This window comes from Nicotiana tomentosiformis, chromosome 4, assembly GCF_000390325.3.
Source record: "Nicotiana tomentosiformis chromosome 4, ASM39032v3, whole genome shotgun sequence".
Taxonomy (NCBI): Eukaryota; Viridiplantae; Streptophyta; class Magnoliopsida; order Solanales; family Solanaceae; genus Nicotiana; species Nicotiana tomentosiformis.
In genome coordinates, this window is record NC_090815.1 from 65,576,506 (window position 1) to 65,720,684 (window position 144,179).

The window sequence follows — 144,179 nt, forward strand, 5'->3', positions numbered from 1 at the left end:
ATCAAGTTTCATACTCCTGAACTGGTATAAGTGGCATGCTATGATGTATGCTTGTGCGAGTGTACTATCACGGTCCAAGTCAACAAGTAATATCAAAGACATCGAGTAGCTCATTGAAAGAAACACAACAAGTCATGTAAGGTGCATGACATATACAAGGAAAATCATACCATCACACGAATATCATCAACATAATGCCCCAGGCCATCACATATCATCCCTGACATAGCCACCCTTATCTCTCCATATTGATAACATAGTAATAGCCACACTTATCACTCTGCCCAGACATTTAACATAATAGCCACTTGTATCACTCCGCCCCGACAGTAATACAATAGCCACCCGTATCCCTCCGCAAAATCATCAACAATGAGATGACACCCTTATGCTCCGCATAACCACAATCAGTCCACACAACAAATTCACATATGCTAACATCACAACAACACGACATGTCAACTCGTACCACAAGTGCTCATAGGCCACAACCTCTTAACAAAAATAACAATACCAATACCACCATATCACATAGCCCACGACTCAAACACGATGTGTATAAAATCATTATAACAACAAAATGAACAAGGAAAGTAACTCAACAATGAACAACACCCCATTAAACAACAGCTTCAACTAAAACAGATAAATGACTATCAATAACTTCAACTTCAATTAATTTCTTAAGGATAAACTCGATAATGAAAGTATTTCCCTGAAATGGCAAACTTTGAATCCTAGTGTGTGAAATAAGCTAACAATAACGGAAATGGTATGAACTAGAAACTACGTCTAAATGCATGAGAATAACCCGACAACAAAAGGATATCATGTAACAACAATTTCAATTAAGAATAACTCAATAATAAAGGGGGTCACATTACAATAAAAAAGGTAGAAACTTAAAATAAAGCATATAAGGGTAAACTTGACAAGTAAAGGATATGACATTTGCTAACAACTTCAAATAAAGCATGTGAGAGTAAACATGACAAATAAAAGATATAACATGTGCCAACAATTTCAAATAAATACATGAAAGAAGCCTAAGAGTCTAAGCCGGTCAAACATCGCGAACGTGTTATCTCCCTCGTGAACACGGAGAGCAAACCCCGGATGACCCCTTCCAGCTTTCCTTATACGCGATAGCGTATCCCAGAATGCGAACGCAAAGACAAAAGTCCTCAAAGCTTCGCGAACGCGGTGGACTCTTCGCGACCGCGAAGAACAAAATGTCGGCCTCTAGAGAAATCTCTATGCGAACACGATTGATTCATCGTGACCGCGATGAAGGGCATCAAATAACAGGTGACAGCAAATTCAAAACAAGGATAAATGGCATGTAACCCATCCGAAACATACCCTAAGTCCCCGGAACCCTGTCCAAACACACTAACTGTCATGCCCCAACCTCGAGAAGCGCTACTGGTGCTCAACTAAGTAAACCCATCGAGCAAGCATGTTAGATACTTTCTACCCAACTCACCCAAGATCAAGAGAAGACATGATTTCATTAATTAGATAGTAGGAGGTTCATATATACAATACTAAATCGTCTCATTGGTTACATCATTTTAAAGTCTCAAAATACACACATTCTTATGATTCGAGTGGAACAAGAGATCAAAACACAACATAAACTGTTTGACTTTTCTAGCACCCATGTACAACCCACATAGTGCCTACGGAGCCTCTAAAAGATACAAAATAGTGTTATGATAGTGCCGACAACAAGGCCCCGACTATACCTCGAGACGTGATAATAATATGAACAAAAGATACAATACGTGACCCCGGGATGAAGTGTGGCTCACCAAGTCTGCTGGAAAGAGGATGTACCACTATCGCTGATCAACACTGCCTGCTATAGAACCACCTGCATCCATTTAAAGATGTAGCGGAACGTTAGTACTGTCGAATAGTACTGGTATGTAAAACTAAACACCATCTCAATAGAATGAATAATAATACAAGGGGGAACAGTCGAGAATTCAATAAGAGCTTCAAATAATACTAAAACATCAAGTTAAGGATCACATAAGTTTTCAAGTCAATTTCCATATTATTAGGTTGAGTGATTTTTAGTGCTGATATACCATAATTCACAATACCACCGTATTCTTACACGGAGTCTGATCACAACCCGATCGGCTAGGTCATCTCATTTGAGACATAAACCATAACCACAATTTCAATGAACATTTCCAGCACAATCACCACCAATGTGCGACATGGCGTCCGATCACGGCCCAATCGGCTAGGCCATCCCACCCGAGACATTACCTTTTCAATCAATCATCTCACTTCATACTTTTATCACATCTTTTCAATTCATTAGCACGAGTGGCCTCAATTAGAAAGTCATTCTTGGTACTTGGCCGTATTCCATAATTCCAGTTTCCCTTTCCCACATTCAAACATCATTATCATTATCAACAACAATGAGGCTTTCCATTCAAGACATTAAATTCGCATACACGCAATTTGGGAATCTTAGGCACATAGAGGTTGGCATAACAACCTTTATTTCGATTTTGACTTGAAGTTTTAACATTCCTAACACATATTCTACATTTTGAACACGTCCTCAAATGACAAGATGACATGATAAAGCATTTAGAGTAAATATTGAACATACATCCTTCAACACAAATACATTAGAAATAGCAAATTCTATAAAGATCAATTTGAGACTTACACCAATTACATGAATGACGTGGGATTCGATTCTAAGAAGAAGGGGGTTTAGCCAACATACCTTAATTGATCTTCCTTTAAACTCTAAAACGTTCCGGAATTCTTAGCAACTTCGATCTATTTTAGAAATATAACAACTTAGACCTGATGTTTGGCATATTTCGATATGTGTTGATGTTACTTTACCCATGTTTTAACCACTTCTTGATGTTATTTAATCTTTAAAACGCCCAACATGGTGTAATTATTGGTTTGATGACTAATTAAGTTATGTGTGACGATTTAAGGTGTTCGGAGTGCAAAATATGAAGAAAAGGTGGTTTAGCCAGAGGAAGAAGGGTTGGATGCGTCGCATCCAACCTAGGAAAATATCATCCTGCGTGCAACCTTAGCAGTGAAGTTGGGCCATAGCGTTCGCCATCGCGTGCGAAACTGGGAAGTAGAAAAGAAGGCTGGATGCGTCGCATCCACCTTCGCAGGCAAAAATTGAAATGGAGGACAAGGTGGATGCGTCGCATCCACCTTAGCATCAATCCCTGAAGCCGAATTGGACTAGGAATAGGAGAGCTTTGGCCCACGACTTTTGTACGCAATATATAAGCTAAAAACGCCTCTTTTAGGTTATCGAACATATTGGGAAGAGGGAAAAAGCCACGACAAAGCTGTGGAGGCCGGAATTCATCAAGTTTCATCTTTCTCCTACCAAACTTAGTAATTTTTATGTTTCTTTATATGATTTGTTGTTTGGCTACCATGTCTATGTGGAGCTAAACTTCACGTTCTAGGGTTGTGGTTCTTTCATGACTATTGTTATTCGGATATTGATTTTGACTTCTTGATTTATCATATTAGTTTATTTATTCAATCTTGCACTTAATTATTTAATTGCTTGATCACCAATTGAATATTATCTACGAATCTAGAATTGAACTCGAAAGTGGGAATTCTATATTGCATATAGGATTGAGTAGGGCAAGTTCTTGAACTCGGGCATCGGGGAACGGATTCGTGGTTAGGATAGACATATACCTAATTGCCTTGCTTGGTTGATTTACAGGAATTATAAATGCGTTCTTGTTGATTCTAACTCCATAGACATATAGGCGTTAGGTTAGCTTGAATAGGCGAGTAAGAACTCGACAGATTCTTATGAGCATTAACCCTGTCAACCAATAAGCTAGATAAATTAGTCGGTCAATTCAATTGAAGAATACAATAGGATTGTTAGATAGCCCATAACCCTAGATCGTTTTCATTACATTGATATCATTAAAATCTGCTCTTTCTCTGTTCAAAGTTTATTATTTATATTTTTCTTATTTAATTAGTTTAGAATAAAATATTTTTAGATTTAATTCTTGTTTAGATAATTGGGATAGTCTAATTTAGTTAATAGTTAATCATAAGTCCTCGTGGGTTCGACATCCGACTTTTAGTCACTTTATTACTTGACGACCGCGTATACTTGCGTGAGTGTGTTTGGTCGCAACAAGTTTTTGGCGCCGTTGCCGGGGACTTAGAAATTTGCTATTTTTCTAGATTAGACATTTTTTTTATCTATTCATGTTTTTTTTATTTTATTTTAGTTAGTATTTTTTATTTATTTTAGCATGGCATCTTGGAATAAAAATTGTTCGAATGATGGTTATTCTTATTTTGATGATCCTTGTCCATATTGTGGAGGACCCCACTGGTGGAAAAATTGTCAGAATGTTCCCAGGAGCGAGTTGTGCGCACAATCTCAATCCTTTGAGTGGAATATTTGTAATATGTGTGGTGGTCAAGATGGCCATTGGGATGGTTGTCCTAATTTTGTTCATCCTTCTCTGAGCCCTTATTATGATCTTTCTAATGATATTTCTGAGTTTGATAGGGGCAATGAAGTGCAGGATATGGAGCCTGATGCATATATTAGGGATATTCTGAGGCAAGTAGCAGAGCAACAGGATGAACTCAAAAAAGATATGAAAAGAATGAGGGCAGCAATCACAAGAATGAAGGCCAATATGGAAGAATTGAATGAAGAGAGCGAGTACCAGCAAGAGAAAATTTTTGAAAAAGAGGAGATTTTGAGCCAAACTTGGCTGGCAGAACAGGCTGAAAAGTTAGAAATATATGAAGCTCAACATGAGGAACTTACTGATGGGATGAGACACTTTATAGAGGGAAGATCTAAACTGGGACAAGGGATCTATAAATTTGTCACTACTATTCACGACTTGCAAGATAAATTAAATGCAAAGGTTGTTGCGTCTATCGCCCAACAAAATAGTAATGAGTTGTCAGAAGCTGAAAAGGAGCTTATACGCCAAATTGAGGAGCTAAAAGTGGAGAGCCAATCATTCGAGCATATTTCTGTTGATGATGCCCATGTTGAGAAAAGTACACTAGAGCCATGCGAGGTAGCAGATAATGTTATATTTGAAGACTCTAATGTGTGCACATATGAGGATATAAATAGTAATACAATTCTAAAGTTGGGGCATGTTGGTCCTCATTCTAAACATTTTTCGACATTGTATTTGGATGATGACATGGAAATCGAGTCATCTAAGCCTTTGGAGGAGTCAATGGAAGAGGAACATGATGCCTATATTTTTGAATTTGTCATGCCAAAAAGCAAAAAATACATTCCTCATCTAAAGGCCGAGAAGTGTAGAGTGAAAAATTTATTACTTGGCCTGGTTATCTTTGTAGCCCCACCACTGGAGCATAGCCGCAAACTGGATGCCATGTTAGGGGCTCAATTCATAAGTTCGAGGTGGAGGCAAAAAGTGGTTCACGTCGTGCCGCTACGTTAAATCAGGCGCTTGTTGGGAGGCAACCCAGCGTTATTGCTTTCTTTTATTTTTGTTTACTTTTTATTTTATTTTATTTTTATTATTTTTGTAGTATTTATTTTTGTTTTGTAGGATTATGAGCATAGGAAGCAAAGCCATTAGAAGAGTGCAAAAGCGAGCTAGATGGTGAGGACTAAGTGTGGGGTGCCCACACAAAGGACGATGCCTGGGGGAAGTCTGAGTACCTCGTGAGCCGCTATTGCTTCGGCCTTTGGCCTACCAGGGAGTCTCGTTTACCCTCTTATTATTTATAATGTGCATTGAGGACATTGCAAAATTTTAAGTGTGGGGTGAGGAGATCGTTTGGATAAGTTTCTGTGCTATTTTAGCTTAGATGAAAAATTAGAAAAATTGGACTTTTCCCGACGATTGATCTCCTAGACAGTTTTCTTGAGGGATTAAAGTCTAAACAAAAATCCAAAATATATCTTTTAGCTTTCTTTAGGTAGTAATAATCCCCTGTGATTTTTCTTTGTGCCTCGGTTCTTTTCCATGGGATGTAGTTTGAACCGGGTAGTTTTTTTCTTTCCGAGTAGATTAGGAATTTAGGGAATAAAAGGAGCAAGAATGATGAACCTAGGCGCCCTTGACTTGTTTGATAGTAACATATTTATACTTTCGCATGTGTAGTATCTTCTGTATGATTTGAAATTATTGATGATGCCTTGTTAAAATGGATAGCATGTTTTGTGGCGCCTATTTCTCATTTTCTTGACTTGTGTTCACTTTGCGCTTAATGCTTAATATCTCGTTGCTCTGTGAATACTTGCATTGTTTGAGAGTCGGAATGTAACCGTCCTTAATGAGTCATGTGCCATGTGTGGTAAGGTTTTTGTATTGTCCATGTATTGTACTTGTGTCTAGAACTTGCCCGGTATGTGAGTTGAAGCGAAATTTTAGGTGATGCTCGGTTTGAAAAATGATTTTAGGCTTTCTTTGATCTTTTTGAGCTTATTGCTTATCACAAATAGAATCTATCCCTAGTTAACCCTTTTGAGCCTGTAGACCTTTTATTTGGTACCCACATTACAAGCCTATACCCTTTTTATTCTTAATTGACATTGTTTTGATCCTTTTACCTCTTAAAGCACTTTAATTGTTAGATGAGCGCTAAAAGAAGTAAGAAGGGACTAAGTGTGGGGTGACTTTTGAGTGGAACCAATGAAAGAAAGAAGGGTGCACTTATTTTGTAAAATAATACGCCACTAGCGAAAAAAAAAAAGAAAAAAAAAAGAAAGAAAAATATAGAGGAATAAATTATTGTCTTATTCTTGCTAGTGGGTATGAATTAAAGTAGTGCTTAAAGAAAGAGGAAATATTGTTGGGGTGATATTATTTGTGAAATTGAAGTGGTGTTGAAGAATTTGCGCTTAAGTTATTTGATGATGTGTTAAAGTGCTTAGGAGGTTGAGTCACTATTCCTAAAATATATCCTACCCGTCCCTTAGCCCACATTACAACCATGAAAAAGTCCTAATTGATTTTAGATCGAGCGAGCTTACATTAGTAGAGATTTACATTAAGGGCATGCCTATGGTACCAAGTACATGCATGTGACTTCTTTTGTGAGAGTGAGCGATTTTCTTTGTGAGCATGAGATTCGAATGTGTGGATTTATTTTACTCTCTCTGCTTTTGTTGTGAGGGCACATGGTTTCACGAGGGATAGGTAACGTTATTAGACTTCTCTATGATGTTGGTTGTTCAAGCCATGAGTGCATTGTGACATTGAGTCGGTTTTTGAGGTTAGGATTGTTGTGAGCATGTTGTCTTTGTTCGAATATGTTTAAAGAATGGCATAAGTAAAGGGAAGGGTATGTGATGTATAGCCTAGAGCCTAATTGTTGCAAATAACCACGGTCATAGGTGCAGTGTGCTTTGAATGATAAGAGCTTAATTTTGTTTCGTCTACTATAGGATGGTTTGTTCGAGGACGAACAAAGGTTTAAGTGTGGGGTAGTGATGTTTGGCATATTTCGATATGTGTTGATGTTACTTTACCCATGTTTTAACCACTTCTTGATGTTATTTAATCTTTAAAACGCCCAACATGGTGTAATTATTGGTTTGATGACTAATTAAGTTATGTGTGACGATTTAAGGTGTTCGGAGTGCAAAATATGAAGAAAAGGTGGTTTAGCCAGAGGAAGAAGGGTTGGATGCATCGCATCCAACCTAGGAAAACATCATCCTGCATGCAACCTTAGCAGTGAAGTTGGGCCATAGCGTTCGCCATCGCGTGCGAAACTGGGAAGTAGAAAAGAAGGCTGGATGCGTCGCATCCACCTTCGCAGGCAAAAATTGAAATGGAGGACAAGGTGGATGCGTCGCATCCACCTTAGCATCAATCCCTGAAGCCGAATTGGACTAGGAATAGGAGAGCTTTGGCCCACGACTTTTGTACGCAATATATAAGCTAAAAACGCCTCTTTTAGGTTATCGAACATATTGGGAAGAGGGAAAAAGCCACGACAAAGCTGTGGAGGCCGGAATTCATCAAGTTTCATCTTTCTCCTACCAAACTTAGTAATTTTTATGTTTCTTTATATGATTTGTTGTTTGGCTACCATGTCTATGTGGAGCTAAACTTCACGTTCTAGGGTTGTGGTTCTTTCATGACTATTGTTATTCGGATATTGATTTTGACTTCTTGATTTATCATATTAGTTTATTTATTCAATCTTGCACTTAATTATTTAATTGTTTGATCACCAATTGAATATTATCTACGAATCTAGAATTGAACTCGAAAGTGGGAATTCTATATTGCATATAGGATTGAGTAGGGCAAGTTCTTGAACTCGGGCATCGGGGAACGGATTCGTGGTTAGGATAGACATATACCTAATTGCCTTGCTTGGTTGATTTACAGGAATTATAAATGCGTTCTTGTTGATTCTAACTCCATAGACATATAGGCGTTAGGTTAGCTTGAATAGGCGAGTAAGAACTCGACAGATTCTTATGAGCATTAACCCTGTCAACCAATAAGCTAGATAAATTAGTCGGTCAATTCAATTGAAGAATACAATAGGATTGTTAGATAGCCCATAACCCTAGATCGTTTTCATTACATTGATATCATAAAAATTTGCTCTTTCTCTGTTCAAAGTTTATTATTTATATTTTTCTTATTTAATTAGTTGGAATAAAATATTTTTAGATTTAATTCTTGTTTAGATAATAAGGATAGTCTAATTTAGTTAATAGTTAATCATAAGTCCTCGTGGGTTCGACATCCGACTTTTAGTCACTTTATTACTTGACGACCGCGTATACTTGCGTGAGTGTGTTTGGTCGCAACAAGACCAAAATTAGGAAGATGGTCATGATTCTAGCTCATTTGAGCACATTATCAAATACTAGGTGTGCCTTGATGTTTTTAAGGCCCTTTTGTGAAAGATTTCATCATTCCTCAACCCATTCTCTACCATTTTTATCTCACAACCTTTCCACATTCTTTGATAACACATTCATGCAAGACAACAACTCTCATACCCAATAATTGTCTTGCTAATTACCCATTCTTAGATAAATTTCGAAATTAAGGGCTAGGGTGTAGAATCTTACTTCTAGGATAAAAACCTAGTGAGTTTTCCTTGTTAATCTTCAAAGATTCGAGCAAGAATTGAAGTACAAATTGTTCAAGATGACTCTCCCACTCTAGGGCACACCCTCACCCTCAAAATATCAGATTTTAGCTCAAAAGTGGTACAAATCGTCTATTTAACGAAGTAGGGTCGGGTTATAAAAACCCAAAAATGAAGCTCCGGAACAGGATATGCGGTCGCATATGCAACCGCATAGTGCTTATGCGGTCCGCAGAATAGGCCGCATAATTTCCCTCCAGAACTGGGCAAATCTGACTCGGTTTGTGGTCATTATGTGGCCCACAGACCTATTCTGTGGTCGCATAATGCGCCGCAGAACCTCCCTCCAAAAAATTTTCAAAGCTAGATATGCGATCAGAGTGCGGCCCGTGAAATGGTTTTGTGGTCGCATAATGGGCCGCGAAAATGACATAAAAAATGGCCCAAAAGACTGTCTCACTCTACGACCATTATGCGGTCCGCAGAGTGATTATGCGGCCGCATAGTGGGATGCAGAAGTGCATTTCTTATGCCCAATTTTGTTTTCCTTTAGTTTCCAGTGCATTGTTCAACCCAAAAAGTCCGAGCCACGTATGCCCAGTTCGGCACCACGAAACATTATTTTTCCTTTGCAAAATTTTACGGGGCCTTACATTCTCCCCCACTTAGGATCATTCATCCTCGATTGAGGGTCAAAATCTGTTATTAGCATCAAATGTGGCCCAACTGTTAATTCACACTCACTAGTAGTTTCAAAGTTTGGCTAACTCCCTAAATTTCCAAAACTTTTGCCAGAGTCTCCCTTGTAACTGGGCTTATCCACCTGCCAGAGAACCCCCGAAATATATCCTAACAACATATACATAATCCAACGACGTAACATAACACAAACCAAATGTGGCCTCACAAGCAATTAATTACCAGAAAGGAACACCTTAACGTCAACTTGTACAAATGATACATAATTCATAGAAGGTAACCCTTAGAATTTTCATAGATCACAACTTTATAAATATATGGATATTCAAACAAATAAGGATAACTTTTTCTTCATTTCCTCCTCGGCCTCCCAAGTAGTCTCTTAAACTTGTTGGTTTCGCCATAACACTTTCACGGAGGCAATTTCTTTATTTCTCAACTATCAGACTTACCGATCAATAATAGAAACTGGAATCTCTTCATACGTCAATTCCTCATTAACCACAATAGTCTCAACCGGAACAATGAGTGTCGGATCTCCAACTACTTTTTTCAACATAGACACATGAAACACCAGGTGCACTAATGACATCTCAGGTGGTAGCTCGGGCTCGTACACCACCTCACCGATCCTCTGAATGATTCTGTACGGTCTGACATACCTCGGACTCAATTTCCCTTTCTTACCAAATCGCATTACACCCTTCATGGGAGAAATTTTTAAGAATACCCAATCATCTTATTTGAACTCCAAATCCCTACGACGAACATCCGAATATGACTTCTGATGACTCTAAGTAGTCTTCATCCGCTCCTTAATGATCTTAACTTTTTCCATAGCCCGATCCACGAGGTCTGGCCCTATCAACTCTACTTCCCCAATCTTGAACCGCCCAATGGGAGATCTATATATCCTTCCATATAAAGCCTCGAACGGTGCCATCTTAATGTTAGCATGATAGTTGTTATTGTAAGCAAATTCTATGAGTGGAAGATGATTGTCCCAGCTACCCTTGAAGTCAAAAACACAAGCATGCAACATATCCTCGAGTGTCTGAATAGTCCGCTCTGCCTGCCCGTCAATCTGTAGGTGAAAGGTTATACTAAGATTCACCCGAGTACCCAAACCTTGCTGAAATTTCTTCCAAAAAATAGCAGTGAATTGTGCTCCCCGATCAGATATGATGGAAACTGGAGTGCCGTGCAACCTGACTATTTCTTTGATATACAACTGATCATATTGTTCCGCTGTGTCGGTAGATTTAACTGGTAAGAAGTGTGCTGATTTTGTGAGTTGATCCACAATCACCCAAATTGAGTCAAACTTGCGCGGAGTGCATGGTAATCCTACCAAAAAATCCATATTAATCATTTTGACACTTCCACATTGGAATTTTTATGTTTTGTGCCAACCCACCAGGCCTTTGGTGTTCGGCCTTCACTTGCTGACAGACATTTGGCCACAAAACCCGCTGCATTCCTCTTTATACCATTCCACCAGTAGACTTCTTTAAGATCATAATACATCTTTGTAGAACCTAGGTGCATGGAATACTTGGAACGATGAGCATCGGTCGTGATTCTTTCCCGAAGACTATCTACGTCTGGAACACATAATCTCCCTTGGTACCTTAGTGTACCATCATCCACGCCAAAAGAAAAAGTCATGGTCTTATGTTTACGAATCCCTTCTTTCTACTGTTCCAACAATGGTCGTAGTGTTACTTCTCCTTTATTTCCACAACAAGCGATGATTCAGCCCTATTTTGTACAATTACCCCACCTTCACTTGAGTCCACAAGATGAACTTCTAAACTTAGCCAACCGATGAACCTCCTTGGCCAACAACCTTTGATATGACTCCAAGTGGGCCAAACTACCCATAGATATTTGGCTAAGAGCATCTGCCACAACATTTGCCTTCCCCGGATGATATAGATTATTGATATCGTAATCCTTATGTAGCTCAAGCCATCTTGTCTACCTTAGATTCAACTTCTTCTATTTGCAAATATATTGAAGGATCTTTTGGTCCGTGAATATGTCCACCTGGACCCCATACAAATAATGACGCCAAATCTTTAATGCAAAAATCACAGCCGCAAGTTCTAAGTCATGTGTTGGATTGTTCATTTTAATGATTATTGGGTTTCCTAGAGGTATAAATGGTCATCTTGCCACATTTCATCATTAGTAGAACATCTATATCACATTTCTCTTTCATATGACCTCCTAGGAATTGAGTTCTACAAAAATTTCCTTGATACAGTTACAATCTTATTAGTACTTGCAACTTGTTTTTTTCTAAATTTCTCAACAAAAGACATTACTAGGTCAGTTTTCTTATAGGACCATCTATTTCAAATGAATAACATCTACTAGCTTGCGCGCACACCCTAATAACATCAACCTGCATGGCATTGCCTCAAATGTGAAGTAACATCGTGCTCAGACCTTTCTTAGCCACTCTATTTCCTCCTTATAAGTCTTATAGGATTTTAAGAAACCACTCTACTTCCCTTGTGAACATTCTCACGATCCCTCTTTACTGCTAAACACTTCGCAAAACACATATCAACATCTTTCATATTTATTCAATTCAACAAAAGTCATTGGCTCGAACAGGGCCTTTTCCAAAACTTGAGATCCTCCTAAATTCTTCAACGACGACTTCTTGTTTTCCTTATAAGTGTAGGACTTAGTCCACCTAATTCCATCCCCGATGAGTAACTCACCTTATTCCCAGTATTGTAGTCACCAATAGTGTTTCCTGGTATTGCAGCCTAAGAGCTATCATGTTAAACATGTTTGGTTTGTAACAAGTGTTCATCCTCTCTCAATCTATGTTGAACATTTCCTTTTTTTTTCTTTAGTTAGATTGTGTTGTTTTTTCCCTCTTTGATCGCCCTTTGGTCTAGACAATATGCTGGTACTATATTTCCTTTGTGACTGGAGCATTCATTCCCATCCTATTTTGCCCTTAATTCATAGTTGACAGCCTTATTGTGCCAGACACTTGTCTACCTCCCATGAACTCGTAATATCATTGTGCATGGTTTGTTAAGTTTATCACACCACCACTTCATCACCAGTAGTCTCACTTCCCAATGTAATATGTAGACATGAACTCCCTCTAAATCTTTTAGTTGATATTTAGTGTCACTCAAGTCGGTTGCATTACAGTTGATCCTTTATATCTTCTATTAACACTTGTGCTCTAGGCGAGTCCACCATTCTGATACGAACTATTTTGTGATAACCGTGACCATCTCAATTTATAGATTTTCTTCCAATTCTTCTCACCTCATTCTTCCTAGTTAGTGAATAGCTATGCGCTCTTCCATACGTTACGTGGTCTTTTCCCTTACTTGGGAATTCATCCTGCTCGCCTCTCGACACTTGTTGGGATATACGTGGAAAAGTGTGTTCATCCGTGCATCACTTAACATTTCCTTCCTTGTAAGATTATAAAGAGACTCTCCATCAAGTCCATATGCACTCTTGGGTTATTATAACATCATATTTATCTCTTCCACTCGTTTTGTCTTTCTTAAAGCCGTGTAACTTTAGCTAAATCGTAAATCCGTGATTAACTCATTTTAAGAACTCTCAAGCCTTTCACATTTGATCTGTAGTACTTCCTTGGGTTCCATTGTCCCTGAATCTCTAACAAGTATAAACCCCTTTTTCAAACCTTACTCTTTGTTTCTAGTATTGTTGACCCTGTCATGTATATTGTCACATACGAAGAATTTACATTTCTTAACCTTCCACATTCTTTTTGTACTAATGGTTTATCATTTTCATATCCTTTCAGAGAATCACGTTATCCCTTACCATTTTTCTAGACTACATATGTCTTCAACAAAATATCCAAACATCATAGCTACATGGCCCTACTCTCCTTTTATTGTACTTAAGTAGCCTCACTATGGCCCTTCCCTCCCCACTTGGGGTGAATGTTTCACATTTTGACACAAGTCTTGAATTTAATAATTTGAGGGACACATGTTTCACATCTCTAGTCCTTTTGTATATGATTGACTATTAGTGAGATTTAAGTCCCCATGGTATTAACCTCATAAGTTCTCTGCTCTTATTCAGCCACACAGGCTTGGGATCCAAATCCCTCGTGTCAATATCCTTTTTGGAGTGTAACACACCTTCGCACATTCCTGGGATTTTTATAGCATTCATAGTGCTAGGGTCTTCTCATTGTGGGTTCAATTGACCCTCATTTCATAACTTCTTGTCTCCCGTGAGAGACCTATAGATTTATCATTACTCTCCAGGCCATGCCTTTCATATATCACGTGCCTATGTAACAAATTACATCTTAGAATCATATACATGGTTCCCACACTATCCACTTGTACTAGTTAAGCTTAGGTCTCATTTATCACGTCAATGCCTCTTTGGAGGTGGGTAATCACTTCTAGAACTCTTCTCATATAAAGTATGCTCATGGTACTATATACTTATCTTATATGGCCATACCATTCATTCAATATGATACATGTTCCATCTATTTTATATTCAGGCCTTTACTCATTTGGCATGTCATATGACAACATTACTTGGACTAAACAAAAGGGCGTTTAAACTTACCTTGAACCTCAACGCACGAGTTAGTAGACAATCTCATAGTCAAGCCTTATGGCACGATCTAGTGTGTTGAAGAAGGGTAACATTCCTAAAATATCCATGTAGCCTACAACTTATAGATGTGGTCGACAACACACCGATAAGAAGGACTCTACTAGACACAGCTCCGAGAAATCCTAGGATACTTTAAAACCTTAGGCTTTGATACCAAGTTTGTCATGCCCCAATCTCGGGAAGCGCAACTGGCATCCAATAGAGCGAACCCGGTCGAGCAAGCTTGTTAGATACTTTCTACCCAACTCACCCATGATCAAGAGAAGACATGATTTCATTAATTAGATGGTAGGAAGTTCATATATACAATACTAAATCATCTCATTGGTTACACAATTTTATAGCCTCAAAATATACACATTCTTATGATTCGAGTGGAATAAGAGATCAAAACACAACATAATTTGTTTGACTTTTCTAGTACCCAAGTACAACCCACATAGTGTCTACGGAGTCTCTAAAAGATACAAAAGAGTGTTATGATAGTGCCAGCAATAAGGCCCCTGCTATACCTCAAGACGTGATAATAATATGAACAAAAGATACAATACGTGACCCCGGGATGAAGTGGGGCTCACCAAGTCTGCTGGGAAGAGGATGTACCACTATCATTGATCAACACTGCCTGCTATGGAACCACCTGCATCCATTTAAAGATGTAGTGCCCCCCGCAAAAGTGACGTTAGTACTGTCGAATAGTACTAGTATGTAAAACTAAACACCATCTCAATAGAATGAATAATAATACAAGGGGGAACAATCAAGAATTCAATAAGAGCTTCAAATAATACTAAAACATCAAGTTAAGGATCACATAAGTTTTCAAGTCAATTTCCATGTTATTAGGTTGGGTGATCTTTAGTGCCGATATACCATAATTCACAATACCACCATATACTTACACGGAGTCCGATCACGACCCGATCGGCTAGGTCGTCTCATTTGAGACATCAACCATAACCACAATTTCAATTATCATTTCCAGCACAGTCACCACCATCTGTGCGGCATGGCATCCAATCACGGCCAAATCGGGTAGGCCGTCCCAACCGAGACATTACATTTTCAATCAATCATCCCACTTCATACTTCTATCACATCTTTTCAATTCATTGGCATGAGTGGCCTCAATTAGAAAGTCATTCTTGGCACTTGGCCGTATTTCATTATTCCAGTTTTCCTTTTCTACATTCAAACATCATTATCATTATCAACAATAATGAGGCTTTCCATTAAAGACATTAAATTCACATACGAGCAACTTGGGAACCTTAGGCACATAGAGGCTTTTCATACAAGTTGGAATAACAACCTTTATTTCGATTTTGACTTGAAGTCTTAATATTCCTAAAACATATTCCACATTTTGAACACATCCTCAAATGGAAAGATGACATGATGAAGCATTTAGAATTAATATTGAACATACATCCTTCAACACAAACACATTAGGAATAGCCAATTCTATAATGATCAATTTGGGACTTACACCAATTACATGAATGTCGTGGGATTCTATTCTAAGAAGAAGGAGGTTTAGCCAACATACCTCAATTGAGCTTCCTTTAAACTCTAAAACATTCTGGAATTCTTAGCAACTTCGATCTATTTTATAAATATAACAAGTTGGACCAAAATTAGGAAGATGGTCATGGTTCTAGCTCATTTGAGCACATTATCAAACACTAGGTTTGCATTGATGTTTTTAAGGCCCTTTTATGAAAGCTTCCATCATTCTCCAACCTATTCTCTACCATTATTAGCTCACAACCTTCCCACATTCTTTGATAACACATGCATGCAAGATAACAACTCTTATACCCAAAAATTGTCTTTTTAATTATCCATTCTTAGATAAATTTCGAAATTAAGGGCTAGGGTGTAGAATCTTACCACTAGGATGAAGACCTAGTGAGTTTTCCTTGTTAATCTTTAAAGATTCGAGCAAGAATTGAAGAACAAATTGTTGAAGATCACTCTCCCACTCTAGGGCACTCCCTCACCCTCAAAATATCAGATTTTAGCTCAAAAGTGGTACAAATCGTCTATTTAACGAAGTAGGGTCAGGTTATAAAAACCCAAAAATGAAGCTCCGGAATAGGGTATACGGTCACATATGCGACCGCATAATGCTTATGCGGTCCGCAGAATAGGCCGCATAATTGCCCTCCAGAACTGGGTAAATCTGACTTGGTTTGCACTCATTATGCGGCCCACAGACCTGTTCTGTGGTCGCATAATGCGCCGCAGAACCTCCTTTCAAAAAATCTCAAAGATGGATATGCGATCAGAGTGCGGCCCGCAAAATGGTTTTGTGGTCGCATAATGGGCCGCAAAAATGACATCAAAAATGGCCCATAAGACTGTCTCACTCCGCGACCATTATGCGGTCCGCAGAGTGATTCTGCGACCGCATAGTGGGCCGCAGAAATGCATTTCTTTTGCCCAAATGTCTTTTTCTTTACTTTCCAGTGCATTGTTTAACCCAAAATGTCCGAGCCACATAAGCCCAGTTCAGCACCACGAAACATTATTTTTCCTTTGCGAAATTTTACGGGGCCTTACAGTAACCAATCCCAAAACACAATACGAACTCGCTCGAAGCCTCAAATCACATCAAACAGCATCATAACTACGAATCGCACTTCAATTAAAGCCTAATAAAGTAATGAACTTTCAACTTCTACAACTCCCGCCAAATCATACCAAATCAACCCGGAATGACCTCAAATATTGCTTCAAGTCCCAAATGACACAACAGAGCTATACCAACTCTCGGAATCACAATCCGAGCTTGATATTAACAAAGTCAACTCTCGGTCAAACCTCTCAACCTTCCGAACCTTCAATTTTCGTACTTTCGCCAAAATGCATCAAATCAACCTACGAACCTTCAAATCCAAATCCGGACATACGCCTAAGTCCAAAATAACCATATGAAGCTATTGGATTCATCAAAATACCATTCTGGAGTCGTCTACACAAAAGTCATACTCCGGTCAACTCTTACCAATTAAGTTTCTAAAACAAGAATCATTCTTCCAAATCAATCCCGAATCATCCGAAATCCGAATCCGACCATGCATGCAAGTCATAATACACAATAAGAAGCTACACGAGACCCTAAGCCTCAGAACGGAACGCTAATTCTCAAAACGACCGATCAGGTCGTTACACTTCCAAACCTTCAACTTTACAACTTTCGACAATTAGAGCCAAAACACCCTAGGAACCTCTAAATCCAAATCCCGACATAGGCATAAGTACAAAATCACCATACGAACCTATTGGAATCATCAAATCACCAATCTAAGATCACCGACTCGAAAGTCAAATATTGATCAACTCTTACCACTAAGGCTTCCAACAATGGAACTATGTATTCCAATTCACTCCAAAACCTTCCCGAAACCGAACCAACAAACCCAGAAAGTCACAGAACAATACACAAACATATGGGAAGCATCAAATAGAGAACATGTCTCAAATACACAAAATGATAAGTCGGGTTGTTTTTTCTCCCCCTCTTAAAGTTCGTCCTCGAAGAGGTCTAGAATCATACTCGAAATAGCGAAAAGGTGAGGATTTATGCATCGCATATCATGCTCGTTCTCCCAAGTCGCCTCCTCAAGTGTTGACCTCTTCATTGGACCTTCACTGATGCAACATCTTAAGTCCTCAGCCTCGAAACTTGCGTATCTAAAATGGCCACTTTCTCGTATTCATAAGTCAGATTCTTGTCCAACTGCATTGACTGAAACCCAACACATGTAATTGTTCCTCATAATACTTCCGAAGCATGGAAACACGAAACACCGGATGAACCCCCCGACAAGCTGGGTGGCAAGGAAAGTCTGTTGGCCACCTCACCCACTCTCTCTAACACATCAAAAGGACCAATATACAGAGGGATCAACTTGCCCTTCTTCCCAATTCTCATCACGCCCTTCATAGGCGAAACTTGAAAAAGAACCTTCTCACCCTCCATGAACGCCACATCACTAACCTTCCTGTAGAATAACTCTTCTACCTGGACTAGGTTGTGCAAAGCCTCTCCTGAATCAACTTCACCTTTTGCTAAGTATCACGAACCAAGTCTATGCCCACTAACCTATCCTTTCCACGCTCGAACCAACCAACCAGAGAACAAAATTTCCTCGCATATAATGCCTCATACGGATCCATATAAATGATTGACTGATAGCTATTATTTTATGCAAACTGCACTAATGGAAGAAACTGATCCCACCGGCCTCCAAAATCTATGACACAAGTCCTCAACATATCCTCCAAAATCAAAATGGCCCGCTCGGACTGCCCATCTATCTAAGGGTGAAATGCAATACTCAACTCAACCTGCATCCCCAACTCATACTGAACTGCTCACCAAAAATGCAAAGTAAACTAAGTGTCGCTGTCCAAGATGATAGAAACAGGCATAACATGCAAGAGGAAAATTTCCCTGATGTATATCTTAGCCAATTGCTCTGAAGTGTAGGAAGTCATGGCTAGGATGAAATGTGCAGACTTGGTTAGTCTATCCATAATGACCCAACAACGTCAAATATCATCAATGTCCATGGCAACCCTACCACAAAGTCCATGGTGATGCGCTCCCACTACCACTTTAGTATCTTAATCTTCTGAAGCAAACCACATCGTCTCTGATACTCATAATTAACCTAATGGGAATTCAAACATCATGCAACATATCCAACAATGTCCTTCTTCATCCTCCTTCACCAATAACTGCTTTAAGTCACGATATATTTCGTAGCACCTCGATGAATAGAATACCGCAAACTATAAGCCTCCTCAAGAATCAACTCCCATAAACCATCCATATTAGGAACACAAATCCGGCCCTAAATCCTGAATACACCATCATCACAAATAGTCACCTCCTTAGTACCACCTCGCGACACCGTGTCCTTAAGGACAAGAAAATTGGGTCATTATACTAGTGAGGGTTCGATGGTTTGAGTCTGGTTGTAACGACCCGATAGATCATTTTGAGATCTAGCACATCGTTCAGTGGCTTGAGGCCTTGCGTAGCTTCACTTCATGTTTTATGACTTGTATGCATAGTCAGAATTGAATTTCAAGAAGTTAGGAGTTGATTCGGATGGAAAATTCTCTATTCGGAAGCTTTAAGTTAGAAGAGTTGACTAAGGTTTGACGTTCGAGTAAACAACCTCGGAATCAGGATTTTAAGGTTCTAATAGGTTTGTATGATAATTTCAGGCTTGGGCATATGTTTAGGTTGAGTATCGGGTGGTCTGGGAGCATTTCGGCCCTTATTGTGGAAAGTTGGCATTTTGAAGGTTTTATAATTCCTAAGTTTGATTTGAAGTGGGATTTGATGTTATTGTTGTCCGCTTGGGATTTCGAGCCTTGGAATAGGTTTTTATCATGATTTGTGACTTGTACGTGAAGTTTTGCATTATTCCGAAATGTTTAGATATGATTCGGACGCGTTCATCGAAGTTTAAATGTAAAGAAGTTAAAAGAGGGATCTTGATCGTCCATTCATAGTTTGGATGTTGTTTGGGATGATTTGAGGCCTCGAGCAGGTTCGTGTCATGTTTTGGGATTACTTGGTGTGGTTGGAAGGGGTCCTGGGGGCCTCGGGTGTAATTCGAGGCAGTTTCAGACCAAGTTAGGGTGATTTGCTGGTTCTAGTGCTAGTGCTGGTGTCTGGTTTTGTTCTTTGCGAGCGCGAAGGGATGCATGCTCTTGTGAAGAAGTATTTGTGATTACAGCGAATTTGTTCAGTGAACATGACACTGAGGTCGCGAACGCGGAGAATAAGTTGAGGTTCCCTTCCCGAATGCGACATTAAGTCGCGAACACGTAGAAGGATGGTGATCTGGGGGGCCTGGAGGTGTTAAGCCTTCAGGAATGCAGAGCAGTGACCGCGAACGCGGAGCAATGACCGCGAACGTTAAGCATCAGGACCTGGAGGCATCACGAACGTGACATGGTGGACGCGAACGCGATGTGGTGGACGCGAACATGAGATGGTGGACGCGAACGTGAAGGAGGATTTTTAGACAATGGATTTTTTTTTCCTTCGCGATCGCAAGGGTTTTTCCGTGATCGTGAAGAAGGACCTGGGAAAACTTGTTTATAAGCCGGGACTTAGCTCTCATTTCTCTCATTTTGCCGAATTTGGGAAGCTATTTTGAAGAGATTTTTATCAAGCAACCCAAAGTAGGTGATTTGCACTTGTTGTAAGTTAAATATATGGATTATGTTTGGATTTAAACATGGGATTTTGAAGAAATTGTGAAATCTTGAAGAAAAACCTAGAATTTGATGTTTTTGGATTTAAACCACAAAATTGGACATGGAATTAGGGATAAATTATATATTTGAGTTTGTGGTGTGATGGGTAATGTTAATCTTCAAGAGGTTTTGGAATCCGGGCACGTGGGCTCGAGGGTTGACTTTGTTGACTTTTTGAGCGGAGTTGGGAATTGTTATAAATTATTAAATTATAAGCACTTGTAGTATATTTTGATTAATTTGCACGTTGATTGACTAGTTTCGGGTCGACGGGCATTGGTTCGAGGTATTGGAGGATCGTTGGAGCCGGTTATGGAACTTCGGAGCGAGGTAAGACTCCTGTTTAACTTTGTGAGGGGGAAACTACCACCTAGGTGATGTACTTGTTATGTGCTACTTGTTGTGGGGACTACGTACGCACTAGGTGACAAGAGTCTATACGTAGCTAGATTCATCTTTATGTCCGGGTAGACCTAGGACTTTACCATGCAATAAATTGTATTACTTGAATTTGATTGTTAGCTTAATTATATGAAGACTATAAGTAAAATATGATAAAGATCATGTTAGATCGAATTACCTTTCCCTGAGCTATTTAAAAGGATAATCGATTGATGGTAAATATCATGTTTATGTTATGTCTCTGACCCTATATAGTAAATATGAGATTCGTAAGTCGATAAGTTTCTTCTCTTCCTAGGGATCAGGCCGAACGCCTCGGCAGTTTATGTATATATGAGATGCATCCATGGATCGGGCTGTACGAACTCGACAGTGTATGTATACGACTAAATGGATCGGGTCAAACGACCTCGGCATAATTCGTGCGTAAAATCGCTAGGAGTCCGAATACCCACGGGATTACCCTCTTAATTTATCTTGAAAATTACGTAATATTCTATTTATGATCTGAGATCGGATATCTAATTGATGATTCCTATTTGTTGAATTAGCATGTGGAACTTGGGGATATTTAAAATGATAATATTTGTTAACGGATTTCATTATCTATTGTTCCTTATTCTATTGATCCTGTGGTATTTCATGCCTGCTTATGATTCCTGCATTTTATTTATTGGACCACTAGTAAGTGTCAATGTCGACCCCTCGTCACTACTTCTCCGGGGTTAGGCTAGATACTTACTGGGTACGCGTTGATTTACGTATTCATGCTATACTTCTGCATTGAACGTGCAGGATCTGACATGTTCACTTGGGGTCATCCTGGTGCGTAGGCGCAACTGCTGAGGGGACTTTTTGGTGAGTTGTCTCCTATGCTATGCACCGCAGCCCTCAGAGTCTCCATCTTATTTATTTACTTTATCCTGTCTTTAGCAGACGCTCATGTACTTGTGACACCTAGTTTTGGGATGTTCTAGAATTTGTTTATGGTTTTGCTTAACATTGACACACTTTTACTTTATATTTTATCCAAAATGTATGTATGTACGATTTTTAATGCATTAATTTCTCTATCTAATAAAATTCATGATTTCAAAAATAATAATAAAATAAATAATTAAGTTGGTAGTTCACCGTTGGCTTGCCTAACGGCGACGTTGGGAGCCATCACGGCCTATAGTGGGTTTCGGGTCGTGAAAGCTTGGTATCAGGGCACTAGGTTCACTTAGAGTCTTGTGGATCGGTACAAAGACGTGTGTACTTATCTTCGAGAGGCTACATGGCTGTTAGGAGCACTTCCCTTCTTGATTCCTCGTCGGGTGATTTGACTCTATTGAGCGCTTGTTATCAATTGGGCATCAAAGAGTTGTAGTGGTACTGCAGATGTGGTGCAGGATGTTTCTCCATGCGTATTCGGGCAGGATATTATTGTCTCTTTGTAGAAGGGTGATCATTTGTTTTAGCCCAGTGTTAGTGTTGCCTATGGTTTTGAGGCTATGCACAGTGTATTATGAGGTTCATGCGTGGTTATCACACAGTGTTGGTATGAATGGTAGGGTGCTTATTTATGTATCGCGGGAGTGAATGGCTCGAAAGGGGGATTACTCGGCTCATGGTTTAGAGGTTCGGCATTAAATTCCAACGGAGTAAAGGCAATTGAACTATGGATGTTTAGGCCTTGGTTGACAGAGTAACGAGACTTGATATTTTCGAACGTGCTGGAATCCTCATTTGTGATGTGGTGTCGTTGTCCTTGTTGGAACGTATTAAGGCTCACCAGTGTTATAGTCTCCTTTAATTTGCCTCCGGGGCAGGGTGTTGTGGAATGGTGCATAAGAAACGGTTATCAGAGATGGAGTTGTATGGCAGCTTCAGAGTCAAATCGGTGTTTATAATGTTGATGGCTCGAGAGAGATGAACTTTATGGAAACTCGGAGTTGGTGGCAATTTATCCGTTCGAGTGCTACAAAGATGGATTATGATTTGAAGCAATATTTTGGCAGTGAAAGAGAAGGAAGGACATGGTGGGAGTGGGAGGGTAGTGTATGGATTCTGTGGTAGGAGAACCACGTGCTTCGAGAAAGTTTAGAGCGATTTGGGGATCATGGTGGACAATGACTAAGTCTATGAATTTCTTTTGGGATGGTGGCTACTGTGCTGAGGGAGTTTGAATATGACGAAAAGGAGTTTTCTTGGAATGGAGAGGGGTGTGAAAGCTTGATTATCATTTTGGGATGCAACATGACTTAGAGTTTTGGAACGTATAGTTGGACCTTCAGTCGATGCTAATGGGGAATGAATGGTCTCTTACAGCTGGTGGACGAGCATGGGCTCACGAGGGTTATTGATTTCATGGTAATTGTAACCAGGGTAATGTCTTTGGAAGATGTCGATATGGAATTACACAGGTGGGCTATCTCATGTGGGCAGGCTAGTGGTTGCGTGATTGTTGATGAAGTTCCTACGAAGAGTTCTACTTTCTACCTAGCGGGAGGCCTGTACTGCGATGTGAACTTGGATCGCTTGAAGAAGATAGTACGACTGTTAGGAGGTCGAATGTGTGATTGTGGTTAATAACTCGGAATGTTTTATGAAAAGTTTATCAGGAGATTGCGAGAAATTTTGTGGGTTAATGGTGCGAGATCATTGTAATTGAGAAGGAGGAGTTAATGTGGGTTCTTGATTGTGTGATGGTAGCATAAAGCTAAGTAGGGGAGTCTACTATCTACGATTGGGTCACGTGGTTGTATTCCTTAGTAGTATCAGGTTATCAGTATATTGGTAGATTAGTTATGACCAAGGGGAGAAACCATCAAGGGTATTACGGGTAAGTAATTTGATGTATATGTGCTACATTTCACCTTATCGATTCGTGCACAGATTTTGGGATGACTCAGAGTTTATGCTTCTTCTGGATGTGATGTACAGGGAAAGGAATTCATCCAGTTGCTTCTTTGGGAGTGTTCATGTTCTAATGCAGCACTAGAGTAGTTATATTCGGGACTAGGTCAAAGTGGGTGACTCTAAGTAATGGTTCTAGTGGGTTCAAGAATTTAAGTGCGGTGTCTAAGGATTTTGGGTTCGTTATTAGGTTGAGGACTAGGTTTTGCTGCAGAGTGTGAAGAATACTCGGGGAATTTTTATATTACCATCAGATATGCGGTGCAGTGTTAGAGGAATGGGAGGAACACATTCAAATTCGTAGAAGATCTTTTAGAATGGGTGTATCAGTTGGAGATACTATTGAGTGCACGAGGGGGGTATGAGATGGCTTATGGGTATTAAGACAAAGTGGTCTCATGATTTGGGTCACTCGGGATGAGTGGTTCTTGCGGTCCGTTATGTGTTTGAATATAACTATTATTTGAAAGGCAAGTCAAAAGTAAATTGGAAGAAGTCGAGTCAGCTAGTAATGGCTTAAATCAGCATGGTTGTGGAAATGATCAGTTCCTTTGGTGTGTTAAGCTATATAGGTGATTTGTGGCTGTACGTGCGGGCTTGACAGCCACCGTAATTTGATTGAATTGGAGGTATTTGATTCTGATAGCCTTGTTATGTGTAAATGGATCCCGGAATAGTTATGGTGGTTTAGACCACGACTTGAAATTGTTCGGTGGGAATTCGGTGGCGTGTTGCAATTGTTCTTCTGAAATAAGTGGAGTGAAAGGGGTTCTGGCCGATGGAGTATTTATTCTACTGGTTGTTCAGGGGTTATGATGAAATTCTTGTACTCTCGCGTAGCGGTATGATAGGTGCAGTGAGCGGTATGGAAATTAGAAGTTGAAGATCAAGGTTGTGATTCGGTATTGATAAGAATGTCACGAGCTCGGAGGAGCGGGGGAGGGTTTTAGATGTTCAGAGTGTGCTGGAACTATCTTCGGGCAGCCTGAGGGTGGTTTGTTTTGTGGTAGAAGTGTTGGGTATTGAAATGCGAACGCTTGACTAGTACTATAGAAATAGCATGGTCGATAGCCATTGATGTTCAGATTTTACTACCTGGTGCGGAAGGTTGTAGGAGTATATCCCACGGGGAGATCGTATAAGTGTGATATGTTAGTCATTTGATTGCTAGAGATTGAAATCAAGTATGGAGATTTTGGTACTTTCGCCAACGGGAGAGGTTATGACCGAGAGGCGCTCTATTCCTTTGGTTGTGGACTGTGGAAGTTGTTCCCGACTTGATGGTTGATCGTATGTGTCATGGAAAGTGTCATTGTAGATTTTTGGAAGGTTATTAACCTATTTTTGAATGATCAGAATCGGCTTTGAGGTCTGTGGGTAGGCCTTATGTGAATGTATATTTTATACCATATCAGATATGCTTATTCAGCATAACATTGCTTACGGATGAATCTTCGGGTATAGTGGATGATATTCATGCCTTAGTCGCTTTTAGGTGCTGCTCTTTTATGCCACGTGGGTTATGAGGGTTGTGGTCCTATGTAGCTTGTGGTATTATATGAGCGAGATGGTTCTCGAGATGCAGGTTGTTTATTGCACCTTAGTCGTGCTCGAATTTTGTAGCGCATGGCGCTATCCATCTCACCAGGGTTGTATTTATGCACTTGGAGTGCTTTTGGTCGATATCCAGGCATTTCATAGGTTTGAGCATTATGGCTTGATGGGTACTTCCCTATTGATTGTTATGTGTGGATCGGGTGGCACGCCGCTGTTGATACCCAATTTTTCACTGAAATTTTTAAATATATATATATATATATATATATATATATATATATATATATATATATATATATAAAGCCTATGCAAGCATTTTTCATAATGTTTCATAATTTCTAAAGGCTTTAAATCGATTTATTTCTGTATTTTATTATATAAATATCCAATAATTATCCTTCAAATTATTTTTTATGATGATTTAATCATCCAAACTTATCATTTACACCAGCATGTATATTTTTAAATATTTTACTGCATTTTAATAATTACATTTGCATTTTTAGGCTAATCGCATATTTTGCAATAATAGCCTATATTCATGTATAATCATATTATTTATGCAACAAATAACTTTTTATATTTTTATAATATTAAGTTATTATTTTTAATCATTTCAGTACACAAATAATATTTTTTTATTCATTAATTACTTTTATAAAATTATTTTTTCTAAAATGTTGGGTATTTAAAAACTAGCCCCACTTTTAAACCTATTTTCGGACCAAATAATGGCCCAAAACACCTAATACACTAGCCCAATAACCCCAGCCCAAAACCAATAACCCCATTAACCTAGAACTGGTCGCAACCCATCAAAATAAACCCGACCCAACCCCCTTTTAATCGTGGTCGCTGATCTCTGAGATCAACGGCCCATATCTAACCCCTCCCTTTAACTACCCAAATGCCTAACCCTAACCTCACTATCCCCTCATCTGCCACCCTGATATCCTCTCAACCCCTTCTCCCTCTCTCAAGAACCCTAGTCGCCGCCCCTAAATCTTCTCCTAATCCCACCTAATATGGGATTCCATGGCTATTACTTACCATACTCAACCCCCTTCTGGTACTGGCTACTCTCCTATAGTGCTTGCCTAAATATGGCAAGCAAATCTCATCAAAATCGAACCAAAATTAGTTCAAATCCCTAATTTTTGAATGTTATTCCGTCTATGTTCATCTTATGCTACTGTGAGTCCAAATATTTCTTTATATTCTGTTGATTCTTACTTACCCTAAAACTAAGGTTTTCATATTTCCTTAAATCGGACCAAAATTAGTTCGATTCTCTGATTTTTAGCGCTATTTGTGTCTATATTCATCCTATGTTATTATTTTTGTGTATATTCTGGTAATATTTGTTTTCCTAAAAACTAGGGTTTGCTTGACTTCTCCTAAATTGATTCTGAATCAGTTCCGCATTCCATTCTTTCCTTTTTCTTTAAGATTGATTGATTGTTTTTCCTTGTTTGTGTGTTTAATTTTGCTATTATAAAAACCCACCCCCTTCCCCTTTCTGGATAGAACTTTAATCAATGTTCTCTCACTAAAAGTTGAAGTTTTCTACTCTATACTTGTTTACTATTCTATTATGTTTGGCTCTTGGCCGGCTGAAAGCCAAGGCCACCGGACTTCTACTTTTTCTGACATCTCTTGGGTGTGAGCATTGCTTGGGTTCTTGAAACCCTAGGAACTTAACACATTCAGGACTCTGGGTCTTTACTGCAATCCTTTTCTTGTTTATTGAACAATCACTGGTTAGTTTCTAAATCCTTGCAATGTTTACTCTATTATGTTAAGCATGTTCTTTGAAACTGCATGATTTAATGTATTTCTTTGACTCTTTTCTGCCTATGATTGTTAGCCTAATAATGTCTCTGCACCTAGCTTAGTTAGTTTGGAAAGAATGAAGCATGCTTAGTTTAGTATTGTTGATAATTCAAATGTTTTATTTTGACTATATGGTCTAATCCATGTTTCTCTGCCTGATTCTGAACTTGTAATGGCCAATTGATGTTATTAACCTGCACCCATTTTGTTTAAGACCTTACTCCGAATGTTGTATACTCTTATGACTATTGTTGCCACTATATGTGTTCTTGCCATGACGAATCCGTACCCCTAATGACTTGTGATCTTTTAAAACTAATCTCCTTTGATTAATACTCATTTAGGAAACATGCCTATAGGATCAAACTGGGTAATTCTGAGTATTTTAAATAGTTATCACTGCCAACTACTGCGCAAATCACCTAGAAATCATGTCTATAGGTTTAACCACTTGTAATCTGTAATTTCAACAATCAACTCGCAATACCAGATTCCCTAAAATGTATAGTTGTTCGAAAATCGCGTCTATAAAAGTAGCATCTTGCATCTGAAACTGCCCGCATATTTGAAATCCAGGTCACATAGAAATCATGTCTATAGGGCCTAATGACTTTAATTTGCCTCAATCCTGAAATTGTCTAACGTTTAATGTGAAAATTTGTTCGCGTGCATTTGTTGTCTAAGTGTGGAGGCTAACTTGAGCCCTTAATTGCATTTACATGAAGTCCAACTTGTTTTTTATTTTGTCTAGTTTTATCATTTCTGAGCAGCCTAAGCTAAGTCTAGAAACCATCCAAAATAGAGGTCCAAATGCCTCCTGGGCCATAGGCATGGGACGGGTAGTGCACACATAGGGCACAGTTTAGAATCAACTAGTGCGCTTTAGGTAAAAACTTAAAGATAGTAATCGAGTAGCAGGAGATGATAGTGTGTGTCTGCTGAATAATACGAGTATCACCCCACCTCGAGAGAGTTACGAAGTATTATTTATGTTGCACGAGGTGATCCATTAGGCTAAAACACTTAGGACCCCCCATCTTGTCTTTAAACCAATTATCTGTGTTTACTCAAGGACTTTCTAATAATGATTTTTTTTCAAACTTCTTCTTTTTCTCTCTGACTATTTGACTAATTCATATAATTCAAGTTCGGTCGGGACCCATAGTTGTGGACCTCGAAGAGTGCCTAACACCTTCTCTTCGAGCTAATTTGAGCCCTTACCCGATCTTTGGTGACGCAAACTAGTTAAACAAGAGTTATTTACAAATAGGTGCCCTAACGCACCTCAAACCCGTTATGTGGCGACTCTCTCTTTTAGCACCTTTCTTTAAAGGAGTTATCACGTGTCGAAATCCGATTTCGCGAGAAAATGGGGGGCAACAACCACGAGTATCATGTCTGGATCAGATTGTACACCGCAACGGTATCATGTATGAATCGGGTTGCACGCCTCAACAGTGAGATGTTAAGTACAAATCCTTATACTTATTTTGTGTTCCTTGTTTTCATCTCTGATAGATACATAGCATCTGTTTGGCTGTTTTATTCGTTACGTGGGCTGGGTAGTTCTTTGCCAGAGTTCATTCTTCCATATGGGTCATATTTGAGTTGTTCCTCATTTGCGCATTGATGGCGTCATATGAGATTTTAGACGGTATTTGATATGGCTTATTGTCGAGTAGCTTGTACTGGGTGAGACGAAGTTATTGGACCTGAAATCAGTGCGATCAGGTTTATGTAAGGTATATTAAAGAGAAAATATCACTATTAAGTTCTGATTGAGGTAATGGTTCTTGTTAAGCGGAGAGACTCCATAAATTATTGAATGGAAATGGTTATGAGCTTCAACATGTCGTTTTTATCATTGAAGTATCGCAAAGGTTGGATGAGGGCTTATGCACATATGAGGTATACTACGGGCATCACGTTAGTGAATTTGCAGCTTCTACAGTTGGAGAATGTTATTATGGGCATACGAATTATGCGGTGCATTATGTGGTTTCATCATGGGTGCATAATCATATTTGGTACAGCGAGTTGAGATTGATACGGTGTTCGTTTGTTAGAGTCTGGTCTCGTAGAGAATTTCGAATGTTGGAATTTTGTTCTAAGGCTTGTGGTCTAAGGTAGCAAGAAGGATTCTCAGTCTGACTCGAGCTAGTGTGCTCATGTGGGTTGTGGTGGCATGGGTAGGTGCACGAGGTGTTAAACAGTGATTTTGGGCAACTCCGTAACAGTTCTTAGCACGTTCGAGGACGAACGTATGCTTAAGTAGGGGAGAATGTAATGACCCGACCGGTCATTTTAAGCTCTAGTGCATCGTTCAGTGGTTTGAGGCCTTGAGTAGCTTCACTTCATGTGCTTATGACTTGTAAGCGTAGTCGGAATTGAATTTCGGGAAGTTCGGAGTTGATTCGAATGGAAAATTCTCAATTTGGAAGCTTTAAGTTGGAAAAGTTGACCAAGGGTTAACGTTTGAGTAAACGACCTTAAAATCGGGATTTGAAGGTTCCAATAGGTTCGTATGATGATTTCGGTCTTGGGTGTATGCTCGGGTTGAGTATCGGGTGGTCGGGGAGCATTTCGGCGCTTATTGTGGAAAGTTGGAATTTTGAAGGTTTTAGAATTTTCTAAGTTTGATTTGAAGTGGGCTTTGATGTTATTAATGTCCGTTTTGGATTCCGAGCCTTGGAATAGGTTCGTATTGTGATTTGTGACTTATACGTGAAGTTTGGCGTCATTCCGGAATATTTAGATATAATTCGATCACGTTAGACGAAGTTTGAATGTTAGGAAGTTAAAAGAAGGATCTTGATCGTCGATTCGTAGTTTGGATATTTTTTAGGGTAATTTGAGGTCTCGATCAGGTTCGTGTCATGTTTCGGGACTGGTTGGTGTGGTTGGACGAGATCCTGGTGGCCTCGGGTGTGATTCGGGGTGGTTTCGGACCATGTTTGGGTGATTTGTTGGTGCTGGTGTCTGGATTTGTTCTTCGCGAACACGAAGGGATGCACGCGCTCACGAAGAAGGATTTTTTATTGCTGGGTATTTGTTCATCGTGAACGCGGCACTGGGGTCAAACGCGGAGAAGAAGCTGAGGTTACCATCGCGAACGTGACAGGGAGTCGCGAACGCATAGAAAGATGGTGAGCTGGGGGCCTGGAAGCATTAAGCCTTCGCAAACATGGAGCAGTGACCGCGAACGCAAAGCGTCAGGACCTGGAGGCATCGCGAACGCGACTGGTGTACGCGAACGTGAAGGAGGATTTTTGGACAACTAATATTTTTGACCTTCGCGATCGGGAGGGTTTTTTCCGCGATCACGAACGCGCTGAAGAAGTTGAGGTTCCCTTCCCAAACACGACAGGGAGTCATGAACACGTAGAAAGATGGTGAGCTGGGGGCCCGGAGGTGTTAAGCCTTCGCGAATGCGAAGCAGTGATCACGAACGGGAAGCATCAGGACCTGGAGGCATCACGAACGCGACGTGGTGGACGCAAATGCGAACGCGATGTGGTGGACGCGAACATGAAGGAGGATTTTTAGACTACTGATTTTTTGGACTTCGCGATCGCGAAGGTTTTTCCGCGATCGCGGAGAAGTAGGACCTGGGCAGACTTGTTTTTAAATCGAGACTTAGCTCTTATTTCTCTCATTTTGCACTTGGATGGACAAATTTGGGGAGCTATTTTGAGGAGATTTTCATCAAGAAACACAAGGTAAGTGATTCGCACTTGTTGTAAGTTAAATATTTGAATTATGTTTGGATTTAAACATGGAATTTTGAAGAAATTGCAAAATCTTGAAGAAAAACCTAGAATTTGATGTTTTTGGATTTTAACCACGAAATTGGAAATGGAATTAGGGATAAATTATATATTTGAGTTCGTGATATTATGGGTAATGTTAATCTTCGAAAAGCTTCGGAATCCGAGCACGTAGGCTCGAGGGTTGACTTTGTTGACTTTTTGAGCGGAGTTTGGAATTGTTATAAATTATTAAATTATAAGCATTTGTAGTATATTTTGATTGATTTGCACGTTGATTGACTAGTTTCGGGTTGACGGGCATTGGTTCGAGGTGTCGGAGGAGCGTTGGAGTCGGTTATGGAACTTCGGAGCGAGGTAAGACTCCTGTCTAACTTTGTGAGGGGGAAACTACCCCCTAGGTGATGTACTTTTTATGTGCTACTTGTTGTGGGGACTACGTACGCACTAGGTTACGAGAGTCCGTACGTAGCTAGATTCATATTTATGTCTGGGTAGACCTAGGACTTTACTATGCAATAAATTGTATTACTTGAATTTGATTGTTAGCTTAATTATTTGAAGACTATAAGTAAAATATGATAAAGATCATGTTAGATCGAATTTCCTTTCCCTGAGCTATTTGGAAGGATAATCGATTGATGGTAAATATCATGTTTACGTTATGTCTCTGACCCTGTATAGTAAATACGAGATTCATAAGTCGATAAGTTTCTTCTCTTCCTAGGGATCAGGCCTAACGCCTCGGCAGTTTATGTATATATGAGATGCATCCGTGGATTAGGCTGTACGAACTCGACAGTGAATGTATACAACTATATGGATCAGGTCGAACGACCTCAGCATAATTCGTGCGTAAAATCGCTAGGAGTCCGAATACCCACGGGATTACCCTCTTAATTTAACTTGAAAATTACGTAATATTCTATTTATGATCTGAGATCGAATATCTAATTGATGGTTCCTATTTGTTGAGTTAGCATGTGGAAACTTGGGGATATTTAAAATGATAATATTTGTTAACGGATTTCGTTATCTACTGTTCCTTATTCTATTGATCCTGTGGTATTTCATGTCCGCTTATGATTCTTGCATTTTATTTATTGGACCACTAGTAAGTTTCGATGTCAACCCCCCGTCACTACTTTTTTGGTGTTAGACTAGATACTTGTTGGGTACACGTTGATATACATACTCACGCTACACTTCTGCACTGAATGTGCAGGATCTGACAGGTTCACTTGGTGGCCATCCTGGTGCATACGCACAACTGCTGAGTGGAGTTTTTGGTGAGATGTTTCCTATGCTATGCATCGCATCCCTCGGAGTCTCCATCTTATTTATTTACATTATCTTGTCTATTGTATTTTCCATACAGTTGTTGTATTATTAATGCACTCTTTATGCACTTGTGACATCGGATTTTGGGATGTTCTAGAATTTGTTTATGGTATTGCTTAACATTGACACACTTTTACTTTATATTTTATCCAAAATATATGTATCTATGATTTTTACTGCATTAATTTCTCTATTTAATAAGATTCATGATTTCAAAAATAATAATTAAATGAATAATTAAGCTGGTAGTTGAATGAATACTGTTGGCTTGCCTAACGGCGATATTGGACGCCATCACAACCTGTACTGGGTTTTGGGTCGTGACACCGGTAAGGCTAGATTTTTGGGCATGTATTTGGTTCGTCATACTTTGGAGAAGGTGAAAGTGATCAGGAGCGGACTCGTACAACTCAGTCCGGGCAAAAGAGTTATGCAGTCCGGAAGGTTCGGGATGTGGCTTACATGGAAGATGACAAGGTTCTTCTCCGAGTGTTGCCTATGAAGGGCGTGATATGATTTGAAAGAAGGGCAAGTTGAGCCCGAGGTTCAATGGCCCGTTTGAGATCTTTGAGAGAATTGGGGAGGTCGCTTATAGGCTTGCATTGCCTCCTAGCCTAGAAGGAGTACATCCAGTATTTCACATCACCATGTTTCGGAAGTACCATGAGGATAGGTCACATGTTTTAGATTTCAGCATGGTACAACTTTATGAGAATTTGACTTCTAGACAGACAGGTTCGAAAGTTGAGATCTAAAGATATTCCTTCTGTGAAAGTGCGTTAGGGAGGTCACCCGATTGAGGAGGCTACTTGGGATTCCGAGTCCGATATGAGGTGTAGATACCTACACTATTTTGCTAGTCCAGGTATATTTATATGTATGTTCGAGGACTAATGTTTCTTTTAGAGGTGAGAATGTAACGACTTGATAGGTTGTTTTGAGTACTAGTTCCTTTTTTTGTGTTTCAATACTTTTCATAGCTCGATTTGATGATTTATGACTTGTGTGCGTGGTCCGTGTCGATTGCCGGAAAGATTATATGTGAAATTTTTAAGAAAATGTGATTTTGACTTTAAATATGGCTAGAGTTGACCACGGTCAACATTTTTGGTAAACGACTTCGGATCAGTATTTTGACGATTCCGATAGGTTTGTATGATGATTTTGGACTTATATGCATGTTTGGTTGGGTTCCCGGGTGACCCGAGGTCGTTTCGGCGCGTTATGTGAAAAGTTAGAAAAATGAGCTTTGAATTTGAAAATCTTGAGTTTTAATGATCGATTCTTGAATTTTGATATTATTTTGATGATTTGAGATTGCGGGCTAGTTTGTCTGATGTTATTACACTTGTATGAATGTTCGGATTAGAGCCCGAGGTGCTCGGGTGAGTTTGGGATGTGATTTGGATGGTTTTGGAACAACTGAAAGAGCACTAGTGTTGGTAACCTGCAGATCTCGCATTTGCGAGCATCGGTAGGGATGACTCACATTTGCGAAGATGGACTGGGGGATAGGCACTGCCCTTTTGAGAAATCTATGTCGCATTTGCAAATGGGGGATCATTGCATTTGTGACTATGGTGTCGTATTTGCGACACTGGGCATTTTTTAGCAGCTTCGCAAATGCAAAGCTTGGTTCACATTTGCGAGAGAGTGGACCTTCGCAAATGCGAAGTGTTTGTCGCTTTTGCAATAACTGAAGGGCTCAAAATCTGTTCGCTTTTGCGAATATTGCAATAGCGAACAAGAGTTTACAATTGCGATATCTGCAGCTGGGTAAATTGTGAGAATTTCGGGACTTAGCTTATTTTATACCATTTTTGAACCCTAGACTCCATAGAGGCGATTTTTGGAAAGCAATTTCTTCCCAAATTCATAGTTTAGTAATCTTAACTTGTTTTTATTAAATTTCAATTACTTTTTATGAATTTCATCCTTAAAGTAGAAATTGAGGGTTTTGGGTAGAAGTTAGAAACTTTATAAAGTTGAGATTTAGACTTCAAATTGAGGTCAGATTTCAAAACAAATCATATATCTGGGCTCGGGGGTGAATGGGTAATTGTGTTAATATAGGATTTCGACACGCAGGCTCAGATTGACTTTTTATTGACTTTCTCAATTATGTTAAAGATTGAACCTTTTTCATTCAATGGTAGTTTCTAAATCTTGTTTGACTTGTTTGAACAATATTGACTAGATTCGATTGGTTTGGACGCTTGTTATAAAGAAAAGTCATGTTGGAATTTTGATTATGTTCCGAAAAGAGGTAAGTTTCTTGGTTAAAATTGATTTGAGGGAAATAGGGTAGAATCGAGTTAATTTGTTATGTGATTTATGTGTTTGGGCAGGCACATATACAAGGTGACGGGTGTATATGTGTTGGCCATACGATAACCGTGCAGGTAGAATTAGCCTTAATTGTGCCATATTATTTGTGTTTTATGTCTTCCATGCTTTAGATAGATTGTTTAATTCTTTAACTTCTCGTATTCATGTTATTTTCTATGGTTGAGATAGTTGAGATATTGGTATTGAGATCGTTTAATTGTTAACTAGTTGTTGGTGCTATTTGTTCGAAGATTCTCATACGACGAGTTGTGTTCAAATACTATTATTGATGTTGAATATGCTTCTCACCTTGCTTGGTAATGTATTGTATGTGATTTCTTGGTGAGGAAGAGTGAAATGCACGAAGGGTGTCGCCGTGCTTGTGAGGAAGAGTGATTGTGCACGAAGGGTATTTTCATGCGTTATTTATATATTGATATTATTGCTTGAGTGAATGTGAGGATATGCACGAAGGGTGTTTCCATGCTTGCTATTATTTTATAATTTGAGGATGAGAGTAAAAGCACGAAGGGTGATGACATGCAATTATTTTTATATTATAATTTGAGGATGAGAGTAAAAGCATGAACGGTGATGCCGTACAATTTTGTTGATTTCATTGCTCTTTACTTTGATATTTGGAATATGGACTTGGCTTTGTGGTTTCATTGTTTACTTTTAAAAGAGTCTTACTCAGTGACACTTTACTTTGTGTTTTTGTTTATGCCCCCTTTACATGTGTACTTGTTAACCCTTTCAATTTGTCATTATCCCGTTGTTATATCTAATACGCTATCTAATATATTATTACTTCTTGATATATAACTGCATAGGTTTATAGTAAGTGTCTTGTCTTAGCCTCATCACTACCTCGTCGGGGTTAGACTCGATACTTATTAAGTATATTGGGTCAGTTGTACTCATACTATACTTTTATACTTCATGTGCAGATTCAGATATCGGTACCAGCGGAGTCCCGGGAGTTGCTTAGCAGATACCGGGCAGGTGATTCGAGGTAGAGCTGCATTCCGTTCGCAAGTCTTGAATCATCTTCTTATTTCTATTGTATTGTTTCTATTTTTTGGACAATGTTGTATTTCTTTCAAAATAATGCATGTAGTAAACTCTAGAAGTTCATGCACTTGTGACTCCACATCTTGGGATGGTTTACATAAGAAGTTGGTTTTAGACTTATCATGTTTATCTCTGAATTGCTTTTACGTTATGTGTATAATCCTGTTGTTAGTCATTTATTGTAGTTCTTTCAAGTTTTCTATTGTATGTTGGCTTGTCTAGAAAGCAGTATTAGGCACCATCAAGGCCCCGATTGGTTAAAATTTCGGCGTGGCACATAAGTGTCACAGAGTGCACGTGTCCCCATCAAGGCACAACATAAGAACAACACGGATGTGTGTTCATAACATATGTATATCTATCTCCGAGGCAAGTATAGCATAAGTCTCAAGATTTACTCATCATGCTCAAAATAAGGTACCAATAGCCTCAACCTTTCTCTAGCATGGTTTGTTGTGCTCAAGTAGTTGATTAATTGAATAATACATAGAATCAATTAGAACATACAATCAAATAAAGCATATAGTAAGATAGAATCTACCCCGAACATGAATACCCATGGCACATGTATACACGCTCGTCACCTAATATATACATCACACCCGCATGTAGCAAACAATATCAATTAGTAGGAAAAAATCCATCAACCAAAGCTAGGCAAAGAGACATATCTCATTCAAGCAAATCCAAAGCTCCAAAATCGCATTTTCTTGAGGAAACAACTCTATCCGGCTCAATTCTAGCTAATCATCAATCAAGGAAGTCAACCAATATTAAAAGGAATGGCCCCGAACAATAAAGCCTCGGTTTTTGTAGAATTTCCCAAAAATCAATAAAAGTCAACCCAGATTCGCGTGACCGAAACCTGAAACCAATATCGGAATTTGATGACCCATAATCTGCATAGTCCAAATATATAATGAGATTCCAAAACCGAGTCCATATCGGTATCCGAAATCCCTAAAATATAATCTCTTAAAGTGTATGCAAAAATCCTCAATTTCCTTCAAAATTTCCATGATTAAAGTGTGCAGATCCATGGGAAATCAATGTATATTATCAAATCCAAGTAGAAATAACTTACCCACAAGGTAGTACTGAAAATATCCTCCAAAAGGGCCTATGACCGAGCTCCAAAATCAAAAATAATGAATTACTTATGAGCCAACCCTAGAAATATAATAAATTGCCAGTGATTCCTCATATACAGACATAAATGCTGCATATGCGACCTCGCATATGCGAGCAATCTGCGAACCTAAAGGAACCTGACCAATCCCGTATTTGCGCAAAATATATTGCAGAAGCAGCCTCGCATCTGCGCCACACGCTCTGCAAATGCGGACTCCTAAGCCTGACCAATCCTCGCATCTGCGACCAAAACCCCGAAGATGCGACTTCGCACCTGCGCTTCCTTTTCGCAGAAGACCACCTCCAGACCACTTCCTTTTTTGCAGAAGCGGCATCCCTTCCACAAAAGCGACATTGCACCTGCGACAAATTCTCCGCAGGTGCGAAACACCGATAACAAAACTACCAAACAAGACCAAAAATAATTTGAAATTCATCCAAAACACACCTGAGCCCCTCAGAACCCCGTCCAAATATACCAATCAGTCTCAAAACATAACACGGACCTACTCTTGGCCTCCAATCACACAAAAGAACATCAAAACCATAAATCGTACCTCAATTCAAGCTTAATGAACTAATCGAACTTCAAACTTTCAAAACTCATACTGAACCACGTCTAACCAACTCGGAATAATCCCAAATTTTACACACAAGTCCCAAATTACATAAAAGAAATTATTCCAACTTTTGGAAAAGCTATCTGAACCCGATAATATCGAAGTCAAACGTATAAACCTTCCAAATATTCAAATTGCCAACTTTCGATAAATAGAGCTGAAACCTTCTAGGAGCACCCAAATTCAAAATAAAAAATACGCTCAAGTCCAAAAGTATCATACGAACCTATTGGAACCATCAAAATATGAATATGAGGTCATATAATCACAAGTCAAACCTTGGTCAACTCTTCCAACTTAAAGCTTCTAAATTGAGAATTGCTCTTCCGAAACAATCCCGCACTTCTCGAAAATTAAAACCTAACATGCACGCAAGTTATAATACATCATATGAAACTACTCAAGACCTCAAACTACCGATCGGAATGTAAATGCTCAAAATGGCCTATGGAAAATGATGTTGGATAGTTACCATATATGAGTCGGTAGTCGGTGGCGCTCGATGGTCGTAGGTCATTGGTCAGTGGTTGGTGGTCGACGTTTGTATGTACCAGTCGATGATTCTAAGAATTGAAAGAATTGAAAGGTGTTTAAGTTTGGAGGATGTTTTGATCCAGCTAATATCATTAAACTTAATTGAATTTATTTTTGCTCAGTTTGGATAAATAGAGATAGAAGTTAAAGGTCAGGGCTAACTGAGTCCATTCCAGTAAATCACCCCTGCGCACATGCACACATTTCAGGATTGATAATAGAAACCAAAGAAATCCTACTAGAATAACTTTATAATGCAAGACTTGTGATATGCTATAGAGCACTTTGCGTGCCAAAGTCTTTTATGAAACTAATAGCCCAATGAAGCAAATCTTATTTGTTGCTGCAACTGGTGACAAGAACCAAAGGAAAAGAAGAAAAATACTATTGTCATGTTGTCGTTCCAATGACTTTTTTTTTTGGTTGGAAAGATAAGTTGCATTAATTAACGTACACAGATTGTGATGCATGGGCATCATATTACAAACAGAAGAAGCACTAGATGTAGAAGCTAAGCTAGAATTGCTAACTCTAATGTGAGTAGTGTTACAATCCCAGGTGCTGCTCTGGGCAAGACCAGTTGACAAAAAGGATTTTACTTCCGTCAAGCCAGCTTCCGATTGATGAGCAAAAATTGTGTGTGCATCCATGGTGATGTTGATATTCTCAGCTGTTGACGGGACTACCCTGATAGTAGGTAGTTCTAGTTTGTCTTCAAGTAAGAGGCATGAAACAAAAACTGGTGGTGCTTCAAAAAGTGATGTGTCAGCGTTACTTTCCATCTGACTGCCATATTTCGCTAAGCTATCTGCGACTCTATTTTGTTCTCTGTACATATGGAACACCATTGGATCATGTAGCAGCTGGAGAAGGTACCCGCAATCACATAGTAGATTAGTATAGAATGGATGATCTTTTGTTAGTAGATTAATTACCTCTTTAGCGTCCAGTTCCACTTCCAGTGGTACTAGTTTCCTTTGTACTGCTAGTTTAAGGCCGTGAAGTAAAGCATGCATTTCAGCTGTAAGGCTGTTGGAGGTGGTAAGTGAACCGGCGAAGCCCATAATCCATTTGCCTCTATCCTTACGGATTACACCACCTATACCCGTGTAGTTTTTAGTTGATGAATAAGCTCCATCTGTATTTAGCTTATAGTAGTTTGGTTTTGGTGGAATCCAGCGGAGTGAAGTGCGAAGTCTAGTGGGTTTTTTACAATGAAAGGCCGCCAGATAGGAAAACTCAATAGCTTGATGTAATGTAAGTGCTGGAGGAGTTTTCAAATTTTTGTGCTCAAATAGGTTGCGGTTGCGAGTGAGCCAAATATTCCATAAACTTAATGGAAGGTAGGTACGTTGGTTAATTTTATAGGGTAGGTGAATGTGCTTGGAATGTATGAATGGGTAAAGCCACTGTTGTGGAGATACCCAATGTTGAAGAGATGTTATGTGTGGTCGAAGCCCTACTGAATGCCAATAGTCTTGTGCACTAGTGCAATGTAAAAAGATGTGTGTAGTAGTTTCCTGTTCAGTTTGGCAGTAGTTGCAAATGTTGTTAGGAAGTATGCCAATAGAATGAAGGTAATGATTTGTGGGAAGTCTGTTATGGTGCAGTAGCCAGAGGAAGGTTTTAAAATTAGGGGAAATGGGTAGCTTCCAAAGCCACTTCGAATTGGTGCTTGAGGACTGTGTGGGTCGATTGGCAACAGATAAGGCGTGATACATGGAATTTACTGTAAAGTTGCATGAAGGATGTATGGTATAACAGGTGCGGTCAGATGGTTATGGAAATATATGGAGTAGGAATCTTGTTTATAATGACCGGAGGCAGATGGAAAGTAATATTTGCCCAATCCCATCCCAATAGTGTTAAACATGTGGAGACTTTTAGTGCTTGATGGTTGTATGGTAGTGGTCCTTGTATGAGAGATCGTAGGGTTGTACCTAGGGGTGTTAATGGTTCGGTTCGGTCGGTTATTTTATAAAATTTATACCATACCAATTTTTCGGTTATTTTATTATGTATAACCAAAATTAGACTTTTCGAAACCGTCCCAATCATGTCGGTTTCTCTTCGGTATCGGTACGGTTCGGTTAATTTTTGATATTTTTTTAAATATCATGTAAAATTCACCAGTAGAAGTAGAATGCAATAACATACGTTCTTTTATAGGATTTAGCAAAACTCTCTAGTCATTTTTACTGTTTAAAGGGTGATGAATTAAAAAAATGAAAGATGGCTTGAGTATATATCTATTAACTATTCTACAACAACATAAAAGAAATCAAGCAAAGGCAAAAAAAATATAAATCACACGAGTGAAAAGATATTAACCAAGTTGGGACTCAAGAATAAAGTCTAGAGAAGATTTAAATATTCAAAAAGATAAATCTAAATTATATGAAAGGAAGCATATTCAATACATTGTAGTTTGCTACTCATAGTCGCTAGAATACTTTGTGTCTTGCTAATAAAGATACTTAAAATAACTTAGTTTAAGTAGACGAAGCATAATAGGTTTTAGGAATTAGTATTTTGAGTTTAATTACTTGTTGGCTTGTAATAGTTTTCATAATTCCAAGGCTCAAAGAAAAATTTAATACATTATTATTTTTAAACTTACTAGATAAATATATTTTTCACATGTAAAATTTATTCGGTACGGTTCGGTTTTTTTTCGGTTTATTTTTATAAAATAAAAAACCTACCCTTATTATCAGTGCGGTTATAGATTTATATAAAAACCTACGGTTTCTTAAAAAGAAACCTAAAAATCGGTTCGGTACGGTATGGTTCGGTCGATTTAATCAATTTTCGAATATCCATTGAGAACCTCTAGTTGTACCTGCCCCAACCCATGGGTCATTCCAAAGATTGATGTGCTGGCCGTTTCCAATTTTTCATTGAATACCAAGTTGTTAGTGTGCCCACCCTTTAGTGATATTACGCCAAGTGTGTGAGTGATTTGTGATTGTAGTGGTACGTAGGTATTTGTAAAGTAGTAGGGTAGCCCAAAGAATGTTTGGTGATTGAAAAAGTCGCCAAGCTAGGCTAGCAAGTACGAGCATTATTTTTATTAGGTAGTTGTTGTATACCAAGACCCCCGTTTTCTTTTGGCTGAATAACTAATTTCATATTTAGAAGGTGTAATTTCTTCCTTGTTTGAGTAGTACCTCAAAGGAAATTGCGTTGGTATTGTGCCATTTTGTTTATGATAGACCGGGGAATTAAAATATATTGCATTATATGATTTGGGAGAGCGTTTAGGGTAGATTTAATTAGTGGTAGTGCGACCCGCTATAGTGAGGAATTTGGTTTTCTATCCCGCAAATCGATTCTTAAAATTGTCCAATAAAAATTGAAAATCTGATTTTTTTTGGTTTTTCTAAAAAGATCTCATAGGGCTAGCTCAATGATACCCACTTGTGTGAATCTATCCTCACTTTCTTTTTCCTAAAGTCTAAGATTTTTATATTTAAATTCTCGTTTGACCAAAGCAAAAAGATTTCGATTTACTTACTAATTAAATGATCCACCAAAATAGGCATGTTAAATTATAAAAAATAAAATAATAGAGGAAGAGAAAGAAATTGCGAGAAATATTCGGATGGCTAAACTATATGTTGGAGCTCTTTCAAAACCGTAGAATTGCTACAATTGATCCCAACCTACAACTCACAACTAGATTCAACCAATTCCGAAAGACCTATATTCATTTCTTCTACAACTGTTTTCCAAATTTTAACAGTTTTAATCCACCGAAAATATAAAGCAAAACAAAAGTAACATGAAAAACTACTTCACTTTATACATGTAAACATGAAAATTCTCAATTTTGTGTGGAGGATTACTGAAAGAATTGTCAAGTGCAGTGTCTCATTTACGTCCAAGGTACATTGTATGTTATGCATCTCTTTCTCCATTCTTGCTTATTTCATTCTTTTAAGCTAAATTTGGCCAGACCCAAAATCCTTAAAATCACATTCAATTTTGAATTTTCAGGGATCAAATTCAGAAAGCAAAAAAATGCCAAGACGTCGTCCATTGTACACCTGTGTAGCTTCAATCTTTGCAATTATCCACATTGCCTGCAAAAAAACAGAGGACTTCAATGGACCTATCAGATCAATAATAGATAAAATTGCAATATGTACGAGTTATGTAATGCCAATTTTATACACAATGCAATTTCAATGGCTATTAGTCGTCTCTTTTGTAGATAATTGCATACTGACTTCAGAAATTATAGTAGAAAAGTTATTTCCACCAGCATCCAGAGTTTTCGATAAGATGGATGAGCTAGCTTATGTTGCAGAAAGCCTACCAGGAAAATTTGATGATTCCATGGAAAAGTTGCCAATATTTATTCACCAGGTACCATTTCTTGATTGGGCACTATTCCAACTTATAGCGTGGTTGAATTTCTGGATTTCGTGTTTGACTCACTGGGGATCCAGGAATGCTAGGGAGAAGGAGATAACAATTGATGTAAATCACAATGATCAATATCTCCAACAAGAATCAACAGTTAAATCGGATTTGCCTGCTAAACTGTTTAACCAATGGCCTAACACTGATTCTTCACATGTACAAATCATGGCAAATGAAAAATCAGAATGTGGGGTAGATGAGAAAAAGGTTACTGAGTCAGAAATTCAAGCATTTGTAGAGGCTATCAGTCCTGCAAGTTCATCAACTTGTGATCCATTTGAGGACGCGATTTCATCACCAATGTTTGGTTCTCATGAAGATATAAGCAAAACAATTGGAATTAGTATGTCGAAAACTGATATTGGAAAGTGTAGCTACAAGGAAATGCTAGAGAAAAGCTCTTAAGAAAACAAAGAAAAGATAGAAAGCATGATCACAGTTTAGTGAAGATAAATGTACAAGATGAAAGAAGCATCATTAAAGTGGAAAATTCATAATTGGATTTTCTTTTTTGGCGCAATAAATGAATGAATATTACAGAAAAAATCTCATTTCAATTTCAGTAGCATAGACATGTTTAGGATTGTAAACAAGAAGAAATTTATTGTAATGCCAAGTTAATTTTGAAGTAGAATAGACTTGTGCATTTGTGTAATTCAGATTAAGTAGTTGTCTAACTCTCTCTTGCATCTTCAAGGGAGAGTTAATATTTTCCTCTCTATTTTTCGCTTTGTTAAAAAAGAGGAGAGGAAAGAGAGTGTTCCTTTTTGCCCTTTCTAACTTTCAAATAGAGCTGTACACACTTACTCTATTTTTTTTAGTACTTATTTATTTTGTTTTTATATTTTTATCTATATCTATCTATTTATATTATTATAAATACTGAAACATCAAATGTTGAAAGTTGAATTACCAAAATACCCTTCTTAATAACCTAAATACTTTAATTCTGAATAAGTATTATTTAATATTATTAACCTAAATAAATATTGATGTATAAATTTCATTCGTCGTTGAAAGGTTGTGACCCTTTAATTTTGTAACCAACTATTTGAACTATAGAATTAATTGTTGGTGGCTTGTAATAAAATGCCACATTCTTACATAGAAGTTCTTGTTTATATCAGCCAATGAATTGTGAAAAAACCATTCTTCTTAACATTAAGAAAATTCAAAAGTCACGTTTTTAAGAAATTCAAAAGTCAGTTCACAACTACGATCTTAATTATACCTCTTAAAAACGGCAATATATATCATTTGAATTTTATGGAATACTTGATAATGGATAACTAAGTGAATACTTCATATAGAAACAAGAAAAAAAAAATAGTTTCAATACTTTCGTGTTGCACAAAATTTTAATAGTATAGTTGCGAGAAGGTGGCCAGGTAATTTTGCTTTGACTTTCATGGAACATCACTTTTTCTGATTTATCAAAACACTGTATTGCTTGGGAAGCATGAAGGAGTATATGATACCACAAATAGCACGAGCAAACGAAGGAATATGCTTATGAAAATGGTAATATGATGATTTACGGAAGATTTTTGGTAAATTGCTCCTATATAGGTATTTTGGTAGAAGTTTATACCATATCTTCCATAATAAATATCCATCCATTTCAAAAAGATTGACATTATTTCTTTATGACTCTGTTTCAAAAAGATTGGCACCTTGCAATATTTTCTTAATATGAAGAAGCATTTATAGCCACACAGATGCTATAACAAATTTAAGATCATAAGTGTCAAAAGTTTAAAACCTCACAAATATTATGACTTATTTAAGATCACATATCTCAAAAGTTTTTCCTTCTTTATCAAAATTTGTGCCAAGTCAAACTAGAACAATCTTTTTGAAGTGGAGGGAGTACAAAATATCATCTTGTATCTTATTCTTCACTATTTGGCAATGTTAATCATATATTGCTATGAAATTTTCTTAGGCTTTATTATGTATGTAATAAGTCTTTTTCTTTGGTTCTGTCACGATCCAAAATCGTGATGGCCCCTAACGCACTTGTTAGGCAAGCCGGACATAACAATAATGAATCATAATAGCAGGAATGACAAAATTAATACAAGTCTAAAGCCTTAACATAACATAATATTCGCCAATACATGATGAATCTCCTAGAATTGGTAAATATAGAGTCATGAGCTCTAAAACGGAAATACAAGTCTGAAAAGCTAAATAATAATACTGTCTGAAATAAAGACAATAGTACAATATGGAAAGAGACGCCAAGACTACGGTCGAGAATGCAGCTCGACCTCGTCTCCCGGTGGTCAACTCAGCTATAAGCCTCGGATACTGATGACTGGGTCCGACATCTGGATCTGTACAATTAAATGCAGATTGTAGTATGAATACAACCAACCCCATGTACTCAGCAAGTATCATAATTTACCTCCATGAGGTAATAAAAGTAAGAATTATAAATGATACTCACTATAACCTATACAGTTCATGGATTCAACAAGTACAGAACAATAATATGATCAAGTTATAAAGCACAGAAAGAACCATCCTGGTATACAAAATTACTTAAGTGCTCTGCTCAGTTAATGATCAAGCATATAAAATTATATGTAAGTAAATCAGGTAAATAACCAAGGAAATTACAAGTAAAGATGAAATGCAATAACCAAAACAAACACTAGCCAGATTTCCTCAGAATCTCAATACTCAACCAAACCACTGATCAGTTTTTCTCAATCCACGTGTACACCATCAATAAGAAACATGAGAGGGTGACCCTAGGAAAACGGATCCATATCCATACGTTGCACAGCGTAGACACGTGCAATAATCATAATAACACGTGCAATAATCATAATACGACTAGCGTGGTCACATGCTCAATATCATAATCCACCCAGCGTGGCCATAGGCTCAACCACACAATCCGTTCGGTGTGGTCACAAGTTCAACAACACAATCTGTCCGGCGTGGTCATAGGCACAACAATACAATCCTCCCGGCATGGTCACAAACACAACAACACAATCTATCTGGCGTGGTCAATGGCACAATTGGCACAGCGTGAACAAGTGCTACCAGTCCAAACCATATCACACAGAAAGAAAATATGCAAGAATACATGTATATGATCATTGAATATCATATTTCGTACTCCTGAACTGGTATAAGTGACATGCTAAGGTGTATGCATATATAAAATGTGCTATCATAGTTCAAATCGGCAATTTCATTATGGAACTAGAAATTATCAAGTTTATTAAGGAGATTAACCTCTATGTAACCTCAAACATAGATCAAATAGCTCCCAATAGGGTTACAAATATGAGAAACATCATAACATAAAGCTTAGCAATCAATTCAAGGTATATCATAGCCTAAGCACTACTCTGAGTATGGATAAATACCCCGGAGCACGCACATGGGCTCAACCCCACACATATGTGCCACCCATAACACAGAGCTATCACAAATAACTTAGGAAACTAGTGTCTCAATCAAGTTTAGGTAAGATATTTACCTCAAGCAAGCCAAATCAGTACTCTAAGAAGCCCTTCCCGCATGTATCATCCTCCAGACAACCCAAATCTAGCCAAATAAACTTAATATAATCAATAAAAGCCATAGGAACCGAATCCAAATGATAAAGCTAAGATCTCTAACAAAAATCATATAGTCAACCCAAAAGGTCAACCCCAGGCTAGCACCCCGAAACCCAACCAAACTCACAAATTTCGAATACTCATTCCGATATGAGTCCAAATATATGTGTTTCATCCAATTTCAATCTCAAATCGACCCTAAAATTATCAAATTTCACTCTCCAATAACATAGTTCGAAAACCCCCAAATGCCATATTTAATTCATACAAATTAGGAGTAATAATTCATGGGTAATCAATATCTATCATCAAAATTGAATAAACTTCACTTACCTCTTCAATTATAGTGAAAAGTCTCCCAAAGGCCGCCTCCAACCGAGCTCCATAATTCCACAAATGAGAAAGAGACCAAACCTTTCGATATATGTATTATGTCAAGTTAATCCGCACCTGAGGTCCTTCAGTCACATCTGCGACACCACATCTGTGAAAATTGCTTCGCTGGTGTGGGAACCACTAACTCCCCGACCATCCTCTTCTGCAGATCACCCTTCGCACCTGCGACTCCGCTACTGAGGACCCATGTCCGCACCTGCGGCTCCTCTCCTACGTCCCAGCTGTCGCATCTGTGGACTTCATCTGCCAAGCTAACACTCGCACATGCGCCTCCCTAGCCGTATCTACGGCCAAACCCCTCGTAGATGTGAAAACACCAGAAGTCCAAAATTTCTTCAGCAATGCAATAAGTCCAAAAATGGTCCGAACTCAATCTGAATCACACTCGAGGCCCGGGGACCCCATACAAACATACCAACAATCCTAACACAAAACACGAACCTACTCGAGGCCTCAAATCACCCAAAACAACATTAAAATCTACGAATCGCACCTCAATTCAAGCCTAAGGAACTAATCCAACTTTTCCAAATTTAGAACTTATGCCGAACAAGCCTAAACAACTCGGAATGATCTCAAATTTTGCATGCAAGTCACAAATGACACAATGGACCTATCCCAACTCCTATAGCCAAAATTCGAACCCGATATCAACAAAGTCAACTCCCGGTCAAACCTAGCAACCTTCCAAATATTCAATTTTCCAACTTTCACCAAAAAGCATCAAATCACACTAAGAACCTCCAAATCCACATCCGGACATATTCATAAGTCCAAAATCATCATACGAAGCTATTGAACCCATCAAAACTCCATTCCAAAGTCATCTACACCAAAGTCAAACTCTGGTCAACTCTTATAACTTATGCATCCAACCTTGGGACTAAGTGTCCCAATTCACTCCAAAACTTTTCCGAAACCAAATCAACCACCTCGGAAAGTCACGTAACCACAAATACACATATGTAAAGCATCAAATAAGGGAAATGGGGCTAAAGTACTGAAAATGACTGGCCATGTCATTACATTCTCCCTCTCTTAAAGAAGTGTTCATCCTCGAATGGGTAAAGAATATACCTAGAGTCTCAAAAAGGTGAGTATATCTGCTCCGCATCTCCTGCTCGGTCTCCCAAGTAGCCACCTTGGCTGGCTGACCTCTCTAATGAACCTTCACTGATGCTATATTCTTCGACCTCAACTTTTGAATATGCCGATCCAAAATGGCCACCGACTCTATATCATAAATCAAATCCTCATCTAACTACACCGTGTTGAAGTCCAAAATATGTTACGGATCACCATAATACTTTTGGAGCATCAAAACATAAAATACTGGGTGAACTCCCAATAGACTAGGTGGCAAGGCAAGTCTGTAGGCCACCTCTCCAACTCTCTCAAGCACCTTAAGAGGGCCAATATACCGAGGGCTCAACTTGCCCTTCCTTCCGAATCTCATCACACCCTTCATGGGCGAAACTCTGAGCAGAACCTTCTCACCCACCATATATGCAATATCACGAGCCTTCCTATTAGTATAACTCTTCTGCCTAGATTACGCTTTACAAAGCCACTCCTGAATCAACTTCACCTTATCCAAAGCATCGCGGACCAAATCAGTGTCCAACAACCTAGCCTCCCCATGATCAAACAACCAACTAGAGAACGATATCGCCTCCCATATAAGGCCTCATAAAGAGCCATCTGGATTGTTACACCCTATATTTTGGTACGCAAAAGTACGTCATAAGTCAATTGATGTAAGCTCGGAAATGAGATCCTCTCTGAAAGTATATAAAGTAATTTAATGATGTTACAACCCGTATTTCCGTTCAACATATACACGATTAGGTTGAGGACGAATGCACTTAAACGTGAGAAAGGAGATTTTGGATAAATGAAAATGAGCTGCTTGCTTACCCGACGTGCTTGCTTCACTAACTTACTTTCCGTCCTACTTGCTTGATCTACTTAACACGTGTCGTGATTATTAAATGAGGACGAGACACATATTTAAATTAAGAAGAATTAACCCATATAGCCGCCCATCCAATAACAAAAATTAAAAATAGCCGGTGGAGGTATAATAGATGCATAATTTATGTATTGTATATCTATAATTGTGTATAATTAATGTATAATTTATGTATATGGCTAGAAAAAGTAAATAATGAATATGGCCGTCTATTTGTGTAAATATCCCTTAAATTAATTAGGGCATCATGTGACACACCCTAATGAAACAAGTAGGTGACAAGTAGGTGTGTCACCTACTTACAAAAATGAGAGGCCCAAATTAAAGGGGTGTTTGTGGCCCAAATTTTTAAAGAGAGGGCTATTGGGGCAGTAGTTTCGTCGACCCTAAGGGATTGTTAAATCCAACATTTGATCATTTTCACCCATATTCATCCAAAATAAAGTTCAACAGCATCCTCTCTTTCTCTCCCAAGCCAAACAACCACCCTTTTTTCCACTAGGGTTCTAATTGGAAAAGGGCTTCAAGTTTCATTCCTCCCCCATCATGTCAGATGATTTTTATGTGTTTTATCTTCTATCCTAAGATCTCAAACGTTTATATACCAAACAGCCCAAGACATCCCCTCTCCTCCAAGGTTAGACCACCTACTCTTGATTAAAAGTGTTGTAGAAGTGGTGGAGATCACGTGTTTGATGTTGTTGCTAAGTTGTGAGCATTCTCAAGTTAAAGGAGACTTTTTCTAGGGTTTCTTCTTGCTGCATAAGGTAAGAAATCTTCTCTTCTTCACGTGTTTGAGCTTATTGGAGTCTTAGCTATCTTATGACAATACGAACGTGTAAAGAAATGGCCTGAAATGAGTTCTAAGTTACTGCAATTTGTTGGAATGTTATGAGGTTATTTTTATTGTGTATTATTGCTGAAAATTAGTAGGAACGACCTGAGTATGTTGTGATTGTCACTATTGAAGTGTATTCAAGTTCTAGCTAAGTTGTATGGATGGACAAGTGCAAGTTAGAACTTGATTATTGGGTGAGATGGTGTGGACTGTTTTGATGATGTATTCTAATGAATATAAAGTTAGATATTGATGTATATATGTTTGTTGACATTCTGGACATATTGGTCTTGTTGTTTAATTTGAGAAAAGTGAAAAGAATAAGGGGAGGTGTTGTCCAAAATTTTGTAGACGAGCTAGTCGCTCATTTGTGTTGAGTTCTAGCTTCCATAAGCTTAACAATGGTCCCATATTGTTTGTTGTAGATTGAAGTACTAACGGGATGAACTGATGTCGTGTGGTTAAGTAAATGACAAAGGTATGTTAAGGCTATCCCTTCTTTCCTTTTGGCATGATCCTTATGATACAAACGAAATGAGCAAACGCGCAACTTTCACAAATGACTCTATTCTTAGAAGTATTAGGGGTGCCTATGTTCTTGATTCTCCATGTGTCCTATTATTATATCATCTGTTCATGGGTCTCAGAAAATATGTAAGTTGATAAAGTTTATTTCATGATATTAACCTAAGGCATATTGTTCTTATTACATTCTGAGAGATCTTATCGACTTACTTCATTATGCATTGCATTCATTTATACATGTATAATGACCCATGAACAGATGACATTATATACGTTTATCTTATATGTACATGTGGCATGGGAAAAGGTTACAACGTTATATATGCACCACCTCCTAATCAATTGGTATACGTTGATGATTTCGCCCACTGAGGTCGAGATGATATGATGGGATGACCTCAGAGGCTTGATGATGTTATGTATACATATACATGTGCATTATATGATATTTATACACATATGCATGATATTATAAATGATTCATGATTCACTGAGCTATTTAGACTTACAGGTTGAGTCCTTTACTCCAAGTTTCTTTTATGTCTTTTATATACTGCTTTTCATGCCTTACATACTCGGTACTTTATTCGTACTAATGTCCCTTTTGCCTGGGGATGCTGTGTTTCATGCCGCAGGTCCCGATAGATAGGTTGGCAATCCTCCTAGTAGGCTATCAGCTCATCAGAAGGTGTTGATACACTCCACTTGCTCTGGAGTTGCCCATTTGGTCAGTATGCTTTGGACATGTATTGATTGGTATGGTGGGGCCCTGTCCTGACCTTTATGACGTGTATGCACTTTTCAAGGCTTGTAGACAGATGTCATGTATATGGATAATTGTATGGCCTTGTCGGCCTAGGTTTTGAGTGTACAAATGATCATTTCGGTCCTATAGGCCCGTATGTCACATGTATAAGTTTATATACCATGTTTGGTCATCCTATGTCAAGTATTCCCTTAAGTTTTATCCTGGTTATCTCATGACGGCCTTTTTGGCTCATTTACTCATTATAGTATGATAAAAAAGATACATTACGTAGGTACTCAGTTGAGTAAGGTACTAGGTGCCCATTGTAGCCCATCGGTTTGGGTAGTGACATGGATACTCGACTGATAGCTGTTGTTGTAGGCGAACTCTGCTAACGGAAGAAGCTGATCCGATGAACCTCCGAAATCAATGACACGGGCATGTAACATGTCCTCCAAAATCTGAATAGTGCGCTCGGGCTTCCCGTCCGTCTGGGGGTGAAATGTCATACTCAGCTCGACCTGTGTGCCCAACTCTCGTTGCACTGCTCTCCAGAAATGCAATGTGAACTGATGGCCTTTATCCAAGATAATAGACACGAGCACACCATGAAGGCAAACAATCTCTTGAATATAAAGCCGAGCCAGCTGCTCTGAAGAATAGGTAGTCATGACTGGAATGAAGTGTGTAAACTTGGTTAGTCTGTCCACAATGATCCACACAACATCGAATCTCCTCAAGGTCCATGGAAGCCCAACTACGAAAGCCATGGTGATACGCTCTCACTTCCACTCCAAAGTCTCAAGCCTCTGAAGCAAACCACTAGGTCTCTAATGCCCGTACTTCACCTGTTGACAGTTCAAACACCAAGCAACATACTCAACAATATCAATATTCATCCTCCGCCACCAATAGTACTGCCTTAAATCATGATAAATCTTCGCGACCCTCAGATGAATAGAATACCGCAAACTATGGGCTTCCTCAAGGATCAACTCTCACAATCCATCCATATTTGGAACACATATCCGACCATGCATCCTCAATACCCCATCTTCGCCAATAGTAACCTCCTTAGCATTACCACGTTGCACCGCGCAAGTGGGGATCATCATATTTACACGCCTTGATGCACTCAAACAAGGACGTCTGCGATACAACACAAGCAAGAACTCTGTTGGACTCCGAAATATCCAAACTCATGAACTGATTGGCCAAAGCCTGTACATCTAATGCTAATATCTCTCCTCAACTGGAATATAAGTAATACTCCCCATACTCTCAGCCTTCCTACTCAAAGCATCTGCCACTACATTGGCCTTCCCCAGGTGATAAAGAATGGTGATATCATAGTCCTTAAGTACCTCTAACCACCTTCGTTGCCTCAAGTCCAGATCCTTTTGTTTGAATAAGTGTTGGAGATTCTTGTGATCTTTGAACACCTCACAAGACACGCCATAAAGATAATGCCTCCAAATCTTCAGCACGTGAACAATGGCTGCTAACTCCAAATTGTGCACTGGGCAGTTCTGCTCATGGAACTTCAACTAACGCGAAGCATAAGCAATCATTCTACCCTCCTGTATCAACACACATCCAACGTCTAATCCGTGAAGCATCACAATAGAATGTATAAGAAACCGATCCTGAAGGTAAAACAAGTACTAGAGTTGTAGTCAAGGCAGTTTTGAGCTTCTGAAATCTCTCCTCACACTCATCAGACCACCTGAATAGGGCACCCTTTTGGGTCAATCTAGTCAAAGGTGCAACAATGGATGAGAAACCCTCCGCAAAATGGCAACAATACCCAGCAAACCCAAGGAAACTCCGGATCTCAATAGAAAAAGACGGTCTGGGCCAACCCTAAGTTGCCTCAATCTTCTTCGGATCCACATTAATCCCCTCACTGGACACCATGTGGCCCAAGAATGCCACCGAGTCTAACCAAAACTCGCACTTGGAGAATTTAGCATATAACTTCTTCTCCCTCAAAATCTGGAGCACGATCCTCAGATGCTTCTCATGATCCTCCTAGTTGCGTGATCCTCCTGCTGCGTGAATACACCAATATATCATCAATGAAAACTATGAAGAATAAAACTAAGATATGGCTGGAATACATTGTTCATCAAGTGCATAAAGGATGTTGGGCATTGGTCAGCCCAAAAGATATCACCAGAAACTCGTAGTGACATAACGGGTCCTAAAAGCTGTCCTCAGAATATCTGAAGCCTGGATCTTTAACTGATAGTACCCCAATCTCAAATCAGTCTTCGAGAATACCTAGCACCTTGAAGCTGATCAAACAAATCATCAATACGTGGTAGTGGGTACTTGTTCTTGGTAGTAACCTTGTTCAACTTCCTGTAGTCAATGCACATCCTCATAGAACTATCTTTCTTCTACACAAATTGAACTAGTTCACCCCAAGGAGACACATTGGGCCTGATGAAACCCTTATCAAGCAACTCCTGTTGTTTTTCCTTCATCTCATTCAACTCTACTGGTGCCATGTGATATGGTGGAATAAAGATGGGCTGAGTGCCCGACACCAAGTCAATACCAAAATCAATATCCTTGTCGGGTGGTATGCCCGGCAAGTTTCCAGGAAACACGTCTAGAAATTTCTCACTACTAGAACCTACTCAACTATAGGAGTATCAGCACCGGCATCCCTCACAAAGGCTAAATATGCCAAGCACCCTTTCTCAGCCACCGCTTTGCCTTCAGAAAGGACACCATCCTACTAGGAACATGATCGAGGGAGCCTCTCCACTCCAACCTCGACAATCTCGGGATAGCCAACGTCACGATCTTAGCGTGACAATCAAGAATATCATGATATGGCGATAACCAATCCATGCCCAAAATCATGTCAAAATCTACCATACTGAGCAATAAAAGGTCGACTCTCGTCTCATAACCTCCAATCGTCACCACACATAACCGATATACGTGGTCCACCATAAAGAATCACCCACCGATGTAGATACATGAACATGCATAACTAAAGAATCATGAGGCATATCCAAATAACGAGCAAAGTATGATAACACATATGAATAAGTGGAACTAGGGTAAAATAACACTGAAGCATCCCTGTGGCACACTGAAACAATACCTGTGATCATGGTGTCGGAAGCAACTGCCTCTGGCCTGGAGGGAAATGCATAGCAACGGGCCTGACCACCGCCTTACCGACCTCCCCCTCTAGGGCGACCTCGAACTGGCTGAGCCCTACCCCTAGCTGATTATGCGGGTGGTGTAGCTACTGGTGCTGGAATCATAGGTTGTGAGCCCTCCTGTGGAGCCCTACTCATAAGTCTAGGATAATCCCTCTTGAGAGGGCTCAAGTCTCCATACTCGTAATAACCTCGCCTCTAAGGCTGTTGACTATGATAGCCCGAGTAACTACCCGTATAACCATGAGCAGATGAAGCATAGTAAAGAACGACTATCTAAGGGAGTTCTTGAGCGACCGAGCCAAGAAAAGATATGGCCGCAGTCGGAACAACGCAAAACCCTCGAAGATAGGGGAAGACCCTCCTCGGCTGACTATCAACTTGATTTTCGGAGGGAATGAAATCAATGGTGTAACCTTCTCAACAGCCAAGAAGATAAAAGTATCAGTGACCCACAACAAGATATTCTGTGAAGTTTCCAAAGATGACATCACCTTCATGGAGGAAGATGCCGTCCAAAATATGTGACGGATTACCATAACACTTTCGGATCATCGAAACATGAAATAGTGGGTGAACTCCCGATAGATTAGGCGGCAAGGCAAGTCTGTAGGCCACCTCTCCAACTCTCTCAAGCACCTCAAGAGGGCCAATAGCCCTTGGGCTCAACTTGCCCTTCCTTCCGAATCTCATCACACCCTTCACGGGCGAAACTCTGAGTAGAACCATGTCACCCACCATATATGCAACATCACGAGCCTTCCTATCAGCATAACCCTTCTGCATAGATTGCATTGTACGAAGCTGCTCCTGAATCAACTTCACCTTCTCCAAGGCATCGTGGACCAAATCAGTGCCCAACAACCTAGCCTCCCCAAACTCAAACCAACCAACCGGAGAACGACATCGCCTCCCATATAAGGCCCCATAAGGAGCCATATAGATACTCGACTGATAGTTGTTGTTGTAGGAGAACTCTGTTAACAGAAAAAACTGATCCCATGAACCTCCGAAATCAAAGACACGGGCACGTAACATGTCCTCCAAAATCTGAATAGTGTGCTCGGGCTCCCGTCCATCTGGGGGTAAAATGCCAAACTCAGCTCGACCTGTGTGCCCAACTCTCGCTGTACTGCTCTCTAGAAATGCAATGTGAACTGAGGGACTCGATCCGAGATAATAGACACGAGCACACCATGAGGGCAAAAAATCTCCTGAATATAAATCCGAGCCAACTACTCTGAGGAATAGGTAGTCATGACTGGAATGAAGTATGCAGACTTGGTCAGTCTATCCACAATTATCCATACTGCATCGAATCTCCTCAAGGTCCATGGATGCCCAACTACGAAATCTATGGTGATACGCTCCCACTTCCACTCCGGGGTATCAATCCTCTGAAGCAAATCACTAGGTCTTTAATGCTCGTACTTCACCTGCTGACAGTTCAAAAACCGAGCAACATACTCAACAATATCATTCTTCATCCTCCGCCACCAATAGTGCTGCCTCAAATCATGATACATCTTTGCGGCCCTCAAATTAATGGTATACCGCAAACTATGGGCTTTTTCAAGGATAAACTCTCGCAATCCATCCACATTTATAACACATATCCGACTATGCATCCTCAATACACCATCATCACCAATAGTAACCTCCTTAGCATTACCATGTTGCACCGTGTCTCTCAGGACAAGCAAGTGGGGATCATCCTATTTACGCACCTTGATGCGCTCAAACAAGGATGACTGCGATACAACACAAGCAAGAACTCTACTGGAATCTAAAATATCCAACCTCATGAACTGATTGGCCAAAACCTGTACATCCAAGGCTAACAGCCTCTCCTTAACTGGAATATAAGAAAGACTCCCCATACTCTTAGCCTTCCTATTCAAAGTATCGGCCACCACATTGGCCTTCCCTAGGTGATAAAGAATGGTGATATCATAATCCATTAGTAGCTCTAACCACCTCCGTTGCCTCAAGTTCAGATCCTTTTTCTTGAATAAGTGTTGGAGATTCTTGTGATCTTTGAACATCAAACAAGACACGCCATAAAGATAATGCCTCCAAATCTTCAGCGCGTGAACAATGGCTGCTAACTCCAAATTGTACATAGGGTAGTTCTTCTTATAAGGCTTCAACTGATGCGAAGCATAAGCAATCACTCTCCCCTCCTGCATCAACACACATTTAATGCCAATCCATGAAGTATCATAATAGACTGTATAAGAACCCGATCCCAAAGTTAAAACCAGTATTAGAGCTTTAGTCAAGGCAGTCTTGAACTTCTGAAAGCTCTCCTCACACTCATCACACCACCTGAATGGGGCACCCTTTACGGTCAATATAGTCAAAGGTGCAACAATGGACGAGAAACCCTCCGCAAAATGACAATAATACCCAGGAAACCAAAGGAAACTCTGGATCTCAGTAGTAGAAGACGATTTGGGCCAACCCTAAATTGCCTCAATCTTCTTCGGATTCACCTTAATCTTCTCACTGGACACCATGTGGCCCAAGGATGCCATTGAGTCTAACCAAAACTCGCACTTGGAGAATTTAGCATATAACTTCTTCTCCCTCAAAATCTGGAGCACGATCCTCAGATGCTGCTCATGATCCTCCTGGCTGCATGAATACACTAATATATCATCAATGAAAACAACGAAGTAAGGAATTAAGAAATGACTGGAATACATTGTTCATCAAGTGCATAAAGGCTACTGGGGCATTGGTCAGCCCAAAAGACATCACCAGAAACTCGTAGTGACATAACGGGTCTTGAAAGCTATTTTCGGAATATCTAAAGCCTGGATGTTCAACTGATGGTACCCCGATATCAAATCAGTCTTCGAGAATACCCTAGCATCTTGAAGCTAACCAAACAAATCATCAATACATAGTAGTGGGTACTTGTTCTTGATAGTAAACTTGTTCAACTTCCTGTAGTCAATGCAAATCCTCTAACCATCCGTTGTGCCTTCAGGAAGGGCACTACCCTACTAGGAACATAATCCAAGGAGCCTCTTTGATAAGTGTGGTTTTTTACCACTTATTTGTACCTTCTTGCTTTAGAGTTCGAAAGTGTTGATTTTTGTTCCCAAAACTAATAAAATTGTGCAAATTACAAGAATGTTGGAGAATTAGACCTTAATGAAGAAATATAACTCAAAAGGTAGTGTTCCGGCTCACAAGGCAAGAAGGAGTGCAGCATGCCAAAAGTGCGGTCCGCAGAATTTACATCTGCGGCCGCAGAAGAAAGCGCATACCGCAAAATTATCTCTACGGTGGCAGATCTGGTGTTGAAGCTCAGATGATGATTGAAGAAAGTGCTGACCACACACAATTTGTGCGGCTGCAAAACATGGTCGCACTGACAAGAATTCAAAACATTCAGAGAATATGCAAAACGACCAACTGTGAAGCCTTGCCAAAAGTGTAGCCGCAGAAGTTGAAGTGCAGCCGTAGACCAAATTGTGCGGCTGCAGAAATCCTTCACCTGCAGAACCAAGCAAATTGCGGACTGCACATGGAATTGTGCAGCCATAGAACCTACTGAAGGGCAGTGTTTTCAGCGAATTTTGGGCCATTGTGAATTGACTGGAAACACTTTTTAGGGCAAGTTTTATAGTTTTTTGAGCTGTAGTCGTTATAGATTACTACTTTTGGTAATTTGTGACCAATTTAGGGTGAAAACATATTAGTTTATCATTTTAATCTTGTATTATGGCTCTAAATTAGTGCTTCTTCTTTATTATCTTCAATTTCTATTATGAGTAGCTAGATCTTTACTAGGGTTGTGACCCAACCCATACCTCATGATGTGCCAAATACGCGAATCTCATCTTGTACTAGGTCACAGTTATATCTCCCTAGCGTAGCTGCTCAAACTCCCTACGCAGCTCCTTTCAGCGAGTCCATGGCACAAACTTCTTTATGAAGAGAACTGAGAACCCATTCCATGTAACTGGTGCTGCATCAGCTGGCCCACCTGACTCATAGGTCTGCTACCATCTGTAGGCCGCCCTTATCAGCTGAAAAGTAGTAAATGCAGCTCTACTTGTGTCCACAATACCTGTTGTGCGAAGAATCTGATGACATCGATCAAGAAAACCCTGAGCATCCTCCGACTCTCCTCCGCTGAACTCGGGAGGATCAGTCCTCTTAAACTGCTCCAACCTCTTACGCTCCTCATAGGACATAGATGCACCAACCTCGGCCCGAGCAACAACAACTGGCTGAACTGGTAACACCTCTGGTGTCTGATAACCCTGAGTTAGCTACTCCGGTGTACAGGCAGCGGGAGTCTGGGCTCCTCTCCCAGCCTGTAAGGTAGCTGGTGCAACTAGTATCATACCCGCCTGAGCCAAGCTCGTGTACAAACTTAAGATCTTAGCCAAAGTCTCCTTAAGACTAGGTATAACAATGGATACCACCGGTGTCTGAGCCGATCCTACAAGCTCAATAGTATCTGGAACCTGCTCCTCTACAGGAGAAATTGGTAGCTCCATAGGTGCTTCTCTGGCTATAGTGCGAGCCCCCACATTGGCATCTACCTCGGCCCTGGCCCCTTGCGGCCCTGGCTGGTGGCACTAGTGCTGATCAGCTGAACGAGTCCTCATCATCTGTGAGATAACAGAAGAGTAAAGATTCAAACTTCAAAATTAACAAATCCGCATGACATGAATGCACGAAAATGAAGTTTCCAAATAGTTCGGTAGCCTCTCGAGGATAAGTACAGATGTCTCCAAACCAATCCACAAGATTACTAAACTTTCTCATGTCTTGTGAGACCTAGGCAACCTAGACTCTTTCCATGCTTTAATTGAATTATCATGTCATGTTCTAAATTCTCATAGTCAATCTACTCTTACTTGTGTTAGTCTATCCTTATATGCCTTAAATGACGTTGTTAATACTTGTTCTACATCTTACTTGATATTTTGCTCTTATGCTTTAGTTGAACTCGTTGCCTCTTTTGTTGTTACATGTTATCTTTCCATTGTTGATTACCATTATTTGAAGTCATTGTTACATGCTGTCTCTTCATTGTTGATTTATCATTATTTGAAGTTATCGATTACATGTTATCTCTTTCGTTATTGATTATCATTAGTTGAAGTCATTGTTACATGTTATCTCTTTGATTGTTGATTATCTTTATTTGAAGTCATCGGTATATGTTATCTCTTCTATTGTGAGTTATTTTTATTTAGTATCGTGGTTATACATTATCCTTCTCATTGTTGAGCTATTGGTATTGAAGTTGTGAAAGTCGTTATCACATTAAGGCGAAGTGTTTGTTGAGATATCTTTCTTGTTGAGAAATTTATATTCATTGTTATTGTTGATATTCGTGTACACATTGTGGTTGAGTCATGGGTTATTGTTGTGTATATATTGATATTGTTGATTATTAGCAAGTTGTGACATATGGGCACTTGTGGTGCGAGTTGTTATTGATGCGCATGCGGCGGTATAAGATAGGGGTTAATGTGCATAAGGCGTCATAATGAGGGACTTATGTGCGCATTGCTTATAAGGGAATTACGTGAAGCCAAACGGCATCATAAGGTGGGTTAAAGTGCATGTAGCTATTTAGGGAAAAATGTTTTCAAAACTATTTAAATGTAAGGCTCACGTGGCGGTATAATAAAAGATTGTGATTGAAATTGAGAAATGTGAATACGAGGCGGTATCTCGGTTGTGATCCTTATTGTACAAGAGGCGGTACCTCATTGTGATTCTTGTTGTTTATCTCATGTTGCAAACAGTTATTGGTGGGAACACTTCTTATTGTTTTGCTCTTCCTTGTTCCATCGGTTATTGTCCGTATATGATCATTGTGGTTCTTTTCAATCGCTTCTTTTATGTTATCTCTATGATTAGAATCCTTTCATTAGTCTATGTTATTAACTTGCTTTATATTACTTATTTCTCCGCTTTCCATTACTTCTTGTTACTACATTTTCATTCTGTTTATTATGCCATGGTAGGTGTCTTGACCTGCCCTTGTTACTACTTTAATGAGGTTAGGCTTGATACTTACTAGGTACCGCTGTGGTGTACTCATACTACGCTTCTGCACATCATTTTGCGCAGATCCAAGTATGTCTGCTCGTGTCGGACATTAATGATCGACTGTTAGCTGCTTTCTGGAGACTTCAAGGTATACCTGCTCGGTGTCCGCAGGCCTCAGAGTCACCTTCTCTTATCTTTCTTTTTTTGTTGTATTTTCCATTCAGACAGAGTTGTAGTAGACATTCTAGTTTATTCAATAGAGCTTATGACTCAGTTCCACCGGTTTTGGAAAAGTTGTTGTTGAGATTCTGTTTTGGAAGACTATATGAGTTTTGTTAGTTCTATTTTAGTATTCTTGTTGATTTTTCTTGTTGAGTTTTTATTAAATGTTAGGCTTACCTAGTCTTAGAGAATAGGTGCCATTATGACATCCTAAGGTGGGAAAATGGGGTCGTGAAAAGTTGGTATCAGAGCTCTACATTTATAGGTGTTACGAGTCATAAGCAGGTCTAGTAGAGTCTTGCGGATTGGTATGGAGACATATGTACTTATCTTCGAGAGTCTATAGAACTGTTAGGAAATCTTCACTTCTTGGATTCCTTATAGTGCGAATTGGTTGACTTTGAAAACTAAATCTTTGACTTTTTATTCTCTCACAGATTGTGAGGACACGCACTGCTAGATCTGACGATCAAACACCTGTACCCCCTGCTAGAGCCGCGAGAGGTTGGGGAAGAGGCAGAGGAGAGGCACATGGCACCTGCCCGAGCTACGACAAAGAAGCCACCAGTAGCTCCAGTTAAGAGGTGGGCCCCCGAGTCGCCTGTTGCAAGCCCTGCGCTTCAGGAGACCCTCGCAAATTTCTTAACCATGTTTGGTACTTTAGCTCAGGCAGGGTTGATTCCACTTATACCAGCCATATCTCAGGCTGGGGGAGGAGCTCAAACTCCCGCAGCCCGTACTACAGAGCAGTGGGTCCATGTTGATCAGGTCCCAGAGGTTATACCAGTGCAGCTTATTGTTCCGATTCAGCCCGAGGTTAGGGTAGAAATATCTGAGGAGGAGCAGCTTAGACTTGAGAGGTACAAGAAGTACCATCCTCCTACTTTTAGCGGCCTAGCTACAGAGGATGCACAGAGGTTTTAGAGAAGTGCCATCGTATTCTCCGCACCATGGGTATTGTGGAGATGAGCCAAGTTGCTTTCACTACTTTCCAGCTGTCAGGAGAAGCGAAACAAATGGTGGGGGTGTACGAGGAGGGCAACCCAGCCGATGCAGCTTCACTTACATGGACTCAATTTTCAGAGATGTTCTTGAAAGAGTTTGTTCCTCAGACCCTTAGGGATGCATGACGCACGGATTTGAGCAGCTGTGCCAGGGTACTATGACAATGTCAGTGTATGCTGTTCGATTCAGTGATTTGTCCAGACATGCACTTGCCTTGGTTTCTACAGTCAGAGAGTGAGTTCATCAATTTATTAAGGGGCTCAACTATGGTATTAGATTCAGCATGGCTTGATAGTTGGAGACAGATACCCTATATCAACAGGTGGTAGCAATTACATGTAGGTTGGAGGGTAAGCAGGACCATGAGAGATAGCACATGGAGGCCAAAAGGCCTCGAGGTACTGGAGGATTTAGTGGTGGCCACGCAACAGTTACAGCCCATCACGGTAGAGGCTATGTGAGTCGTCCAATTCATTCAGCACTTCCAGCTTCTAGTGGTGCTCCAGTTATACCGAGGTCTCAGGTTGCACATTTTGCTCAGCCACTTTCTAGTGCACCTCTTGCACGGTATGCCTTCAGTAGTCAGTCCAGCCGACCAGGCCCGAGCTAGTCCCAAAAGCCACGCCCACCGAGAGCTTGCTTTAAGTGTGGTAATACTCATCATATGGTTAGAGACTGCCCTAGACTTAGAAGGGGTGCACCTCCACAGACTACTCAGGCTCTACGGATTCAGTCAGGTCCACAGACTTCTTAGGTATGGTTGTTGCCCCAGTTGTTGCTCCACCCGCACAACCAGCTAGGAGTGGGGGACGGGCAGGTAGAGGTCACCCTAGAAGGGGAGGCTAGGCCAGATTTTATGATTTTCTGGCTAGTATAGAGGCAACCGCTTCAGATGCAGTCATTACAGGTATGGTTCTGATTTGTCATAAAGATGCATCAATCTTATTTGATCCGGGATCCACTTATTCATATGTGTCATCTTACTTTGCTCCGTATTTGGGTATATTTTGTGATTCTTTGAGTTCTCATGTTTATGTGTCCACGTCTGTGGGAGATTCAATTATTGTGGATCGTGTGTATCGGTCGTGTTTAGTTGTTATTGGTGGTTTTGAGACCAGAGTTGATCAATTATTGCTCAGTATGGTAGACTTTGATGTTATCCTGGGCTTGGACTGGTTGTCACCCTATCATGCTATTCTAGATTGTCATGCCAAGATTGTGAGATTGGTTATTCTAGGTTTACCATGGTTAGAGTGGATGGGTGCATTGGATTATGTTCCTAGCAGGGTTGCATCATTTCTAAAGGCTCAGCGGATGGTTCAGAAGGGGTATGATGCTTATCTAGCCTTTTTGAGAGATGTCAGTGGTGATACTCCTACCGTTGAGTCAGTTCTGGTAGTGAGAGACTTTTTAGATGTATTTCTAGCAGATCTTTCGGGCATGCCACCCGATAGGGATATCGATTTTGGTATGGACTTGTTACCGGGCACTCAGCCCATTTCTATTCCACCATATCGTATGGCCCCAATAGAGTTGAAGGAGTAAAAGGAGCAGTTGCAAGATTTCCTTGATAAGGGTTTCATTCGGCCTAGTGTGTGGCCTTAGGGTGCTCCAATTTTGTTTTTGAAGTAGAAGGATGGTTTTATGTACATGTGTATTGATTATAGGTAGTTGAACATGGTTACAGTGAAGAACATGTATCCATTGTCGTGCATTGATTACTGTTTTCATCAGCTACATGGTGCTAAAGTGTTCTCAAAGATTGATTTGCGGTCAAGGTATCATCAGTTAAAGATTCGGGATTCGGATATTCCGAAGACTGCTTACAGGACTCGATATGGTCACTACGAGTTCTTTGTGATATCATTTGGGCTGACCAACGCACCAGCAGCATTTATGCACCTAATGAACAATGTATTCTAGCCATATCTTGATTCATTCGTCGTTGTGTTTATTGAGGACATCTTGGTGTACTCCCGCAGTCGAGAAGATCATGAGCAACACCTGAGGATCGTGCTTCAGACCTTAAGAGAGAAGAAGTTGTATGCGAAATTCTCAAAGTGTGAATTCTGGTTTGATTTGGTGCCATTTTTTGGGTCATGTGGTGTCGAGTTAGGGGATCAAGGTATATCCGAAGAAGATTGAAAACATGTAGAGTTAGACCAGACCGTCTTCAGCTACTGAGATTCGGAGTTTCCTTAGTTTGGCCGGGTATTATCGCCATTTCATAGAGGGTTTCTTATACATTGCCGCACCTATGAACAAATTGACCCAGAAGGGTGCTCCTTTCAGATGGTCCTAGGAGTGTGAGGCAAGCTTTCCAAAGCTCAAGAAAGCTTTGACTACAACCCCAGTGTTGGTATTGCATATGAGTTCGGGGTCTTATACAATGTAATGTGATGCGTCACGTGTTGGGATTGGCACAGTGTTGATGCAACACAGTAGGGTTATTGCCTACGCATCTCGATAGTTGAATGTCCATGAGAAGAATTATTCGGTCCATGACTTAGAATTGGTAGCTATTGTTCATGCCTTGAAGATTTGGCGACACTATTTGTACGGTGTCTCTTGTGAGGTCTATACCAACCATCGAAGTCTACAACATCTGTTCAAACAGAAAGATCTTAACTTGCGGTATTGAAGATGGTTAGAGTTGCTTAAAGACTATGATATCACTATTCTATATCATCCCGGAAAGGCCAATGTGGTGGCCGATGCCTTGAGTCGAAAGGTAGAAAGCTTGGGAAGTTTAGCATATCTACCGGTAGCAGAGAGGCCACTAGCCATGGATGTTCAGGCCTTATCTAACCAGTTTGTTAGACTGGATATTTTGGAGCCCAAGCGAATTTTTTGTTTCATGACGATCCCCATTTGCTTGTCCTCAAGGACACGGTGCAGCACGGCGATGCCAAGAAGGTTTCTATCGGAGATGACGATGTGTTGTGGATGTAGCGTCGATTATGTGTGCTCAATGTGGATGAGTTGCGTGAGTTGATTCTTCAGGAGGCCCATAGTTCACGGTACTCCATTCATCCGGGTGCCGCTAAGATGTATCAGGATTTGAGATAACACTATTGGTAGAGGAGAATAAAGAAAGACATAGTGGAGTATGTAGCTCGGTGTCTAAATTATCAGCAGGTGAAGTATGAGCATCAGCAGCCAAGAGGTTTGCTTCAGAGACTTGATATTCCCGAGTGGAAATGGGAGCGTGCAACCATGGACTTCATTGTTGGGCTCCTACGAACTCAGAAGAAATTTGATGCGGTATGGGTGATTGTGGACAGGTTGATCAAGTCGTCTCATTTTATTCCGTTAGTAACTACCCATTCTTCATAGCAGCTAGCTCAAATCTATATCTGCGAGATTGCTTGACTTCATGGCGTGCCGGTATTCATTATCTCTGACCAGGGCACGTAGTTCACATCGTGTTTCTGGAGAGCTGTGCAGCGTCAGTTAGGCACACAGGTTGAGTTGAGCACAACATTTCATCCCCAGACGGACGGACAGTCCGAGCTCACCATTCAGATATTGGTGGATATACTTCGTGCCTATGTTATGGATTTCAGGGGATTTTGGGATAGGTTCTTGCCACTTGCGGTATTTGCCTACAACAACAGCTACCAATCGAGTATTCAGATGGCTCCTTATGAGGCCCTATATGGGAGACGGTGTCATTCTCCAGTTGGTTGGTTTGAGTTGGGAGAGGCTAAGTTATTGGGCACGGATCTGGTTCGGGATACCTTGGAGAAAGTCAAGTTGATTTAGGATTGGCTTCATACAACCCAGTCTTGATAGAAGAGTTATGCTGATCGGAAGGTTCGTGATGTAGCATTTATGGTTGAAGAGCGGGTTCTACTTCGGGTTTCACTCATGAAGGGTATGATGAGGTTCGGGAAGAAGGGCAAGTTGAGCCCTATGTATATCGGACATTTTGAGATCCTTGAGAGGATTGGTGAGGTGGCCGACAAGCTTGCATTGCCACCTAGTTTATCTGCGGTTCATTCGGTGTTCCATGTTTCTATGCTCCAGAAGTATTATGGTGTTCTGTCTTATGTTTTAGACTTCAGCACAGTCTAATTGGACAAGGATTTGACTTATATTTAGGAGCCGATAGCTATCTTGGACAGATAGGTATGGAAGTTGAGATCAAAGAATATTGCTTCAGTGAAGGTTCAATGGAGGGGTCATCTGGTCGAGGAGGTGACCTGGGAGACTGAGAACGATATTCGGAGTTGCTATCCTCATCTATTCATCACTTCAACTACGTCCTTATGCACATTCGAGGACGAACGTTTGTTTTAAGAGGGGGAGAATGTAACGACCCGATCGGTTATTTTGTATAATTGCGCCCCGTTATCCCTATTTATGCTTCACACATGTGTGTTTATGATTTTATGACTTACAGGGTTGGTTAATTTCATTTCGGGAAGATTTCGGGTTGATTTGGTCCATTTGACTCTTGACTTAGAAGCTTAAGTTAGAAATATTGACCACACGGGTTATATGTGGTATTTGACCGGTTTAGGCTACTTAGACCCTTTCCATGCTTTAATTGAATTGTCATGTCATGTCATGTTCTAAATTCTCATAGTCAATCTACTCTTACTTGTGTTAGTCTATCCTTATGTGCCTTAAATGACTTTGTTAACACTTGTTCTACATCTTACTTGATATTTTGCTCTTATGCTTTAGTTGATCTAGTTTCCCCTTTCGTTGTTACAAGTTATCTCTTCCATTGTTGATTACCATTATTTGAAGTCATTGTTACATGTTGTCTATTCCATTGTTGAATTTTCATTATTTGAAGTTATTGATTACATGTTATCTCTTTCGTTATTAGTTATCGTTATTTGAAGTCATTGTTACATGTTATCTCTTTGATTGTTGATTATCCTTATTTGAAGTCATCGGTATATGTTATCTCTTCCATTGTGAGTTATTCTTATTTAGTATCATGGTTACACATTATCCTTCTCATTCTTGAGCTATTGGTGTTGAAGTTGTGAAAGTCGTTATCACATTGAGGTGAAATGTTTGTTGAGATATCTTTCTTGTTGAGAAATTTATATTCATTGGTATTATTGATATTCGTGTACACATTGTGGTTGAGTCATGGGTTATTGTTGTGTAAACATTAATATTATTTATTATTAGCAAGTTGTGACATATGGGCACTTGTGGTGCGAGTTATTATTGATGCGCATGCGGCGGTATAAGGATAGGGGTTAATGTGCATAAGGTGGCATAAGGAGGGACTTTTGTGCGTGTTGCTTATAAGGGAATTACGTGAAGCCACGCGGCGTCATAAGGTGGGTTAAAGTGCGTGTAATTATTTAGGAAAAAATGTTTTCAAAACTATTTAAATGTAAGGCTCACGCGGCGGTATAAGGAAAGCTTGTGATTGAAATTGAGAAATATGAATATGAGACGGTACCTCGGTTGTGATCCTTATTGTACAAGAGGCGGTACCTCATTGTGATTCTTGTTGTTTATCTCATGTTGCAAAGAGTTATTGGTGGGAACACTTCTTGTTGTTTTGTTCTTCCTTGTTCCATCAGTTATTGTCCGTATATGATCATTGTGGTTCTTTTCAATCACTTCTTTTTTGTTATCTCTATGCTTAGAATCCTTTCATTAGTCTATGTTATTAACTTGCTTCATATTACTTATTTCTCCGCTTTCCATTACTTCTTGTTACTACGTTTTCATTCTATTTATTATGCCATGGTAGGTGTCTTGACCTGACCTCGTTACTACTCTAACGAGATTAGGCTTGATACTTTAGGTACCATTGTGGTGTACTCATACTACGCTTTTGCACATCTTTTTGTGCAGATCCGGGTAGGCCTGCTCATGTCGTACATTAGTGATCGACTGTTAGCTGCTTTCTGGAGACTTCAAGATATACCTGCTCTGTGTCCGCAGGACTCGGAGTCACCTTCTCTTATTTTTTATTTTTTTTTGTATTTTTCATTTAGACAGAGTTGTAGTAGACATTCTAGTTTATTCAATAGAGCTTATGACTCAGTTCCACCGATTTTGGGAAAGTTGTTGTTGAGATTCTATTTTGGAAGACTATATGAGTTTTGTTAGTTCTATTTTAGTATTCCTGTTGATTATTCTTGTTGAGCTATTATTAAATGCTAGGCTTGCTTAGTCTTAGAGACTAGGTTCCATCACGACATTCTAAGGTGGGAAAATGGGGTTGTGACAGTATATGCATTTGTTATGGGTTAAATGTGCTGGTAGAACTAGTTTATTTACATCGTGTTGCTTCATGTACTATGTCTTTTATTCTTTAAATAGATTGTGAGACTCTTTGACTATTCATATTCATGTTAGTAGACGTGTTGAGTTTGTGATATTGGGTAGTTAAACTAATGAAATGTTAATTTGGCTATTGGTGCAAAGTGACGACTATTTCCCATATAGCAAGTTATGTTCAATGACTCTTCATAATATTGTTTGTGCTTTCTACCTTGCTTGGTACTGCTTTATGTGTTTATGCTTGGTGAGGAAGAGTGAATTATACGAAAGGTATTTATGTGCTTGTGAGGAAGAGTGATTGTGCACGAATGGTGTTTATGTGCTTATTTATATTATTACTATTGCACGAAGGATGTTTTCGTGCTTGTGAGGAATAGTGAATAGGCGCGAAGGATTTTTCTATGCTTGTGAGGATGAAACTAAAAGTACGAAGAGTGATTCCGTGCCATTTGATTGATATCTCTTGTTCCTTATTTTTACTATATATATTGAGAGCTTGGCTATGTTGTCTCGTGGTTGCTTTGCCAAATTACTTGGACTTGAATTATTGTGAAAGGATTGTTTGGTATTATTTTGAGGTTATCGTCATTATATTCTTTAGTTAATCCTTTTATTATTCCGCGTATTATTTCTTGTTGCTATTATATTTGTTATCTCACTTGTTATCTTTTTTGCTATCTTACTTGCTACTTTTCTTGCTATCTTAATTGTTATATCTCTTGTTATTTTTTGGTTACTTAACTGCAGAGGTTTACTATAGGTGTCTTGTCGTAGCCTTGTTACTACCTCGTCGGGGTTACGCTTGATATTTACGGAGTACATTGGGTCGGTTGTACTCATACTATACTTCTGCACTTCTTATGCAGATTACATAGAGGACGAACTAGCTTGCTTGGTTGTGGAGACTCGAGTTAGTGCTGCACTCTCGTCCGCAAGCGTTGATACCACCCGTCTTTTAGACTTTCTACTGTTTATTCGTATCAAATAATGCATTTATTATTTTTGAAATTATATTTAGTAACTCTATAGAAGCTCATGTATTAAGTGAATCTAGTTCTGGGAGGTATTAGACGGTTGTTATTGGTTTAGTTGTGTTATACATTATTGAGCTTTACCCCCTTTATTTATAATTCCATGTTGTTTTATGCCCAATACTATTCTTTTATTTATGTCTTGTGTTTGCTTTCCTAGCAAGCAATGTTAGGCGCGATCACGACCCCTTGATTGGGATTTTGGATCGCGACACCTTGTTCACTAATTGTAATATTTTTGGGGCAACGTACATGCGAGATGATTAACATATATGCAGGTGTCATGGTTTATTCATGCCCGAGGTAGACTTAGGCTTTTTTTATGCCTTATTCGATTGTGTGATCTTCTTGACTTATGATTTATACCTATTTATTCATGCTAAAAATTATATTTAGTCTTACGACATCTTATTTGGGCATGATGGACTATTTTTGTGATTGTTAATATACTTGATTTAGCCGTAGTCATATTTATATTATATGCACACATTCACATCCTTATTTGTTTTGTTCTTGTGCATCTTATCTTATATTTTATGAGCATATTCATACTTTCTTGGAGATGAAAATTATGATTATGGCACCTTCTTCCTATTTCTTTCTCAATGATATCCGACGATCAAGACAATTACCGTGAAACTCTTTCATTTCATAGAAGTGAATTCTTATTCTTACGAAGCAAATAGTATTTCCTATTAATTTGTCCCCTGGACAGGACCTATTGGACATTATCAGCGGATTGACATTATGATGGCACGAGGTTTATATCGGGAAATTATTGTGATATAAACTAATATTATGACACGAGATTTATGACATGCAGCATGTGGATACGGATTCATCCCCCTAGGATCGTCTCCTATATTTCTCTCTTGATGACATACACACAAAGTTATGAGAAACTGATGAGTGTCAGATTGTGATGGTATTGGTTGATAAATTGGGTATAAAGGTGAAAGCTTCAATCTCTTAAGTAAATCCTTTATGTCATATCATGCATTTTATATACTTTTTTCACATATCTTCTATATGCTACTTGATGTCTCTGTTACATGCATTGAATTTGATAGGCAAGATAGATTGATTCATGTTTTTAATCTCTAATTCATGGTATATCTCTTTCCATTGCGTTGCTATGTGTATGCGTGAAATGTATAAGTATTTTTGTTAGTGAGTATCATATTACTTGAACCTCGCCACCAATTATACATTGTCTTTGTACTCATACTACACTTCATCATATTCTTGTGCAGATCAATGTTGGTCCTACTGGTACTAAGGAGGGAGCCTAGGAACTTGATTGGAGACTTCCTGGTGAGCTGCTGTTCTTGGATTCGCAGCTTATGGAGTCCTCTTCTACCTTATTTATTATTTTCTTGTTCTAGACAGTATTTCTGTACTTGAGACTAAAATCCTTATCTAAAATCCTTTTTCTTCATAAATGGTCTTGGTACGAAGAAGCTTTCTTCTCTGTTTGAACAAAAGGAATTTATTTTTGTCTCTATTTACTTTTTAGAATTTTCATGAGCTGCACCATATATGAGAAGTGAAAGTAACACAAGAGATGTAGATATGAGTATTGAAGAAAAAAACAATGGTGGGGATGTAGAGGAAAATGAGATAGTAGAGAGTGACAATGGTGGAGATTAGATGATGGAACTCCATTGGGATGTGAAGTAGCTCAGTAAGAATTGCATTTATTTTTGTTGAATTCATCCATGAAAAGTGAGATAGAAGCTAGTGAATATGGAGGGAATATTTGATTTTCTTGACTTTTTCTTTTCATCCATTTCGGATAAAACAATAGTGGGAAGAGGGTAATGGGTTATTTTTAAGAGTAATTGGTCGAGTATATAAATTGGGTCTACACAAGTTTAAGAAATTGAGGGGCAAATTTGTTTGAAAGTGTAACGGTAAGATTATTTACAATTAAATACTTAAATGGAGGGTATATATAAATTATTTCTCAAACTAAGGGGTATATATGACCTTTTATCATTTTAAGTGTCTTAATTTGATGGACCCGAAGTTTAAGAAAAGCAAGAAAGACTTTTGAATCTTGTGGTATTAAATTAAAAATGTGTATACTGTACCATGTCGAATATCATTGAATCTTATGATCTTCAATATGCCATATAGAATGTTGGAGTTAAAGAGTTACTAAATATAAAAAAATATATTCTTTTTGAAATAAACTAAAAAAGAAAGTAAGACATATAAATTAAAACAGAGATAGTAGAAGAAATTAATACAAAATTATTAACAATTTTGTATATCAAAGAGCTAGGAAAAAAAAATTAAAAAAATTAAAAAATAAATAAATAAATAAATATATATATATATATATATATATATATATGAAATATTTTTTTAAAGAGCTATAACACTTCATAGAGCATAAATGAGAAAACTTGATAATCTCATTCAAATGAAAGCAAGCTAAAGGATGATTCCAAGTAGCAAAATGATAAAGGCAAACAAAAAAGTAAACATCATACAAATTGAAAGTCGTTATATTGTCAACTATTTTATATTTCAGTGTTGGCAAGCTTAGAATAGTATATGTATTAATATAATTACTACGGCGAAATAATCTTGTATTATTTAATTCAGTATTTCATTTTTTTCTTAACCTTTCTACGTTTGTTTCTTAAATAACTAGTCATTGACTTTATCTGAATATTAATTGATATAAATCTTTCAGAGAAATTATTGATGTATTTAATTTTTCAAATTAAATATCTTCACAATGTTGATCGAGTTGTACATTCTTGCATGATAACTTGTAAAATTCGGACTAAATTATAAGTTGACTATATTGATTGAGGACTTTTATGGGCAAAATTTCTTCCTTTATTGTATTAGCTAAATAGGATCAACAATACATAATTCTTAGTGCAATATTTATGTGATTTCTAAAAACTTTGTATTCATTGATATATGGAGTACACCCTAAAACTAGTTAAACTAAATCTTGTATGCGCTGATGACAGAGATTTAGGAGCGTAACATTAAACTTGTCGCTCGTGGGCCGTCTCTTGAATACTCCATTTAATACTCCACATAAAATTAGTTTAAGCGGCCAAAGAGATCTTTTGAGACGAATTTACTAGCTCTTTTGAATGAATTTCTATGGCTTCCATGAAAATTTTGTCTCTCTTGAAATCAGGCGTTAATGGTTCAACATCGCTAAAGCAATGCAAACTCTTGCACCAAAAGATTGTTACTTTAGGCTTACAAAGCAACATTATTTTTTCCAAGAATCTAATTAACCTATACATCTCTTGCCAAGATTTCCATTCTGCTAAGCTTGTTTTTCAAAATCTTGAAAACCCTCTTGATATCACTTTGGGGAATGGTCTAATGAAGCTCTTGAGCTCTTTGAGAAGCTGTTGCACTTCCCATATCTCAAAGCTGATAGTTACACCTTTCCTAGTGTTCTCAAGGCTTGTGGTGGTTTGGAAAAAGTCCAATGTGGTCAAATGGTACATGCTCATCTGATTAAATGTGGACTTTTATCAGATGTTGTTGTGACAAGTTCACTGATCGGTATGTGCGCGAAATGCGGCTTTTTCGGTTCAGCTATACAGCTGTTTGATGAAATGCCTGAAAGAGACATTGCGTGTTGGAATACTATGATTTCATTCTACTATCAAAGTGGGCTATTTGCCAAAGCGCTTGAGTTCTTTGAGAAAATGAAGGGTTTGGGATATACGCCTAATTCGGTTACCTATACGGCTGCAATCTCGTCATGTGCGAGGCTTTTGGATATGGAAACAGGGGAGAGAATTCATCAGCAATTAGTGAATGATAAGTTTTCATTGGATGGTTTTGTAAGTGCTGCTCTTGTAGACATGTATGGGAAATGTGGCTGCTTAGAGAAGGCTAAAGAGATGTTTGAGCAAATCCCTGTCAAGAGTTTGGTTTCCTGGAATTCCATCATATCTGGGTATAGTTTGAGAGGTGATACCAGATCATGCATTGAGCTTTTAACAAGGATGAGCAAAGAAAACACGAGACCGTCTTCTGTGACTTTAAGCAGCTTATTAATGGCATGCTCTAAATCCGCTCAATTGCAGCACGGGAAGTTTCTTCATGCATATATAATTCGAAATAAAATAAGATCTGATGTCTTTCTTAATGCTTCACTTGTTGACTTATATTTCAAATGTGGCAGAGCTGAGACTGCCCAAAATGTCTTTAGTAAGATCACAAAGAAGAGTGTGGAAGCCTGGAATGTAATGATCTCCGGATATGTGTCAGCTGGATACTACTTGGAGGCTCTTGACATCTATAATGACATGAAATTGGCAGGGATAAAACCTGATGCAATCACTTTGACGAGTGCCTTGGTATCTTGTTCACAGTTGGCTGCCTTAGAACAGGGCAAGGAGATCCACAAGTGTATCATTGACAATAGGTTGGAATCCAATGAAACTGTTATGGGATCATTGCTTGATATGTATGCTAAATGTGGTGTCGTAAGTGAAGCTTTTCAAGTCTTTGATGAGTTGCCTGAGAGAGATCTGGTATCATGGACTACAATGATTGTGGCATATGGATCTCATGGCCAAGCTTTTGAAGCTTTAAAACTCTTTAATGAAATGCTGCATTCTAATGTAAAACCCGACAAAGTTGCATTCCTTGCAGTAATTTCTGCATGTGCTCATGCAGGATTAGTGGATGAAGGTTGTCATTATTTTATTTTAATGGTCACTGTTTGTGGCATCCAACCATCAGCTGAAGAGTACTCGTGTCTTATTGACCTTCTTGGGCGTGCTGGAAGATTGCGTGAAGCCTATGCAATTCTACAGAGCAACCCACACATCAGGGAGGATGTGGAGTTGTTAAGCACATTATTTTCTGCATGCCATTTGCATGAGGAACGAGAGATTGGAGAAGAAGTTGCAAAGGTACTTATTAAAAAGGACGTCGATGATCCATCCACTTATGTTGTTTTTGAAAAAATGTATGCTTCGCAGAACAAATGGAATGAGGTACGCAAGTTGAGACTGAAGATGAAGGAGCTAAAATTGAGGAAAAAACCTGGATGTAGTTGGATTGAAGTAGACAAGAGGATTCAACCTTTCTTGGCAGATGATAAATCATTCCCATTAGTTGACAACGTTTATCAATGTCTATGCTTAATATATAGTGACATGGAAATCTATGAATGCTTTAGTCATAATAGCAAGGGAGATGAATACTACTCACAGCCAGCTACTTGACCACGCCAATCACCTTGTTCATTAGACATGACTTTGTTTTTCCAAACAAATGACCATCATGATTCTGTCTCTCACTGACACACTAATCAGAAAGACAATGGTTGGTCTCTTCTTGATAGTTTTGAAATATTCAAGGTAAGATTTGTATCTGTTTCAGCTTTATTTATACGTAAGAATAAGAATACTAAGTGATGATTTTGTTACCATCCTTTAATTGCATTGGTTGGTGTGACCACTCGACCGATCAGTTTGAGTATTTGCATTCAGTTCGGAGGTTTGAGGTCACGAATAGCTTCACATGGTGTATTGTGACTTGCGTGCATCGTTGGTTTCGATTTTCGAATGGTTCGAAATTGATTTAGAAGGATGACTCTTACTTGAGAAGCTTGAAGTTGAAAGAGTTGGTCAAGTTTGACTTTTGTGTATTTGATCTCGGATCGGAGTTTTAATGGTTCCGGTAGGCCCGGATGGTGATTTTGGACTTGGGCGTATGCCAAGATTTGTATTTAGATATTTTTAGAAGGTTTCGGCACTAATTGGCGAAAATTGGCAATTTAAAGGTTTAGAATTTTTCTAAGTTTGACCATGGTTCGATTTTATGGCTACCGAGTTCGAATTCTGGTTTCAATACTTGGAATAGGTCCGTTTTGCCATTTGAAACTTGTCTGCAAAATTTAGTGTAATTCGGAGTTGGTTTGATAGGATTCGAACGCGTGGTTGTGTTTCTAGCAATTCATGAAGTTCACGGTGATTTTCATTTGATTTGGTATCCGATTTGTGGTTCTAGATGTTATTTTGATGTTTTGATCGCACGAGCGAGTTCGTATAATGTTAATGTACTTGTGTGGATGTTTGGTGTGGAGCCCCGGGGGCTCGGGTGGGTTTCAGACGCATTTCGGAGTGTTTGGAAGAGTTTTAGTTTTGCTGGTTTTGGTCTGGTGCTTCAGATCTCGCAAAATGCGAGATTTTATTCGCATTTGCGAGGAGGGTTATGCATTTGCGACGTTGGGTGGCACTGTTGAGCTTGCATTTACGAAGAAGTTGATCGCATTTGCAATGGCACCTGGGCATGGTATTTTTCCACATTTGCGATTCTCCTGTCGCTTTTGCGAGGTGCCCAGCTTCGCATTAGCGAGCTTTTATGTCACATTTACGACGTCAACAGAGTTGGTCAGTGGTCGCTTTTGCGATCAAGTTTCCGCAATTGCGGGGTTCGCATTTGCGAACCCCAGGTCGCAAATGCGATATTTGCAGCTTGTTTATAGCTGAGTACTTCGGGACTTAGCTTCATTTTACCATGTTTTGAACCCTAGACTCGGTAGGAGGCGATTTTGTGGAGAGATTTTCATACCAAACTTTTGGGTAAGTGATTTTAATTAATTTTCAATTATATTTCATGCTTATATACAAGATTTAACATCAAATTCATTAGAATCTAAGAGAAATTTTGGGAATTTTTGTCTATGTTTGAAAAATAAAAATTTGAGATTTGAGAGTCGAATTGGATTCGGATTTGAAAATCAAACACATATATGAACTTGTGTGACTATGGGTATGTAACGACCCGACCAGTCGTTTTGATTCTAGTGCGTCATTCAGCGGTTTTAGGCCTTGAGTAGCTTCACTTCAGGTATTATGACTTGCATGTGTGGTCGGAATTGAATTTCGGGAAGTTCGAAGTTGATTAGGAAGGAAAATTCTCATTTCGGAAGCTTCAGTTTGAAGAATTGACTAAGGTTTGACTTTGGAGTAAATGACCTTGGAATCAAGATTTGAAGGTTCCAATAGATTCGTATGATGATTTCGGACTTGGGCGTATGTTATGTTGAGTATCGGGTCGCCCGGGAGCATTTCGACGCTTATTGTGGATAGTTGGCTTTTTGAAGGTTTTAGAATTTCCTAAGTTTGGTTTTGAGGTGGACTTTGATGTTATCGATGTCCGTTTGAGATTCCGAGCATGGGAATAGCTCCGTATGGTGATTCTGGTCGCATGAGCGTGTCCGAATGTGGATTTGGAGGTCCGTAGGTCATTTTGGGGTCATCTGGCGAAAGTTGAAAATTTGAAGGTTTTTGGAAAATTTGAACGGAGGTGGACCTTTTGATATCGGGTTCGGATTCCGATTCCGGAAGTTAGAGTAGGTCCGTAATGTCAAATGTGACTTGTGCGCAAAACTTGAGGTCAATCGGACGTGATTTGATAGGTTTCAGTATCAGGTGTGGAAGTTAGAAGTTCAATAGTTCATTAGGCTTGAATCGATGCGTAATTCGTAGTGTTGATGTTATTTGGTATGATTTGAGGCCTCGAGCAGGTCCGTGCTATGTTATGGAACGGGTTGGTGTGATTGGACGGAGTCCCGGGGGCCTCGAGTGTGTTTCGGAGTGGTTTCGGACCAAATTTGGATGAAAAGCTGTTGATGATTTGCTGGTGCTGGTGTTGTCTTTCGCGAACGCGGGAGAAGGAACGCGTTCGCGGTGAAGGATTTCTGGGCTGGTGGATTTTGCCCCATGCGAACGCGAAGAGGGGCCTGCGAATGCGTAGGTGGGCCTTCGCGAACGCAGAGGCCTATCCGCGAACGCGAAGAGGAGATGATGGAAATAGGGCAGGAGGCCTTTGGCCTACGCAAACGCGACTGGGGAATCGCGAACGTGGAGGGTGAGTGGCAGTGGGCATTGCGAATGCGGGAAGGCCACCGCGAACGCGAAGAAGAGATTTTTGGTCTAGGGCTGTTTGGCCTTCGCGATTGCGAGGGTCATTCCGCGATCGCGAATAGGAAAGAATTGGGCAGTGGGTTATATTTCGGGACTTAGCCCATTTCTCTCACATTTTCATTTGGTTGGACGAATTTTGGAGAGCTTCAAGGGGAGATTTTCATCAAAGCAACACAAGGTAAGTGGTTCCCACCTATTGCAAGTTAAATACTTGGATTATATATAGATTTTAACATGGAAATTCATGAAAAATTAGTGAAAATTTGGGATTTTGGTAGAAAACCTAGAAGTTGGTATTTTTGGATTTTGACCACGAATTTGGGCATGGAATTGAGAATAAATTATATATATGAGTTAGTAATGTTATGGGTAATGTTATTTTTGAAAATTTTTGAAATTCGAGCACGTGGGCCTGAGGGTTGATTTTTATTGAATTTTTGAGCGGAGTTGGGAATTTGTTTAATTGATTGATTATGGGTATTAGAGTATATTTTAATTGGTTTGCACCTTATTTGACTAGTTTTGGATCGAGGGCATCAGTTTGAGGTGTTAGAGAGGCTTTGGAGCCAATTATTGAACTTCGGAGCGATTTAAGTCTCTTGTCTAACTCTGTGAGGGGGAAACTACCCCTAGGTGATGTAATTGTTATGTGTTACTTATTGCGGGGGCTACGTACGTACAAGGTGACGAGAGTCCGTACTTAGCTAAATTCATGCTATTGTCCGGGTAGACGTAGGTTCACACCATGCTATAATTGTACTATAAGGGTTATTTTTGCTCGTTTAATTCCTTTATTTCGCATTACGACTTGAGACTAGGCGTGCGTAGAGTGATAGACTTGCTATTGTAGAGATTTGACAAGTTTCATGATTTGCCACGGAATAATTGTGTTCCTCTTACGAATTTCACCCGCGCTATGCGTTTTCATCGAAAGGTTTTCCTTAAAATTATAACTCACACGTTTATTCGTGGTGGAGTCAAGGACCCGTTAAAGCTTCTTATTCTAATGGGATCGGGTCGTTCGCCTCGGCAGGATTATGTACCACACTCTCATGGGAGCGGGCCGTTCGCCTCGGCAGTATAATAGATGCATCTATGGTTCGTGTCGTTCGACCCTCGACAGTGCACAAATTATGATGGGATCGGGCCGTACGCCTCGGCATTTCTATAAAATACTCTCATGGAATCGTGCGTAATATTTGACAAGAAGTTAGTGTATATATGAGTCTTCCTGATTTGAATTATGACGACCTATCTGGTGAGGTCCATTATATATATATGCTCTGGTTGAGGAAGTAATTGCTAATTGAGAGCTTGAGTCTATTGTAGAGAGGAGGATTGTATCACGTATTTACACTTGTTTATTTCATTTGGTTACTCTGCCCCATATCTGTTTACTTCTTATTATAACTGTGTTATTGGACCACTAATAAGTGTCGATGTCGACCCCTCGTCACTACTTCTCTGGGGTTAGGCTAGATACTTACTGGGTACGCGTTGATTTACGTACTCATGCTACATTTGCTGCACATTTTTGTGCAGGTACACATGTCTGGTGGTCTTTTGGGCGCAGAGGCGCGACTGTTGCGGGGATTTACCATGAGCTGCATTTTCATGTTACGATCCGCAGCCTGCAGAGATTCCATAAGAGTTATTTATATTCTCCTGTCTAATTGTATTCCAGATAGATGTTGTATTTTATTATATTTTTTAGCCGATGCTCATGCACTTGTGACGCCGGGTTTTGGGAGTTCCTAAGGGTGGTTCATTATTGTAGTTCGTGTAAATATCATCATTTACCCTATAAATTCTATTTCATACTATTTTATTAAATGAAATTTTTTATTTCAAAGTACTAAAATGAGTAATTAAGTTAATTATTCACCGTTGGCTTGCCTGACGGCGGTGTTAGGCGTCATCACAACCTTTAGTGGATTCTAGGTCGTGACAGGGTAGTCGAAACCTACTCTTCGACTAGGGTTATGACGGGGTGGGCCCGATGTTGGCTTTTGTTGACTTTTGGAGAATTGTATAAAGATCATAGCTTTAATAATTGGAATTTGTTTCTCTTGCATTGTTTGATATTATTAAGTCATTTTTGGCTATATTTGAGCCGAGTGGAGGTGAATTTTAAAGGGATAAGTTATTTTGAGTAGCTGATTTGGCCTAAGTGAGGTAAGTATCTTGCCTAACTTTGTGTGGGGGAAACTACCCCTTAGGATTTGGGTTGATTGTACTATTTGGATTATGTGGAAGACGTGTGCACGAGCTTATATGTGGCATTTGACCGGTTTAGACTCTTAGGCTTCTTTCTTGCATTTAATTGAAGTGGTTAATACATGTTCTATCTTTTGTTGTCAAGTTTACTCCCTACCTGCTTTAATTGTTAATTGCAATTACTTGTTGAATTCATGTCTTATCCGTTATGTGCCTTAATTGTTAATTGATCCTTTGTAATTGTGCCTTTATTTATGAATTGTCATTACTTGCTATTTGACTTTGTGAGTCATCATGTAACTATTTTCTCTGCTTGTGACCTTCTTTGTTTAGTTCCTTTACTTCATTTAATTTTGGGATACGTCGTAGTTGGTTGTTGTTTGTTTGCTTAATTCATATTGTTTGGGGATCGAGTTATACATCGCAACCGTATTGAAATGATATAGAAAGATATGATATTGAGCGACAATGACGGATGATATGATATAGGTGGGATCGGGTTGCACGCCGCAACAGATTGATATATTGTAATTATTTATGATAGTAAAGTTATTCTCGGTTGATTCTCATGGTACATTTTATGTTGGAAAGGTTTATCGGATGAACGGTTATTGTTGTTTCTTAAATCATTTCACTTGTATTTTGATTATATTTGGTTGACTGTCGGTATTCTAGTAATGGAACGATATTGATTTCTTGTGTGAGTCATGCATTCTACGTGATTTATTGTGTTGCTTTAACATGCCAATTTGTGTCTCTGTTATTTCTTGGTAAATTGATTGTCAAGATGAATTTATGTGCATGAGGTCATTATCTCATATTCGGTTGAGTTGTTGTTAGCTTAGCGCCGAGGGTCTTTCGGAAATAGCCTCTCTACTCCTTCGGGGTAGGGGTAAGGCCTGCGTACACACTACCATCCCCAGACCCCATTAGTGGATTTTATTGGGTTGTTGTTGTTGTTGTTGTTGTTGTTAACTTAGTGGTTCTAAATAAAATAATTCTTAAGATGTTTTACTTATGTGACTTTCAAAAATAAAACTCGTTATCTCACTCGGTGCTTTACTATTTTAAATGGTTATCTCATTTTTACTTTAATTGGGTTTTCAAATTATATTTATCACCTTATTTGATGTTTTCCTTACTTGATAATTGTCATCACGTTTTACTTTTAACAAATTATATATTTAACTCATTAATTTAACAGGTATTTTACATTGTTTAAACACAATTTTTTTACTTATTTTATTGGTTTCTAAACTAAACCTATCTGACACTCCATTTTGTATAACTTGTTCTTATTTTACTTTATTTGATTTCTAAAATAAACTCATTATCTCATTTGACGCCTTACTTTATATCAGATTATTATTACGGTTATCTGGTATTAAATATACATTTCTAGATTGCTTTAATTTATATTTGACACAGTTACAATGTACATGGTAGTACGTGGGCCTTGCCGTGCGAAGGTGATTGTTATTGTGGGCATGAGGTGCCCGACGTGATGATTTCGAAATTGACTCATGATTTGTGGTTACAAGGTATGGTGCCTCGGGGTAATTCTTATTGCAAGTTCATGCGTTGGGAACGATTTGATTAATTTGAGTCATTCATATCTCCTCGATCTTCGGATGATGTTACTGTTTTATTCCTGTCTACTTCTTTCTGCTATTTATGCTTCTATTATTTTCATTATTGGTTTTAAATCAATAATCTTTCCGATGTTAGTCTTATATTGATGTTCTTTCCATTATTAGCTTTATGTATATCTTGCACAGGTTTATATGTCTAGTAGGGTGTCTTGACCTGGCCTCGTCACTACTCTACCGAGATTAGGCTTGATACTTACTAAGTACCGCTGTGGTGTATTCATGCTACGCTTCTGCACATATTTGTATAGATCCAGGTACTTCTGATCGAGGTTGTTTTGAAACTTATGTCTGCGCGACTGGAGACTTTAAGGTATACCTGTTCAATGTTCGCAGGCCTTGAAGTCACCTTTTGTTGTCTTTCATTTCCATTGTTTACTATTATTCCGGGACAGTGATTGTCACGACCTCAATTTCCCTCCGTAGGATGTCGTGATGGAACCTAGTCTTTACGACTAGGTAAGCCTAATAGTTAATAATAACTTGACAGAAATAATCAACCAAATGCTTAAACAAGGTTGAATAATTGAAATAAATTTTCGAAATCAGGATCAACAACAGTACACTCCCCAAGACCGGTGGAACTGAGCCATAAGCTCTACAGAGTCATACAGAGTGTCTACTACATCAATGTCTAAATGAAAAATACAATAGTAGTAAAAGTAAAGGAAGGTGACTCCGAGGCCTGCAGACACCGAGCATGCATACCTTAAAGTCGCCGTAAAGTAGCTAACAAATGATCACTAACGACTGGCATGCGCAGACGTACCTGGATCTGCACAAGAAGATGTGCAGACGCGTAGTATGAGTACACCACAACGGTACCCAGAAAGTATCGAGCCTAACCTTGGCAGAGTAGTGACGAGGCCAGGTCAATACACCTACTAGGATATAAATAAACAGTATGTAAACGTAATAAGGATAAATAATGGAAAGCGGAGAAATAACTAATGCGAAACAACTAACAACATGTACTAATACCGAAATTGTAAGCACAAAAATAACATAAGTAAATCAGTTAAGGAGAACTACAATGATCATATACAGACAATAACTAACAAAAACAAGGAAGAACAAAACGACAAGAATCACAACGAGGTACCGCTTCGCGTACAATAAGAATCACCACCGAGGTACCGCCTCGTGTGCGTGTGTGTGTGTGTGTATATATATATATATAAATCAAGAATCACAACCGAGATACTGCCTCGTATTCACAATTCGCAATGTCAATCACAATCTTTCCTTATACCACCGCGTGAGCCTTACATTCGAAATAGGTTTTGAAAACAGTTTTCCCGAAATAGCTACATGCACTTTAGCCCACTTTATGACGCCATGTGGCTTCACGTAGTTCTCCTGCAAGCATCAAGCATATAAGTCCCACCTTATACCGCCGCATACACATTTACCCAAGCCTTATACTGCCGCATGCGTGTCAATATCACATCACAATCACAATTCGCACCAAAAGTGCCCATATATCACAACTTGCCCACAATCAACAATATCAATGTTTTCACAACAATAGCCCATGGCTCCACCACAACGGGTACAAGAATATCAACAACAACAATGAATGTAAAATGCTCAACGAGGAAGATGCTTCAACAATAACAATTTCGCTTTAACGTGATAACGACTTTCACAACTTCAACATAAATAACTCAACAGTGAGATAATGTATAACCACGATATTAAATAATAATAACTCACAATGGAAGAGATAACATATAACAATGACTTCAAATAATGAAAATCCAACAAGGAAAGAGATGAACAATAACTTCAAGTAATGATAATCAATAATGAAGGAGATAACACGAATAATAATTTCAAATAATGATAAATAACAATGAATAGATAGCATGTAACAATAAAAGAGGCAACAATTTCAACTAAAGCATGAGAGCAATTTATCAAGTAGGAAAACAAGTGTTAAACAAGTCAAATAAGGCATGTAAGGATAGACCAACACAAATAAGGATAGATTGACTATGAGAATTTAGAACATGATATGGCATTTCAATTAAAGCATAAAAATAGTCTAAATAGCCTAAACTGGTCAAATACTACGTACAACCCGTGTACCCACTCGTCACCTTGTGTACACGGCTTTCACATAGCACACACGATTACATCAATACCAATCCTAAAGAGTAGTTTCCCCACACAAAGTTAGGCAAGATACATACCTCAATTAGGCCAATTCAACACTCGGAAATAGCTTTTCCCCTAAAATTCGCCTCCACACTTCTCAAATCTAACAAAAATCGACTTAATATCATCAAACATTGTTAGGAAAATCAATTACAATAGATAAAGCCAAGATCTTTACACTTTTCTCAAAAAGTCAATAAAAGTCAACCCGGGGCTTGGCTGGTCAAAACCCGGGTCCAATGGTAGATTTCGACTACTTATGAGCCCACGAGTTCATATATGTGATTAGCTTCAAAATCCGAGTCCAAATCGACTCTCAAAACTCAATTTCTTATTTTTTCAAAAACTTAACAAAGTCTCACTTATTTTCACTTTGATTCACATAATTTTGATGTTAAAATCTAAGATATATTGATGGAATATGGTTAGAAATAGATTAGAATCACTTACCCAAAGTTTGTAGGTGAAACTTCCCGCTCCAAATCGCCTCTTACCGAGTCTAGGGTTCAAAAATGAGGGAATGTGTTCAAAAATCCCGTCTCCCAGACCTTTAACCACCTGCAGATGTCGCATTTGCGACACAGGGTTTGCATTTGCGAACCCTCACAATTGTAGACCAGGGCTCGTATTTGCGAACCCTGACAACCTTAGGATTCATCGCAATTGCGATTGAGTCTTCGTAATTGCGAACTGGAGGACATTGCAAAAGCGAACTATTGTTCGCAAATGCGAACTATTGTTCGCAAATGCGAACTTAGGCAGAATCTGGCATTCTTCGCAATTGCGAGGGGAAGTCATAATTTCGACAACTGAGCCCCCCGTTGTCACCTTCGCAATTGCGATGCTCGTGCTCGTAATTGCGATACCTGAGCACCAGCAGCACCAGCAGTCCAATTTCTGTCATAACCATTCCGAAACATGTCCGAAACTCACCCGAGCCCTCGAGGCTCCAAACCAAACCTCCACACAAGTCTAAAAACATCATACGAACTCGCTCGCGGGATCAAAACACAAAAATAACATCTAAAACTATGAATCGAACACTAAAACACATGAATTTCAAAGTAAATTTCTAAAGTTACAACTAAACGTCCGAATCCTATCAAATCAACTCCAAACGACACCAAATTTTGTAGACAATTGCTAAATACCCTAACCGACCTATTCCAAGTCCCAAAATCAAATTTCGAGCTCGATAGCTAAAAGTCAACCTACGGTCAAACTTTTTAACTTTAAATTGCCAAATTTCGACAAATCCACATAAATCAACCTACGAACTTCCAAAATCAATTCCGGGCATACGCCCAAGTCCGAAATCACAATACGAGGCTACCGGGGCCATAAAAAAGCAGTTATAGGGTCATTTTCATAAAAGTCAAAGTTTGATCAACATTTCTAATTTAAACTTCTAAGTCAAGAATCAAGGGCCCAAATCAACACGAAAGCTTCCCGGAACGAAACTAACTAACCCCGCAAGTCATAAAACCATAAACACATATATGTGAAGCATAAAAATGGGTAACGGGGCGCAATTACATAAAACAACCGATCGGGTCATTGCATTCTCCCCCTCTTATAGCAAATGTTCATCCTTGAACGTGCATAAGGACATACCTAAAGTGGTGAATAAATGAGGATAACGACTCCGCATGTCGTGCTCGGTCTCCTAGGTCGCCTCCTCGACCGGACCCCTCTACTGAACCTTCACTGAAGTAATATTCTTTGATATTAACTTCCAGACTTGTCTGTCCAAGATAGCCATAGGCTCCTCAATGTGAGTCAAATCCTCGTCCAATTGGACTGTGCTGACGTCTAGAACATGGGACGGATCACCGTGACACTTCCGAAGCATAGAGATATGGAACACCTAATGAACCGCAGATAAACTAGGTGGCAATGCAAGCTTGTAGGCCACCTCACCAATCCTTTCAAGGATCTCAAAAGGTCTGATATACCTAGGGCTCAACTTGCCCTTCTTCCCGAACCTCATCATACCCTTCATGGGTGAAACATAGAGCAACACTCACTCTCCAACCATGAATGCAACATCGCGAACCTTCTGATCCATATAACTCTTCTGTCTAGATTGGGCTGTACTAAGCCGAACCTGGATCATCTTGACCTTTTCCAAGGCATCTCGAACCAAATTCGTACCTAATAACTTAGCCTCTCCCAACTCAAACCAACCAACTGGAGAACGACACTGTCTCCGATATAGGGCCTCATAAAGAGCCATCTGAATACTCGATTGGTAGTTGTTGTTATAAGAAAACTCCGCAAGCGGCAAGAACTGATCCCAAGAATCCCCAAAATCCATCACACAGGTACGAAGCATATACTCCAATATCTTAATAGTGCGCTCGGACTGTCCATCAGTCTGAGGTAAAATATTGTACTCAACTCAATCTGTATGCCTAGCTCACTCTGTACATCTCTCCAGAAATGCGATGTGAACTGCATACCTCGATCAGAGATGATGGATACCGGTACACCATGAAGTGGGACAATCTCGCAGATATAAACCTGAGCCAGTTGCTCTGAAGAATAGGTAGTCACTACCGGAATGGAATGAGCCGACTTGGTCAACCTGTCCACAATTACCCATACCGCGTCAAATTTCTTCTAAGTCTGCGGGAGTCCAACAACGAAGTCCATTGTGACACGCTTCTATTTCCACTCAGGAATCTCAAGTCGCTGAAGCAAACCACCCCGGCTGTTGATGCTCATACTTCACTTGTGGACAATCTAGGCACCGAGCTACATACTTTACTATGTCTTTCTTTATCCTCCTCCATCAATAGTGTTTTCTTAAGTCCTGATACATCTTAGCAACACCCGGATGAATGGAGAACCGTAAACTATGGGCCTCCTGAAGAATCAACTCATGCAAACCATCCACATTGGGCACACATAATTGGTCCAGCACTGTCATCTCCGATAGTAACCTCCTTGGCATCGACGTGCTGAACTGTGTCCTTGAGGACAAGCAAATGGGGGTCATCATACTGACGCTCTCAAATACAATCATATAGAAAATATCGAGAAACCATGCAAGCAAGAACTCGACTAGGCTCCAAAACATACAATCTAAAAAACTGGTTGGATAAGGCCTGAACATCCAATGCTAAAGGCCTCTCTGCTGCCGGTAGATATGTTAAACTACCCAAACTCTCTGCCTTTCGACTCAAGGCATCAGCCACCACATTGGCCTTCCCGGGATGTAGAATGGTGATATCATAGTCCTTAAGTAACTCTAACCACCTCCGCTGTGGCAAGTTATGATCTTTCTGTTTGAACAGAGGCTGTAAACTCCAGTGGTGGGTAAAGATCTCACTAGGGACACCGTAAAAATAATGCCGCAAGATCTTCAATGCATGAACAATGGCTGGCAAATCCAACTCGTGGACTGGATAATTCTTCTCATGGATCTTCAACTGTCGAGATGCGTAGGCAATCACCCTACCGTCTTGCATCAACACCGTGCCAAGGCTAACTCATGATGAATCACAGTACAAAGTATAAGACCTCGAGCTCGTAGGCAACACCAACACGGGACTGTAGTCAAAGCAGTCTTGAGCTTTTAAAATCTCGCCTCACACTCCTCAGGCCATCTGAAAGGAGCACCCTTCTGGGTTAATCTGGTCATAGGTGTAGCAATAGATGAGAAACCCTCTACGAAATGACGATAATACCCAGCCAAACTAAGGAAACTCAGGATTTCAGTAGCTGTAGACGGTCTGGGCCAATTCTACACTACTTCAATCTTCTTCGGATCTACCTTTATCCCCTCACTTGACACCATATGACCTAAAAATGCCACTAAATCAAGCCAGAATTCACACTTTGAGAATTTTGCATACAACTTCTTCTTTCTCAAGGTCTGGAGCACGATCCTCAAGTGTTTCTCATGATCTTCCCGGCTGCGGAAGTATATCAAGATGTCGTCAATAAACACAATGACGAATGGATCAAGATAAGGCTAAAGGACAATGTTCACTAGGTGCATAAATGATACTGTGGTGTTGGTCAGCTCAAATGACATCACAAGGAACTCATAGTGACCATACCGAGTCCTGAAGGTAGACTTCAGAATATCCGGATCCCGAATCTACAACTGATGATAACCTGACCGCAAATCAATCTTTGAGAATGCTCTGGCACCATGTATGTCACGACCCAACCTGATAGGCCATGAAGAGTGCCCGAGCCTACGTGTTGAACACTCCTAAGCATACGTCTAAAGATAAAACATGAAATAGGTATAGGTCATGCATAACGTCTGGCAGTAAACTACTGAATCATGTGAATAACATACGCGAGAAAACGTACCCAAAAGACATATGTACGTATATATACGAAATATGGTAGGGCGAGCGTACAAGGCCAAATACTATCCAACTATACATGACTGTCTACAGACCTCTAATAGAGTGTACAACTGTATAAAGGACGTTACTGGGCCCCATCATACCCATATATGTCTACAAACATATTGTACCAAAACCCAAAAACAGCTTTGGATCAAATGGAGCACACCAATTCTCGCTAAGCAAGGATCCTAAGAAGGGGGGTCTTCAGCCTGTCTACCAGCACCTACGGGCATGAAACGCAGGCCCCAAGCTATTGGGGCGTCAGTACGAATAATGTACCGAGTATGTAAGGCATGGATAGTAATATGTAAAAGACATTAAAAAACATGAAGTAAAGGACACAACCTGTGAGTCTGAATCACTTTGTGAATCATGAAACATTTAAAATGTCATGCACATGCATGTAAATGTCATATCATGCATAGGTATATGCATACATAACATCATCAAGCCTCTGAGGGCACCCCATCATATCATCTCGGCCTCTGTGGGCGAAATCATTAACGTATACCAACTGATCAGGTGGTGGTGCGTATATAACGCCGTAACCTTTTCCCATATCCCATATACATATAATATACGTGTATATAACGCCATCAGGTCATGGGTCAATGTACATATATAAATGAATGCAATGCATAATGAAGTAAGTCAATAAGATCTCTCAGAATGTCATAAGATCAATATGTATTTGGATAAACTTTATCAACTTACGCATTTTGTGAGACCCATGAACAGAAGATATAATATTAAGACACATGGGGAATCAACAACATAGGCACCCCTAGTGTTTCTATGAATAGAGGCATTTATGTAAGTTGTGCGTTTGCTCATTTTGTTTGTATCGTATGGATCATTCCAAAAGGAAAGAAGGGATAGCTTTAACATACCTCAAATCTGTCTTTGGATGACTTAGCTTTGCTGCTATTAATGGAAAGAGATTGCTACTACTATGTTGGAAAGTAAACAGTGTTGTTACTATATCTCAAATCACAAAATATTGAGCTGATGTGAAGAAGATCAAATTAGAAGGTGTTGCCTCCATAACTCACGTTTCCACTACCTAATACAATGTATTGCATATGTCCTTAAGCCCTCCATCTCCTAAAGTGAGATAAGCTACATATGTATATATCACTCCCTCCTTCTTACACGTGGGATCCTCCCCCTTCCACTCTTTCTTTAATTGATGACACGTGGTCATCTAATAAAATATAACCATAACATATATAAGATGATAACCCCCCTTACATGCACCCACATGATTATTTTTCAATTAATTTATCTAATTCATTTAATAAACAACTCATCACATTTCTATTATTAAAAATAATCATAAGTGCTTTATAAATTTAAACTATACTAATATATCATAAACATTATGACATCTAGAAAATATATGTTATCAAATTATAATTTTTCCATCCATATATCAAGAGTATAAATTTTTGTACTATAAGTTCTCAAAATGGTAAAATGCTAACTTTTTTTCTTATTAGAAAATAAATTCTACCATTATAATAAAGAAAATCTCATTTATAAACTTCCTCATATCATGTGTATAATTTAAAGCCTATCCAAAAAGTAGTAATATTAATAACTATATAAAATAATATTTACCAAACTTTTAGAATAGTTGATGCACTTAAAAGAAAATATCATATCAAGGTAATATATATAACGGTTTCGAAATTCGTCAAACTTAAGGGGTCCTATATCTATGACCTCATGTATGATCTTAATTTCTTCCAACTCACATGGTTTTACTACGGCGCATCCAAAAACTAAGGTATGAGGTGTTTCATTATATTGACGATACTTATTCTCTTGATTTGTTTAACTTCTAAACCTTCCATCATGTGCTATACATGTTTTAAACACTCACATACTTGAGAATTTTCTTGCTCTCCGAGCTTACCTCAACTAACTTATGATGAACTGAACATATAAAATTACGGGATGTAACATCCTTTCCCCCTTAGAAATTTTCGTCCTCGAATGTTTAAATTCCCAGTCTATTAAACTTTTGGCAGATTCTCCTTTGCAACAGTACTACTACCAACCTTTCTTGTAGCAAACCCAATAGGGCCACAATCATCAATACGACAATGGCCTCACATGACCAATGATAGTAACTAACACAAGAATCTATACACGCACCTAGAGGCTGTAATGTCTCAGTCTGATCCTCCTCTGGAAGAGGAAACAAGTGAGGATACCTAGACTTCATGTCTTCTTTAGCTTCCCGAGTCATCTCTTACACATTATTGTTTCTCCAAAGTACTTTAACTGAAGCTACGTCTTTAGTCCTCAATCTCCAAACCTACCTATCTAGTATAGCAATGGGAGCTTCCTCATATGATAGCTGCTCTGTGACTTGAACATCGTCAACTAACACGACTCTGGAAGGATCTCCGATACACTTACGGAGCGTAGACACATGAAAGACTGGATGTACAGACTCCAAGTCAGAAGGCAATTCTAACTCATATGCTACCTGACCTACCTTGAGTATGATCTTATATAGTCTAATGTACCGAGAGCTAAGTTTTCCTTTCTTACCGAACCTCATAAAGCCTTTCATCGGTGATACCTTTAGGAATACCTAGTCGTCAACCTGAAACTCCAAGTCTCGTCATCGATTATCCGCATAAGACTTGTGACGACTCTAAGCTACTAATAGGCTTTCCTGTATAAGCTTAATCTTCTCGATTGCCTGCTATACCAACTCTGGTCCTACTAACTTAGTTTCCCCAACATCGAACCATCGGATAGGTGACCTACATCTCCGTCCGTAAAGAGCTTCGTATGGAGCCATCTGAATGTCAGAATGATAGCTATTATTATACGCGAACTAAATAGGTGGCAGATGATCATCCCAGCTACCCCCGAAGTCTATCACACAAGCCCGTAACATATCCTCAAGTGTCTGAATAGTATGCTCAGCCTGACCGTCTGTCTGGGGATGAAATGCTGTACTAAGACTTACCTGAGTCCCCAATCCTTTTTGGAAGGACCTCCAGAAATTAGTTGTAAACTGAGCACCTCTATCCTAGATAATAGATATAGGGACACTATGAAGTCATACTATTTCCTTAATGTAAAGCCTTGCATAATCCTCTGCTGAAGACGTAGTCTTGACAGACAGAAAATGGGTTGATTTTTTTAAGTCTATCAACAATCACCCATATAGAATCGAACTTATGCTGGGTACGAGATAAGCCTATGATGAAATCCATATTAATTATTTCCCGCTTCCAAGTCGGAATCTCTATAGCGTGCAATAATCCACCGGGTTTTTGATGCTCAATCTTAAGCTGTTGACAGTTAGGGAATTGAGCAAAAAACTCTGCTATATCCTTTTTCATTTCATCCCACCAATATATTTCCCCTGATATCATGATACATCTTTGTTGCTCCTGGATGGATAGAATAACGAGAATAGTGAGTCTCACCCATAACCTGCCGGCATAGCCCTGCAACATTAGGGACACATAATCGTCCTCGATATCTAAGGACCCTATCTCCCATAATCTTGAATGGTGTCTTCCCATTTCGAGGGGCTGTATATCTATAATGAGCTAACACATGATCCTCATACTGGCGTTCCTTCACTTCAGTTACTAAAGAGGATGCTGTCGTGTCCTGAATAGTAACTCCGGTATCACCTGAGTCCAGTAATTGAACTCCAAGACAAGCTAGATGATGAATCTCATTGGCTATCCCACTCTTCTCTAGCGGTAAATATGACAGGCTACCCATAGATATATGACTAAGGGCGTCAGCTACTACATTCGCCTTCCCAGGATGGTATAAAATATCAATGTCATAGTCTTTTAGTAGCTCCAACCATCTCCTCTGACGTAAATTCAATTCCTTTTGCTTGAAGATATACTGAAGGCTCTTATGATCCATATAGACATCAACATGAATACCATACAAATAGTGCCTCTATATCTTTAGTGCATGAATCACTGTGGCTAACTCTAAATCATGGGTCGGGTAATGCTTCTCGTGCTTTCTTAGTTGTTTAGAAGCATAAGCGACAAGTTTACCATGCTGCATAAATACACAACCCAATACAATATCCAAAGTGTCACAATAGATAGCATAACCATCGGTTCCCTTTGGGAGTGTCAGAACCGGTGCTGAAGTCAATCTGTCCTTTAATGCCTAGAAACTTCGCTCACAAGCATTAGCCCACTAAAACTTATCTGCCTTTTGAGTCAACTTTGTCAATGGTTCTGAAAGAGAAGAAAAGCCCTCTACAAATCTCCTGTAATAACCTGCCAAACCCAGGAAGCTACGAAGCTCTGTCGGTGTCGTGGTTCTAGGCCAAGTCTTCACTGCCTCAATCTTTTGTGTATCAACCCAGATACCCTCACCTGAAATAATATGCCCAAGGAAAGCTACAGAATTCTACCAGAATTCACATTTAGAGAGTTTTGCGTACAACTTCACTTTTTGTAGAACTTTGAGCACCGTACGCAAATGATCTGCATGCTCAGCCTCTAAACGAGAATAAACCAGTATATCATCTATAAATACAATCACGAACAGATCTAGAAAGGGTCTGAACACACGGTTCATCAAGTCTATGAATACTGCTGGGGCAATAGTCAAACCGAATGGCATAACACGAAACTCAAAGTGCCAGTATCTGGTCCTAAATGCTGTCTTCGGAATATCTTTCTCCTTAACTCTTACCTGATGGTACCCAGACCTCAAGTCTATCTTCGAGAAATACTTGGCACCCTACAACTGATCGAATAAATCATCAATCCTCGGGAGTGGGTACTTATTCTTGATTGTCACCTTATTCAACTGCCTGTAATCAATACACATCCGCAAGAAACCATCTTTCTTCCTTACAAATAATACAGGTGCTCCCCACGGTGATGTACTAGGTCTGATAAAGCCTTTTTCAAGCAAATCCCTCAGTTGTTCTTTCAACTCTCTCAGCTTTGCAAGTGCCATTTTGTAAGGAGGAATAGACATCGGCTGAGTATCTGGTAATATGTCAATAGCAAACTCAATATCCCGCTCTGGCGGAAGGCCTGAAAGCTCATCGAGAAAAACATCGAGATACTCATTAACCACAGGGATAGACGGAAGGGTTGGTGAATCTACATTCATATCCTGTACTCGAACTAAGTGATAAATTTAGCCCTTTCTGATCATCTTCCTTGCCTTGAGATAGGAAATAAACCTACCTCTTGGCGATGCAATATTACCTATCCACTCCAGAGCTGGCTCCGTGGAAACTGGAACAGAACCATCTTTGATCTACAATCAACGTTAGTATAATAAGAAGCCAACCAATCCATACCCATTATAACATTGAATTCTAACATATCTAACTCAATCAAGTCGGCTACTGTAGAACGACTATGAACTACTACTATACAGTCTCTATATACCCATCTAGCAATCACTGGATCCCCAACAGGTGTGGACACCTCCAAAAGTTTAATCAACTCAGGTTCTATCCCAAACTTACTAGCAACCAACGGAGTGACATACGATAAGGTGGAACCTAGATCAATTAATGCATATACATCATATGAGGAGACTGATAATATACCTATAAAACATCAGGCAACGACTCCTGATCCTGTCGACTTGCTAATGCATAAATACCGTTGTGAGGACCGCTCGAGCTAGATGCTCTACCTCTACCTCTACCACGACCGATTGGTGCTTGTGAACCTTGCCCATAGGGGTGTACTGATGATGACGAACTAGCTACATATCCCGCTGGCTGAACTATGCCTGCACCATCTCTCGTTGGACAATCTCTCATAACGTGGGCTGGATAACCACAAGTATAACAAACACCCAACCCCATAAGGCACTTCCCGACATGCTGCTTATCACACTGAGCACATCGTGGAAAGTGCGGCCTCATTTGAATTGACTCACCCCTATACTGAGAACTAGAGGCCCTGAAATTCTAACTTGGCCCTGAATATGTGGAACGGTCAAATCTCCCACCGGCAAACTGAGGGGGTGCACTAGCCGACGGCTAGGATGGATACCTCGGGTACTGCTGTCTCTGACCACCTCGAAACTCACCAGAAGGGCCTGAAGATCTCTCTTTCTCTCTCTTAATCTGGCCCCTATCATGCTCACGATCGGCCCTCTGCTTCTTCTTACGCTCCTCTACAACCTGAGCGTATTCCTGAATACGATAAATATCCATACCGGGCTAAAGTGAGGCCGACAAACAATCATTAAGCAAGTGCGGCTCCTACCCCATCAAGAACCGGTGAAACCGATCGTCCATCTTAGCTACAATAGTGGGAGTATACCTAGCAAAAGAATCAAACTAAAGGTTGTACTCTCGAACACTCATATTACCCTACCGAAGGGTCAAGAACATATCAACTCCGGCCCGTCTAAGCTCTGGTGGCAAATAATGACGAAGCAAAGCCTCTGTAAACTCCTGCCATACTGATGGAGGGGCATCCTCACCTCTGGATAACTCCCAAGATTCTTACCAATTAACTGCAACATCCCGAAGTCCATAGGAATCTAGCTCAACTGACTCAGTCTCAGTGGTCTTTATTACCCTCAAAGTCCTCTACATCTTATCAAATAAATACCTGAGGGTCCTCGTTTGGATCTGCTCCAATGAATACTGGAGGGTCCAAATTAATCAAATCCAACCCTCACACTGATGGCCATATTTGTATGACCAATACCTACCTCTTGGCGTCGAGCCTGTACGTCTACTAATCGAGTCAATAGCTGAATAACATCTCTCATCTCCTGACCTGGTGCATCTGGCTGAGGAGTTGGGTGTACAGGGACGGGCACTGGAGCTAGTGTCCCTCGGAGCTCCTCTAGAGAGGGCGGGGTATGTGAAGTCTGAGATGGAATCTCACTTTGAGACTCTCCCCGAGCCCTGGTAACTCGTGACGCTCGACTATATGCTGTAGCTTTCTTAGGCATCGCTAAAAACATAACATATCATTAGGAAAACAAATCTTTATATCGCACGATCTAAGATAAGAAGGGAAGATGACATCCTATATGTCCTGTAGCCTCTTGTTTATAAATGTGGTGCACAACACACTAATAAACAAGACTCTACTAGACACGTTATGTAGACAACCCTAGGATAGAATGGCTCTGATACCACTTTTGTCACGATCCAACCCGATGGACCATGATGAGTGCCCGAGCCTACTTGTTGAACATCCCTAAGCATACGTCTAAGATAAAACATGAAATAAGTATAGGTCATGCATAACGTCTGGCAGTAAACTACTAAATCATGTGAATAACATACGCGAGAAAACGTGCCCAAAAGACATATATACGTATATATACGGAATACGGTAAGGCGAGCCGACAAGGCCACATACTATCCAACTATAATGACTATCTACATACCTCTAATAGAGTGTACTACTATATAAAGGATAGGACTGGGCCCCGTCATACCCATATATGTCTACAAACATATCGTACCAAAACCCAAAAGCAGCTACGGATCAAATGGAGCACACCAACTCTCGCTGAGCAAGGATCCTAAGAAGGGGGACTGTCAGCCTGTCTACCTACACCAGTGGGCATGAAACACATGCCCCAAGAAATAGGGGCATCAGTACGAATAATGTACCGAGTATGTAAGGCATGGAAAGTAGTATGTAAAAGACGTAAAAGAAACATGAAGTAAAGGACTCAACTTGTGAGTCTGAATAGCTTTGTTAATCATGAAACATTTAAAATGTCACGCACATGTGTATAAATGTCATATCATGCATAGGTATATGTATACATAACATCATCAAGCCTTTGAGGGCACCCCATCATATCATCTCGGCCTCTATGGGTGAAATCATCAACGTATACCAACTGGTCAGGTGGTGGTGCGTATATAACGCCGTAACCTTTTTCCATACCCCATATACATATAATATACGTGTATATAACGCCATCTGGTCATGGGTTAATGTACATGTATAAATGAATGCAATGCATAATGAAGTAAGTCAGTAAGATCTCTCTGAATGTCATAAGATCAATATGCCTTCGGATAAACTTTATCAACTTACGCATTTTGTGAGACCAATGAACAGAAGATATAATAATTAGACACATGGGGAATCAAAAACATAGGCACCCCTAGTGCTTCTATGAATAGATGCATTTATGAAAGTTACGTGTTTGCTCGTTTCGTTTGTATCGTATGGATCATGCCAAAAGGAAAGAAGGGATAGCTTTAACATACCTCAAATCCATATTTGGATGAATTAGCATTGCTGCTATTAATGGAGAGAGAATGCTACTGCTATATTGGAAAGGAAACAGTGTTGTTACTATATCTCAAATCACAAAATATTGAGCTGAAGTGAAGAAGATCAAATTAGAAGGTGTTGCCTTTATAACTCACGTTTCCACTACCTAATACAAGGTATTGCATATTTATTCCTTTAGCCATCCATCTCTTAAAGTGAGATAAGCTACATATGTATATATCACTCCCTCCTTCTTACACGTGGGATCCTCCCCCTTCCACTCTTTCCTTAATTGATGACACATGGTCATCTAATAAAATATAACCATAACATATATAAGATGATACCCCCCCCCCCACATGCACCCACATGGTTATTTTCCAATTAATTTATTTATTCATTTAGTAAACAACTCATCACATTTCTATTATTAAAAAAAATCATATGTGCTTTATAAATTCAAACTATACTAATATATCATAAACATTATGACATCTAGAAAATATATGTTATCAAATTATAATTTTTCCATCCATATATCAAGAGTACAAATTTTTGTACTATAAGTTCTCAAAATGGTAAAAAGATAACTTTTTTTTCTTATTAGAAGATACATTCTACCATTATATTAAAGAAAATCTCATTTATAAACTTCCTCATATCATGTGTATAATTTAAAGCCTATCCAAAATGTAGTAATATTAATAACTATACAAAATCATATTTACCAAACTTTTAGAATAAACGATGCACTTATAAGAAAATTGTCATGCCCCAACCTCGGGAAGCACGACCGGCGCTCAATCGAGTGAACTCGATCGAGAAAGCCTGTTAGATACTTTCTATCCAACTCACCCATGATCAAGAAAAAGACATGACTCCATTAATTAGATAGTAGGGAGTTCATACATACAATACTAAATCGTTTCATTAGTTACTTCACTTTTAAGTCTCAAAATACACACATTCTTATAGTTTGAGTGGAACAAGCGATCAAACACAACATAACTTGTTTAACGTTCCAACACCCAATATATAATCCACAGAGTGTCTACAGATCCTCTAAAAGATGCAAAAGAGTCTATGATAGTGCCGGCGACAAGGCCCCGGCTATACCTTGAGACGTGATAATAATATGAACAAAAGATACAATACGTGACCCCGGGATGAAGTGGGGCTCACCAAGTCTGCTGGGAAGAGGAGGTGCCACTATCGCTGATCAACACTGCCTGCTATGTAACCATCTGCATCCATTTAAAGATGTAGTGCCCCCGGCAAAAGGGACGTTAGTACCGTCGAATAGCACTAGTATATAATGCTAAACACCATCTCAATAGAATGAATAATAATACAAGGGGGAATAATCAAGAATTCAATAAGAGCTTCAAATAATATTAAACATCAAGTTAAGGATCACATAAGTTTTCAAGTCAATTTCCCTGTTATTAGGTTGGGTGATCTTTAGAGCCGATATACCATAATTCACAATACCACCGTATTCTTGTACGGAGTTCGATCACGACCCGATCGGCTAGGTTGTCTCATTTGAGACATCAACCATAACCACAATTTCAATTATCATTTCCAGCACAGTCACCACCATGTGTGCGGCATGGCGTCCGATCACGGCCCGATCGGCTAGGCCGTCTCACCCAAGACATTACCTTTTTCGATCAATCATCTCACATCATACTTCTTTCATATCCTTGCGATTTATTGGCACTAGTGGCCACAATTGTAAAGTCATTCTTGGGACTTGGCCGTATTTCATAATTCCAGTTCCCTTTTTCCATATTCAAGCATCATTATCATTATCAACAACAATAAGGCTTTCCATTCAAGACATTAAATTCATATACGAGCAATTTGGGAATCTTAGGCACATAGAGACTTTTCATACAAGTTGGCATAACAACCTTTATTTCGATTTTGACTTGAAGTCTTAACATTTCTAGCACATATTCCACATCTTGAACACAGCCTCAAATGGCAAGATGACATAATAAAGCATTTAATATTGAACATGCACCCTTCAACAAAAACACATTAGGAATAGCCAATTCTATAATGATCAATTTGGGACTTACACCAATTACATGAACATTGTGGGATTCGATTCTAAGAAGAAGGGGGTGTAGCCAACATACCTCAATTGAGCTTCCTTTAAACTCTAAACGTTCAGGAATTCTTAGCAACTTCGATCTATTTTAAAAATATAACAAGTTGAACTAAAATTAGGAGGATGGTCATGATTCTAGCTCATTTGAGCATATTATCAAGCACTAGGTGTGCATTAAGGTTTCAAGGTCTTTTTATGGAGGATTCCATCATCCCCCAACCCACTCTTTACCATTATTAGCTCAAAACCTTCCCACATTCTTTGATAACACATGCATGCAAGATAACAACCCCCACACCCAATAGTTGTCTTTCAATTATCCCATTTTTGTAAATTTTCGAAATTGAGAGCTAGGACATAGATTCTTACCTTTAGGATGAAGACTTCCTTTGTTAATCCTCAATGATTGAGCAAGAATTGATGGATAATAGGTTGAAGGTTACTCCCCCACTCTAATAACTCTCTCTCACTCTATAAATATCAGAAATGTGCTCCAAATGGGCAATGGAATATGTTTTAACGAAGAACGGTCGGGTTTAAAAATCCCAAAATGAAGCCCCGGGACAGGATATGCGGTCGCATATGCGACCGCAAAATGGATATGCGGTCCGCATATCGGCCACACAAATTGGGTGCTAAAACTGGAAAGAAACTGACTGGGTGTGCGGTCACTATGCGGCCCGCAGACCTGTTCTGTGGTCGCATAATGCACCATAGAACCTCCCTCCACAAAACTCCAAGGCTGATTGTGCGACAAGAGTGCGACCCGCGAAATGGTTATGTGGTCGCATAATGGGCCGCGAAAAATGACATCAAAATGACCCAGAAAAACTGTCTCACTCTGCGACCATTCTGCGGCCCGCAGAGTGATTATGCGGCCATATAATGGGCCACAAAAATGCCTATATCTGCCAAATATTTCCCTTCAACTCCCAACTCCCCAGCGCCTATATCTACGCCTGCCTCGACATCACAGAACCCCGGTTTTTAGGAAAATTTTCACGGGGCCTTACAAAAATAACATATCAAGGCAATATATATATATATATATATATATATATATATATATATATATAACGGTTTCAAAATTCGTCAAACTTAGGGGGTCCTATATCTATGACCTCATGTATGATCTTAATCTCTTCCAACTCACATGGTTTTACTACGACGCATCCAAACACCAAGGTACGAAGTGTTACATTATATTGACGAAACTTATCCTATTGATTTGTTTAACTTCTAAACCTTCCATCATGTGCTATACATGTTTTAAACACTTATATACTTGAGAATTTTCTTGCTCTCCGAGCTCACCTCGACTAACCTATGATGAATTGAACATATAAAATTACGGGATGTAACAATGTAGCTGATCAAATAAGTCATCAATGCGTGGCAATGGATGCCTGTTCTTCACTGTAACCTTGTTCAACTGCCGATAATCAATACACATGCACATAGAACCATCCTTCTTCTTCACAAATAAGATCGGAGCACCCCAAGGCGACACACCAGGTCGAATGAAACCCTTATCAAGAAACTCTTGCAACTGCTCCTTTAACTCCTTCAGCTCTGCTGGGGCCATACAATATGGTAGAATAGAAATGGGTTGAGTGCCTAGCAACAAGTCATTACCAAAATCGATATCCCTATCGGGCGCGGCATGCTCGGAAGTTCCGCTTGAAATACATCTAAAAGGTCTCTCACTATCGGAATTGACTCAACGGTAGGAGTATCAACACTGACATCTCTCACAAAGGCTACATAAGAATCACACCCCTTCTCAATCATCCGCTGAGGCTTTAGAAATGATACAACCCTGCTAGGAACATAATCCAACGCACCCTTCCACTCTAACCGTGGTAAAGCTGGCATAGCCAGCATCACAGTCTTTGTGTGACAATCTAGAATAACGTGATAGGGCGATAACCAGACCATGCCCAAGATAAGATCAAAGTCTACCATACTAAGTAACAATAGGTCAACTATGGTCTCAAAACCACTAATAACAACTAAACACGACCGATACACACGGTCACAACAATAGAATCTCCCACAGGCGTGGACACATAAACATGAGAACTCAAAGAATCATGAGATATATCCAAATACGGAGAAAAGTAAGATGACACATATGAATAAGTGGATCTCGGATAAAATAAAATGAATGCATCTCTATGGCAAATCAGAACCATACATGTAATGACTGAGTTTGAAGCAACTGCCTCCATCCTAATCGGGAAAGCATAGAATCTGGCCTGGCCTCCCCCTCTAAGGCGACCTCTACCCGCCCGTCCCCTACCCCTAGCTGGTTGTGCGGGTAGAGCGGGAACTGTGGCAGAAATTATGGCCTTAGAAGATTGTGGACCTGACTGAATTCGTGGAGCCTGAGTAGTTTGGGGAGGTGCACCCCTCCTAAGTCTGGGGTAGTCTATAACCATGTGACGGGTATCACCATACTCAAAGCAAGCTCTCAGTGGGCATGGCTTCTAGGACAGGCTCGGGCCTGGTCGGCTGGACTGATAGCTGAAGTCACCTCGTGCCGGAGGTGCACTAGAAAGTGGATGAGCAAAACATGCAACCTGGGACCTCGGAACAACCGGAGCACCACTAGAAGCTAGAAGTACTGAGTGAACTGGATGGATCACATAGCCTCTACCATGACGGGTTATAGCTGCAGCATGACCACCACTAAATCCTCCCATACCACGGCCTTCTTGGCCTCCCTGTCCTCCCTCTCATGGCCCCGTGTAGGGTATCTGTCTCCAACTCTCGAGCCATGCTGAACCTAATACCATAGTAGAGCCCCTTGATAAATCGACCCTCTGACTGTCGAAACCAAGGAAGGTGCATGTCTAGACAAATCACTGAATCAGACAGCATACTCTGACACATTCATAGTACCTTGGCGCAACTACTCAAACTCCATGCGCCATGCATCCCTAAGGGATTGAGGAACAAACTCCCTCAAGATTAACTCTAAAAACTGAGTCCATCTAAGTGAATCTGCATCGGCTATGCTACCCCCCTCATATACTCTCCAACACTGATATGCTGCTCCTAACAGCTGGAATGTAGTAAAAGCAACCCCGCTCATTTCCACAATACCCATGGTGCGGAGAATATGGTGGCACTCCGCAAGAAAACTATGTGCATCCTCTAAAGCCAAACCACTAAAAGTAGGAGGGTGATACTTCTTAAACCTCTCAAAACTAAGCTGTTCCTCCTCAGATGTTGTTGCCCTAACCACAGGCTGAACCGGAGTAACAGGCTATACCGGTATAACCTCTAAGACCTGATCAACTTGGACCCGTTGCTCTAGGGAACATGCCGTGGGAGTCTGAGCTCCTCCGCCAGCTTGAGATGTGGCTGGTGCAAGTGGGATCAACCCCACCTGAGCTAAGGTGCCGAACATGCTCAAGAACTATGCTAGGGTCTCCTAAAGTGCTGGGGTGGCAACAGGCGCCTTGGGTCCCTGTCCCCCAACTGGAACTACTAGTGGCTCATATGTCGCAGCTCGAGCAAGTGCTCTAGCTAAACCACGTGCCCCTCCTTGGTACGGGCTTGTTGGGTTGAATAGTGCGTTGGGGAGTTGAAGAAAACTTTTGGCAGAGTAGGGCATTTCTGTGTCCACTGCCGCAAAGTGAAGCAGAGAAATGGCCCGTTTTTGGAGGTAGTTTTGCGGTCCATTATGCGGCCGCATAACCATTTTGCGGGACGCAGAATCCATCGTAGATCCAACATGAATATTTTCGGAGGGGAGTTTTACAGACCGCAGACCTGCCGCAGACCCAACTCGAACAACCCAGTTTTGGGACCCTTTTCTGCGGTCCCCTTTGTGGGCTGCATACCTATTTTGCAGACCGGGATTCATAGAGTTTAATTTTGGAAAATTTCACCCGATCCCATTTTCATAAAAACAACTTGTGGGTTATTTTGGCTAGTCCTAACTGATATTTAGAGAGAGGAGAGTGGTCTAGAGTGAGAGGGTAAGTTCCTAAGGTTATTGTTCATTAACTCTTGCTCAAAGTTTAAAATTCACAAGAAAAACTCACTAGGTCTTCATCCTAGAGGTAAGATTCTACTCCCTAGCTCTCAATTCTGGGATTTAATTGGAAATAGGTAATGAGAAAAGTAATTCTCGGGTATCAGAGTTGTTCATTATGCATGCATGTACCATCAAGGGTAGTGGAAAGATTGTTGAGCTCATTTGGGTAAACTTTGGGTAGTGGGATGAAGGGATCCACCATAGGAGGACCTTGAAACCTTAATGCACACCTAGTGTTTGATAAAATGCTCAAATGAGCTGGAACCATAAACTCCTTCCTAATTTGTGTTCAATTTTGCTATATTTCTACATACATTGAAGTGGCTAAGAATTCCGGAACATTGTAGTAATTTAAAAATCTAGAGGCGAGGTATGTTGTCTAAACTCCTCTTTTAGAATTGAACCCCACAATGTCCTTGTAAGTCTCCAGTTGCTCATTATAAATTGATTATTCCGAATAAGCCTTGTGTCAAAAGATATATGTGTTCAATATGTATTTCAAATGTTCTTTGTTGCATTGTGTTACCATTTGAGAATGTGTTCAAAGTATGGGTTGCATATCTAAATGTTATAACTTCAAGTGGTGGTCCAAATGAAAGCTATTATGCCAAATTATGTAAGGAATCTCAATGTGGACTTAAAGTCTTGAATAGAAATGCTCTGTTGTTGATGATCCATGATAATGTTTGAAAGTGAAAGAGATGAACATGAAATATGAAATACGGCCAACGTGCCAAGAGTGACATTGTGTTATGGCCATTGGTGACAATGAAATGAATGATATATAAAAGATAATGAAATGAGCTGTCAATCCTTTAAATAAATAAACATCCTGGGAGTATCGTTAGTCACCGAGGAAGGGTAGGTTGAAATAACCTAATCCCGAAACTACACATGCCGGTGTAGGATTGAATTGTGATTTTACCCCTTTATTGGGATGAGATTGATGTGATGATAATATTCCCCTTTATTGAGAAGAAATGATTGTTAGAAAAGGGTGATGTAGATCCACACGGCATTGTGGTGAGACGGCCTAGCCAGTCGGATCGTGATCAGATGCCATGCCGCATACATGGTTGTGATTGTGCTTGAGATTATGATTGAAACAATGATTGAGATTGAGATAATGATTGTGATTGTTGTTGATGTATTTGGATGAGACGGCCTAGCCGATCGGGCCATGATCGGACTCCGTGCTAAAATCACGGTGGTATATCGGTGCTAAGATCTCCCAACCTAAAATATGGAAATTTACTTGAAAACGTGTCTTGGTCCTAACTTGATGTTTTTGTATTATTTGAGGCTCCCACTGATTTTATGATTGTCCTTCCTTGTGTTATCATTCATTCTATTGAGAGGGTGTTTAGTCATTCATACTATTACTATTCCATATGTACTAACGTCCCTTTTTCCGGGGGCGCTGCAACTTTAATGGATGTAGGTGGTTCCACAACAGGTGGCTTTGATCATTGATAGCAGTACACCCTCTTCCTAGCTGACTTGATGATCCCCACTTCATATCGGGGTCGTATATCATTTGTTCCTTGTGTATTATGTTTTGAGGTATAGTCGGAGCCTTGTTGCCGACACTATCATCGAACTCTTTTGTATCTATTAGAGGCTCCATTGACATAGTGTGGGTGGTATGTTGGTATTGGGGAAGTCAAACTAGAAATGTTGTATTTGTATCATACGTTCCACTTCAAACAATGAAAGTGTATGTATTTTGAACTTTATAAATGATGTAACTAATGATAAGGAATCGGTGTTGTTCATATGATCCTCCCCATTGTCTAATTAATGAAATGGATCTTTCCTTTATTCATGAGTGAGTTCGGGTAGAAGGTATTGTACAAGCTTATTCGGCCGGGTTATCTCGGTGGAGCACCGGTCGTGCTCCGCGAGGTCGGGGAGTGACACCCGGTCTCTCGCGGCTCTAGCAGGGGGCATGAGTATTTGATCGTAGGATCCAGTAGTACGTGTCCTCGGCATCTGTGAGAGAATAAAAAGTCAAAGATTTAGTTTTCAAAGTCAACCAATTCGCACGATAAGGAATCAAAGAAGTGAAGGTTTCCTAACAGTTCCGTAACCTCTCGAAGATAAGTAGAGACATTTTCGTACCGATTCATAAGACTCTACTAAACTTGCTTATGACTCGTAACACCTATGAACCTAGAGCTCTGATACCAGCTTGTCACGACCCCAATTTCCCTCCGTAGGATGTCGTGATGGCACCTAGTCTCTATGACTAGGCAAGCCTAACACTTAACAATAAGTAACGGAAATAATCAACAAAATGATAAAACAACAACAGTACGTTCCCCAAGACCTGTGGAACTGAGTCATAAGCTCTACAGAGTCATACTAGAGTGTCTACTACATAATAGTATGAATGAAAAATACAATAGTAGTAAAAGTAAAGGAAGGTGACTTCGAGGCCCGCGGATGCCGAGCAAGCATACCTTGAAGTCTCCGTAAAGCAGTTAACTGATGATCACTAATGACCGGCACGAGCAGACGTACCTGGATCTGCACAAAAAGATGTGCAGAAGCATAGTATGAGTACACCACAATGGTACCCAGTAAGTATCAAGTCTAACCTCGGTAGAGTAGTGACGAGGCCAGTTAAGACGCCTACTAGGATATAAATAAATAGTATGAAAATGTAATAAGGATAAATAATTGAAAGTGGAGATATAACTGATGTGAAAAAGTTAACAACATATACTAATTCCAAAATTGTAAGCACGGAAATAACATAAGGAAATCAGTTAATGAGAACTACAATGTTCATATACAAACAATAACTGACAAAAACAAGGAAGAAAAAAACAACAAGAATCACAATGAGGTACCGCCTCTTGTACAATAAAAATCACCACGAGGTATCTCCTCATCTATATATATATCAAGAAACACAACCGAGGTACCGCCTTGTATTCACAATTCACAATCTCAATGATAATCTTTCCTTATACCGCTGCGTGAGCCTTATATTTGAAATAGGTTTTGAAAAATATTTTCTCGAAATAACTACACACATTTTAGCCCACCTTATGGCGTTGCGTGGCTTCACGTAGTTCCCCTACAAGCATCATGCATATAAGTCCCACATTATACCGCATGCATATTAGCCCAAGCCTTATACCGCCACATGCGCGTCAATATTACATCACAATCACAACTCGCACCACAAGTGCCCATATATCATAACTTGCCAACAGTTAACAATATCAATGTTTCCACAACAATAGCCAATGGCTCCACCACAACGGGTACAAGAATATCAATAACAACAATGAATGTAAAATGCTCAACAAGGAAGATGCTTCAACAATAACAATTTAGCCTCAATGTGATAACGGCTTTGACAACTTCAATACCAATAACTCAGCAGTGAGATAATGTATAACCACAATATTAAATAAGAATAACTCACAATGGAAGAGATAACGTATAACAATGACTTCAAATAATGAAAATTCAACAAGGAAAGGGATACCATGAACAATAACTTCAAGTAATGATATTCAATAATGAAGGAGATAACACGAACAGTAACTTCAAATAATGATAATTAACAATGAAGAGATAGCATGTAACAATAAAAGAGGTAACAAGTTCAACTAAATTATGAGAGCAATTTATCAAGTAGGATGTAGAACAAGTGTTAAACAAGTCAAATAAGTCATGTAAGGATAGACAAACACAAATAAGGATAGATTGACTATGAGAATTTAGAACATGATATGGCATTTCAATTAAAGCATGAAAATAGTCTAATTAGCCTAAACCGGTCAAATACCACTTGCAACCCGTGTACACACTCGTCACCTTGTGTACACGGCTTTCACATAGCACACATGAATCAACCAATGCCAATCCTAAGGGGTAGTTCTCCTACACAAAGTTAGACAAGATACTTACCTCAATTAGGCCAATTCAACAGTTGAAAATAGCTTTTCCCATAAAATTTGCCTCCACACAGCTCAAGTCTAACCAAAATAGAGTTAATATCATCAAACAATGCTAGGGAAATCAATTACAATAAATAAAGCTAAGATTTTTATACTTTTCCCAAAAAGTCAACAAAAGTCAACCCGGGGCCCGCCTGATCAAAACCCGGGTCCAATGGTAGATTCCCACTACCTATGAGCCCATGAGTTCTTATATGTGACTAGTTTCGAACTCCGAGTCCAAATCGACTCTAAAAATTCAATTTCTTATTTTTTCAAAAACATAACAAAGTCATACAAATTTTCACTTTGATTCGCATATTTTTAATGTTAAAATCTAAGATATATTGATGGAATATAGTTATAAATAGATTAAATTCACTTACCCACAGTTTGTAGGTGAAAATCCTCTCTCAAAATTGCCTCCTACTGAGTCTAGGGTTCAAAATGAGAGAATGTGTTCAAAAATCTCGTCTCCCAGCCCTTTAACCAGCTACAGATGTCGCATTTGCGAACCCTCATAAATATGGACCAGGCCTCGCATTTGCGAACCCTATTAGCCTCAGGATTCTTCGCAATTGCGATTGAGGCTTCGCAATTGCAAACTGGAGGAAATCGCAAAAGCGAACTATTTTTCGCAAATGCGAACTTAGGCAGAATCTAGCTATCTTCGCAATTGCGTAGGGGAAGTTGCAATTCCGACTACTGAGCCCCACTATCACCTTTTCAATTGTGATGCTGGTGCTTGCAATTGCGATACCTGAGAACCAGCAGCACTAGTAGTCCAATTTCAGTCCAAAACCATTTCGAAACATGTTCGAAACTCATCCGAACCCTCGAGGCTCCAAACCAAGCCTCCACACAAGTCAAAGAATATCATACGAACTCGCTCGTGCGACCAATACACCAAAATAACATCTAAAACTACGAATCGAACACTAAAACCCATGAATTTTAAAGTAAACTTCAAGAATTTCTAAAGTTACAACTAAACGCCCGAATCCTATCAAATCAACTCCAAACGATACCAAATTTTTCAAACAAGTTCTAAATACCCTAAAGGACCTATTCCAAGTCCCAAAATCGAATTCCGAGCTCGATAGCTAAAATTTAAACCTATGGTCAAACATTTCAACTTCAAATTGCCAAATTTCGGCAAATCAACATAAATCAACTTATGGACTTCCAAAATCAATTTCGGGTATACGCCCAAGTTCGAAATCATTATACGAGGCTATGGGAGCCATAAAAACACAGTTCTGGGGTCTTTTTCACAAAAGTCAAAGTTTGTTCAACATTTCTAATTTAAACTTCTAAGTCAAGAATCAAGGGTCCAAATCAACCCGAAAGCTTCCCGGAACGAAACTAACCAACCCCGCAAGTCATAAAATCATAAACACACATGTGTGAAGTATAAAAAGGGGTAACGAGGGGCAATTACACAAAGCGACCGATCGGGTCGTTACAGTGATGTACTTGATATTTCTAGTTACTCTCAGAAAAGCTTATGACTTGTACTTTCGATTTTGGGATTGTATGACCGATGCTGGTTCAGCTATGTTGTTTCAGTTATTAATTAATGTATTATAGTTAAGTTAGTTAAATTCCGTCAGTTCTCAACATGTATTAGGCTTACCTAGTCCCAGTGACTAGGTACCACCACGACTACCTAAGGTAGGGTTTTGGGATCGTGAAAGTTGGTATCAGAGCCTTAGGTTCATAGGTGCCACGAGTCATAAGCAAGTTTAGTAGAGTCTTTCTGATCGGTACGGAGACGTATGTACTTATCTTCGAGAGGCTGTAGAACTATTAGGAAAATCTACTTCTTTCATTCCTTATCGTGCAACATTGATTCAGCTTGAAACATATATCTTATATTCTTTTGCATCCACTCATGTATGATATTACGCACTCAGTATCAGCTATGCACTGATAGTTTGTGATGCTGCGGACGGGCTACGAGGGGGCCATGGATGCTCGATCATTGTCTCGGGGTGTTCTCTAGGCTTAGGACAGGGATGTGTTGAGAAATATTTCAGTTGTTCACAAGTGGGGTGCGGCGGGTTCTGGCATCTGGTTGGTAAGTACAAGCTTAGGAGGATTTAATTGATTGCCTAGTTGTTGTGATCATGGTAAGGTCATGGGAGAATGTTGATTTGAGGATAGTTGGTGGTACTAGAGACTATGTGTTTTGTATGGGACTTCTATTCAGTGAGAGGTACATATTGTCATTCAACGCACTCAAGGAAATGAAATTGATTGTCACGAGGATGGACATGCACTTAGTAGGTGATTTAAGGTGCCTTACAATGGGGGTTGTACAAGCTATGAAGGTTGGAATTGTGGATCATCAGATGTTATGTCCTGTGGCTTCATGCCAAGTGGGGGAGTCTACTATCAACGATCAGATTGCATGGTCATGTGATATATCAGTCTTGGTCTGAGGTATATATATGAGGTATCGAAGGGTTTCCCAGAATTTGTGTATGGTTAAGGACTGAGATTTACATGGAATAGTGTTGGGACTTGCGATATTTCTGCATCATTAATAATTGTACATTTTAGTATTAGAAAGGTTAGAGAAATAACTTCAGATTCACAGAAGGTCTCTTTAGAGTGGGTATCTCGGTTGCAGCATTATGGGGTGCTTCAGAGGAAATACAATGGTTTATGAGCTTCTGGGCTACGTAGTTCGTGCTAGGATCTTCTGCATTGACCTTTGGTTTTGGGATCGTTGTGTACCGACAGGGAGAAGTGTTACCCAGAAGAAAAATCGAGGAGGATCCGAAGAAATGGGTCAGCTTGATAGTGTTGGGTCAGCATAACAATAAAGGTAATTGGTCCTTTTTCGGTGGTAATTCTTTACCCGTGTTTGTTGCAGTAGTCTTGGGTTGGATGTTTTGTGTGACTCAGTTGAGTTGGAGAAATTCAGTTCTGATGGCTTGGTTATGTGCGGATGGTTTTCGGAGAGTTCTCGATGGTGTCGACCACGGCTTGAGCTGACTGTCTACTACTGGCACAAGGAATATGTTGTGCATTATGGTCTGCTCCTGGATGGATATCAGAAGTTAAGAGGATGCTGGCACTATTGGATATCGCATAAGAAGAGCACGTATTCTATGAGGCACCTTGTGTTTTGACTTGCGGATACTTGACAAGTGTTATGGTGATCTCCTAGTTTTGGGCTTCTGAGGTTCAGGTTTTGCTGCGTGGCATGGAAGATCTATGGTGTTTTCTGTAAGATAATATAGTGTGAGTGATGTACCAGCTATTTGAGTAGCAGGATTGATATCGGGTATGTAGATTTTGGTATTCATGAGGTTTTGGGGTTGGATGTCCTCATAGGTGGACTATTCCTTGATTGCGGATTGTGAAGATATGTTGAGAATAGGATAACAGATGGCATATGTTATGGATAGGTTGCTATGGACTTTTGGAAGCTTATTTATCTGTTTGGGAATGATTGGAATTGGTTTGGGGACTATTTGAAAGCCTAATGAGAATGTGTATTCTATATCAGATCAAGTTTGGTTAATTTTATGCAATTTCTATCATGGGTATATTACCAGGCATAATGGATGTTATTCATGCCCCATTCTATGCTATGTGCTTCTCTATTATTCTTTGATGGGTTGTGAGGTTATATAGTTATTCACACGCATGTTGTAATCCCGTTCAGGCCTTATGGCGATATGGGCGAGATGACCCTCGTGATGTTGATTTGCTTATTGCACCTTAGTTGTGCTTGATTTTCTCCGTATTATATTATTCCTATTCATCTTTTCACAGTTATATTTGTGCACTCAAGCATGCTTGATGTTAGCATACATGTGATTACTGATCCCGAGCATTTTAGATCGATGGGTATCCCTATGTGGACTGATATATTTGGGATCGGGTTGCACGCCACAACGGATGTTATGTGGGATACCCTTCCTTATGTTTATTTCGTGTTTTATTTTCTCTCTGTCTAGGCACAAAGCCAAACAAGTCCAGATTAAGTCAAGTTTTTGCTCCTATTTTTTGATATTTTAGCCTAACTCATTGATTAAGAATTAAGAGACTTAGTGAATTTGAAAATGAAGCAAATTATTGATTGTGTCATAAAGACCCTTATATCCACGCCCCAATCGACTTTTGTTTTCATATCTGTTTTACTTGTTAGATAGTCCTCGTACCTTCCTTTCTTTCTATTGTGAGATACTTTCTTTTTGAGTTGTTGCTTGTTTGGTGACCTACCCTGTTGTGTGAGAATCTATGTGGTTTCAAGGGGAGTTATCAGTTAAGCTGCTTGTATTGGCTGAGATGAGGTTTCTAGACCTGAGATTCACACTATCGTATCAAGATGAGGAGTGTTTGGTAGAATGATACCCTATTTCGGCTCAGAATTGGGCAATGAGCCTTGTCGAACGAGAGAGCTTCTTGAATTGTTGATTTCATAGGTGGTTATGAGTTTCTTCATGTTTCTTTTATCACTAGCAGTGTTGCGGAGGAATAAGGTTTTAAATGGAATGAAGTTTATTACCGGTACCGAGATTGTTATTGGGCAATTATGGTGGTTGGAAGTTATTGCTACGGACATGTGAGTTATATGGAATATCAGGTGATTATACCTTGGGTTGAGGTTGCGACTTGATCCAGCTTGTTTAGGTTTATACAGTGTATTGATGAGAGATTCAGGTCTTATGATGATTTTCAGACGTTGAGGATTGTGTTCTAAGGTTTATGGACTAAGGATGAGGTGAGATCTTCAGTTAAGTTGTGTTGTCAGGCTTACATGGATTGGGGTGACGTAGGATGACCCCCGGGTGTATGTATGGTGAGCTCATGGAGTGATTTGATGGCTTTGGAACGACTCCTTCCACATATGAGGACGAACGTATGTTTAAGTGGGGGAGGATGTAACGGCCCGACCAATTGTTTTGAGTATTTGCATTCAGTTCGGCAGTTTGAGGTCACGAATAGCTTCACATGGTGTAATATGACTTGCGTGCATCGTTGGTTTCGATTTTCGAGTAGTTCGGAATTGATTTAGAAGGATGACTCTCACTTGAGAAGCTTGAAGTTGAAAGAGTTGACCAAGTTTGACTTTTGTGTATTTGACCTCGGATTAGAGTTTTGATTGTTCCGGTAGGTCCGGATAGTGATTTTGGAGTGGGCGTATTCCCGGATTTGCAATTGGATGTTTCTAGAAGGTTTCAGCACTAATTGGCAAAAATTGGCAATTAAAAGGTTTAGAATTTTCCTAAGTTTGACCATAGTTTTACTTTATGGCTACCAGGTTTGGATTTTGGTTTCAAGACTTGGAATGGGTCCGTTTTGCCATTTGGAACTTGTCTGCAAAATTTGGTGTAATTCAGAGTTGGTTTGATTCGATTCAAACACGTGGTTGTGTTTCTAGCAATTCATGAAGTTCATGATGATTTTCATGTGTTTTGGTGTCCGATTCATAGTTCTAGATGTTATATTGGTATTTTGATCGCTCGAGCGAGTTTTTATGATGTTTAAGCACTTGTGTGGATGTTTGGTGTGGAGCCCCGAGGGCTCGGGTGGGTTTTGGACTCGTTTAAGAGTGTTTGGAAGAGTTTCAGTTTTACTGGTTTTGGTCCGGTGCTCCAGGTCTCGCAAATGAGAGATTTTGTTCGTATTTGTGAACCTCGCATTTTAGAGGAGGGTTATGCATTTGCGAGGTTGGGGTGGCACTGTTGAGTTTGCATTTGCGAAGAAGTTAATCGCATTTGCGATGGCACTTGGGCATGGTTTTTTTCCGCATTTGCGACCCTCTTGTCGCTTTTGCAACGTCAAATTAGTTGGTCAGTGGTCGCTTTTGCGATCAAGTTTCTGCAATTGCAGGGTTCGCAAGGTCGCAAATGCGAGATCTGCAGCTTGTTTATTGCTGAGTATTTCTTGACTTAGCTTCATTTTACCATATTTTGAACCCTAGATTCGGTAGGAGGTAATTTTGTGGAGAAATTTTCATACCAAACAATTGAGTAAGTGATTTTAATCAATTTTCAATAATATTTCATGATTATATACAAGATTTAACATCAAATTTATGAGAATCTAAGAGAAATTTTGGGGATTTTTGTCTATGTTGTAAAAAATGAGAATTTGAGATTTGAGAGTCTAATTAGACTTTGATTTGAAAACCAAACACATATATGAACTCGTGGGGCTATGAGTAGGCGAGACCTACCTTCGACTCGGGTTATGACATGGCAAGCCCGGGGTTGACTTTTGGGGAATTGTATAAAGATCATAGCTTTATTGATTGGAATTGGTTTCTCTTGCATTGTTTGATATTGTTAAGTCCTTTTTGGCTATATTTGAGCTAGGCGGAAGTGAATTTTAAAGGGAAAAGCTATTTTGAGTATTGATTTGGCCTAATTGAGGTAAGTATCTTGCCTAACTTTGTGTGGGGGAAACTACCCCTTAGGATTTGGGTTGATTGTACTATTTGAATTATGTGAAAGATGTGTACACGAGATTATATGTGGCATTTGACTGGCTTAGATTCTTAGGCTTCTTTCTTGCATTTAATGGAAGTGGTTAATACATATTCTATCTTTTATTGTTAAGTTTACTTCTTACCTGCTTTAACTGTTATTTGCAATTACTTGTTGAATTCATGCCTTATCCATTACATGCCTTAATTGTTAATTGATCCTTTGTAATTGTGTCTTTATTTATGAACCGTCATTACTTGCTTTTTGACTTTATGAGTCATCATACAACTATTTTATCTGCTTGTGACCTTCTTTGTTTAGTTCCTTTATTTCGTTTAATTTTGTGATATATCGTAGTTGGTTGTAGTTTGTTTGCTTAATTCTTATTGTTTTGGGATCGGATTGCATGCCGCAACGGTATTGAAATAATATAAAAATATATGATATTGAGCGATAAGGACGGATGATATGATATAGGTGGGATCGAGTTGCACGCTGCAACGGATTGATATGTTGTAATTGTTTGTGGTTGTAAAATTATTCCCGGTTGTGATTCTCATGGTACATTTTATGTTGGAACGGTTTATCGGATGAACGATTATTTTTGTTTATTAAATCATTTAACTTGTATTTTGATCGTATTTGGTTGACTGTCGGTATTCTAGTAATGGAACAATATTGACTTCTTGTGTGAGTCATGTATTCTACGTGATTTGTTGTGTTGATTTAACATACCAATTTGTGTCTACGTTATTTCATGGTAAATTGATTGTTAAGGTGAATTTATGTGCGTGGGGTCACTATCTCATATTCGGTTGAGTTGTTGTTAACTTAACGGTTCTAAATAAAAGAATTCTACAGGTTTTTTACTTATGTGACTTTCAAAAATAAAACTCGTTATCTCACTTGGTGCTTTACTATTTTAAATGGTTATCTCATTTTACTTTAATTGGGTTTTCAAATTATTATTTATCATCTTATTTGATGTTTTCCTTACTTGAAAATTGTCATCACATTTTACTTTTAACAAATTATATATTTAACTCGTTAATTTAACGGGTGTTTTACATTGTTTAAACACGAATATTTTTACTTATTTTATTGGTTTCTAACTAAACCTATCTGATACTCTATTTTGTATAACTTGTTCTTATTTTACTTTATTTGATTTATAAAATAAACTCATTATCTCATTTGACGCCTTACTTTATTTTAGATTATTATTATGGTTATCTGGCATTAAATATACATTTCTCGATCGCTTTAATTGATATTTGACATGGTTATAATGTACATGGTAGCACGTGGGCTTTGCCGTGCGAAGGTGATTATTATTGTGGGCACGAGGTGCCAGACGTGATGATTTGGAAATTGACTCATGATTTGTGGTTACGAGGTGTGGTGCCTCGGGATAATTCTTGTTGTAAGTCCATGCATTAGGAACGATTTGATTAATTGAGCTGCCATCTGTTCTCCTTATTTGAGTCATTCGTATCTCCTCGGTGTTCGGATTATGTTACTGCTTTATTCCCTTCAACTTCTTGCTGCTATTTGTGCTTCTATCATTTTCATTGTTGGTTGTAAATCAATAATATTCCGTTGTTAGTCTTATATTAATGTTCTTTTCATTATTAGCTTTATGTTATATCTTGCACAAGTTTATATGTCTAGTAGGTGTCTTGACCTGTTCTCGTCACTACTATAACGAGGTTAGGCTTGATACTTACTGTGTACCGCTAGGGTATACTCATGCTACGCTTCTGCACATTTTTGTGCAGATCCAGGTACTTCTGATCGAGTTGGTTTTGAGACTTATGTCTGCGCGACCGGATACTTCAAGGCATACTTGCTTGACATTTACAGGCCCCCCAAGTCACTTTCTGTTGTCTTTCATTTCCACTGTTTACTAGTATTCCGGGACAGTGATGTACTTGATATTTCTAGTTACTCTCAGAAAAGCTTATGACTTGTACTACCGGTTTTGGGATTGTATGATCAATGTTGGTTCAGCTATGTTATTTCAGTTATTAATTAATGTATTGCAGTTAAGTTAGTTAAATTCTGTCAATTCTCAGCATGTGTTAGGCTTACCTAGTCTCAGTGACTAGGTGCCATCACGATTACCTATTTACCCGTAAAACGGTGTAGTTGAATTTATAAATGATTTCTAGACAAGTGAATTAATTTGATCCTGAAATAATAGAATGATTGAATAAATATGCACCACTTAGCCTTGAGATAAAGATGAAATAACAGAAACAGTAGTTCGGGGAGAAGGGCTTCCGGGCACAACAACAGTAAAATCAGAAAGCAAGAGGATAGAATTGTATAAAGCTTTTAATAGATTATCGCATAAGTTTGCCAGAAAATTCGTCTCCCTTACAGTGATAATAGAGCTCACTATTTATAGCTACACATAGGGAATAAGGTCCTAGGATCATGCCCTTCTTTAATGTCAATTATGAGGGCCATTGAAGAATGTGTAACGATTGGGATTTAAATCGAATACCACATCAAGGCTCCCCTCGTGAGAGTCTCTCAGATATTTTTCAGCAAAATAGATTCGATCTGGTGGGGAGTTAAATCGTTCCCCTTCACCGCTGTTGTATAGGTGGTAATATGCTCCTGAGGGTCTGAAGTCCCATCATATTTCAGCATGTCAGGCATTTTAAATCGCTTCGAGATCAATTTTGCGGTCGCGCTTGGTTTGTACGGCAACTGAGTATACTTCTTTGAGTCCGGCCCTTTCAGCACCGGTAGTCCACCCGGGATTTGGTCCATGCGGGCGTTCACTTTCCTCATAAACCGTATGAGTTCGATTTTGAAGGGATCTATCTCGTTGTTGTGACCGGATCTGCTCCCCCTAGCCCCATCGAAGTTGACCTCGCCCCTCGGGGTGTTGTTATCGACCCTCTGCGTTGTTTGATTCGCCGGAGCACCGGGAGGAACTGGGCCTCATCCATTAGTGTTATTGGAAGCACCCGATAACACCTGCTTTAGTTCTGTCATAAGCTTATCCTCACGTGTGAGATAGCCTAGAATGACCTTTTGTTGCTCTTGCAGGACCCTTACCGCTTCAACAACATGCTCCTCTTCAGCATCATCAGGAATCACCTCCCGAACATGTCGCGAGTATTGCCTGCTGTGGACCGGCGTGGCATCATTTCCCTCATTGCGGGTATCACTAATTGAATCCTCATGTTGAGGCTGGTCTCCTTGGGCATCAAGATTGTGTGTGTTGTTAACACCATTAGCTGCAATTTTCTGAGATTTTTTTGCTAAGAACACATAATCATTAGTAAAAGATGCAAGGACCAACTTAATACCATGACTGTCTAAGCCCCACGGTGGGCGCCAAACTATTTACCCGTAAAATGGTACAGTTGAATTTAAACGTGATTTCTAGATAAGTGAATTAATTTGATCATGAAATAATATAATGATTGAAAAGATATGCAACACTTAGCCTCGAGATAAAGATGAAATAGCAAAAATAGTAGTTACGGGAGCAGAGATTCCGGGCACAACAATAGTAAAATCAGAAAGCAAGAGGATAAAATTATATAAAGCTTTTAATAGATTATCGCATAAGTTTGCCAGAAAATTAGTCTCTCTTACAATGATAATAGAGCTCACTATTTATAGCTGCACCTAGAGAACAAGGTCTTAGGATCATGTCCTTCTTTAATGTCAATTATGAAGGTCATTGAAGAATGTGTAACGGCGGGCATGAATGACAAATTCTGTATACGAGTAGTGTAATAAATGTTGTAGAATATTCTCTATTAAATGCTACCGGGTGGTAGGTATTTATTTCATCTTTATGAGCACCATTCTTTCGTGTAACAGATGGAATAGTTGTCTTCGGTTTTAGCTATGCTCTGCCTTCGGCTCCACGTGTCACTCTATTATGCAATCACTTAACATAACATATTTTACTCTATACACTACCTAAGGTGGGGTTTTGGGGCCGTGACAGTTGGACTCACAAGAGACATCAATTTCACATTAGTTTGACAAGTTTAGTCTACCTTCCCTACTTTGTCATTTAGCCTTGTGTCAAAAAGCTGTAATTAACACAATTTGATCTACTTTACGAAGAACCTCTGCTTGTATTGAGAAATTCTGACAATCAACAAGGATATTAAAGTTCTAAGTACATCTTCAACAGAAATTTGAGTTGCTAAGAAGTGAGAACTAGTTGTATGATTATCTTTTATGGGCATGTAGCTTACTCCTATAAGATTATACTAATTCCTAATCAAATGAAAATTTCAGCATTGCGTGCAATATGTTTGACATTCTTTATCTCAGGTGGGAAGTCTTGTTCACAAGGCTCAACTCTAGAAGGTAAGGCTGGAGTGATGCTATAGCAGCCGGATACGTGTCAGCGCTTCTACTTGGAGGCACTTGGTAAATATACTGCCATTGAAGGTGGCAGGGATAAAACCTGATGCACCTTTACTAGTGTCTTGGCATCTTGTTCACAGTTGGCAGCCTTAGTACATGGCAAGGAGATGCACAAGTTTCTATCGACATTAAGTTGGAAGCAAATGAAATTTCTAACAGGGTGCTGTTTGATATATATATGCCAAATGTGGTGGTGTGAATGAAGCAATCTCGTTACAAGGTTCTTTTATCTGCAAAGATTTCTGGTGATTTATCAATCTTGTAGTTGGGCAGGTGAACAAAATGTCAGAGCAAGGAAAAGTAGCAAGGCTTCTCCGCAGGCAAAGGATTTGCAGCCTAATCATGTGTGATATCGGAGACTTGAAGAGGCTCTCCAGTTCTCATTCACAGAAAGAGTAGCACTCCTTGCAGTATTTCTGCTCGTGCTCATATAGGATCATTGAATGAAGGTTGTTATATTTTGATTTGATCGTCTGTGGCTATGGCATCCATCCAACAGTTGAACACTATTTATGTGCTGGAAGATCACGTGAAGCCTAGGCAATTCTATAAAGCGAACAATGAGGATGTTGAGTTTTTAAGGACATTGTTTTCCACGAGGATCTAGAGATTGGAGAAAATATGTGCTAATTTTCTTACTCAAAAATGGATGATCCATCCGTTTATGTTGGCAAAAATGTACTCTTCACATAACAAATGGAATGAGCTACACAATTTGCATTGAAGAGGAAGGCTGAGAGAAAAACCTGCAAGTAATTGGGTTGAAGCGGACCAGAGGTTCAAACTTTCTTGGCTGAAGATAAATCATTCCCATGGCAAACAGCGTTTATCAATATCTATTCTTAATAAATACTGACATAGAACAACGAATAAATGTTACAACAAAACTAAGAAATCGACTATATATGTATATAGTGGGTGTGTTTGGTACGTGGGAAAATGTTTTAATTTCCTAGAAAATGTTTTCATGGAAAAAATGAATAGTTTTATCACTTATATTTCCTTGTTTGGTTGGTGAGTGGAAATTTTAATAATTTTTTATGCTATTCTCTTCACCTCCCTTCTCTCAAGTCCCCATGTTTCGTGTGCTCTCTCCCCCCCCCCCCCCCCAATACCAAAAGTTTTCTTATAAAAATTCACACAAACCCAACGGAACTAATGTGATGCTTTACTTTTTTACGCAAAAACAACATTGAAATTTGTGCTCTATAACTCGAAAGAAAATACTCTTTTTTGGTTGAAAAAGAAAGTACTCTTTCTATAACATAAAAAGAAAGTACTCATTTTGTTGAAATGAAAGAAAATACTTTTTTCTACATCATAAAAAGATTGAAATTAAAGAAAATACTTTTTCTACATCATGAAAAGAAAATACTCATTTTGTTGAAACGAAAGAAAATACTTTTTCTACGTCATGAAAACAAAATACTCATTTTGTTGAAATGAAAGAAAATACTCTTTCTTCATCATGAAAAGATTGAAATGAAAGAAAAGATTGAAATGAAAGAACATACTTTTTCTACATCATGAAAAGAAACTATTTTTGTTAAAATGAAAGAAAATAGTTTTTACTGCATTATTTTGTTGAAATGAAAGAAAATATTTTTCTTCGTCATAAAAAGATTGAAATGAAAGAAAATACTTTTTCTACATAATGAAAAGATTGAAATGAAAGAATTTTTTTTTCTACATCATAAAAAAAGATATTCACTTTGTTGAAATGAAAGAAAATACTTTTTCTATATCATGAAAAGAAATACTCATTTTGTTGAAATGAAAGAAAATACTTTTACTGCATCATTTTGTTGAAATGAAAAAAATACTTTTTACTATATCATTTTGTTGAAATGAAAGAAAAAACTTTTTTTACATCATGAAAAGAAAGTATTTTTTTTGTTAAAATAAAAAAAATATTTTTTTATATCATGAAAAGAAAATATTCATTTGTTAAAATGAAAAAGGTATGCTATCTATAACATAAAAAGAAAGTACTATTAATAATATTTCAATTTAGGTTGAGGTTGAGGTCGGGGTGGGGGTGAGGGCGATGGTGGGTAGGTGGGGGTGGGGGATGGGGAATAGGGTAGGGACGATTGAAAAAGAGTTTTGAAAAATATTTTCCTTTATTTTGATAGGGAAAATATTTTTTTCCAATTGAAAAAAAATGAGTTCATGATTAAAATATTTTCCAGAATATTTAAGCCAACCAAACATGAAAAAATTGAAATATATTTTCCTTCATACCAAACACACCCAGAAACTACAATTGAATTCAATACAATTACCCCAAGCACTGATAGTACAAGTCATGACCCACTATGATTTAGATTTACAAAATCAATATGAAGAATAAATATAATATCTGTTTGAAGTTTACATATGTCAGGACCCGAAATCTCAACCTCGGGGTCGTGATGGCGCCTAACGTCCACTTGCTAGGCAAGCCAACATTAGTTAAATAATTTAATAATTAAACATGTCAAAACTAGATAATAATAATTATTAACGAAGATTAAAGCTAAAATACATGAAATAAACCCATAACATAACGCGGTCTAACTCAACCCCAGAAGTTTGGTGTCATAACTACATGAGCAACTAGAAGTCTACAAGTATAGTTTGAAATAAATACAACTGTCCGAATGAGATAAACACTAAAGATAGGAAATGGAATGGGACTTCAAGGTCTGCGAACCCCAGCAGATCTACCTCAAGTCTCCGAAGCAATATGATCCGAGCAGACGCACCTCTAAGCACCGCTGAGACCAATATCACTATCTCCGCAAGAAGTGTAGAAGTGTAGTATGATTATAACGATCTAATATACTCCGTAAATGTCGAGCCTACCTCAACGAGGTAGTGACGAGACTATGACAAAAAACCTACATAAAACCCTGTACAAAAATATATAAAACATCAAACAAGTGTAATGATAAAATATTAACTGGGAGGAGACATGCAAAAGGGGAGATATAAGAAAAACAAATTGTAAGTACGAAATCACAAAATAACATCTTCCGAAATAAGCAATAATATTGTAACGACTCGACCGGTCGTTTTGAGAATTTGCACTATGCTCAGAAGTTTGAGGGCATGAGTAGCTCCGTATGATGTATTATGAATTGTGTGAATCATCGGTTTTGGTTTTCAGGTTATTCGGAATTGATTTGGAAGAATGAATTTCATTGTTGAACCTTTAAGTTGGAAGAGTTGACCAAGTTTGACTTTTATGTATTTGACCCTGGAACAGAGTTTTGATGGTTCTGTTAGGTCCGGATGGTTATTTTAGACTCGGACATATGCCCCAACTTGTATTTGGATATTTCTAGAAGGATTCGACACTAATTGGCGAAAGTAGGAAATTTGAAGGTTTGGAAAGTTCACAAGTTTGACCGGGAGTTGAATTTGATGGTATCAGATTCGAATTGTTGTTTTGGTAATTAGAATAGCTTCGTTATGTCATTTGGTACTTGTGTGCAAAATTGGAGTTCATTCCGAGTTGATTTGATATCTTTCGGCGTGAGTTTTGGAAGTTGAAAGTTCAAGGTTTATTAATTTTGATTTGAGGTGCGATTCGTCATTTCGATATTGTTATGTGTGATTTGAGGCCTTGAGTGGGTTCGTGTTATGTTATTGGACTAGTTGATATATTCAGACGGGGTCCCGAGTGTCTCGGAAGAGTTTCGGATCGTTTGGATCAATTTTGGCTAAGGGTCTGGTATGATCGCACCTACGGCTGGTTTTGCGCAGGTGCGATGGTCGCAGAAGTGAGGTGAGAGATGGGTGAGTAAGATCGTAGAAGCGGAGATTTGGGCGCAGGTGCGATGGGCTGGAGCGCAAGAGCGAGGTCTTGCACAGGAGCAGATGGTGGCTCGCACCTGCGATGTCGCAGAAGCGAATATTTTATCCGTATGTGCAAAGGTTGAGTTTTCAGCTGGTTCCGCAGAAGTGTATATACTGTCGCATAAGCGACACCGCATAAGTGGCTAATTTATTCGCAAAAGGAAAGATGCCTGGACAGAAGCTATATATCGAGGGCCTAGCTATTTTATTCACATTTTGAGTTGGGGAGCTCGGACTTGAGCATTTTTGGAGGCAAATCAAGGATTGGGGTAAGTGTTCTCTATACGCTTTTGATCATATTTCATGAATTTATCTTCGATTTTGGCATTTGGATTATGAATTGTAAAGAGAAATTGGGGGTTTTAGTCTAAAATTTCATAGAGTGAGTTTTTGAGTTTTGAACATCGATTCGAAGTCGTATTTGGGTGAAACTAGTATAGTTGGACTCGTAATTGAATGGATTGTCGGATTATATAAGTTTCGTCGGGTATCGAGGCGCGGGCTCGGGTTTGACGTTTGGGTGGATTTTGGGCTTTTGAATTAAGGATTCGACCTTTATTATTTAGAATTGTTTCCTTAGGCATTATTTGATGTATTTGAGTTGCTTTTGGGTAGTTTCGAGCCATTCAGAGGTCGGTACTCGCGGGATGGCATTTTTAGAGCATCATTTGGCTTGTTCGAGGTAAGTAACACTTCTAAACTTGGTGCTGAGGGTATGAAACCCAGAATTATGTGTTATGTGATTGATGTTGAGGTGATGCACATGCTCGGTGACGGGTGTGTGGGCGTGCACCATGTCAATTGTGATTTAATCGATTCCATTGAACTATGTAGCTATCTTATCTGAACATTTTTACTGTACTCTATGTGTTATAGAACTTGAGCTGTAATTTATGCTAGAAATCATGTTATGCTATATGCTGGAACTATTGGGACCCACAATGGTCGTTCTTTGCTATTGAGTTATTTTCTTAATTATAGTTATGTACTCAGTTGCATTCATCATTTCATATCATATCTCAGTTCTGTTATCGTATATTGTCACATCTCGTATCACTGATTAGAGCTGCTTAGCGTGAGTGTTGTGAGCCCGAGAGACTGGAGAGATTGATGACTGATTGAGGTCGAGGGCCTGTTGAGAGTAATATTTATGGGATCGGGCTGCACGCCGCAGCATGGTTTATTAATTCATGCCAGGATTAGGCTTATTATAGCTCTTGGGCTGGATCGGCCCCTCCGGAGTCTGCACATCCACAGTGGGCGCGTTTGCTAGCAATTATTTACATTTGGGCTGGATCTACATGAGTTCATCACTTAGATGCATTGCATTTGACATGCGTACTTGAGATACATGCATAGAGATGTATTTCCTCATGACCCGATTTTGGTGACATTCATGATTTCACTTGCATATCGACATGTAGGTATAGAGATGTACTTTCCTCATGCTACCTGAAAATGAAACATCTTAATTATTGTTGAAAGATTTTGGGAACAATTATAGTTTTCAGACTTAGTTATACCTCTGGTGATTTGGTGAAAAGAACTGAGTTTTACTGACATCTTTGAAAAGCATGCCTATTTTCCGGAACTGTGAACGAGCTGAGCATTTTATCTATGAGTTGTTTCTTTCAGCACTTTATTATGTTATTATGAACTGTTGTTGGATATTGGTGTTGGATTCTGACCTTTGTTCCAGCTCGTCACTACTTTCAGCCTAAGGTTAGGTTTGTTACCTATTGAGTACATGGGGTCGATTGTACTCATACTACACTTCTGCACCTTGCGTGCAGATGTTGCATGCTGATGTTACTGCATACGGTGGGAGCTAGATATGGAGATGTACCTGCATTCCAGTTACGGCTATCACTTGTCCTTGGTAGCATTAGATTTGAATTCTGTTCCTTAACATTTCAAATAGATGTTGTAATTATTTCAATTCTATCTTGTAAAAATTTAAATCTTAGAAGCTCATGATTTGGACTACCAGTCCTTGGGAAATTCTTGTATAAAAATAGTTGTGTTATCATTTCTTCTCTTTATAAATCTCACTAAATTGGATAGTTGTTAACTGGCTTTCCTAGTGGGTTGGGTTAGGTTCCATCACGGCTAGTTGGATTTTGGGCCGTGACAAGTTGGTATCAGAGCTCTAGGTTCATACGTTCTACAAGTCATGAGCAAGTGTCTAGTAGAGTCTTGCGGATCGGTATGATGACGTCCATACCTATCTTCGAGAGGCTACAGGGCATTTAGGATGAACTTCCCATATTTTTTTCCTTATCGTGCGACATTGATTCATCTTGAAGCGTAACTCTTTGAATTCCATCCACGCATTCGTATGCGCATGTGCGCGCTCGGTATCAGCTGTGCATCGACGGCTTGTGATTCCATGGATGAGGTGCGAGATGTGATTTCTGTGTGCTGATGATGGGTCAGTCCGAAGGACTTGAGTCCGGGTTGTGACGGTGGGATTTCAGTTGTGTGAGTATATGCTTTTGGACTTATATGTCCGGTAGTGCCCTATGAGTAGAATTTATGGCTCGGTGAGTGGTTGGATAGCTATATGATGAAATATGATGTGACTACGGGATGTGTTAAGATGTTTTGAATGTGACAGGAAGAGTTTGCTTGGGATGTGGAAAAGACTATTGGGTGCTTTATTTCTGTCTTGACGTGACGTATAGTGTCGAGTTATGAGTGTGTTGAAATTTTTTTCATGTTGTTTAATTGTGGAACGAAGTAGATTTTCATGTCTTGTTGTGAGTTCAGGCTTAGGAAGATTATGTGATGGCATAGTAGTTGTGGCTATGAAAGGTTATAAAGAGATGTCAGTTTGAAGCTAAGCAGGTGGGTTATCACCTGCGGGGTAATCTACGGATGTGTGATCCTTATGATATTGTGTGGAGGCTTTATTTTCTACCAGTGGGTTATATTTGTGCGATTTGAGTTTAGATCGATTGTAATAGTTGACCTAACCGTCACGTGGATGTATGCGATCTTAGTAGATGATTTGAGGTACTATATGGTTTGTGTTATGTGAACTTATGAAGGATTTAGTTGAATCTCCCTACGGTATTATGGAAGTAATAGAGTATGGGTGTTGCGAGTTATCGAGTGTTTTGATCTATGGCTTTGAGAAAAGTGGGGGAGTCTGCTATCACCGATTTGATTGCATGGTTATGTGTTGTGCTGGTTTCGGTTTGAGGCATACTTGTGAATCGGTTATGACTTACAGAGTCTGGTTTTGAGGATGACTTCAGCAAGGAAACTTCTGGATGCATGATGTATTACACTTTAGGGGTATATGGAAACCGTGGAATGATTTGAGTTTGTTATTCATGACGGATGTGGTATGCATGGAGTGGGGGTTCACTCGGTTGTTTAGAGGTGTGGGTTACTTCTTTGGGTATTGTCGCGCTAATGGGGCACAAGTCGTTTGGTCCGGTTGGGCGGTGCGATTTAGATTTGAGCAGAGTGGGTGACTCTCGAGAAGGTTCTAATGGATTCGGGATTTATAAGTAGCAATCAAGAATTTTGCAGATTTGTATATGACTAGAATCTGATATTTAAGCTGGATGGTGTCGAGGCTTGTGGCATTTCTATATCATTATGTATTCTACATTTTAGCATCAGGAAGGTGAAGGAAACAACTTTAGATTCACAAAAGGTGTCTTCTAAGTGGGTGTCTTGGCTGTGGTACTTTGGGGGTGCTTAAGAGGGAATACATTAGCTTTTGGGCCTTTGAGGATATGGGGTGAGTTTGGTTGAGGATCAGGGTATTATGGCGAGGATGAGTGTCAACCTTAGGGTAAGTCGGAAGGAACTCAGAGAAATAGGACAACTTGGTAGTAGGTTGGATTAGTACGGTAATGGGTATGATTGGTTCCTTGGGTACCTATGATGTGGTGAGTCTCTACGGATGTTTTGTGGAAATTATCTTGGGTTTGGCGACCTGCACGGCTTGGTTGAGTTAGAGATATTCAGTTATGATGGCTTGGTTAGGTGCAAATGGGTTTCGAAGAGTTCTCGATGGTTTTTACCACTGTTTGAGATGGATATTTCCTACCAGCGCAAGGAGCATGTTGTGTATTGTGATTTTCTCCTGGATAGGATCAAATGGAAGGTTTCTGAGTGATCGAGTATGTATTCTGCTGGATTCAGAGTTGATTGTGAGATTCTCATACTTTTCATATGATGTCATTACAGATGCGGTGTGTTGTGTAGGGTTGAGATTTGTATGTGCAAGGTCACGGTCCGGAATTGGAGTGAAGGTCATGAATTATGGATAACATGGATAGTTTCAGATATTTAGATGAATGTTATAACTACTTGGTAATTCCTGAGAAGGGTGCACATTTCCAAAGGCGTACTGTGTGTTGACTTACGGATGCTTCATTGGTATTGCAGTACTCGCCTGGTTGATTGACTGCTGATATTCAGATTTTTGCTATATGGCACGAAAGAATTTTAGAAGTATCCATCGTGGGATGATCGTGTATGAGAGATGTGTTAGCTATTTGGGCGATGGAGTTGGGATCAGATATGGTGAGTCGTGTGTTCTAAGGATTTGGAGACCGAGGATTCTCAGAAGCAGATTGTTTCGTGGTTATGGACTGTGAAGGTGTGGATAAAGCTAGCAGATGATAGTATGTGTTATGTTTAGGTCATTATGGACCTTCAAAGGGTTATTTATCTATTTGTGGATGACCAGAGTGGATTTGGGGCCCATTTGGTAGACCCAATGAGGATGTGTATTCTACACAAGTCAGATTGGTTGACTCTGTACTGCTATTGTTGAGGGATGTGCCATTTGGTAGAGTTAAGCATATTCATGTTGTGATATGATCTATGTGTTATCCTTCTATGCTACGAGGGGTTGTGATTTGTTAGTTATAGGCACACATGGTGCGTTTTTGTTTGGGTCTTGTAGCGAGATTTGAGCGAGATGGTTATTGGGGTGTCGAATGGTTGATTGCGCCTTGGTTATGTTCTCTCCGGACTGTGGTATATTGTGCTAGTTGCTTCTCCATGGTTATGGTCATACACTTCGTGTATTTGATGTCGAATTGCGTGTAGTTGTTGATTTTGAGCATGGTGGCTTGAGGTATTTCATATGGACCAGTGTTTGGATGGGGTCACACATTGCAGCGTGATTATGTCGGGATATGATCCTTTCTATTAGATTCGCATGTCTCTGTTCTACTATGTATGATGGGTTCGTAGCATTGCGGTTGTGGTGGTACTTATTGAGCTTGCGGGGCGGTTCTCTCATTTGAATCATTTTTCTATGTTTGTGCCCACTTGAATTGTTGTGTATTGGTGCACAGATTACACGGTTCATGGCTTAAAGTTGTATTGGTGTGGCATGTCAGTAGGGTGGCTATATTTGATAAGATGAGGACATTGGACCTAGAATGGGTGCTATTGGATTTGAATGCGGTATATTTGGAAGGATAATATTGGGAGTCGGCATAGAAATTGGCTATAGTTCTTGTCGAAGAAGGGAGAGTTCCATGTTTTGCTTATTTGATAAGTGGTTACGAGTTTTTGCGTGTTTCTTTCGTCACCGGCAGTGTACGAAGGTTTTAGAAAGGGGTTTTGTTTGATATGAGGTTTATTATCGGTATCGAGTTGTTTTGAGTAGCTTCTGTGATCGAAAGTTATTAATATGAGTACTTGAGTTATGTGGTATATCATATGATTTTGTCTTGGGTTATGGTTATGGCTTGATGCAACTGGTTTAGACTTATACAGTGTGTAGATGCAAGATTTGGGTCTTATAGGAAATTCCGGATGTTGTAAATGGAATCTAAGGTTTATGGGCTAAGGTCGAAGTAATGATCTCCAGTTATGTTGTGTTGTCAGGCCTATATGGAATAGGGTGACGTGGGGTCACCCCCGAGTATGTGCATGGTAAGGTTACATAGCGAATGGCTTTGGAATGACTATCGGCACGTTCGAGGATGAACGTATGTTTAAGTGTGGGAAGATGTAACGACCCGACTGGTCGTTTTGAGCATTTGCACTTCATTTGGTAGTTTGAGGGCATGAGTAGCTCCGTATGATGTATTATCACTTGTGTGAATCGTCGGTTTTGGTTTTCAGGTTATTCGTAATCGATTTGGATGAATGAATTTCATTGTTGAAGAGTTGACCAAGTTTGACTTTTGTGTATTCGACCCCGGAACGAATTTTTGATGGTTCCGTTAGGCCGAATGATGATTTTGGACTCGGGCATATGCCCGGATTTGCATTTGGATATTTCTAGAAGCATTCAGCACTAATTGGCAAAAGTGGAAAATTTGAAGGTTTGTAAAGTTCACACATTTGACCGGGAGTTAACTTTGATGGTATCGAATTTGGATTGTGCTTCCGGGAATTGGAATAGCTTCGTTATGTCATTTGGGACTTGTGTGCAAAATTTGAGTTCATTCCGAGTTAATTTGATATGTTTCGGCGCGTGTTTTGGAATTTGAAATTTCAAAGTTCATTAATTTTGATTTGAGGTGATTCATCATTTTGATGTTGTTATGCGTGATTTGAGGCCTTAAGTAGGTTCGTATTATGTTATTGGACTAGTTGGTATATTCGAACGGGGTCCCGAGTGGCTCGGAAGAGTTTCGGACGAGGTTAAGATCGTTTGGATCAATTTTGGCTAAGGCTGCTGGTGGTAGGATCTGGTGTGATCGCACTTGCGGCTGGTTTTGCACAGGTGCGATGGTCGCATAAGCAAGGTGAGAGCTGGGTGAGGAAGATCGCAGAAGCGGAGATTTGGGCGCAGGTGCGATGGGCTGGAGCATAGGAGCGAGGTCTTGCACAGGAGCGAATGATGGCTCGCACCTGCGATGTCATGGAAACGGATATTTTGTCCATATGTGCGAGGGTTGAGTTTTCAGCTAGTTCCGCAGAAGCGGATGTACTGTCGCATAAGCGACGCCGCATAAGCGGCTAATTTGTTCGCAAAAATGAAGATGCCTGGGCAAAAGCTATATATCGAGGGGTTGGCTATTTTATTCACATTTTGAGTTGGGGAGCTCGGATTTGAGTGATTTTGGAGGCAAATTTCATCACAAGGATTGGGGTAAGTGTTCTCTATTCGCTTTTGATCATATTTCATGAATTTATCTTCGATTTTGGCAGTTGGATTATGAATTATAAAGAGAAATTTGGGGTTTTAGCCTAAAGTTTCATAGAGTGAGTTTTTGAGTTTTGAACATTGAGAGTCGGTTTTGGGTGAAACTAGTATGGTTGGACTCATAATTGAACGGGTTGTCGGATTTTATAAGTTTTGTTGGGTTCGAGGCGCGGGCCCGAGTTTGACTGTTTTATCGATTTTGTGCTTTTGAAGTAAGGATTCGACCTTTATCATTTGGAATTGTTTCCTTAGGCATTATTTGATGTATTTGAGTTGCTTTTGTCTAGTTTCAAGCTGTTCGGAGATCTGTACGTGCGGGATGGCATTTTTGGAGCATCATTTGGCTTGTTCGAGGTAAGTAACACTTCTAAACTTGGTGCTGAGGGTACGAAACACCGAATTATGTGTTATGTGATTGATGTTGAAGTGATGCACATGCTAGGTGATGGGCGTGTGGGTGTGCACCGTGTGAATTGTGATTTAGTCGATACCATGGAACTGTGCAGTTATCTTATCCTGTAAGCCCCCGTAAAAGTTTACCTAAAACCTGGGGTTTCGTGGTGCCGAAGTGGACTTTGTTTGAATAACTATGTATTTATAAAGTTGTATTCTATGAAAATGCTAAGAGTTTACCTTCTATGAATTATGTATCATTTGTACAATTGATGTTAAGGGTGTTTCTTTTCTTGTTATACTGTTCGTGAGGCCACAGTTGTTGTTGTTTTTATGTTATGTTGCATCGTTGGTTCATGTATATGTTGTTAGGGTTGGTTTCTGTGATTCTCTGACAGATGGACAGGCCCAGTTACAGGGGAAACTCTGGCGAAAAGTTTGGAAATTTGGGGAGTTAGTTAAAAGTTTGGAACTGTTGGTATGTGTTATAGTATCTGAGTCACATTAGTTTCTAATGGCAGATTTTGGCCCTCATTCGAGGACGAATGTTCTTAAGCGGGGGAGGATGTAAGGCCCCATAAAATTTTACCTAAAACTCGAGGTTTCGTGGTGCCGAAGTGGACTTATGTGTTGATGATTGTAGATATTAGCTCGCCGCTGTTCAGACTTTTTGGGTTGAACAGTGCGTTGGGGAGTTGAAGAAATTTTTTGGAAGTACAGGGCATTTCTACGGTCTATTCTGCGGTGGCAGAACTGATCTGCGGACCGCAGATCTGCCGCAAATTGAAGCAGAAACTTGGGGAAAATTTTGGACCATTATGCGGCCGAATAATCATTTTGCGGGCCACATAACCCATCGCACATCAAGAACAAAAACCATTTCGGAGGGAAGCTCTGCGTCGCATTATGCGACCGTAGAATAGGTCTGCAGACCGCAGACCGGTTGCAGAGTGAGGTAGAAGTGCCCTGTTCTGGAGGGCCATTGTGCTGTCCATTTTGCGGACCGCAGAAACGTTATGCAGTCGCATATGCGACTGCAGATCTGCATCGGGGATTCATTTTTTCTAATTTTTGACCCGACCCTATATCGATATATCGAAGTAAAGGGCCACTTTTGAAGCAAAAATCTGATATTTCTAGAGAGAAGGATTACCATAGAGTGAGAGGGGAAGTTCCTAAGCTTATTGATCATTAACTCTTGCTCAAAGTTGAAGAATTCACAAGAAAATTCACTAGGTCTTCATCCTAGAGGTAAGATTCTACTCCCTAGCCCTCAATTTCGTGATTTTACAGAAAATAGGTAATGAGAATAACAATTCTTGGGTGTGGGAGTTGTCCATTATGCATGCATATACTATCAAGGGTTGGGGGAAGAATGTTGAACTAAATTGGGTAGACTTTGGGTAGAGGGATGGAGGAATCCACCATAGGAGGACCTTGAAATCATAATACCCACCTAGTGTTTGCGAAAATGCTCAAATGAGCTGGAACCATAAACTCTCTCCTAATTTGTGTCCAATTTTGCTATATTTCTAAATAGATCAAAGATGCTAAGAATTTTGGAACATTGTAGTAATTTAAGAAGCTCGAGGCGAAGTATGTTGGCTAAACTCATCTCTTAGAATTGAACCCCACAATATCCTTGTAAGTCCCGAGTTGTTCATTATGAATTGATTATTCCGAATAAGCCTTGTGTCGAAAGATATATGTTCAATATGTATTCCAATGTTTTTGTTATGTTTTATTCTATATGAAAATGTGCTCGAAGCATGGGTTGCATACCCAAATGTTATACCTTTAAGTCGTGATTCAAATGAAGGCTATTATGTCAAATTGTGTAAGAAATCTCAATGCATTTAACATTCTTATTTGCTCAGTATGTGTACTTAAAGTCTTGAATAGAAATGCTCTATTGTTGATGATCCGTGATAATGTTTGAAAGTGAAAGAGATGAATCTTAAGTATGAAATACGACCAACGTGCCAAGAGTGACACTGTGTTATGGCCATCTGTGTCACTGAACTGAATGACATATATAAGATAATGAAATGAGTGGTCAATCCTTTAAATAAATAAACACCCTGGGAGTATCGTTAGTCACCGAGGAAGGGTGGGTTGAAATAACCTAACCCCGAAACTACACGTGCCGGTGTAGGAGTGAATTGTGATTGTACCCCTTCATTGGGATGAGATTGATGTGATGAGAATATTCCCCTTTATTGGAATGAGATGATTGCTAGAAAATGGTGATGTCGATCCACACGGCATTGTGGTAAGACAGCCTAGTCGGTCAGGTCGTGATCGGATGCCATGCAGCACACATAGTGGTGATAGTGATTGAAATTATGATTGAAACAATGATTGAGACTGAGATAATAATTGTGATTGTGGTTGATTTCTTTGGGTGAGACGTCCTAGCCGATCGGGCTGTGATCGGACTCCGTGCAAAAATCACGGTGGTATATCGGTGCTAATATCTCCCAACCTAAAATGATGGAAATTTACTTGACACTTATCTTACTCCTAATTTTGATGTTTTAGTATTGTCCGAGGCTTCCATTGATTTATGATTGTCCTTCTTTGTGTTATCATCCGTTCTAGCGAGAGGGTGTTTAGCCTTACATACTAGTACTATTCCATATGTACTAACGTCCCTTTTGCTGGGGGCGCTGCATCTTTAATGGATGCAGGTGGTTCTGCAGCAGGTGGCATTGGTCGTTGATAGCAGTACACCCTCTTCTCGGCAGATCTAGTGAGCCCCACTTCATTCGGGGTCGTGTATCTTTTGTCCCATGTGTTATCATAGTATTTTGTAACCATAGAGGCTCTGTAGACATAGTGTGGGTTGTATATGGGTATTGGGAAAGTCAAACTAGCCTTGTTGTATTTGTATCACTTGTTTCACTTTAACTATGAAAGTGAATGTCTTTTGAGACTATAAAATGAAGCGACTAATGGTAATGGAATTGGTGTAGTTCAAGGAATCCACTTAATGTTTAATTAATGATATAAATGTATTTTCTCTTTATTCATGGGAGAGTTTGGGTAGAAGGCATTGTACAGGCTTGCTCGGCCGGGGTATCTCGGTTGAGCGCCGGTCGCGCTCCCCGAGGTCAGGGCATGACATATCCGAACATTTTTACTGTACTTTATGTGTTAGAGCACTTGAGCTGTAATTTATGCTAGAAATCATGTTTAAGCTATATGCTGGAAATATTGGGACCCACAGTAGTCGATCCTTGCTGTTGAGTTATTTGCTTAATTTCAGTTATATACTCAGTCGCATCATTATTTCATATCATATCTTAGTCTCTGTTATCGTATATTTTCACATCTCGTATCATTGATTAGGGCTGCTTAGCATGAGTGTTGTGAGCCTGAGAGACTGGAAAGATTGATGACTGAGTGAGGCTAAGGGCCTGTTGTGAGTGATATTTATGGGATCGGGCTGCACACCGCAGCATGCTTTATTGATTCATGCCAAGATTTGGCTTATTATAGCGCTTGGGCTGGATCGGCCCTCCGAAGTCTGCACATCCACAGTGGGCGCGATTGCTAGTAATTATTTATATTTCGGCTGGATCTGCCCTGGTTCATTTGCATTGGGCTGGATTTGCCCTGGATTTATTATGTTTGGGTTGGATATGCCCTATACAGTATGGAGTGACTGAGTGTGCTGAGTATCAAGCATGGTGAGTTAGAATACGAGACAGTAACATTGAGTACTCTGAGAGTGTGAGTACATGAGTTCATCACTGAGATGCGTTGCATTTGACATGCATACTTGAGATACATGCATAGAGATGTATTTCCTCATGCTACCCGATTTTGGTGACATTCATGATTTCACTTGCATATTGACATGTAGGTATAGAGATGTACTTTCCTCATGCTACCTGAAAATAAAACATCTTAATTATTGTTAAATAAATTTGGGAAAAATTATGGTTTTCAGACTTAGTTATACCTCTGGTGATTTGGTGAAAAGAACTGAGTTTTACTGATATCTTTGTAAAGCATGCTTATTTTCCGGAACCGTGAACGAGCTGAGCATTTTATCTCTGAGTTGTTTCTTTCAGCACTTTTATTATGTTATTATGAACTGTTGTTGGATATTGGTGTTGGACTCCGACCTTGGTTCCAGCTCGTCAGTGCTTTCAACCTAAGGTTAGGTTTGTTGCCTATTGAGTACATGGGATCGGTTGTACTCATACTACACTTCTGCACCTTGCATGCAGATGTTGGATGCTGATGTTGCTGCATACGGTGGGAGCTGGATCTGGAGATGTACCTGCATTCCAGTTATGGCTATCACTTGTCCTTGGTAGCATTAGACTTGAATTCTATTCTTTTACATTTCAAACAGATGTAATTATTTCAATTCCATCTTGTAAAAATCTATATCTTAGAAGCTCATGATTTGTACTACCAGTCCTTGGGAAATTCTTGTATAAAAGCTGTTCTATTATCATTTCTTATTTTATTAAGTCTCACTAAATTGGATAGTTGTTAACTGGATTACCTAGCTGGGTGGGTTAGGTGCCATCACGGCTAGTTGAATTTTGGGCCGTTACAAATATAACCAAGGAAATAATCAAATTCAGAAATCAAACAAGATAATGAAATGGAGATGGCACGACATCATCCTTCGTGCTTTTACTCTTGTTCTCACCATGTAATATCATAAAAAAAATGGTATGGCATCACCCTTCGTGCTTTTACTCTCAACATCTCTCAATATATGATAATGAATACAAATAAGGCATGGCAACACCCTTTGTGCTTTTCTCTCTTCCTTGCCAATCAACAATACCAATCCAACTAATAAAAAGTCAAGGCGGGAAACAATTTCACTTCATTTATAGTGTCATGATATCATACTCAACTTTCAAAAATCCCAACGTCTTCATATAAACAATAAATATGAGACGAATAATTAAAAGTAATAATCTAAACTAAGCATGGAGAACAAAGTCAAATAAACAACTTAGAACAAAGAAACAATTCCCACACGCATGTTTTAAACCAATTACAATGCATATGTACTTGTCACCTCATATATACGCCATTTTCACACATAATTCATATATCAAATAAACCAACAAGTTCTAATTCCTCAAGTCAAGGTTAACCACGACACGTAGCTCACTCCGCAACCAAATCAATGCTCAACCGCGGATTTTCTTCTACAATTAGCCTCCAAACCAATCAAATCCTACCAAATATAGTTCAAATAATTTAAAATAGGCTTTAGAAACTACCCACAAGTGAAAAAGATTCAATCTTTAATGATTTTGGAAAAAGTCAACAAAAGTCAACCTCGGGCTCGCTTGGTCAAAACCCGAGATTCGGACCAAAACCAAATTATCCATTCACCCCCGAGCCCGGTTACATGATTTGTTTCGAAATCAAACCTCAATTTGAGGTCTAAATCTCAATTTTACAAAATCCGTAATTTCTACCATGAAAACCCTAGATTTGATGTTTAAAACACATGAAACGTAATGGGTAATTGTGAAAATTTGATTAAAGTTGCTTACCAATAATTTTGGGAAGAAGTTCCTATTGAAAAATCGCCTCTAGAGTGTTTAGGGTTGAGAAATGGTGTAAATTGAGCGAAGTCTTGATTTTCCCCTCTTTTACCTAGCTGCGGATATCGCAATTGCGAGTATCGCAAATATGAGACAAGGGTCGCAAATGCAAACCCTGCCTCAGAAGCCCAGATGTCGAAAATGTGACATAATGTTTGCAAATGCAGACAACCACCCATCACTAATGCGGCAAGAAGCTTCGCAAATGTGAAGCAGACACAAATGGCTTGTGATCGCAAATGCAACCACTTCCTTCGCAAAAGCGAACGACCACAGTTCGCAAAAGCGAACAAATACTTTGCAAATGCGAGGTTACCCAATCCCAGGCCCTACTTGCAAATGCAAACTTTCGTCCGCAAAAACAAGGCTTGCAAATGCGAGATCTGCAACATAACACCAGAGCTAGAAGGACACCAGCTGACTTCAAATCATCAAACTAATCCGAAATGCGTCTGAAACTCACAAATAGAAAAACGGACCTATACCAAGTCCCGGAACTAAAATCCGAACCCAATAGCTATAAAGTCAACCTACGGTCAAACCTAGGGAATCTTTAAACCTTCAAGTTACTAGCTTTCGACAAAACAAGTCAAATCAAGTTAGGCACTTCCAAATTTACTTCCGGGTATACGCCCAAGTCTAAAACTGCGATACAGACCCCCAGGATCGTCAAAATACCGATTTGCAGTCGTTTACACAAAATATTGACCGTAGTCAACACAAGTTATTTTTAAAGTCAAGAATCATGTTTACTTCAAATTTTCACGTAAAATATTTCCAAAAAAAATGCTGACTGTGCATGCAAATTGAGAGACACGAAATGGAGCTAATAGAGGTCTCGAAATATGAAAATATGGGCCAGAACTCAAAATGACCTAATCTGATCGACACATTCTCACCTCTAAAAGAAATGTTCTTCCTCGAACGGGCATAGAAAATTACTTGGACTAGTGAAAGGGTAGGGGTATTTGCTCCGCATGTCGGACCCGGACTCCCACGTAGCTGCCTTGATTGGCTGACCTCTCCACTGTACTCTAATAGAAGGATAACTCTTAGAACTCAACTTCCGGACCTTCCATGCTAGAATAGCCACCGGCTCCTCTTGATAAGTCAAATCCTTGTCCAATTGGACTGAGCTGGAACATAATACATGGGACGGATCATTGTGATACTTGTAGAGCATGGAAACATGGAACACCGGGTGAACTGCTGATAAGCTAGGTGGCAATGCAAGCTTGTAGGTCACCTCACCAACTATCTCAAGGATCTTAAAGGGTCCAATATACCTAGGGCTCAACTTTCCCTTCTTCCCGAATCTCATCACAGCCTTCATGGGTTAAACCCGGAGCAAAACCCTCTCTCCAACCATGAATGCAACATCACGAACTCTCTGATTGGCATAACTCTTCCGCCTAGACTGTGTTGTACGAAGTCGATCCTGAATCATCTTGACCTTTTCCAAGGCATCTCGAACCAAATCAGTACCTAACAACAGAGCCTCTCCCGTCTCAAACCAACCAACTAGAGAATGACACCGCCTCCCATATAAGGCCTCATAAGGAGCCATCTGAATACTCGATTGGTAGATATTGATGTAGGCAAACTCCGCAAGCGATAAGAACTGATCCTAAATATCCCCGAAATCCATAACACAGGCTCGAAGAATATCCTCCAAGATCTTAATGGTGCGCTCGGACTGTCCGTCTGTCTGGGGGTGAAATATTGTACTCAACTCAACCCATGTGCCTAACTCAACCTAGACGCCTCCTCTGTTTTTCTCTCTAGGAATGGCGACTTGAATCCTTTTATGGTTGTCTCGCCCTCTCCCCAGCCTTTGGCTATGGGAGAGCCATCAATTAAACCTACATATGCTGCTCAAATACAATCCAAATTAGAAACGCAAACAACAACAAAAACAATTTTGAAACCGATTTAACATTTACATGGAGAGCCAACTGTTTGTTTTACCATGGAGGAACATCAAGAATTTTCTATGTAGGAGGGATTATACCAAGTTGTCATCTTTAAACTCTCTCCAGGTATGCCAGATCTCAAAGATCTGAGAGTTTTACTGCCAAAACATCTAGGAATAAAAGGTCGTTGTCTTGTAGGTTTTCTCGCACCATGACAAATTATGTTAAGGTTTGATCAACATGAAGATTATGTTCTTGCCTTGTCTCGTGCAGTAAATTACTTTTTATGGAATGGGAATGAACATCAATATAGAGTTTTTCCCTAGACAATAGGTTTTAATCCAAAGGAAGAAACTACAATGGCAGTGGTTTGGATTTCGCTGCCGAATTTGTCGCCGGAGTTATTTGCAATCCGTTCATTGTTATCAATCGCTTATGCTACTGGAAAACCTATTGCCATTGATAAAACAACACAAATTAAATTCGGACCCAGCACAACAAGGGTAAAGGTGATATTAGACATAATGGACAAGCATCCCAAATGTGTGAGGCTTCAAAGTTTGGATAAAACTTATGGAAATATTAATGAAGTGTTTCAGGAAATTGTGTATGACAATCTGCCTTTGTATTGCAATTTTTGTAAACACCAGGGCCATGATGATAATACATGTTGACATCTATCGAAAAAGACACATAATGATACTGAGCTTGAAGAAGTTGAAGGTCTTCAACAACAAGCTGATGGGGAAAAATATAGTGGTGATTTGCGCCAACTTTTGAATGAGGGGAGGGGATTGAATATTGTTATCAGTGATGACTCTACTCCTACAATAACTGATGGAAACAATGGGTAGCAGCAGGTCGCAAACACTAGAAATAATAGAGGTCCAATGTTAAAAGAAAACAATATCGAGCGACAATTAAAATCACAACCTGTTGGAGGACAAAAAGCTGCAAATATGCACAAGGATAAAGTGTTGAATCCAGCAGCTAATCTTGGTTATGTAGGTGATGCCTCAAAGATAGATAAGGGTCCACCAAAACCTACACATGACGTTCCTGCTAGTATAGCCTTAGCAATTTTAAATGTTGTGAATCCGATTGTGCAAGGTTATGATAAGCTGGATCATCCTTCTGATGCAACTGGTGAATCAACTTAAAAACCAGATGACTTTAATGCTAAAGTTGTGAATCATCAGGTGCAAGAATATGTAGGTGCTGAAGTTTTGGAGTGTGCAACTGATACAGTTTCAAAGACAGTGAATAAAGCTTCAGCTGGAGTTGAACAGACTGCTACTAGGCTATTAAATTCTACTGATGCGGGGAATACAACTGTTGATAGAGCTGCATTTATTGTTGGTAATTCTATGGCTAAAGGAGCTAGGCAGGAACTTGAAGCAACACACAATACTAAACCTGAACACTGGCCAGTCGTGCAGCGAGCAAATGCATCTCTAAGCAAAAAGAATGGTTCAGTTCACACAAGTTAGGCAAATACATCAAAGGAAGTTAACAGCTCTAACTCTTTTGACAATTTTGATAAGTGAACCAGTAGTCAATGATGTTGGAAATAGGGTGCAGCAGCTTGAATCTGAAGTAGTCTCAAAAACCAGTCATTCAAATACGCCAGGCAGTGCAAAACAGAAGCAGAATTTAAAAACTACAGGTGCTCCAATGAATGTTTCAAAAGATGGTTCTTTTAGCTAGCAAATAGTCCCAGTTTCCAGCAGTAACAAGGGAGGTCAAAGCAGCGACAATTTGGCTATGTTTTCGGGTGTTCGACAAAATTCTACAAAGGGCAGCGTGACAACACTTTTAAAGGGAGATTCCAGCACTCCTAGGAAATTTCTATTGTCCACAGGTAATGAAAATTATGTTGAGAGAAGTCAAGCTTCAATGAAGGAGGACAACGTTAGCGATGGTGGTAGAAAACACGAACACGATCTAGCTCGTGTTGTTGTGACAAGAACCAAAACTTGGGCAGACCAAGTGGAGAAAGATGAAGAGGATTATGTCGATGATAGTAAAGTTCAGGAAGATGAATATGAGAGAGATACTCAGCTTTCAAGTAGCCCACCAAATACAATGATTTCAGGTCAAGTCCGAGCACTTTTGGATGCTTTAGATAGTCAAAAACATCAAAAAGGTGCATACAAGGTACTTGCACACGGGCTGAAAATTCTAGGTAATCAACTCATCAATAATGTTCCATTACAGGAACCTATTAGCATTGTTGCAACAACACATGAACAAATAAACAATGTGACCTCAAAGATGGCTGAAAATGCGCATAAAAAATCGGATAAGAACAAAAAAACTCAATTGAAAGATTCAACGATAAAACCTAATGCCATGGTTGTGAAGAGGCATGAACCATTAAATATGGTTGCACAGAGAGTTGCTACACAACAACTAGAGAACAACTTACGTGTTGAAATTTGGGAAGAAGGCGAGGAAGAAGATTTGCTTGATTATTGCCGAACTGAGGCGGCTAGATGTGGAGATTTATCTCCTACGCATAGTGGAAAAACAAATAAGACACACACAAGGGAGAATAGTTGGGATGGTAAAGTGAATGAAGGAGTAACACTTAGGATACTCCCAATGAGAGATGCAAAGCAAAAAGGGGCAGCCCCGACAATATCTAAGTTGTTAAAGAGGATTTTGAGGAGCTACAAATTGAAGTACTCATAAGTATCATGAATGAGAGGCAAGAATCTAATTTCTACCTTGTTTTATTTTATCATTTTCTAAGTATTATCATATGTAATATCATCATAGAGTGTGTTATAAACTCTATGATGATCATACAGTACTTAGTTCTTTCTAGTTCTTATTTTCTACATGCTTGCTAAAAGATGAGGTTGTTCATGCCTCAATAGGATTTGTAAGGTAAGGTCTAGCTCAGTATGTGTTTGCTATTTGTCTTATGCCTTTGGGAAATATCCTAACGGCTATGAGATCATTCACCTTTGCGAGACTTTGCCGGCAGCCATATCCTCGGCATGAGGCTGCCATCATAAGGCGATGGAGGCGCATAACGATGATTATATAGCCAAGGCATAGAGGCAACATTACTGTAGCTTTTACCCCCTTACTTGTACACTTCTTTTGTGGTTTTTCTTTTATTATTAATAAAATACCCACTAGGTAGCCTGCCTAGTGGTAAAAAAAGAAAATGTGCCTAACTTACACTATACGACCCTCCAAAAATACGATGTGAACTACATGCCCCGATCAAAAATAATGGACACCGTAGATTGCCGCCATCGAAATGAAATGCGCCAATTTGGTCAACCTATCCACAATGACCCATAATGCATCAAATTTCTTCAATATCCGTGGGAGCCCAACAACAAAATCCATGGTAATAAGCTCCCACTTCCACTCATGAATCTCAAGTCTCTGAAGCAAACTGCCAAGCCTCTGATTCTCGTACTTCACCTGCTAGCAGTTCAAACACTGAGCCACATACTCTACTATATCTTTCTTCATTCTTCTCCACCAATAATGCTGCCTCAAATCCTGATATATCTTGGAGGCATCTGAATGAATGGAATACCGCGAACTGTGGGCCTCCTCAAGAATTAACTCATGCAGCCTATCCACATTGGGCACACAAATTCGACCCTGCATCCGCAACACCCCATGATCTCCAATAGAAACCTCATTGGCATCACTGTGCTACATCGTATCCTTTATGAAAAGCAAATGGGGGTCATCATACTGACGCTCTTTCATGCGCTCATACAAAGAAACAAGCAAGAACTCGACTAGACTCAGAAACATCTAACCTCACGAACTGATTGGCCAAGGCCTGAACATCTGATGCTAGTGGTCTCTCACCAACTCGAATATATGCAAGGCTACTCATACTCACAACCTTTCTACTCAAGGCATCAACCATCACATTGGCCTTCTCGGGATGACACAAAATGGTAATATCATAGTCTTTGAACAGTTCTAACCACCTCTGCTGCCTCAAATATAGATCCTTTTTCCTAAATAAGTGTTGTAGACTCCAATGATTTGTGAATACCTCACACGACATGCCATAGAGGTAATGCCTCCAAATCTTCAATGCATGAACAATACCTGACAACTCTAAGTCATGAACAGGGTAATTCTTCTCACGAACCATCAACTGCCGAGACGCGTACGCAATCACCCTGCCATCCGACATCAATACTGCACCAAGCCCAATACGCGATGCATTACAATACACGGTGTAGGATCCTGAACCCGCAAGTAACACCAACACCAGAGCTGTAGTCAAAGCAATCTTGAGCTTCTAATTGCTCAACTCATACTCATCGGACCACCTTAATGGGGCACCCTTCTGGGTCAATATAGTCAATAGGGTTGCGATAGATGAAAACCCCTCCACGAACCATCAATAATAACCCGCCAAACCTAGGAAGCTCCGAATCTATATAACTAATGTACGTCTAGGCCAGTTCTGAACTACCTCAATCTTCTTAGGATCCACTTTAATGCTCTCGGATGATACCACATGCCCCCAAAAGGCAACTAAATCTTACCAAAACTCACACTTTGAAAATGTGGCATATAACTGAGTATCCCTTAAGGTTTGAAGTATAATTCAAAGATGTTTCTCATGCTCCTCTCGACTGCGGGATTATACCAAAATATCATCAATGAAGACAATCAAAAATAATACTGATAGGGCTTGAATACCCAGTTCATCAAATCCATAAATGTTGCTGGGGCATTTGTCAAGCCAAATGCCATCACTATGAACTCATAATACTCATACCAAGTCCAAAAAGCTATCTTAGGGACATCCGATGCCCTAATCTTCAACTGATGGTAGCCAGATCTCAAATCAATCTCTGAAAACACTTTGGCACCCTGAAGCCGATCAAATAAGTCTTTGATCCTCGGCAAATGATACTTGTTCTTGATTGTGAATTTGTTCAACTGCCGATAAGAAATACACGTCCTCATTGTACTATCCTTCTTCTTCACGAACAACACTGGTACACCCCAGGGTGAGACACTAGGTCTAATGAATCCCTTATCAAGCAAATTTTGCAATTGCTCTTTCAGTTCCTTTAATTCAGCATGGGCCATACGGTATGGTGGAATAGAAATGGGCTGAGTGCCTGTAGCCAAGTCAATACAGAAGTTGATATCTTTGTATCCCCAATAAATCTGCAGAAAATACCTCTGGAAACTCACGCACAACTGGTACTGAATCCATGGGAAGGAACCTCCGCACTAAGATGACGAATATAGGCTAAATATGCTAGACAACCCTTGTCGACCATATGTCGAGCCTTCACATAAGAAATAACCCTTCTAGTAGAATGACCAGGAGTCCTTCTCCACTCTAATCCAGGCAACCCCGACATGGCTAAGGTCACTGTCTTGGCGCGTGGCAGTCCAATATAGTGTGATAAGGTGACAGCCAATCCATGCCCAAAATAACATCAACATCCACCATATCAAGAAGTAGGTGATCTACACTAGTCTCAAGGATCCCGATAGAAACCACACACGAGCGATAAACACAATCTACAACACTAGAGTATCCCATAGGCATGGACACATATACATGAGCACTCAAAGAATCACGAGGCATAAACAGATATGAAGCAAAATAGGATGACACATAGGAATAAGTAGAGCCCGGATCAAATAAAACTGAAGCATCTCTATGGCAAACTGGAACAATACTTATGATGACGGTGCCAGATGACTTTGCCTTAGGTCTAGCTGGAAATGTATAAAAATGGTGTTGGGCCCCACCATTCTGACCTCCGCCTCTCGAACTACCTCTAGCTGGCTAGCCTCCACCTCTAATGGCCTGACCTCCACCTCTATTGGCCTGACCTCCACCTCTAGCAGCCTAACCCCTACCTCTAGCTGGCTGAGCGGGCGGTGAAGAAACCGATGCCGGAAACATGGCACGAGAACTCTGTTGTGGCATGCCACCCTATGACCTAGGGTAAAATATTGCAACGTGCCTCGGATCTCCACAAGTATAACAAGCCCTCGAATGTTGTGACTGCTGACCCTGGAACTGCCCCTGTCGACCTGGATAACCAACCTGATAACTCTGGATCGGAGGTGCACTAATAGGAGCTGATGGTGCGTTGTAGGCTAGCTACTCAAGATTAGACCCATAAGAACCACGACTATCCAAAACACCATGGGATGCTTGAAGTGCTGACTAAATCGGCATATGAGGATAGCCTATACCAAACGAACCTCTACCCCTAGATGAGGCACCACTGAAACCACCCAAATGACGAGGCCTCTTCTCACATACCGCCCCCTATCCTGACCACGAACCATCTCGATCTGTCTAGCAATCTCTTCGGCCCTTTGGAAAGAAATATCGTATCTGGTCTCCTTGGCCATCTGTAGCCTAATACTGAAAGTAAGTCCATCAATGAATCTTCTCCCTCTCTCCCTCTCAGTAGGTAGTAAGATAACTGCATGGTGAGCTAGGACCACAAATCGGGTCTCATACTGGGTATCAGTCATGCTACCATACTGAAGACGCTCAAACTGCCCGCGGTACTCCTCTCTCAAAGTGAAAGGAATAAACTTCTCCAAAAACAACTGCGAACCCTGATCCCAAGTGTGTTATGATGAACCAGCTGGTCTGCCCCACACCTAATCCTACCACTATCTCTTGGCCGAACCGGTCAGCTGAAACACTGCAAAGTCTACTCCATTGGACTCAACAATACCCATGTTGCTCAGCACCTCGTAGTAACAGTCCAAATAATCATGTGGGTCCTTAGAAAGTGCACCACTAAAGTGAATAGGGAAGAGATTTGTGAACTTATCCAAACTCATCAATCCCTCAGAAGACATCGCAGGCCTCTCCCCGGTCTGTATAGATACAATAGGCTGAACTACCCCAACTGGCGGAACTGCTCTGATATATGGGAGCCATCTGCTCCGGAGTGTGAGTAAAGGGAGTTTGTGCTGCTCCCCCAGCTTGAGAGACAGCTGGTGCCACCGAAAATGCACCGGTCTGGGCCACAATCTCCATAAGGCCCACTAAACGGACTAGAGCGTAGTGAAGCACTAGAGTGTCTATTAATCTCTCCAGGACCTGAGCAGGTTTGACTGGTCCGGTCTGAGCTAGGATCTACTCCTCATGATCAATATGAGGCTCCACAATGGGTAGTGCTGCACGTGCTCTAGGATGAGCTCTCCCTCGACATCGTCCTCTACCCCTGCTAGTGGCTGCAATAGGAGGCTCCGGCTCCTGCTCGGCTGTAGATGTTGTGTGTGTTCTTGCCATCTGTGAGAGAACAAGAGTGAAATGATTCAAACATCAATAATAGAATAGAATTGCACGATAGAGAAAGAAAGAAGTGAAATTTTCCTACAACTCCACTACTAATCTTGCTCATGACTCATGAGAACTAAGCAACCTAGTGCTCTAATACCAATTTGTCACGACCCGGAATCCCAACCTCAGGCCCCTGATGGCGCATAACGTCCAATTGCTAGGCAAGACAACATTAGTTAAATAATTTATTAATTAAATAGGTCAAATAAAAGATAATAAAAGTTATTAATGAAGATTAAAGCTAAAATACATGAAATAAACCCATAACATAACGCGGTCTAACTCAACCCCAGAAGTTTGGTATCACAAGTACATGAGCAACTAGAAGTCTACAAGTATACTTTGAAATAAATACACTTGTTTGAATGAGATAAACAGTAAAGATAGGAAATGGAAGGTGACTTCAAGGTCTGCGAACGCCAGCAAATCTACCTCAAGTCTCCGAAGCAATGTGATCCGAGCAGATGCACCTCTAAGCACCGCTGAGACCAATACTAGTATTCGCACAAGAAGTGCAGAAGTGTAGCATGAGTACAACCTACCCAATGTACTCCGTAAGTATCAAGCCTAATCTCGACGAGGTAGTGACGAGGCTATGACAAGACACCTACATAAAACAATGTATAAATATATATAAAACAGCAAAATAACAAGTGGAACGCTAAAATATTAACTGGGAGGGGACATGCAAAAGGGGAGATATCATAAAAAGAAACTATAAGTATGAACTCACTAAATAAAATCTCCCAAAATAAGCAACAATATAACCAAGGAAATCACCAAAATCATAAATCAAACAACGTAATGAAAAGAAGATGGCACGGCATCACCCTTCATGATTTTACTCTCATCCTTACCATGTAATATCATAAATAAAATGGAACGGCATCATCCTTTGTACTTTTACTCTCAACATCTCTCAATATATGATAATGAATACAAATAAGGCACGACAACACCCTTCGTGCTTTTCTCTCTTCCTCACCAATCAACAATACCAATCCAAATAATAAAGGCAAGGCGGGAAACAATTTCACTTCATTTATAGTGCCATGATATCATACTCAACTTTCAAAAATCCCAACATCCTCAAATAAACAATAAATATGAGATGAATAATTTAAAGTAATAATCTAACCTAAGAATGGATAAAGTCAAATAAACAACTTAGAACAAAGAAACAATTCCCACCCGCATGCTTTAACCCAATAACAATGCATATGTACTCGTCACCTCACATATATTTTCACACATACTTCAATAAACTAACAAGTCCTAATCCCTCAAGTCAAGGTTAACCACGACACTTACCTCACTCCGCAACCAAATCAATGTTCAACCACGGCTTTTCCTCTGGAATTCGCCTCCAAACCAATCAAATCTAACCAAATATAGCTCAAATAATTCAAAAATAGGCTTTAGAAACTACCCACAAGTGAATAAGATTCGAACCTGAGATTCGAACCAAAAGCCAATTACCCATTCACCCCCCGAGCTTGGTTATGTGATTTGTTTCGAAATACGACCTCAACTTGAGGTCTAAATCTCAATTTTACAAAATCGCTAATTTCTATCCAAATCCCTAATTTCTACCATGAAAATCCTAGATTTGATGTTGAAAACACATGAAAAGTAATGGGTAATTGAAAAGAAATGGATTAAAGAGTCTTACCAATGATTTTGGGAAGCAATTCCTCTTGAAATATCGAATTTAGAGTGTTTAGAGTTGAAAAATGGTGTAAAATGAGCTAAGTCCCGATTTTCCCCTCTTTTACCCAGCTGTGCGTGTCACAATTGCAAAGTCTTGTTCGTAATTGCGAGCATCGCAAATGTGAGACAAGGGTCGCAAATGCAAACCCTGCCTCAGAAGCGCAGATGTCACAAATGCGACATAATGTTCGCAAATGCGACATAATGTT

General features: G+C 39.6%; 3 protein-coding genes and 1 pseudogene across 4 annotated transcripts; 2 read left to right on the plus strand and 2 right to left on the minus strand.

The window, feature by feature from the left end:
• Positions 1 to 41,922: 41,922 nt before the first annotated feature.
• LOC104096969 (uncharacterized) lies at positions 41,923 to 43,322 on the plus strand. Of its 2 annotated transcripts, none has more exons than XM_009603435.4 (2): positions 41,923 to 42,155; positions 42,260 to 43,322. In XM_009603435.4, exon 2 carries the CDS (start codon positions 42,284 to 42,286, stop codon positions 43,091 to 43,093), a length of 810 nt encoding a protein of 269 aa, XP_009601730.1. In that variant the 5' UTR covers positions 41,923 to 42,155; positions 42,260 to 42,283; the 3' UTR covers positions 43,094 to 43,322. The 2 variants fall into 2 exon arrangements, with proteins under 2 accessions (XP_009601730.1, XP_009601729.1); XM_009603434.4 differs by having other exon boundaries at positions 41,925 to 42,148.
• Positions 43,323 to 54,377: 11,055 nt separating this feature from the next.
• LOC138909837 (uncharacterized) lies at positions 54,378 to 58,453 on the minus strand. Its single transcript, XM_070201054.1, has 5 exons — positions 58,300 to 58,453; positions 57,954 to 58,185; positions 56,429 to 56,570; positions 55,661 to 56,320; positions 54,378 to 54,884 (listed from the first exon to the last, which is right to left on the minus strand). Exons 1-5 carry the CDS (start codon positions 58,451 to 58,453, stop codon positions 54,378 to 54,380), a joined length of 1,695 nt encoding a protein of 564 aa, XP_070057155.1.
• Positions 58,454 to 71,484: 13,031 nt separating this feature from the next.
• On the plus strand, positions 71,485 to 73,720 carry LOC104096970 (pentatricopeptide repeat-containing protein At5g27110-like; annotated as a pseudogene).
• A 16,470-nt stretch (positions 73,721 to 90,190) lies between these two features.
• LOC138909838 (uncharacterized) lies at positions 90,191 to 90,583 on the minus strand. Its single transcript, XM_070201055.1, has one exon. It carries the CDS (start codon positions 90,581 to 90,583, stop codon positions 90,191 to 90,193), a length of 393 nt encoding a protein of 130 aa, XP_070057156.1.
• Positions 90,584 to 144,179: the final 53,596 nt, after the last annotated feature.

Bases quoted from the DNA above. Each gene is read 5' to 3' on its own strand.
- LOC138909838 (XM_070201055.1), bottom strand. From the start codon at position 90,583: ATGGGTAGCCTGTCATATTTACCGCTAGAGAAGAGTGGGATAGCCAAT.
- LOC138909837 (XM_070201054.1), bottom strand. From the start codon at position 58,453: ATGGAGCTACCAATTTCTCCTGTAGAGGAGCAGGTTCCAGATACTATT. The intron at 56,571-57,953 runs GTAGCAGACCTA...GTATTCATGCAG, and splicing joins ATAAGGGCGGCCTACAGATG to CCAGGAGGATCATGAGCAGC. The intron at 54,885-55,660 runs GTGCGTAAATAG...AACAACTATCAG, and splicing joins CCTTGTTTGAGCGCATCAAG to TCGAGTATCTATATGGCTCC.
- LOC104096969 (XM_009603434.4), top strand. From the start codon at position 42,077: ATGAAAATTCTCAATTTTGTGTGGAGGATTACTGAAAGAATTGTCAAG. The intron at 42,149-42,259 runs GTACATTGTATG...TTGAATTTTCAG, and splicing joins GTGTCTCATTTACGTCCAAG to GGATCAAATTCAGAAAGCAA.